Below are 136,270 nucleotides of genomic sequence, written 5' to 3' on the forward strand. Positions count from 1 at the left end.
GGAACTTGGCGACTTCCAGGAACAGCAAGAAGGCCTCTGTGGCCAAAGCACGGTGAGCATGTGTTGATAAGGTCCCGCTTTTATTCTAAGTGCAATTGGTATCCATTGGAAGTTTTTTTAAATCGAAGATGGGAAGTAAGGGATGTAATACAATAGACATTTTAAGATACAATATTGCATTTCGATTTTACTCTTGGAAACATAGTTTCTAATTCCCGTGCCGGTCAAACAATATCCCTCCCGGCCCTCTCTGTTTGCCTAGGCTGTTTGCGCTCGCTGAGGCTGCTGTTGACAGCCTGGGAGGGACAGTGTGACAGTTGGCAGGCGCAGTGAGGCGCAGCCGGAGCCAAGTCGCTGCAGAGGCCCGGGCTGCGGGAGGGGAGAGGGGGAGGAGGAGGCGGTGGCGGCGCGCGGGAAGGGCGGCGGCCTTCGCCTCTAGGGTGGCAGCGATGTGCACACCGAGAAAGGGATGAGGAAGCGGGCCCCGACGAGCCTCCTTGGGGCTCACGGGGCCCCTGGCGGTTCGGGCCCGAAGGCTAGACCGGACTGCCCCGATTTGGCGTTGGAAACAAAGGTGGCTCCGGGCTGGAGGCAATGGCGCGAGTGCTGGGGGGCAGGGGCGACTGAGGGAGTTTCTGCTTCTGCGGCCTAGCGCCGCGGGGCCTGGCTGCGGGCCCCGGAGGCGGCACCCCCAGGAACCGCAGGTGTTGATTTAAGGCTCGCATCAGGCGGGCCTCCTGCCCACATCCTGCGGCTCCCGCGGCCCGGGCCTGGCGATCCGGAGCCGGGTTTTGTCATCCGCCCGCACGTAGAGGCGGCGCACCGAGCCTCCAGCCCCGGGACGGCGCTCCGGGCGCGCTCAGCCCTGCGGGCGTCTCTGCCCTCCCTTCAGGCTGCTCGCCACCGACCTCGTGGGACACTCCGGCGCGGGCGGGCAGCCCAGCTGAAAACACCCACAGCGCCTGCTCCCTCGGCCTCGGAGAAGTGAGCTCCCGGGAGGCAGTCTCCCCGGGAAACCGACGCTTCGCGCTCCGGACAGCGACCTCCGCCCGCAGGTTCCTGCCCTGCCTTCAGATCTCGGCTTCAGTCGCACCTCCTAAGCGAGGCTTCTCGTCACCACGCCATCCGAATTAGCTACCCACTCACTCCATCCCATCACCCTGATTTAACGCGCGGCGGGCATTGATTTCACTCTCATGTGTCTTCCGTGTTTATTGTCTGCCTCTGGAATGCCCACTCCATGGAGCAGGGACCGTGTGTTTCCGGCGCAGTGCAGGCGTCCGGGCGTCCAGGGCCGGGCGGACACAGTAGGCCCCCACGTCTGCTGAATGACTGAACTTGACCCCCGGCCCCAGGGAACGCCGCAGTCGTCCGGCCGCTCCGGCAGGGGCGGGGCTCGCGCAGGCCCCGCCCGGGCCCCGCCCCCAGCCGAGCGCACTCCTCCCCGGCCTCTCCCCGGAGTCCGGCGGGGGCTGGTCTGTGTTTTTCCCCTTAGCCTCCTCGCTCTTTCTGCAGCCGCCGCGAAAACCCGGCACGGCGGAGCCACAGAGCGGCGGAGCGGCGCGCCCCTTGCGCCACCTCCCCGACAGCCCTCGGAGGCCGCGCTGGGCATGCTCAGTCGGAAGGGCCGCTTCAGCTCGCAGAGTAGGAAGCTTGGGCGCTCCGGCTGCGAGGAGCCGCGGCGGGGGGAAAATGGAGCCCTTCACCAATGGTGAGTGGCGGCCCGAGGCGCCCGGACCTGGGCTCCCTGGGGCCCAGAGGGTCGTGGGCAGTCGTGACACGCGGGGTCGGGCTGCAGTCGCCCCCACCGTGGGCTTCCCACCAGGGCTGGGGGGCGGAGGGAGGGGGTCGGGGGAGGCGGCTGCAGGCTCTGGGGGCAGCGGCCCGTGCGCTGCCAGGGCTGGCGTGAAGGTGGGCGCGGGGGGCGCGGCCGGGTGGGCGAACCGCAAAGTTTGGGCTGCTGTGCGCAGAGGAGTGGGCAGCGGGAAAGTTGGCAGCCCGGGTTTGCCCTCGGAGAAGGCGGTGTTGGCCCCACTCCGGCAGGGAGGGTTAAGCCGCGGCCGCTGCCAAACCCAACTTCTGTGGGGCGCTGGGAGCTGTCCCCCTGCCCTTCACCGAGTTGCTGGCGTGACTTTTCCTAACGGGGCGGGGTAGGGATGGGAGGCTTGGCAGGTTAATGTAGTGGAAGGAAGGGAAACTTGCGGAGAGGCTTGCTCACCCTGCTCGGTGCCGCGGAGCTGCCTGCCCGCATTGCCACCCTCCTGTCCGTCGCCGAGGCGCTCTGCAGGGCGGTCAGGCTTCCTTTCCCTGGCTCCCGATAATTCCAGTTTTTCAGTCGGAGACTCATGAAATATCAAGGGTCAGTCACGGTGATATCACAATGTGTCATGAGGTGACAGTCAAAGCAAGAACCTGCACCCTGCGAACAGCCACAGCCCTTTACTGAATGGAGAGAGTAAATTCCATCCTAGTTAAAACGATGGCTTTTGTTTGGACCAGAAGTGCCGGAGTCACCATGTAGGGGTGAGATGTCTTACCATTTGGCGGCGTTGAGTGTATGGATTCCCTTTTAGGATAGAAAGTAGGAAAACTGCCAATAATGGAGACGACACTCTACAATTAGGGGACTCACTCTTTAGTTGACATGTGTTTTCCTGCGGGTGGTAGGTTACTGCAGGTAGTTAGGATATCGCTATAATAGTAGCCGAAGTCTATCCCTGCTTGGGCGGGTTAGTTGCCATCCAAGAGAGAAAGACATTGCCCACTACATCCCAAACCCCAGCCAGACTTTGTTGTATGCTGTGCTTCACTCATGGGGCTGCGAACAACTCATTATATTCTCCCTGCTCCTAATTCAGAAAGCTTTATTCTACTGCCATCTTTCTGTCTATACTGTTTAATTATTTAGGCTTGATGATGATAACTTTAATTCTGAATTTTCTTTCTCATTCAGGTTCTATTTGTAATTACCAAGGCTCTAAGAATCGTCTGGTAGCTACTCAGAAAATTAAGGAAGATTTGAGCTGAAAGGAACTATAGAGATCGTCTAGTACTTTAGTGTAAAATATGTTTAATACAGGTCGTTAAATCCTGGCAAGTGAATATTCCAAGACTTATTCTTTGTCTTGGAATAGGTAGGTAGAATGCTTTGTTCTAGGTAGAATGGAGCTTCTATGTTAGTGGGATTTAAAATGTGTAATTTCACCTAAATTAAGAAAAAGTCCCCACGACAAGGCTGAGTCACTCATTTGGTCAATATGAGTGCTAGCTGATTTGCTGAACATATACCTACAGAATTAAAATATGTTCTCAAGTCTTAAAATTGGGGTCTTTTCTCCCCTCATAGCATATGCTCCTTTAGGTGCGAATATTTGCAAATTGTCACATTTGGGAGGACAATGGAAAAATCCTAGAGAAGAAAAGAAAAAAAGAAGCAATGCTTCAACCCTCATGTAGGAAATTGGATTTCTGATCCTTTCCTATCTATTTTCCAGATTTCAGAGTCAATGCTGAAGACAGTTTAGCAATGTATCATTTTAGTTAATGTATTTATCACTCCTGAGAGCCTTATCTAACATCCTTTAACTAAGGCAAATAGAAACTCAACATTTAAAGTCAACAAGAAATTAGATGCTAGTAATTTGAGGTGCTTTTTAGGTTTAAGGTAGACTGGGTATTTATTTTAAAACTTTTGAAGGATTGTTATGCAATTTCCTGATGTCTTCAAACATGACACGGTATAGTAGAAAGTATGTTTATCTTTTACAAAGAATATACACATATAATTCTTCCATAGGTCTGGGTGTTCTGCTGCAGAGTATTTAATTATCCATAGAGTTTATGATTGCAGGGTGTATCAAGCTTGGTATTGGATTTTTTTACACATTCGTCCTCTTTTAATAAAATCTTTCCCACTTATACTTTTTCATGTATCTCTGTATATGGAGACAGGTGTGTGAGCTTAACAAAAAGTTTTAATAATTTAAGACCACATATTTTCAGTTAAAATCATGTCAGTAGTTTCACCCTCTAACCTATACATTTGTGAAGGAAGTGAAATTAGTTTCTGTCTTATCATTCCAGCCTTTAATACTCATCTGTTCTAGTAGGGTTTTCTGTAGTTTCTCTGTTTTCTGTCAAAAATTGCTACTGGTATGATCCATTTTTCTTTGGTCCTACTCTCTGCCTGTTGATGATGGGTTCATTTGATGAATATGGTATGTTAACCTGTTCAGGTAGCATAACTGCTGCAACCCATTTAAAATACCTACAGAAAGAGCTTATAAGGCTGGACCTTAGTGCTATGAGTTCTGATTTAGCTAGGACATATTTTTGTCCTTGCCCTTGGGAGGGACTGCTGACTGTTATGTTGAATACTGGACATCCGGTCTGTCTTTGGATCTTTGGTGGCTTTATTACGGTGAGAGAGAGATATGCTGGGATTGGTTTGGCAATAACTATTGTGTCCTGTTAGACAGGTAGAGGTGAAAACTATTAGGAATCGAACTAATAGGAATTGATGACGATTATCTAGGTTTTTTGATAGAGGTTCTAGATCAAGGCAAGTAATTATTTAATGTTTGTCTAGCTTTGTCTTCATTTGCATGAAGGATTGGGATATTTCAGAATAATTTAAATTTGTGTTAAGAAATGCAAATGCCAGGGGCTCAGCCTCAGAATCTGATTGAAAAAGTCTGAGGTTAGACCTAGGAATCTTTTTTTTTCTTTTTTTTATACCAGAGATCTATTATGTAGTGATGGTCCTAGAAATCTGTGACTTCATTTTGAGGATACTAGAAGTGTTCACTAGAAGGGAGCTATTGGGAAGTTTATTAGGTAAGCAAATTCAGGATTTGGAAACATATTGATAGAGAATATCAATATCTTTTCCTGGTATTTTATATGTATGTGTGTGTGTGTGTGTATATGTATGGACACAGAGAGAGAGAGTCTACTTTGTGGTATAGTCTCTAGAGATTGGAAAAGCATTGGTATTTTGAAGTCCCAGAACTGGAAACATAATCTAAATAGTTTTTCATTTTTTTCGTATGAACATAGCTTCAATGAATCTCTTTATTACCACAGCCTGGTGCATAATCAAACAAGGGGGACTTTCCTGCCTCACAAAATTATTTTTGTTTTTGTTTCAGATTGCTATCCAGTTGAAAGTACTTTTCAACTTCCAAAATGGGAAGTCTGGGCAACAAATTAGGTATTTGTGGGTTGTAAGGCAGTATAAAATTGTGATTTCATCTTTTTATCCTACAAATAATTGTTCTGTAGGTATGCATATCTTTCTAAAAAAAATTTGGCATCATTTTTAAAAAATGTAAGCTTTTCACAGTTTGTATTTTTTTTTCTTTCATTCTATGCTAAATTACCACATTGAGAGAAAACCCTTAAGAAATGGAAGATTATAGTTTCTCTGTGTGGTGGAATATAAGTTAAATTCTATTTTTATCCTTCTGTCTTAAGTTTTTTATTTTAGTTGAGGGAAATAAAACTATATAGGAATCGAGTTTAGCATCAACCTACAGTCTAAGGTTGAGAATGCAGCTAGAAACCAAAGCAATTTTTAACTGGAACCTAGTGGTAGAAAAGTTCTTTGCTAGTATCAATTTCCAGAGAAGAGTGTCTTGATACAAGATAAAAAAACAGACGGCATATTTTAGAAACTATTATAACCAGTGATTATCATTTATCCATAGGTGATTCTTGAGAACCCAGCCTGAAAGATATATAGCCAGAAAGATTGGTTGTAAGGAAATTATGTAGAAGACAAGCGAGGGGTAATTTCCTGCTCAGTAATTCGGTCATATACCATCTTCTGAGTGACCACTTACATGTAAACTTTCTGCTAGGCCCAGATGCCGAAAAGCCACAAAAACTCACAAACCTGTCATCAGATAATGCTTACCTGAAAAGAGAAGTAAATTAAAGAGCCTGGTTTTGTTTTCATGCTAATATAAAAATATAGAAATACAGAAGAAATTTTAAAAAAGCAATAAAGCTTTGTCTAAGACAATATTCCAATTAGGAAAGAAATATACAGAATTGTCTTTATAACCTCTTTGTAACTGTATGATATCTGTCACCACTAAGCTCACATTTCCCTTGATTTAGTGTAATATTCCTATTAGGAAACAGCAGCATTGGCCATCTTTGTGAAAACACTGGAAATTGAGAGGTGGAAGAATTTTATCAAGATTACGCCAGAAATTGAGGTTGAGCTAGATTAGGCCTGTGGTTCTTGGCGGCTGAGGTGAGGAGGACGGTGGTGCAGCCACATTGTCAGTGAGTTACCTCACGTCTTAAAAACTGTAAAAGGCTGGAGTTGAGTTAGTACTACTAGGGCTTTCCATAGTGTCATTGGAGCAACCAGAGAGACTGTTTTTTTTTTTTTTTTTTAACTTGAATCCCTACATATGCTCCTTTTCTGAATGTTCACAAGAAATCAGGATTGGGAATGGAGGGAAGTTTCAGATAGAGCCCTGTGGTTCATCTCCTGTTGTATCTATATGTATATCTGGCTTTTGTAGAGAAGGCTGCTCATTGCCCTGGTATTTCTGGGCAGTAAATGAAACATTAAGAGTTCCTGTGTCCATGGAAGGGTGTCCTCCAGGATTCCCTTATAACCTCATCTAGCCTTGTAAATTCGTTTGTGATTGTCCAAGAAGTGCATGTAGGAGTTTGAATCCTACAAAGATCTTTAGGGAAAATTTGGACTTAAAAGGAGAATCAGTCATGAAGATGAAAGAAATGTAGAGATTTGGGGGTAAAGGAAGAAGCTGATAGGCAGAGATTTTCAAAATAGTCATTCTTTGAACCTTGCAAGTCTTTGGCTCAGAAACAAGCCTAGGTTGGAGAGAAGGGCACTGTATGAAGTTTGAAGATAGAATCAGGGTTGGAAGAGGGGAGGTATGTGGGTCTGGTTGGACTAAAGGAATAGAGGGATGAGGAGATGAATGAGTTAAGACTAGCATTTGGAGGCCCTGGCAGGAGATAGAAAACATTTGCCAGGAATGTAATCATACCATCTTTTCTCTTTCATAGTCAGAAAACTCAGTCACTTGTTAGTTAGTACTGTTCACTTTCCTGAGTGTTTTTACATTTCAAGAAACAAAATACAAAGAGGGCTATAGATCCATCTTTTGGCTTGGTAGCAGTCACTTACAGTTCTTTATTGCCTTGTTTTGCCTCACTTTTCTACTGTTGCTGATGGTTGAACAATGAACCGATTAATTTTTTTTTAATTCCATCCTTAGCATCTTAAAGGAGGAGGAAACCAGGTCATTTGCCAAATAAAGAAAATTCAGGCTTCTAAGGGAATTTCAGAAAACAATGGAGAATCAAGTTTAATTGTAGGAGACCCTTTGAAGTTCTTTTCCTTCTGGTGTGTATTGCTTAATGAGTGTCCTCCTGGGCATTCTACATACTTCAAGAATGTAGTCATTGAAACAAAACTGGAGTCAACTGTCTGGACATCTCTAGATGGGGGGGGGGGAGTCCAAAGTCATCTTGAGCCTCCAGTACTATTGGGGGAGGCTATACCAATGATCTGGGATGAAGGGAGTTATAAAAGGCTTCTAGATGTTTCTGCATGGGAATGCTTCTCCAGCTGAGGGAGCAAGAGAGTGGGGAGTGCAGTGAAAGAAGGGTACTTCAGTCAGTTGGGTGTGTGCTTTCCTCTTGCAGTGCGGTAGCATTTCCCAGGCGACTGCCTCAGGTGTCATTCAGTGTCACAGAGGAAATTTCTTGTGGGGAAGGAGGCTTGGGCCCTGGTATTTTTCACAGCTGAGACTGTTATTTTGTAAGATTCAAAACAGAATATTCATCACCAAAACAGCATTGCATCATTCCAAGGTTCTCTTTGGAGGAAAAAATACATAGATATTAGTGGGAGTGATTGGGAGAGCTAAATGTTTTAAAGATCTTTCTTTAAGTTGGTGTTGGTAGTATGATTTGAAGACAGAATCAGTGTAATAGTTGTCTAGTTTCTTCTTGTTGCATAATTATGAGAAGATTCTCAATGGTTAAGTAAGGGAGGCTGCTGGAACCCTTGAGTCTTGGCGGAACTAGTGTGCCCAGATTCATCAAGATCACATGCAGGAGTCTGGGCTGGCATACCCTTATACTTATTAGCAGTAGTTTCTCTGCTCTTTAAACTGGGTGCTAAGTGCCTCAGCCCTTGGGGCCACTGACATTGCCTTTACAGAATCTAAACTGGGTGGCTACATTAAGAAGACAACTCAGGCTAAGCATAGAGTATTGGGTGTTAGTCAGTGGGAATAAGAAATGGATTGTTCTTTAAAGGAGCAGCCTCACTTCCATCTGCATCAATACAGGCTACTGAGAGGCTTGGTAATTTTCCAGCTGAAGGAAGCACACAGAAAAATAACTGAATGTAGAAAGGAGGGTCTATTCTGACTTTGGCATTAAATGATATAACGTGTTGAGTTAGATAGATAGAAATAAGCACATGTTCACTAAAGTGTGCCTAGTTTTGTTGAAGTCTGGGTGTTCGTTGCGGTGGGGTACATAGTTCTGTTTTAATTAATTGCCAATTTTGGAAATACTATTGAGATAAAGACTTGAAGAATTCATGCATAGAAGCTTTTCTTGGCATGTAATTGAATGACAATGACTATTAGTAGAAAATATGTAGTTACAATCCCTGCTTTTTGAGTAATCATCACTAATGTTTTAAATGGGTTAACAATAAGCAAACTGTTCTTCAGTCAGTTGTAAACTGATGGCAGAGTTATGCTGTAGAGATTTAAGACTGTCATACACCTTGTGTTTTATCAATCTGATAAGTAAGATAGAAAAGTATTTCAGAGAATTATCAGCAAAATAATCCTTTGTTTAAAGCCCTCTGAAATCAGGGCTGGCAAATTTATTTACTTTTATAACACACAAGATTTCTGTATACACTGAAGAGTTCTTATAAATTTCCTTTTCACATCTTATTCTGTTAAATAACTTACAGATATTCATTATGACTAGTGCTATTTTTCATTTTAAATAAGGAATTATGATAAGTTAAGATATTCTTTTAAAACTATCGTATATCCAGTGTATGGAATTAAAAATAAATTTTTTACCTTTAGATCTTATGGTATTTGCAGCTATACAGATTTGCCTGAGAGATTAATGAGCATAAATATTTAGGCATCATTGACAATTTCTTTTTACAGCTAAATTTTTCTGAGAGGGTCCCTGAGGGTTGCTAAGGACTAGGGAACCTATATTATGAGAAAGATTTAAAAAATACTTACAAGATAAAGATTGTTAATTTGATTGGGGGACAATTTTGATATAAATGCAAACAGGGTAAATAATTTAGCCTAGGAAAAGAAAATTGAAAATTGGGGCTAAAATAATTTGATTTTTCCCTTAACAAGGTTATTGGCTATCTTTTGAAGTGAATAAAAGGGCATATCTTTATGTGAATTTTCATCATTGTCATACGATAAATATAAGGATAAAGCAGCCAAATGCTATCAGTATTCACTCTTGTTTGTGTTTTTTACTTCATGAGATACCATGTTGTATGTTGACTTGATGCTTTTTCAATGTCCTCTGGCCAGAATTTTTAACTATGGTACTTCTTTTGTGGTATCAACAATATTTTTGTCCCTCTGTGGCATTGACAAGTGCTTTGAATACCTAGTTGTTCAGTAGAACTCGATGGTTATTATTAGAATTTTGTACATTATTGTAAATTTTTAATTTTCTCTTGATTCTGTGTTAATTCCATTGTGGATAGCAACCAGAGAAAATACAGAGAGAATATATTGTACCAAAAAAGTTTTAGAAGATGAATACTTTGGGCTTAATTCTATTTTATTGAAACCAGAGAATGCTGGGATTCAAATCTATTTAATTTTTCTTTTTAAAAAGTTTTTCCGTTTTTTTTCTTTTTGAATTTCTTCCTTTTTACATCGTGTTAATAACTCGTTCTTCCTCTCTTATTTTTATCACCTAGACTAAAAATTTAACAAACCAAAATTACTTCTCCAGGTCTCCATGCTCTGTTCTTCTTTTTTGTGGGGCTGGGGGCAGGTGTTGGGAGTGGAGATCAGAGAAGAAGCATAGAGTAAAAAGTTTAATAGAGTCTTCCTGTATACTGTTTTAAACTGCTTCAATTAACAGATATTTTAAATTTGTTTTGTTTTTGACTTGTGCCCATTTGTCTTTTTTAAAAGAGAATAGCTTTTAAAAAGATGCCCTCCCAAATAAATACATTAAATACATTAAAATATACCTTTACTGTATGCTAACTTGTTCCAAGCTTTGTTCTTAAATGTAGACTTACAAATCTGAATGCAGTGTGGTTCTTGCCCTTGAGGTACTTACATTCTGGTGGAAATTAATTTTTTAAAAATTATTGATATGAAAATATAAATTAGTACACTCCTCGAACGTGAAATTACAGGTTCCATCCCTCACCTTTTCCTTCAGATACATTTGGTTTTATATTCTTTTTTTTTTTTTCCACTTTGTAGGTGTATCTATCCATGGGTCTAAGTTATTTTGTTAAGACTACTTACTGTATAGTGTAGCATAATATGAAGAGCAGTTCAGATTATTGCATTCAGATCCTCGCTCTTTACTCACTAGCTCTGTGATTTTTACTTAGGGATAGTATCTGGATGTTTTAATATATTTAGTTAAAAAACTAAAATGTGCACTCAAAACTTTTTTGATACTAGCAGTGGTCTAAGATACATGGTGGTTTGGGCATATTCCAGCCATAGTGAAAATTATGAAGAATTGGAAACAAATGGTATTTCTTGTATCTTCATTTTTTACTAAAGGCTTGAGGCCAGTATAGGAGGACTCCTTCCATTTCATATTTATTGACAATTATGAATTTGCAACACATTCAGGAAAGTGTTGCTTAAGAGTGGAGGAGCTCTTCCTGCCTACGTCCAGTTTAATTCTGGCTTAGGTATGCTTTCATGGTTCCTTCAAGCAAATGCTATATGCAACACCTCATTATTCATACAAGCAGAACTTGTTTCAGTCTTCACCAAGTATTAAATATAGTTTGTCTGTTAAGTAGAGTTGAAATAGTTAGGAGTTTAAGACCAAAAGGGGCAGTGTTAACATAAAGATACAGAATAAGGGTATTTCATTAACTTGTAACAAGGCCTGCATTTCTTAAGCATCAGGAATGCAAACAAACATGTCCATAATATTATGTGTTTAAGTTCATACCTATTTTGTTATGCTTCCTCACAGGAAGCTTAATAAGAAGCTAGTTTTACTAATGAATTTGTGTTTCTGCTAGTGACTGTTTCCCTTATTTTATTATTATTTATGCTGAATGAATATAACTTGGCATCAGCTTTTGGCTCTGAGAATCTACTATAAATTATTAGCAGTTTACCTCCCTACTTCTACCCTGCCATGAGTCTCGGGATCTATTTTTGTTTTTTTCTCACAAAGATTATATTTTGAACTTCTGAAACACATAAGCTAGTGATTTCGACCAAACAGCAAGGTGAAGTATATAAGAAACAATCCTTTAAGTGTTTGGTGGCTATATGGGTAGATTGCATGGGAAGAGAGTAGAGGCATTTCCCCACCGTGGACCACAGTTGTTCCTGCGAAACCTCGGGGTAGAGAGATTACATTTTCCCACAGGGATAAGTTATTGAAGTCTACATTTCTGCCCAAGGATGCTCAAATAAGCATAAGTGGTTTATTATAAAAGCAGAAATATCACTTGTTTAGGACTCCATTTTCTAAATGGTTAAAACTACATTTTGTGTTCTATATAAAGAATGTACATGCTTGTTCAACTAGGAACCATTAATTACATATAGCAGATAAAAACACAGTTCTTATGTATTTGCTACTATGGTTGGCATCTAACATACTGCTCCACATGTATTAGATGCTCAGTAAATGTTATCTGAGACAAATACTTCTTCAGACAACACCAAAACAAATAAATAACAATTTTGTTTTGTTTGTGCTCTTAAAGGTCTTCCTTTCTTTTTCTTCCTTTCCTTCCTTCTCCCTCCTCCCTCCTCCCTCCCTCCCTTTCTCTCTGCCTTCCTTCCCAGAAAGTTCAGCACTCTTTTTCTTTTTCTTTTTCTATAAACGTTTCCACAGCAAACAGAGTAATTCCCATTTTGGGGGAACATTCTAATCAGTGTTCATTCAGCTTCCCTTTCTGCTGAAATGCATTTATTGTGCATTTGCTGTATTTCAGACCCTATGCTTTATACTGAAAAGACAGTGCTAAAACACCATCTCGGTGTTTCAGGGGAAGGAAGATAATGTGGAGGTAGAGGAGTCTCTTACTCTGAAGCATTTGCAAAATCAAAATTAAAGATGGACCCGACATTTCCCTCCTTTCTTTCATCTTCTGTGATAGCTGCTGTGCATTTATGACCTAAGTAGTACAGTTAAATCAATTTCTCTTCCTGTAGTGCTTCAGGGCCTTTGGCTGACCTGTATTGGGGCACTTTACCCTTCATTAGAGAGCCACAAAAACAATTCCCAAGTCAATTAGATTCAACTTGTAAAAAGATATTTCCTCATATCCCATAGAGATGCTAAGAAGGCATGAATTTGGTCACATATGACCTTTCATGTGGTCTAATGGGAAGAGTAAAAAAGGTAAAGTGATGTCACAGCTGTTAATGAGGAAAAGCCACTGAAAGGCAGGATTCCATTAGTTGACATAACTGAATAAGTAGTGTTATGAGTTAGTCGCAGTATGAGTTGAGGTATGAAAGCATGAATTTTAGACCTTCTGTTAACCAGGGGGAAAAATGTGGAGGTTTCTGTCCTGGTGTTCATCAAAGGATGAAAGTCAAATGACGTTTTGAGAAGAACAAAACCTAAACAACTCCTTAATGGCCACATAACATAAATTACGATGTGTGGTATTGTGAAGACACTGATTCACTACTCCCTTCCCCCTTAAGAAAGTTTCCATTCCTGCCCCCTCCCCCTACTCAGTATGTTTATGGAGTGATCATGTGGGAACAGACTATAGGCAGTGCATTAGTCTGCTTTGGCTGCTGGGATGAAATAATACAGACTAGGTGGCTCAAACAGCTGAAATGAATTTTCTCACAGTTTTGGAGGCCAGTGTAGTACAAGATCAAGGTGTCTGCACAGTTAGTTTCTCTGGTGAGGGCACTCTTCCTCACTTGCAAATAGCTGCCTTCTTAGTGTGTCCTCATATGACTTTTGCTCTGTGCAGGTGTAAAGGAGAGAGCTTTGGTGTTCATCTTTTTCTAAGGACACCAATGCTATTGGATTAAGCCCCACTGTTATGGATGGCCTCGTTTAACCTTAATTACCTCCTTAAAGGCTCTATCTCCAAATATAGTCACATTGGGGGTTAGGGCTTTTTATATGAATTTGATTTTGTAGGGAGCACAATTCTGTGTAGAACAGGAGCCTTCACTTTGAACGGTTTGTTTCTGGAAACCTCAGGGTAAAGAAGATTCTGTTTTTCCACAGGCATAAGTTATTGGTGTTTACATTCCTGCCTGAGGATGCTCAAAGAAGCATATATGGTTAAGTTCAGTTGTTTTCTGGATGCAGGAATCCAGAATGATGCAAAACATCTTGTCCCATTCCTGTCCTGTGATGGAGTGATCCAGACCTTTTGTGTTTATTTACTTTGTGTATATACTTTATGTGCTTTTTCAAACAGTATACTGAAACTTGCATGTTTGAATCAAGATATCTGGAGACTTTGGTAGTTTCTTCTTTCTCTCTGAAGGCAGAATTAATGTTTCTCAAACTTTTTGGTCTCAGGACCTCTTTTATACTCTTAAAATTATTGTGAACCCCTAAGAGCTTTTTAATAAAAAAAGAACTATTTTCCAAAACAAAAAGATTAGTGAGAGGCATTATTTTACAACTAGATTATCAGATTTGCTGCTGCATTCAGTCTGTTGTAATAGCACATGTCACGTAGCCTATGGAAAACTCTACACTCATGAGAGAATGGGAGTGAAAACGCAAATAATATCTTATTATGAAAATAGTTTTGTCTTTGAAGACCTCCAGAGAGGGTATCAGGGATTTCCAGGTGTGCCTGTACCATATCTCGAAAACTGTTACTCTAAACGTTAATCTTGCCTTTTTCAGGAACTGGAGAGGGATGCTCTAGGAGCCCACAGTGGGTAGGAAGTGGAGCTGTTGGAATTGGGCAGCAAGTTTCTTTAGATAGATCTAGGTCACAGGAAGGGGAAATGCTCTGGCCAGGCATATCTGACAAGCCACATTACCAGATGCCTTGGTTATTTGAAGATTCTACCGTCATTTATTTCAGCCCTGAATAGTTCTAACGTAGGGAGGACACAGATTTTTAAAACTAATTACCTTAAAAAATAATTGATTTTTATCCATTTTCTATTTATATCGTTACTGAAGGGTTTTTAACAAACTGCTCCATCCCCAACACCCCCAGCTCCTCAACACATACGTAATAAAGATTCGTCATTTAACTTCTCAGCCCTCTAGTGATTTCTTAGACTTACCTTAATTTTAGTGAATTAAAATCCTATTTGGCTAAGTTGAATTATTTTTTTTCTACTTGTATGATCTGTGGACCCAGGAGTCCAAGATAATGTAAAACTCTTTGTTTCATATCTGCCACAGAAGGATCTAGACTTTTAAGAGGACTAAAATCCATTTCGGGCCATAAATGACTGGGATTGATCTGCTTTCCCAAGCTCTGCCCGTGGGCCTAACCAGGTCAACTGGGACACGCCTGTGGGGTTTGACTACACCTGGAACAGATAGTTAATTTGTAATTAGCTTGCTGTAAAATTTCCATGTGGCAGGCAGTGGGGAAAGGAGGGTATTTCGGTGAGCTGTACACTGATTTTCATCTAGGTGTTCTCCACACATAAGAAACCAGGTTGTATGAAAGAGAGCTTGACCCTCACGTTCCTGATTGGCATTTTGTGTTAGTTTAAAATGCTAGAAAGGTATAAACACAGGCAGGTCTGATCACAAAATGGTTGGAGATCTTTTGTCCTTTTCTTAGAGCAAATTTAGTAGAGGAGTTTGATTAGCACCTAAGACTTGCTTAAACATGAACCACTAATTTTTTTCTTTCCACTGACAACTGCCACCTCCACCCTTCCTTCCTCTCTCCACATGCCCCTCTGTCACACACATGGACATATGAGGTCATTTAAGGTATAGTTTATCCCATAGAATAAAATGAAATGGAAAAGGACGTTTAGTCCCTGCATCTTGGTTTCCCTTACATGAAACCTAATATGTGGCCAAATAATACGTTGCCTTATATAGAAATGTGTGGTTCTCTCATTTCTGGGATTTTCATGTGTTTCTCTTTGTTGGTCTGAAAGTTTTCTCTTGCCCATTTGTATTTTGATATTTTCTTTTTTCAGCGAAACTGTTAATTTCTAGGAAGCAAACCAGATCTATGTCTTAGTTTGTATAAACTATTTTATGTTTTTATTTTTTTACTCCAAGATGTGTTGACAGAGGTTAATATAAAAAATGCTTGTGTGGCATAATTCAAAAGTTATCTGATTCTGAACCTGTAGCAGTTTATAACCAGTGTTTGTCAATTTATGTTCGCTTTTGTCCTCGAGGTTAGGGAATGCTTACCAGATCATTAAAAGTATCTGTCAAGCCTTTGACTACTAGGTACATTGCAGAATAAATAAAACTGTTGCTGGTGCATATTTTGTATTAACCTGTCCACAGCAAGGTTGTCAGTGATCTTAAGGCTCTCTGTAGATGTTACTATTGTGTTATGGCATGATAAAATAGAGATAATTAAAACCATGAAGTTCAAACTTTAAGTTATCAATAACAACTCTAAAGCAGTCTTCCTTTCCTCTCCTCCCAAAATACGACATGCGATAAACTGTGATTAAATGTAAACATGTGCATTCTGGAGTGTACATGTAAGTTCAGCTGACTGAACTAGAGTTCTATAAAATTACATGATACACTACCCATCCTAACCCGTTTGTTCAAAATACCTTGAAATACTTATTAACATTATAGAGAATTAGTCCTTCACCCTGCTGGTGTTTATAGTAAGTGTCATAAATACTTCCACAGAGAAGACCTTGTGTCGTTTCTTTACTTGAGTGGTCTGAAAGTTTTGTGGAACAAAGACCTGGATGGAATCTGGAATGTGAATGTGCAATAATTGTTCAAATGAATAAGTCTCTAAACTTAGCCTTTGTGTAATTAAAATCGGGGTACTGAAGTATTACATATTCCTGATTCTTCGTATTATATTTTTTAAACTTAAAGTCAAAACAAAACAAAGAAACACACCTTTCAATCCACCCCTCTCTTTATACCCACTTCTTGGCAACCACTGATATGCTTTCTGTCATTATAGATATTTCTAGAATTTTATATAAATGGAATTTATATAGATTAGATTGTATAGATTTTATATAAATCTCATATAAATGACATTATACAGTGCTCCTTTTTGGCCTGTCTTCTTTGACTCAGCATAATAGTTTCTTTTTAAACAATGGCTGAATAGCATTCCATTGTATAGGTATACCATAATTTATCTATTTACTGCTAGATGGATATTTTTTCCAGTTTTGGGCTGTTATGATTAAAGCTGCTGTGAACACTCTAGTACAAGTCTTTGTGTGGACATTGGTTTTGGTTTTTCTTGGGTAAATACGTAGGAGTCTATTGGTTGGATCATCTGGTAGCTGTATGTTTTAACTTTTTTGTTTCTTTTTTAAAAAAATAGTTTTTAAAAAATTTCAGTAGGTTTAAGGGATACAAGTGTTTTTTTGTCTTTTTTTTTTTTTTTTTGAGATGGAGTCTTACTTTGTCACCTGGGCTAGAGTGCCCTGGCATCAGCTTAGCTCAGAGCAACCTCAAACTCCTGGGCTCAAGCGATTCTCCTGCCACAGCTTCTCGAGTAACTGGGACTACAGGCACACGCCACCACATCTGGCTAATTTTTCTATTTTTAGTAGAGACGGGGTCTCACTCTTGCTCAGGCTGGTGTGGAACTCCTGACCTCAAGTGATTGTCTCACCTTGGCCTCCCAGAGTGCTAGGGTTACAGGCATGAGCCACCAAGCCCGGCCACAAGTGTTTTCTTTGTTACATAGATGAATTGTATAGTGAAGTCAGGGCTTTTAGTGTAGTCACCCCCATAATGTACATTATACCTGATAGGTAATTTTTGATCCCTCGACCCCCTCCCAACCTCCTTTCTAAGTCTCCAAAGTCCATTATAACAGTCCACGTGGCCACGTGGCCTATCATTTGGCTCCCACTAGTGAGTGAGTTCATGGGGGTATTTGTTTTTCTGTTCCTGAGATGCTTCACTTAGGATAATGGCTCCAGTTCCATCCAAGTTGCTACAAAAGACATTATTTCATTTTTTTATGGCTGAGTAGTACTGCATGTTATATATATATGTGTGTGTATACACACACACACACACACACGCACACCACATTGTCTTTATCCACTTAGTTGATAGGCACTTACGTTAATTCCATATCTTTGCAATTGTGAATTGTGCTGCGCTAAACATACATATGTCTTTTTGATATAATGACTTCTTTTCTTTTGGGAAGATACTGAGTAGTGGGATTGCTAAGATACAAACCATCTTCCAAACTGGTTGTTAATCATTTCACATATTCATCAGCAGTAAATGAGAGTGCTGATTAATTTGGTATGGTTGATCTCTTTAATTTAGCCAAACCAATGGGTGTGTAGTCATATCTCAATGTGGTTTTAATTTGCACATCCCCGATGACTACTGATGTTGCACATCTTTTCGCGTGCGTGCACACTCGCATGTGTGTGTGTGTGTGGCCATCAGTTCAGCTTCTTTTATGAAACGGCTATTCAAATCTTTTGCCCATTCCTTTATATTGTATTATTTGTCATCTGACTGAGTGGTAAGAATATTTCATATATTCTGGATACATGTTTACAGAAAGATATATATACATACACATATAGAACGCAAATATATATAATAGTTTTCTCTCTATAAAAACACTAAAGATGTTGCTCCATCATTTTTGAGCCTCCATAGTTTTCTATTAAGAAATCCACAATAATTTGAATTATTATTATCCTCTATATAATATGTTGGGTTTTTTTCTAGTTGGTTTTGAGTTTTTCTTTACTTTTAGTTTGCAGCAGTTTGGTTATATGTGTCTCGGTTTGGTTTTCTTTGGGCTTATCCTTTTTTAGGTTCATCAAGCTTCCTGAATCTATAAGTTTGTGAAGTTTTGAGTATTGTTTCTTCAGATAATTTTTCTATTCAAATACTTTTCTCCTGTTAATCTGGAACTCCAACTACATATGTTTTAGTCCTTTTGATATTGTCCTACAGGTTCCTGAGGCACTGTTCATTTTTTCCTCAATATTTCTTTTCTCTGTGTTCTTCAAATTGAATATTTCTGTTTATCTTTTAAGTTCATTGATTTTTCTTTCTTTGTGATCATGATTCTGCTCTTGAGGCCATTTAGTTAATTTTTTATTTCAGAATTTTTTTTGTTTAAAACTTTAATTTTGGTTCTTTTTATATGTAAGTTTCTATTTCTCTGCTGAGAATTTTTACTTTCTCATTTATTTCAATATGTTCATCTTTGCCTCACAGAGCATAATTATAATTACAGCTTTAAAATATTTGATAATTCCATCATCTGTTGATTACCTTTTCCATTGAGGATTGTTTGCATTTTCTTGGTCCTTTTTATGTCAAGTAGTTTTGGTTTGTATCCTGGACGTTGTGAAGGTTGTATCGTGGAGACTCTTTTATCCTCTGAAGTATATTGATATTTTTGTTTTAGCAGACAGTCACTCTGCTCAGGTTCAGACTTGGAGTTGTGTTTCACTGTCTGTGGATATCAATATCAATTCAGTTCTCCTAGGCTTTGTATAGTGGGCAGAATAATGGTCTCCAAAGATGTCCATGTCCTAATCCCTGGAGTCTGGGAATATTTTAGGTAACATGACAATGAGGAGTTAAGGTTGCAGTTAGAGTTAAGGTTGCTAATCAGCTGACCTTAAAGAGATTATCTAGGTGGGCCAATGCAGTCATAAGAGTCCTTAAAAGTGGAGGAGGGAGGCAGAAGAGCCGATATCAGAGTGTTAAAGTATGAGAAAGACTCAACTAGCCATTGCTGTCTTTGAAGATGAAAGGGGGACCCAAGCTAAGGAGTGCAAGCAGATTTCTAGAAGCTGGAAAACACAGGAGCACAGCACTCTTGATATTTTGATGTTGGCCCAGTGAGACCCATTTTGGATTTCTGACCTTCAGAGCTGTAATGTAATAAATTTGTATTGTGTTAACCCACCAAGTTTGTGGTAATTTGTTACAGCTGCAATAGAAACTAATATACTTTGCTGTATTGATTCTGGTCAGTTCTGCACATACATAGCTTAGAGGTGGTTCTGTAACTTTTGCAGGTTCATATACAGATTTAGGGGATCCTCCTCTCTGATTCTCTCCCCTCTGGTATTTTGCCCACACTGTGTAGTCTACTGGTTTCTCTGGCTAGAAATATGGAACTCATTGGAGTTTTACCTATTGGCATTGCCACACTACTCAGTGACTAAAGCCTGCCCTCAGGGCAGAGTGGAGAAAGTAAACGAAACTAAAACAGAAAACTCACCCACGTGTGGATTGCTTCAGCAAGTTTGGACTCCATAATCCACCATAAAGTGAAGTGAAAATGTTTAAGACACCTGTGAAGTTATCTGAGTGCAAAATTTGTCTAGACTTTCACAGTTATTTTCCTACTCTTTTACAGTTGTCTCATACCTAATTCAACAACAGTGTTAATGGCTTGCCTTTATCGAGTTTTTCGAAAAATTTCAGCTGATTTTCTCAGAATTGCCTTCTTCATCTGCTTTGTAAGTTAATTGAATTACCAAATAGCTTTACCAATAATAACTGGAAATGCCACAGCTGATTTTGGGCAAGCTCCTAACTCCACTGGAGTATGTAGGAGGGGAGCCGACCCGCCATGAATGTTAGGCATGCTGTGGGTACCAGTCGTATTTGTTTTTTAATACCACCATAACAAATTATCACAGGTTTGAGCAATACAACACAAATTTATTACCGATCAGTTCTCCAGGTCATAAGCCTGACATGGGTCTCACTGGGCTATAATCAAAAGGGGTTGGCAGGGCTGTGTGTTCTTTTCTGTAGGCTTTGAGTAGGACCCATTTCCTTCACTTTTTCAGCTTCTAGAGGTCACCCACATTCCGTGGCTTCCAGCCCCTTTCTTTCATCATCAAAGCTACCAAAGGCAAGTGAAGTCCTCTTCATTACTTCACTCTGATCTTTTCTTCTGCCTTTTATAGACCCCTGTGATTATACTGGGCCCTCCCGGATAATCTCTCTCTCTCAGGATCTTTAACCATGTCCCTAGGGATTAGGACATGGACATCTTGTGGTGGGGGGTATTATTCTGTCTACCATACCAATCTTATTTACTGTCAATCTTATTTACAGAGGATATGGAGAGTACTGGTTAATATGGTGAGCTGGTGAAGTAGACATTGGCTACTATTTGTAGAAGTAATGTTTGAACAAAGGATATATTCCAAGATAGTTTCTACAAGATTGATTTTATTTTTCAGAAATTATAATTAAGTTGCAGTTAATATAACTACCTCTGTATTTACAAGTTGTGGTGTTCTGTGGGTAGAATTGAAGAAGGTATGGGAGTAGGATATTGTGGCATAGCTCATAATATACCAAAATTTGATCCTTGGTCAGTTCAACCAAATATCTATGTAAACACATTTATCTAATTTAATAATTTACTGACATTTTCTTTATTTTAACTTTTGATAAAGTTTATAGCCATTTATTTTAGACAGGGTGATTTTTGAAGATTTCTGTGACATTTTAATAGATATGATTGTTTTAAGACAGTTTTAGTTTTAGATTTTAAAAATCTGGCTTAGCTAAAGCTCTAACTCGGCAGCTAATTCTCCATATTTGACCAAATTGAGTATTGGGGGATTTTCTGACCCTGGGAAGATCTAAAATTTTTGGTTATGAGAATTTCTTATATATTTCGAATTTCAAGCCTTATGCATGGCTCTAATATCAAGAATAGTAATAAATAATAATATGTATATTTCAACACATTTTTAATCCATCTTTCTGCTTTTAAAATTTATTTCCATCCACAGATTTCTGAATTGAATTTATCAAATAAATATTTTTAACTAGAAGAAATGTTTACTGATGGATATGTGAATCAAAATCAGATTGACCTTTAGTTGAGGTCACAAGTCTCCTGAAAAATAGCTGGAGTAAATAGCTGCAATAAAACTTGGTTCAGTGCTGCGGTCCCCAACTCCCTGGCGTTGGACTGGCAGCGGGGGGCAGCATAGCAGGAGGTGAGCAGCGGGGGCGAGTGGAGTGAAGCCCCACCTGCACCCACAGCCTTCCCCATCGCTGGCATCACTGACCGAGCCCTGCCCTCACCCCCGCCCCCTGTCAGATCAGGGGCAGTGGAGGCATCAAGACCCTCGTAGGAGCTCCAACCCCACTTTAAACTGCACATGCAAGGCATCCAGGTTGCAGGCTCCCTGTGAGAATCCAACCGTCTGATGATTCTGAGGTGGAGCCGAGTCTGGATGCATCCCCCCCACCCATGGAAAAACTGTCTTCCATGAAACCAGTCCCTGGTGTCAAAAAGGTTGGGGACCGCTGGTTCAATGAATACATCTAAACTAAAACTTTAAAAATACCCAAAACCATGCCATATGATTTCCTATAAACCTATGGTTAATAAAATGCATTTTGGCCAAATTCTGGACTATAGGTCGGGGGTTATCCATTTCCTAAATAAGTACCTTATCAGCCAGGCCACTGAGTTCTGTGTTACAATAATGATAGTTCAACCATTGATTTTTCCTTTTGTGATGATCATATGTTCAGACCAGTGTTTTTAAGAAGACAGGAAAATAGTAAAATGTGTTAGAAATATTTTCATCAAAAAACAAATTACAAAATTAGTAAGTGAAATTTCATTGCTTAGGTAGAAAACATTTATATTAGAAATTATACAGAGTCTCTCATCCCAAATACTACATTTTACTGTTCCAGGAATCATCTGGTACTACAGGAGAAAAAAGAGACAGCAGATAAATTTTTCTCAAAAAATCAACTATAGTACATGAGAAATTTCTCTAAAAATATAATTTTTTCCACAATCACATCCGGTTTCTGTTTTGTCTGAGATCAAGGTGAAATTGTGTTGCTCAGTCCTGAACTGTCAGTTTGTCTGTGTCTGCAATGATTTTTATTCTTCTGTTTTGGTCTTAAAGTCTTCAGAATTTATATTATAATAAGATGTAAAAACTCATTTAAAAATTGAATTTTTTGTTCTTTTTAAAGGAAAAAGAATATCTGAAATAGAATAATAACCTGTAGCATCTTGTAGACATGCTTCAGTTAATGAATGCTTGGACAATTTTAGGACTTTGAGGACAATTTTAGTCCTATTATTTGAAAAGGACTCACTTTAAAAAAAAAAAAATTTGTCTACCATGCAAGAACATATGAGGTCTTTGAGGTTGCTTAACCATTTCCTGTAAGTCTGGGAAAGTGGTTGTTTTCAAAATCACCAAGCTGAATTTGGGTAGAACTAAACTTAGCTGAGCAGTTCTGTGGGTTAAATTCACTTATTGCTTCACTTCCATCTTCCTGTAGAAAAGTTAAAATTTAAAAATTAAAAAGAGAAGTCTCCTGGGTTCCTATCATTTTTACTAACTGGCTGAATATTTTTGGGTAAAGTCAGTTGTTTTATCTATAAATATAATAGGATTAGAGATTCTCTAAAAGAGGTTCTAGTTTTCTAAAACAACAATAGCTGCTTTCTTAAGAGTTTCTACTTTTTAAAATAGCAAAACAGTGTTTCAGTAGAATGAGCACTGTGTTGTACATTTGTCCCCCTCAAGATCCTCAGGGAATGGATTCTGGGACCCCTCCCCCATACCACAATTTGTGAGTCCCTGATACAAAATGGCATGTTATTTGCATATAACTTACGTACATACTCCTGTATACTTTATTTTTTTAAGTTTTGTGTTACTTTTTTTTAAAATTTCAAAATATTAAGGGGGCACAAAAGTTTTTGTTACATGGATACGCTCTATAATGCTGAAGTCAGGGTTTTCAGCGTGTCCCTTACCAGGACAGTGTTCATTGTCCCCAATAGGTACATTTTTATCTCTCACCCCTCTCCCACCCTCTCTCTTTCTTAGTTTCCAATGTCCTTTTCATCTTTTTTTGCCCATGTGCATCCATTATTTAGCTCCCACTTATTAGTGAGTACATGCGGTGTTTGTTTTTCCATTTCTGAGGTACTTCACTGAGGAAAATGGTCTTCAGTTCCATCCAAGTTGCTGTGAATGACATTATTTCACTCCTTTTATGGCTGAGTAGTACTCCATGGTATATATATACACCATATTTTCTTTATCCGCTCATGTATTGCTGGGCACTTGAGTTGATTCCACATCTTTGCAATTGTGAATTGTGCTGCAGTAAACATTTGAGCGCAGGTGTCTTGTTGTTAAAATGACTTCTTTTCCTTTGGGTAGATACCAGTAGTGGGATTGCTGGATCAAATGGTAGGTCTACTTTTAGCTCTTTGAGGAATCTTCCTACTGGTTTTCATAGAGATTGTACTAATTTGCAGTCCCACCAACAGTGTATAAGCGTACCTTTTTCTCTACATCCACACAGGTATCTCTTGGTTTTTGACTTTTTAATAATGGCCATTCTGACACTTCCTGCATACTTTAAATCATCTCTAGGTTACTTAAATACAACGTAAATGCTATGTGAATAGTTGTTATTACTGTATTTTTAATTTGTATTTTTATTATATCATTTTACATTTTTTCCCTATGTTTTTGATCCACGGTTGAATCTGCAGATGTGGAATCTATGGATATGGAGGACTGACTATGTTTGAGTAATTTCATAATCTTAAAGGGGGGGGAAGTCCAACTTATTGCCCATGATGGAGTATTAATACAGTGAATTTAGCTGGACAACATCTGCCAACATTTTTTGAATACCTACTAAGTGCCTGACTGAGAAAGTTGTAGAAACCACAGTGTCAGACACTGTGGTTTAGGTACTGCATTCAAAAAACTGTGGGGTTGGAACTTGGCTGTGTCACTTCCTAGCAAGTTCTTTAACCTCTCTAACACTTCTTCATCAGTAAAATGTTGTGAGGATTAAATGAGATGACATATGTAAAATGCTGATTGATAATACAGAGAACTTATAATTATTGAGCATGTACTATGTGATCTAAATGCTTTTACACATATCATTTAATTCTCGTAACTCAGTGAGATAGGCACCATTATTATCTCCATTTACAAATAAGCAAACTGAGCTTGGAAAAATGAAATAACTTGCTGAAAGTTACACAGGAAGTAGCAGAGCAGTCTGGTTCCAGAGATGTTCTTAACGATTCTGCTGTGCTGTCTCTCTTTGTCACTCAGCCCAGTGTTAGCATATCGTAAAGCCCTCAGTGAAAATTGGTTTTTATTATCATCATTATTGGTGGTGGTGGTGGTGGTGATAAGCTTGGTTTTACTTTTTTCAGTGTCCAGCCTTGTCCTGTGCTAGGCTACCAGGCAGAGTTTCCTCACTTGTACTGATAAGGAAGTGAGAAACTATGAAATCATGTACATCAGGGCCCTTGGGCTTAGGAGAAAAAGCCCACAGCTGCACACAGGAGTTTTTGTATAAAGTATACAAAACGTTCTAAATACCAACTGTTCCATTCTCTTCTTATGTTTCTGAGTTGAAGTTTGAAGTAACCATGAGACGCTGTATATGTTCTCATATCAAAGATACCACAGAATCATAGTACTAATATGAACGGAATAATTTCAGTTTTGTCTAGGGAATAAATTAGTCTATAAAAATGGTATGCCAAAGTATTCGTAGTGATACTATGTGTGTGATGAATAAATTGATCATCTGTTGCTGCATAACACATCACAAAACTTAATGGCTTAAAACAACCATTTTATTTGCTCCTGTTTCTGTTGGTCAACAATTTGGACTGGGCACAGCTAGGTGTCTCTTCTGCTAATCTTGCCTGAGCTCACTCTTGTAGCAGCTTGGCTTGGAGGTCTATGATGTAAGAGAATTTCACTCATATATCTGGCAGTTGGTGCTGGCAGTTGGTTGGGCTTGTCTTTCCATGTGGTTTCTTATCCATAAGGAGGCCAGCTTAGATTTCTTCTCATGAGTCTCTCAGGGCAGTAAAAGAGAAATCGTGAAAGCTAAATGGCCTCTTAAAGCCTAGGACAGGAGATTCTGTTGTGTCATTTCTGCTGCATTTCATTCATTAAGTTACAAGGCCAGATTCATGGAGTGGAGATAGAGATTCCACCTCTTAATAGGAGGTCCCATGGGAGATTAATAGCAAATTTTTTAAAAAAAATTTATCGATTTTTTAAATTGACTCATTGTAATTGTACGTATTTATGAGGCACAATTCCATCTTTTGATATGTATCTGTGTTGTATAATGATCTAATCAGGGTAGTTAATGTACCTATCACCTCATGCATTTATCATTTCTTTGTAGTAAGAACATTAAAAAGCCTCTCTTTAGCTATTTTGTAATATGCAATACTTTGACTGTTAATCAGTCACCCTACTGTGTAATTGAACACCAGAATTTATTTCTCAGATTTAACTGTAACTTTTTTCCCATTGACCAACTAACCATTCCCCTATCCTCCCCTCCCATCTCCCCTGCCCAGTCTCTGGTAACTACTGTTCTGCTCTGTGCTTCTATGATATCAACTTTTTTTTTATTCTATAATTGAATGAGAGCATGCAGTATTTGTCTTTCTGTGTCTGGCTTTTAACAGCAAATTCTGTCCTGGTATCCATCCCAGTTTCCTGATTTTACTGTTGAGGTCCATTTCTAAAATATCCTTACAGTGTTGATAGGTTTTCATTAATTTATTAACTTTAGATCTTGGCAAATTAAAACATCTGTACATGTTTCAGAGGTTTATTCCTATTTTTTATGTATAAGGAGAAAAAATATAGATAATAAAAATAACCAACACACTCATAACTCCACCTATCGGAAATAACTCCTGTTACATTAACATTTTTATTTTCAGTATCCAATTGGATGAATATTTATTTATTTAAAATTCTATAACCTGCCTTTCTCTCATTATACTGTATTTTGAATGCCTTTCTATGTTTAAAATAAATGTAAATAATTTTTATGTCTGAATAATATTTTATTGGGTCTGAATAAACCTATCTCCTGTTGTTAAACATTTAGGTTGTTTGCCTTTTTTACTATGTAAACAATAGTGCAATAAATGTTTTTATACATATATATCTGTGCAGGTACTCTTAGGTTAAATTCCTCTTGTGGAGTTACTTGGTCAAAGAACACATTTTAGACTTTTGATATATATGGATGAGGCATGATTTTAAGAATTTTCTGGCTTAAACTTTTCAGTGAGTGTATCTATGCAGAGCTGGGTTCATTATGTTTGAGATCATGTTAAAGGGAAATTTCTAAAAGCTAGTTGAAAATAGAAACCATAAACAAAAATTTATTTAGGATTTTGTTTATAAATCAAAACGTATACACTTAATTGCTAATACTGTCTTTTTCTGGTGTTGCATTTGTTTCTTTTTTAAAATTGGTACGTAATAATTTTACATATTGAGGGGTACATACGATATTTTGATACATGCACACAATGTGTAATGATCAAATCAAGGTAATTGGGATATCCATCACCTCAAACATTTATCTTTTCTTTATGTTAGGATTATTAATAGTTTATTATTATATAACCACAATTATAATTTTAGCTAGCGTAAACTGGTTTGAAAACAAGCAAGTAATTCTTGGTAAGAATATGGTGCCTTTGGTGGGGGCATAAGTGCTTGGACTTCTAGAGGGTGGCCCATGGGTTGTAGGCATTCTGTGAGCACTTAGCATCACAAAATATCTTATAGAGGAAATTGAGAACAATGGTTAATTTGGAGGTATGTTAAATGAACACAGGTTAAAAGAACTTCTACCTTGTTTGTTGAAATTGGGATTTTCCTTCCTTTACTGAAGGCAATGACTTCTCCCTCATTTTTTTATTCTTGTTCTACAATTAAGGTTTTATTACACCACAGTTAGTTATTCATTCCTTTCCTTGATTATTTAAATTCTGTATCTTTGAAGCATTTTACAGAGAGATTCTTTATGTGCTATGGTTCTTGTTTCTGTTTGATATTCTCTTTGGTCATTGGCATTCTCTACTAGAATTTCTCCTTTTCATCTTTCATGTCCTCTGTGATAGATATTTACAATGTGCTTCATAGCACAAATTAAACCAAAATGTAGTTCATCTTTTTTGCTTCTCTCTAGCACTGGAATGTTGATTTTTGCTTGTAGGACTATAGAACTGCACAGAAAATAGCAGCTGTGATTAGACTTAGTAAATATAATGCAGTGAATTTTTAGTCAGAAAATTCACCAAATGAAGTGTTTTAGTTAGATAAAATATAATTGATTTCTATGTAATGGTGTCCTTTAGATTATTTCAACCAGAAAAATTGAGCATTATATACATTTAAATTGCGTTCTTACAAATTGTAGCTGTCATAGGATATCTGAGTTCTATTGTGTGAATGCAATGTAGCAAATGAGCATGATCTTTAGATATACTTAATCTTTGGAATGTTTTGGGAGCTTTCGTGACATTTTTATATTAAGGCAGCCATTTGACAAATGTCTTGGAAGTCAGATGACTTAAAGTGTAAAACCTGTGTATCAGAATCTCTGTAAAACAAGTGATATCTAAAGTTCCTTAATGCCTGACGTTCTACATGAACATTGATGTAGCTGATCCTAAAAGATATCAAAAGATCAGAATTACTGTTTGTCTTCATCATTTGGTATTTATGGAGCCAAAAACAAAATGAGATTTCTGGACTCTTTATGTTTTATGAATTTATCTACTGATATGTGCTGCAAACGACATTAAAACATCACTTTTTTTATAGTAAAAAATTCGAGGGGGAAATTACATTAATGGATCTTGAAGAGAAACACTAGTGTGGGTGGCTAAAAAGTAAAAGATGTGTTTATTGTGCTTATGATTTTGAAGCTCCTACCCTAATTATTTAATATAATGGCAACAAACTCTTATTAATATAGCACTTCATAGTTTGCAAAGTGCTGAGACTCATTTACCTTATTTGACCATTATGATAATCAAAGTCTATAAGGCAGTTATTACTTCCATTTTACCACTGAGAAAAACTGAGCTTCTGACATACACTGAGGGGTGGAGCCAGGACTAGAATCCCCAGTTTTTCTTCACTATATTTTATACCTTTTAAACCAAAATTGATTTAATTATATGCCAACTTTGAGGAAGAGGAAATGTAGTGAGTGGTCTCAAGGATCAGTGTCCAGTAGAAATGAAATTCAGTGACTCAGAGCCCATAATCACTGCAGTACTCCTAAGCCCTGCTGATTTAAGACTCAGCCCCACCGCAGATGTTAGAAGGATCTTGTTAACCTTACAGCTAGCAAGTAAATTCTGTCTCCTTCCAAGCCTTCAGTAAATCTGGATTCAGCATTAAAGCATTTGCGCATGGACATGGAGGTAATTTTCATTAATGAATACTTTATTTAATGTGTTGGATTAGTGCTACTTTCATTTCAACATTTATTGCAGGTCTCTTCCCTGCTAGGCACCAAGAATGCCAAGATGAATGAGATAAGAACCCCTGCCTGGGTGAATTATCCATGTGTGAAGCAAAATTTATAATAATTGCAGTTTACTTATGCAGAAATTCTCTTCTCTACAGGGTGAACCAGGCCTTGAGATTTTTCTAAACTTTCCTTCCTTCAACCTATAGTTCTTTAATAAGCAAAAAGTTACTAGGATTAAAATGTACCCATTATTCTAGAAAAGTAAATGTGGAGCAGGTTTTGGAACTAAGTATTTCATCCAAAATGTGAAAAGGTGTATAGGCAAATAGTGTGCAGAGTTTTCATTTTCCAAGTTTGAGAGTCTGCCAGTGGTATGTAGTGTGGAGAGAGTGAGGTGATTCATAATTCTGGAATGACTGTTTTGATCTCTCCCGGTAGCCTCTGTAGAACATTGGCAGGGCAAGCAGCATAATTAACACTGCACAGTCTAATTATAAACAAAACTCTATGTACATTGGCTACCAAGAAGCAAGCCTGTACTGGATAATCCTCCAAGTTGGCAGAATTACTTTACACTGATGACTAGATAATGTCAAGTTTACTATAAATCAAGTTGCTTTTCCTTGATTATCCAAAGAGTTACCATGGGGGAAAAAGTGAACGTCATAATATCTGTGGAAGTTTTACTGGATTTGTTTTTTTCAGGGTGCATTTAAGCTTTTCTTTATTGTAGTTCTTATAACCTTTTTATCCTAAGAGAACTATTGTGCACCTTAATATTTGTGGTGTACTCTTTTAGGGAGGGGAGGGGAATTGGTAAGACATTTGTTCAGATAATAATTGGATTGATCTTTAAAAGGTGAAAGAAACTAGGAATTTGAAAAGATTATATTGGACTGATATTCATATAATAAAGAGGGAGAAAAGAGGGCGGAGAGGGTGGGATAAAGGCACAAAAGTGAAGTGACTATAGCAGCCATGCGTGCTTGAGAGAAATCAAGATGTTTGTAACAGGTGTGTGGTCTCTCATACTGGTCACAGGCAGAGCAGGCACAGGGCATGGCTGCGTGTGCTCTACCGATTTGTGAAAGCATGGCTGAGAGCCGAGGACCGATTTAGCTACTTTATATATAGGTTTGGCCACTGGGTCTCTGAGATTCGGAACAAAGGTGCTGGCTGTGGAGATTTGTTTTCCATAGCTGTAACCTGAACTACTGCAGGATGGTTGTAGTTCTGCAAAATGAGCCTTAGAGTTGTGATTACCTTAAAGAAAGTAAGAATTTTAAATCAGAAGTCTTTTTTTTTCCTATTCAGAAATACTCAGTTAAATTTTTAAATGGACACTTAAAATTAATCAGGGTTTCCCTTTTTAGGAAAAAATTACAAAAATCCAAATACAGAAATGTATGTTAAGTATTATAATTTTTTGTTTAAGAATGCTTTTATATTTTTGATGTGACCCTGTGAGCTTTCTTTTAAATAGTAGTTCTTTAATTCATTTTAAGTACTTGGATTTACAAAGAAAATTTCCCTAGCTTTTTACTTGAGAGGAGGAGCAGAACATATGTATTTTCTAAATTTGGGCCTATATCCAGCATTATCACTGGCTAAATGATTTTGTTTGCTGAATATTCTTGAAAGAGAAGTAGATGTAAGACAGTTGGGCTTGTTAAAGAGGATCTCTGTCTCTAGCCCATGACCTAGTTCTGATTTGTCCTTTTAATTAACCTAACTAGACTTTGAAGAGAAGTGAAAAATTGGTCTTGGAGATCCAGCTGGACTTGATGTATGTGGATATTCAGGCCAGTTTCTTGGAGAATATGAGTTAGAGCCAAGAACAGTGCTTTCCTGCCCTCCAGCAGCATTTTTTGCTTTAATTTTCTGTTGTTTATCTGTCTTTTATTGATTTCTGCTCTGTTCTTTATTATTTCTTCTACTTATTTAGGTTTAATTTGCTATTCTTTTCTAGCTTCTTAGGGTGGAAACTTATTGATTTTAAACCTTTTTATAATGGAGACATTTAAAGCAATACATTTCTCTCAAATTTTGATATGTTTTATTCATTTCAAATCTTTTGTAAATTCCTTGTGGTTTCTTCTTTGCTCTATGGATTATTTAGAAGTCTGTTTTTTATCTTCCAAATATCTAGAGATTGTCTACCTAATTTACTAATTGATTTTTTTAATAGTTTCCATTATGGTTAGAGAAAAAAGTCTCTAAAAAGACTATTTCGGCCTTTTGAAGTTTATTGTGATTTATTTTACTTTATTCCATCTTGGTAAATATTTCATACGTATTCTGCAGTTATTTGGTTTAATGTTGTATAACTGTCAATTAGGTCAAATTGTTATTGTCCAGATCTTCTGTGCCCTTATTTGTTTGTTGTCTACTTATTCTATCAATTATAAAGAAAAAGGTGATAAAATCTCCATCTTTGGTTGCGGATGTTTCTATTTCTCTATTGAGTTTTGTCATTTTCTGCTTTATGAATTTTGAGAGTCTGTTATTAGATATGTACATATTGAAGATTGGTATCTTATCCTGTTGAATTTCTCCTTTTATCATTAAAAAATTTCCTTCTACTTTGTTAACCTATTTGTGTCTTTAAATTTAAAATATATCTCTTATAGACAGTGTATACTTGGTTCTTGCTTTTTCCCCCCCATATGACAATCTTTGTTATTTAGTTGAAATGTTTAATCCATTTATAATTAATATGTGGTTGGGTTTACGTCTACTATTTTGTCACTATTTTCATTTGCCTCTTTTGTTTTTACTTCTCTGTTTCACCTTGACTCCCTTCTTTTGGATTAACTGAATTTTTTTTTTGTTTTTGAAACAGAGTCTCACTCTGTTGCCCGGCCTGAGTGCCGTGGGGTTAGCTTAGCTCACAGCAACCTCAAACTCCTCGGCTCAAGCAATCCTTCTGCCTCAGCCTCCTGAGTAGCTGGGACTACAGGCATGAGCCACCATGCCCGGCTAATTTTTTCTACATATTTTTAATTGCCCAGCTAATTTCTTTCTATTTTTTTTAGTAGAGATGGGATCTCGCTCTTGCTCAGGCTGGTCTTGAACTCCTGAGCTCAGACAATCTGCCTGCCTCGGCCTCCCAGAGTGCTAGGTTAACTGGATATTTTTTAGCATTTTATTTCATTTTTCCTATTGGATTTTTAACTCTGCATCTTTTTTAAAATTACTTTTTCTGTGTCTAGGGCTAATGATATGCTCTTTAACTTATTGAAGTCTGTGTGTAGTCAGTATTATACCACTTCACATTTTATGCTTGACCCTTCTTACTTTCTACCTCTTATTTCTCACTTGACACATCCCATTTCCCCTTCTCAATTCGTAAATGTAATTTAATATAATTTCTCTTACTCAACTTCTGTATTCTTTGTGTTTTTGTTGTCATATCTTTTATTTCTGTATATGTTAGGAATAGGTAGACAATCTCTACGTATTTGGAAAATAAAAAACAGACTTCTAAACAGGCTCACAATGTTATTTTGGGCTTTAAGTATATAGTTTTTAAAGATAGTCTTTTAAGGAAATTATAAGAAGAATAAACATAACATTTTTATTTTTTAACACTTATGCATTATTTCCAGTATTCTTTTCTTCCTGAAGATCTGAGTTTCCATCTGGTATCATATCCCTTTATCCTGAAGAACCTCCTTTATAATTTCTTATAGTATACATCTTCTTGAGATGAATTCTGTCAGCTTTTATTTATCTGAAAATGTCTTTATTTTACCCTTGTTTTTGAAGGATATTTTCACTGGATATGGAATAATGACTTGACAATTTTTTTCTTCCAGCCCCTTAAAAATGTTCTATCATCTTCTGGTCCCCACATTGTTGTGATGAGAAGTTAGTGCTCTTTATATTATTTTTTGTATGTAACATGTTGTTTTCAGGCTCTTTTAAAGATTTTCTCTTTATCTTTGATTTTAAGCAGTTTGACCATAATGTGCCTAGATTTGATTTTTTTTTTTTTTTTTGTATTTATCCTCTTTGGAGTTTGCTGAACATTTTGGATCTGATAAATGGTGTTTTTCATCAAACTTAATAACATTTTAATCATTTCTACAAATATTTTTTCTGCCTCATTCTCACACTCTTCTGTGGATCCTATTACATATATGTTAGACTGTCTAATATCGTCTCACAAATCCGTGATGCTGTGTTCATTTTTCTTCAGTCCTTTGTTCCTCAAATTGAGAATTTCTAATGATCTGTCAAGTCTATGAACTGTTTCTTCTGCTGTCTCCCATCTGCTTTTAAGTCCGTTTAATGACTTTTTAATTTGTTGTTGAACCTTTCAGTACTAGAATTTCTGTTTGTTTCCTTCTATTTGGTTCGTTTATATGGTCTAAATTTCTCTGCTGAGATAACCATCTGTTCACATATTCTGCCTTTTTCCTTTTAAACCACATTTTCCTTTGGTATTCTTTTCTTTTTATTTATAATAACTACTCTAAAGGTTTGCAAAATGTAATATCTAGGCCACCTTGAAGTCAGTTTCTAATGATTTATTTTTTCTTCATAGGTCACATTTTCTTGTTTCATTAAATGTCTAGTAATTTTTTTTTACATATTGGACAGCATTGATGCCACATTGTAAAGAGGATGAATTCTTTAAATTTCCCTGTAAAATGTTTATTTGTTTATTTTCAAGTAGGCAGCTTAGTTACTGGCTGGTCACCTTGTGTAGGCTTGGCTTTAAAGTTTGCTAGGGCAGATACGTGGAAAGCCCAAGGTGTTACTTAGCCTCTTCTAACTTAGCAAGACTCGTCCTCAAATTTTTTTTCCCCTGTGTTTTTTATTAGGGCTTGGTTTTAGGCTTTGTTAGTATGGTTCTAAAGTGTGACTTTTACTCCTAAACTGAGGCCTTTCTAGTGTTTCAAGCTGATGTCCAAGGTATTAATGAATTCTCTTGGCTCTTGCTGGGTTGGACTGCCAGTGTTACCCTACACTGCTTGACCTCTAGTATTTCTGTTCTGTGTTAACCTTTTGCAGTCACTTCTTTGTACACTTCATTTTGTACGTCCTGAGTTGGCTAAGAACTCTCAGGAAACCCTTGCCCAAATCTCTGTGATCCCTTTCTGCATAGCTTCCCTCAACTCTGCCCCAGCACCCTGATCTTGGCCTGCCAGCCCTGCTCTACTTGGACTCCAGCTGTACTACAATTGGGAAATTGTCCCCAGGAAAAGAACCAGAGCTATTGTGGGCTCACCTTTCTTTTTCTCAGAAGTCACATTCTTGCTCTGTTATCCAGTGTGTGAAAACAGTTGCATCATTTTGTCCAGTGTAATAGTTGTTTATGAGAGGAGTCATCTGATAACAATTTCTCTGTCATGTCGAAAGTGGAAGTCTCTTGTAATATTTTTGTACTAAATATGTGTTGAAGTGAACTTTAGGGGTAGCTTGAAAGAGAAAAGTAAATCGTAATCTCTCTATATAGAGTGAAATGAGCTTATGATGCTCATAGACTGAATCAGTTCTCTCTGAGCTTCCTGCCTCCTACCCCTACTCATCCATTTACTTCTCTCTTCACAAGGGAGACAAGATGGGGGCAGGTGGAAGAGAGAAAGACCTTACTGGTCTTGCATCCTGGGTCATGCCTTGGCCTCTCAACTGGAAAATTAAAGGTGGTTTGTGAAAAGGCACAATGTACTAGGGGAAAGGTATTAATAGTAACGCATGCAAGACTTTCTCTGTGTGTATTTTATGACCCTGCTTATACATTGAGGTATAAGCAAACAGGGTGTCAAAGAAGGACTGCTTAGATACATCTTCAAAACTTGTTCATTCTTCATGACTGTCCTCCAGATTCTGGTGAGATAATAGTATATCTAAACTTATAATTTAATATGAGCACTGTGATGAAGAGGAAGAGATTTTCTCTGAGCATGAGTTAGGGAGGTTGGGTAATGTTTTGTCCATCTAGACCTAAATAGGAAAAAAAAAAAAAAATCATTCCTTTTTGTTCTAAATTATAGTCTTTTCCTTGTCTTTTTATGTCTAAACTTTACAATAAAATCTTTTTTGGTGGAAGAGGATTCTCATTAGGGAAATAATCACTTTATCTGATAATTAGCCATCACTTTGGAAATTTAATGAAGTTTCCATTTGGAAATGATCTAGAAGATATAGATGCTGTCTCACACTTGATGTGTCATGGGGCCTCAGAAAAAGAACATATATAGCCTCTTTTTTCTTGTTATTATTTCCTAAACAATGCAGTATAACATTGATTTATATAGTACTTACATTGCATTAGGTATTATAAATAATCTAGAGATGATTTAAAGCATCTGGGAGGATACACAAGGTTATATGCAAATAGTATTCCATTCTATACAAGGGACGTGAGCATTTGTGGATTTTGGTATCCACTTGGTAGGGAGGGGATTCCTTGAACCAATCCCCCACCAGTAGAGAGGGATGACTGTGTATTCCATTTCATTTCATTTTCTGAGAAAATATGATGACAGTTTAAAGGGATCAAAGTCTGTGGGAAGTCTGCTCCTTTTAATTCAAGCTATTCTCCAGGTGGTTTGTCATGGCTTTACTTTTTGTCTTGTCTTCTACATTGTACGCCTCAGCTAATCATTTGCTCTCTTGCCAGGACCCTTTATGCACTATGCCCTTGGCTTCTCACCACATCCTCCCTATGTGTTTAGCCCATGTCAATCTGCTTTCTTTACTTTTAAAAAAACTTTTCACTTATTTTTTATTGTGGTATTAATAAAATATACATAACTTACTTTCTCTTCTTTCAGACCTGAGCTGGTAAGCACTGCAAGGATGTTTACAGAGATTTGTGGTATGGAAAAGTCCCCTGGGCTTTCTGAGCTTCTCAGCCACACTTTGTCTGTGGACTACTCCCAGGTCCTCTCTCGTGGCATCTGTCCTTTATTGTTCTCAAGCCCCTATGCCTTCCCCACAGTTGCCTTTAGCTCTGGGCAGATGGCCTTACTTCCACTGTCATGGAGAACATGAAGGCTCTCTGCTGTTTCATACTCATAGGCATGATGCTTGTGTCTTTACCTCCTGTCCTGCAGGTTTGCAGGCAGAACACGCCTAGCTTCCATCAAGGCTAATCTCTCCATTGGGGTTTTTGTGATCTCTCCCTATCCCTCTGAGGCAGCATTTTCCCTCTTCTACTCCTCCACCTCCATATTTTGTCTATCTTTACTTTTCCTTCCCCAGAGAAATACACAAATTGTTCCCATCTTAAACACAGACAAATGAAAAACAAAAGATTTAACTCTCCTCTACACCACTTTTTTTTTTTTTCCCCTATGTTTTTTCCTTGATAAACAAGTATGTACTTTGAAGGAATAATCTGTAGACATTGCTTTCTCTTGTTAACTTTCCATTCCGTCTCTGGGCCACTGGAGTCAGGCTTCTACTCCCACCACTCTACCGAAAGCACTTCATAAAAGTCGCTGGTTCTGTGGTTGCCAAATGTGAGGGACTCTCTCTAGGCCTCATTTTACTTGACCTTTCTACGATGTTTAATGGTGACTTCTTCCTTCTTCATGAAACCTTCCCTTGGTTTCTGGGATGCTGCTTTCCTGATTTTCCTACCAGTCTAGTCCATCCCTCATTCTCCTTAGCTGCCCCCTTCCTCTGCCCACTCACCTCTTCAGTGCTGATGATCCCTGACTCTGACCTTGCTTTCAGCACTCTCCCCTATCGGTGTGGTGTGGTTTTAATTATCATGCATACCCAGGTTATTCAGAAATCCAAATCTTCCAAATACTTCTTTTGAGCTCTAGGCCCACATAACATAATTCTTATAACAATCTTACCAAATAATACTGTTTTCCACATTTATAGGTGAGGAAATTGAGGCTGACAGAACCTGTTTGAGATCAAGCAGTCAGTGGAAGAGCCAGGATTTTAACCTCCATCTAAAATCAGGTCTTTAACTCTATTAATCAAACATCTCCACCTGGTTATCTGACAGGTGAATCACATATCTCATATCCCATACTGAATGCCATCTCATAATCCTGTTCTTTCCTCACCTCCAAAAAAAAGGAAAAAGAGAATATGAAAACCTATATTCTCTATCTCTGAATGATATTCCTTCTTGCAGTTATCCAAGCCAGAACGTATGAGGAACTGACATAGACTTTTCTCTGTCTCCCTATCCTACCAGCCCTTCCAGCCCAAGGGAGCATCAGTTCCTGTACATTCTCCCTCTTTAACCTGACTTGCAATCTTTCCCTCCTTTTCATTTCCACTGCTGCTGTCACAGCTAAGAACTTTGTCTCAACCAGGATTGCCATTACAGTGACAGTTTAACCCATTGCTTCTCAAATTAGCTGAAGAACCAGGGTTTCTTGTTTTTGTTTTTTAATTTTTAATCTGTTGCAGAAATTTTGTAGCATACAAAAAATCATTAGAAAATTGAAATGAAAAAAGACATACAAAATATAAGCTCTGTTTTAAACATTAAATTCAACAGACATAAAATTACTCTATCAAATTGTTACAGAAGTTTTCGGACACTAATTCTCCATGTATATCCTGTCACAGATGGGTAACAAACAGCTTGCAGACTGGCACTGGTCCACAAACGACATGGAGAAGCACCAGTTCACAGCGAGCGATGAAAAGAAATGTCTTCGGTTTTCTTAGATAACCACATGTGCCTATGTTATTTAAAACTGAAATATTTCAACTAGCAAGTTTTTGCTTTTGGCTTATAGTTAGCTTGTATATGTGGATTTAAGAGGTTTTAGGAAATTCCCCGTTTCTTTAGGATCCCTTCTTTCAGTAGGAGTAAATCCCATTAGAGCAAGAGATAGTCATGTGTTCCATTACAGTTTAATGCTGAAATTAAAGTGCACTGACTTAAGAATCAAACTAAAATTTTCTTAAATAGGGTTGAAGTATAGTGTTTTTGGGCTGCTCTAATAAAAGTGATTTCCCCTGATTTGATACATTGAACTTGATATGATTGCACACACAAAAGTGTGCTTCTCATGTGCAGTAAAATACAGTAGATGGTTGATGTGTTCCATTTTTGAAAATTTAATATTTTATATAGACATTCTTCTGACTGGTCATTAATAATAAAAGTAAGTTATCTGCATTTTGGCAGGCATGTGACTAAGCCCTTGTCAGAAGATTTGAAATTAATGAAGTACAGACAGGACATGCTAAGTGGTCAAACTGTAGAATATCCCCAGCCTGTTTAGGGCATGGCTGAAGAATCAAAAAAACAACAGAAAAGTTCTAAGGGGACAGAATTCAGGGGTGGGAATGCTCTTAATAGTAAGCTGAGATTCTACCCAGAATTAGTTTAGGAATTTATTAAAACCATACTGTCCAGAACCCTTTGCTGTCTGCATTTGGGTCTGACATAGAACAAATCACATAGAACAAATCATGGGCAAATGCCTGAGAAAGCATAGTCTTCCCATATGCAGTAAGGAAAAGAAAAAGCCCTTTTAGATATTTTCAAATGAAAAAAGTTAAGCAACTAATCTACAGCACTGTGCCAGGGACTAAAAAACTGCAGAAAATTTCTAACCATTAAAAGCTTAAAAGTAATTTAAACAAAAATTCAAATACAGCAGTCTTTGTTAATGAAGTACATGACCCCAAAACAATTAACTATCAAAAAACAAAACAAACTTGTCACAAGAAGTTGGAGCACTAACAGAAGTTTAGGAGATTAAATTCCCCAAATCAGGATGTTATAGCCCTTCCTCCATTCCAGACCTCTCACAGGGGTGGATAGATGGCTGCTTGCTAAACCCACACCTAGAAAATGATTAAAAGTTTTATTCAAAGAAAACTTTCATAAGTAGCATAACTTGTACAAAGTTCAGGATAGAGAGGAGGCAGGAAGAGACAACCTTATAGTGATTTGTCTGATCTCCAAGCAGAAATGGATGAGTGACATGAAATTATTTTTAAAAGGTAATAAAGAAAAATGAAAAACAAACAAAATAAGATAACCTTTCTTAAATCATACTGTAACAGGTTAAGCTGAGTTGTGGAATAGCAGGTGTTCACCAGGTGGACAGGGATGGGAAGGAGAAATAGTGACATTCTGGGGAGAGGGAACAGAGCGGGGGAAAAGGCATGTGGAGAACAGCATGAAATAGCAGCTTGGCTTGTTCTGAGAATGGTAAGCAGCTCGGGATGGCCAGAGCACACCCAGGAATGGCACCATTAGTGCCCGCGGGGGTCTGACCACGGAGGGTGCTTAGACCAGTGCTTCTCAAACTTCAGTGCACATTAATCGTCTGAGGATTTGTTAAAATTCATATTTAGGGAGGACACATGGGAGTCTGCTTTTCCTACAAGCTACAATGTGATGCAAATGCTGCTGGGCCCCAGGCCACACGCCACATTTTGAGTAGCAAAACTGTAAATTTTATCCTGATTTTATGAATATTTTGTTGTTTGGATCATGAGCTGCCACTGCTTAGTTTGTTGAATAGTGCAAATACATGGCATTTCTGTTAAGCTCGATACTAAGTAGTCTTACGTAAGCTTTGCTGATGGCGAAACAATACTCTTAGCAACTTCATTGCCAGGTACAAAATAAATAATGTAGGTACAAGTTCTCATCCTTTATTGAATTAGTTTGAGTAGGGAGATGCATTATAATAATGAAAAGAGCCTGAATTTTGGAATCAGATTTTTAGACCTGGGCTCCAATATCAGTTTTATGACTAAATAGTTGTATGACTTTATGAAGATAATTAACCCATTTTAATTCTTCTGTTTTCTCATGTCTGAAATAGAACACTTACCACTTTATAGACTTGTTGTGATGGTTAGAAACGATATAAAGTACCTTGAAAGGAAAGGTTAATGGTTTCAATTTGGTAACTTGAGATTTCTTAAAAACTAAAATTCTATGAATTTTAAATAAAGACCATTGAATGGTCTAATCCTAGGAACTATTGATATATGTGGAATTTTTTACCCTTCCACTTTTTGAATCTTTTTTTTTTTTTTGAGACAGCGTCCTCTCTCTGTTACCCGGGCTAGAGTGCCGTGGCGTCAGCCTAGCTCACAGCAACCTCAAACTCCTCGGCTCAAGCCATCCTTCTGCCTCAGCCTCCTGAGTAGCTGGGACTACAGGCATGTGCCACCATGCCCGGCTAATTTTTTCTATATGTATATTTTAGCTGTCCAGCTAATTTCTTTCTATTTTTTTTAGGAGAGATGGGGTCTCGCTGTTGCTCAGGCTGGTCTCGAACTCCTGAGCTCAAACAATCCGCCCACCTCGGCCTCCCAGAGTGCTAGGATTACAGGCGTGAGCCACCGTGCCCAGCCTGAATCTTTTTATTCTCAGTGATTCTTGGCAAATTGGAAGGTGTGGTTCTCTGTAGTTTATAAAAGCTCCCGCGACTACCTCACCCCAAGAACCACTAACACTCATGGTGTATAGCGTAATTTTTACAGGTGGGACTATGTTGTACTTCTGAATGCTATGGAAGGGTGAAAAACAGGTTGAATTATAGGTTTATCTAATTTTTATGTTCTTTTGGTCTTATTAATTTTTGTTATTTCTTGCTTATGAAAATTTCTTGCATGATTTGCTACTTCCAGTTTGCTGTGGAAAAGAAACGTCCCTCTCCCAGAGGAAACAATAACCTATCCTGTTGCTTAGCTAACACTCAAGCCTAGAAATGGGCATACCAGTTTGTAGTACCAGCTAGGGAAAGTGGGACTCAGGGAAGAGACCCACAAACGCCCTTGACACAGGTTTGCGGCCTTTCGGGGAGGAATTCTGGGATTCCAGTGCCCAAAGCCCAGAGGGGACAAGGACTGTAGGTGGGCACATCCCTTTGGTGCTACTGACTCCTCACCCCATGGGGACAGACACAGCCAGAGGCTGGCCACAGCAGGGCCCTCTAAAGCCCTGGGCAGGGTCCCAGGTTGTTGGGCAAGAGTGTGTAAGGAAATTAGTACATAATCTCAGCTGTCTTTGTTTGATACTAGACTGTTTATTTAGCTTTCTTGTTTCATGACTGGTATACTTTTATTTATGTTTGAGTTTTTAATGGATGACTCAAGCATATCATAAGCATCTTACTTAATTCAGTTGCTCTGAGATGGAAATAAGTCTTAGCGGTTTAAAGAAAGTTCTTAGATTATATGTGGTCTTGCTAGAAGACATGTTATTAGGAGCTTTGTTTCTAACTCTGTTCCTTGTCCTTATGTTTTGGTTTTTTAGATCGGCTTCAGCTTCCCAGGAATATGATTGAAAACAGCATGTTTGAGGAAGAACCAGATGTAGTGGATTTAGCCAAAGAGCCTTGTTTACACCCTCTAGAGCCTGATGAGGTGGAATACGAGCCCCGGGGTTCCCGACTGCTGGTGCGGGGTCTTGGTGAACATGAGATGGACGAAGATGAAGAGGATTACGAGTCATCTGCAAAGCTGCTGGGCATGTCCTTCATGAATAGAAGCTCAGGCCTTCGGAACAGTGCCACTGGCTACAGGCAGAGCCCAGATGGGGCATGTTCAGTACCGTCTGCAAGGACCTTGGTGGTCTGTGCTTTCGTCGTTGTGGTTGCTGTTTCTGTAATCATGGTGATTTACTTACTGCCCAGATGTACCTTTACCAAAGAAGGCTGCCATAAAAAAAACCAGTCAATGAAATTAATTCAGCCATTTGCAACAAATGGGAAGTTGTTTCCATGGGCACAAATCAGGCTTCCCACTGCCATTATGCCACTACGCTATGAACTTAACCTACACCCGAACCTAACCTCGATGACATTCAAGGGTTCTGTGACAATTGCAGTTCAGGCTCTTCAGGCCACGTGGAATATCATTCTTCATAGCACAGGTCATAATATTTCAAGAGTGACCTTTATGTCAGCATTTTCAAGCCAAGAAAAACAAGTAGAGATCCTGGAATATCCATTTCATGAACAAATTGCTATTGTTGCCCCTGAAGCCCTTCTAATGGGGCACAATTATACTTTGAAGATAGAGTATTCTGCAAATATATCTAGTTCTTACTATGGGTTTTATGGCACCTCCTACACGGATGAAAATAATGAGAAAAAGTATGTAGCTCTCTTAAATAATTCTGGTTCTGTGCTCTATGATGACTTCTGCAATATGGATCCCTGTGCCCACACAAAAGACACTAACTGTAATTTTTTTTTAATTTAGAAAGTCATGTACAAAATAGTAGGATGTTGGTTTGGAGGGATATACTATTTCTCTTAGTCAAAGCCTTGAGTGTACATCATGGTGGGATGGGGGTTGGGTGTGCTAGTGGAAGGAGGTAAAGATTATACAAAAAAAAACTTAAGTTATCTTGAGCTTTTCATATTTTACAAGATGAATCCAGTTTTCTGTCACCTCATACAGTTTCTATGGGAAGCAGAGTACAGGGGAGTATGGGTTGGTTATAATTTAAGACCTATTTTCTTAATGTGAAGAACTTTTAGGTGGTGCTTAGTAAGATGGAGAAAGAGGGCATGAAGAAGTTGAAGAAGTGTATGCTTATACATATCATTTTTAGTGTATTAACCTTTATTGGTTTATTTTTTTTAAAAAATTCTAGTGTGACTATTTTAGGTTGCTGATGGAAATTTTTAAAAAAAGGCTAGTAGAGACTTAATTTGGTTCAAAAAAAGAAAGGTGAGACAAAACATAAAATTATTCAGCTCCCTACTTGGACCATATATTTTGTACTTTAATCTTCGTATTCATAGCATATAGTTTGAATTTCTGGGGAGATGTAGTACACACTGTGTACAGGTTTTTCTTAAGTAGAAATAATGTCAATTCTCTTATGTGCACAAGGTCCTCATTATATCTGCTTTATGCAGTTGGAGCATTGTCTCATGTTACCCTGTAAACCAGTATTTGAATTACTGATACTGGCTATTTGGCTAATATGTGTTGATGTATTAAGAGAAACAGTTAGAAATGAATATTTTAAATCTATCTTAAGGGAACTTTTTGATCCTTCTTAAATGGGAAGCAAAGCAAGATCTGTAGTTTTTTTTTCAGATAAATGATTTTTATTTTTTCCTCTATGTAATACTTTTAAAATAAATGGCATGCTGGATCATCATTTCAATTCTCAAATGAAATCTGGCATTGAGCACAAATTTATAATCACAATGGCCACTTGGGGGTTCTTCACTTTAGTCGTCCTCCTCCAATCTCCATCATCCCTAGGACATACAGGATATATGTAAAAACAGTGTTCTTAGTATGCAAACAGACCTTTAAGACAAGTCCCCTAGCCATCTCTTCAACTAGATTATTGCCCCGGGAATCCTTGGAACTATTACTGTATAATGGGAGGCATAAGTGTTGTGTAGCAGTGTAGTTGATTTTTGGTATGGCCACTTGTTGACTCTTGCCACAGGCTGGATTGAGTTGTGGAAAAATGCCAGAAAAATGGAATATGTTTCCTTAAAACCAAGAAATAGAGTATTAAAAAAACAATATTTTAAAATCTGTTGAAATAAGTTAGTCTGTGAAACTCTGCTATCATAAACAAAATATAAGTTCATTAACCTACCTGTTTCAGTAAAATGAATGCCGCACATAATTGTATATGTTGGTGCAAGGTAAAAGTTTATAAGATTATTTATACCTTTCAGGATGTCTGAAAACTGTAATTCAAAGCAATTTTTTTGTCTTTCACTTTTAATTTTGCTTGGTTATATTAGGGAAGTTTTTATACTTTTTTCCCCCTCTGAGATATAATTAAAATAAATATTTAAAATGATAGATGAAGTAATTAAGGGATATAGTCCTTGTTGCTGGAAGATCAGAGTATATGTAAATGTCAGACATCTTGCATTGACACTGCTTGGGGTAAGGGAGCTTTACCTGTGTGATGTAAGGTGGAGACAGTAACCTTGGAGTTAATTCTAGAAGTTGTTGATAACAAACTGATACTAAAAGAACTAGTAAACAAATTTAGGATGGCCACTGTGTTTCAGCTGTTCCTCATTTCTAACAGACCTTTCATGATCTGACCATTGTTTTTTCTCCCAGCCCTCACCTGCCATATTAAACTTTGTATGCATGTTCCTAAAATCAGATGATAATAATAGACAATATTTACTGGGAACTGAAGTGCTAAAAACTGTTCCAAATATATCCTGTCAGCCCCACTAAGGTAGATATTAATATTAATTCATTTTACAGCTAAGGAAGCAGAAGCATGTAAATAAACTCATCTAGCATCTCGTGGCTAGCAGATAGCAGAGGAGAACTCAAATCCAAGGTTGTTTTAACTACAGAGGCCACGTTTTAACACCATGGTGTCCTGCCTCCCCGGTGCACACCTCTTTCCCTTTGCACATTGTTATCCCCAGTGCTCAGAATTCTCTTTCCTGACCCCCTAACTAATTTGTAATTGTCTTGAGCACTACTTGAGGAAGTGCCAGTACTCACCCATGAAAGAATAAGCTTCAAGTTATTCAGCATAGATAAGACAGATTATAAGAATCATCAAGCAGCAGCCTTCTCAAGGGACTTTTATGTGAGATAGCTATTATTGGCTCTCTTTAACAGTAGGGTTTTATTTGTCTTGGAATGTTTTTGATCTAATTTTTATCCAAAAGTGATGGTCTAAGTAGGCTCTCTTTTATGTATAGTGGGGATATCATCAAACTTTATCCCCTGAGTCCATGGTGCCTTCTTAAAAAATTTTCTGTTACTTGGGTAAGAATGTTGGGGGTAGGGTGAAGACATGGAATGTTAGAAACATAATATTTTTCAGTTGTTTCATGTATGCTGATTGCTACCTTTCTTGCAGTTTACCCAATAGAAATGTTATTTGGGCACATCCTTCTCAAAAAAAAAAGTACAATAATTTTAAGTGTGAAGGAAGAGTTATAGCTATCTCACATTTGCAATAAACATCCATAAAGGGCTTTGTGGTATACAAGTAGTTTTTATTATGAATAATCTTGTTTGATTCTAACAAAAACCCTTGGTGTTTATCAGGGGATCCTATCTCAATCCTAATTTAACAAATAAGGAAATCAAAATATAGGTCACTGATTTGCCGAAAATCATATGGCTGGTAAATTGTAGAGTTTGGGTCTTCTTACTCTAAATCTATTACTCTTTCTTTTCTGTTTATCTTCTAACAGTGGAAACTAAGCCCTAAGCAAGAGAAGCTACCATGTCAAAAGTGGTAGTTATTTATATGCCATATTGACGAGCACCTGAAGTATACATACCAGGGCCATGCTTGCCCTCGTTACTCTATGGCCATGTTTGGGTGTTCTCCCAAATGCAGATATGCTTTATTTCTCTACTTAATTGAAAATCTGCATTTTCTCCATTTCTTTTTTTGCTTTCTCCCTCCACCTGTGATTGAGGACTTTTCTATGTGTTTCTCAACTGTTTCTGCTGTGCTTTAGGAGGGGGAGGAAAATTTTTGATCTATCTCTTAAAAGAGTAAAGGAAACGAGAACACTACAGGACACCTAGTTTTTCAGTCTTCATGAAAGCACAAGTTGTGAATTTGAGGCATGTTTTGAAGCCAGAGTCTGTACAGATGACTAATGGTGACTGATGACCACCCTTTTTACTGATCTTCCATCAGAAACCTTTTGAAGACTTCAGTGGCCAGCTGCAGGCTACCTTCTGGGTTCATCTCAACCACCTCCAGTCCCTGGACATACACTGCTCTCTTTCCCTGTGCTACCTACTCTTTCCAGAGTATACTCTCTTCCCTTCTCTACTTTATCAAATACTTATCTTTTAAGACCCTTTTCAGATTTTGTACCAGTTTCCTTACAGTGTCTTCACTCTCTAGTCAGAATTTGTTTCCCTTTGTTCCCACTGTGTTGTTTTCATTGTTAGGACATGAGTTGCAGCCTGGCATAAGTTTCAGTCCATTGTGTAAATCTCTGCCTTTCCCAGTTGATTGCAGATCCTTTAATGGCCGGGATTGTATCATATTTATCTTAGTATCCCTAGAACTTTGCAGGGTGCCCTGTATAGTAGGTGCTCAATAACTTTTGGATTGAATTTGCATTTGTTTTAGGTACTTCGCAGCAACTCAGTTTGAACCTCTGGCAGCAAGATCTGCTTTTCCTTGTTTTGATGAACCAGCATTTAAAGCCACATTTATCATCAGAATCGTAAGGGATGAGCAATATACTGCTTTATCAAATATGCCTAAGGTACTGTTCTGTTCCTTGAATGTAAAATCTTTGAGTGAGTCTCTTTAAGAACACTTGATTTCCTCTTTGCCAAGCTACTGTTGGAAATGATTAAAATCATATATATTAATATTTTTCTTAAAATACTTAAATAAAAATTAAAATATGTGCTGGAAGCAATTGAGAAGTCACCTGAGAAGCACAGGAGGAGAAAGAAAGACCTGTTGGACTTGGATTGTGTGAGTAGGAAATGTGAACCATGTGCTGTGTACTAAAGTTGTGCAAATATTAATACTGTGAACTAGTCCAAGATTAGAGTAATACTTTCTGAGCAAGGGTAAATTTGCTATTTTAAACAGTGTTATTTGATAGTGTTGACTCATGATTGTTCTTGGTGTTTTGTTGTAAATGAACAATCAATATTGTTGCAAGTAATGTAGAGACTGACAACTAGAACAGGAGCCTCTTTCCTGGGTGTTAGCTCTGCGTGGGAGGCAGTGAAGGTGAAAACAATCAGAATCGTTTTTTATGCTAAACAGAACCTAGGGGGCCCTTCTTTTGTCTCAGACGTCTGAGTGGCTGTATGCAGCTGGATGAGAGCCTCCTGAAGTCCATGTGGCTCGGGGAGAGGAGCAGCCGTACCCAGCAGGCTGTGGAGCCCACCCCTGTAGGCAGCAGAGAACATGATCTGTTCTTAAACATTCCAAAGCTTCACTCCCAACCATACTCTTCACCTTTACCTTTCTCTAAGAGAGGTGGATGCCTGTTTATCTAGTATCCCAAAACGTGTCTTAGCTCATGGTTGGAAAATCCTGCAGGGTTGCCGCATTCCCTCATCTTGTGTTTGCTGCAGACTTCTCTGGTGACTTACCACCTTTGATCCCACTAAGCCACCTTTGGGTCCTCAGCATGGCAGTCTGTGAAGCCATTTCAGATCACTTTGGAGGGATATCCCAGCTGTAGCTCCTCCTTTTGTGGATGTCTTTGTAGCAAGAGTGGAACACTCCAGGTCATAAGGAAGGATTTTGGTTTTAGCTGTGTTTTAAAGGGGAGAGACAGAACCACTGTTACCATATCTAACTTACATTTATTTAAAGTCATCTTTCAGACTAAAAACTCGTTAAGGATTTTCAGCATACTCAGTGTGTCCTCATGATGAAGGATGGTAGAACAGGCTGAGACTGAGGGCCATGTTGTCCCCAGAAACTCATGCTAAGAGATTAAAATATACTAGTACCTTCACTACTTATTTCTTATTTTAATTTTCAGTCTATTTGTCATTGTCATGGATTCCTATAGTTACAGAACTGTCATCTTTTGCCCTTTGCTTGTAGAAGTCATCAGTCCTTATGGAAGATGGACTCATTCAGGATGAGTTTTCTGAGAGTGTGAAGATGAGCACTTACCTAGTTGCTTTCATTGTGGGGGAGATGAAGAACCTGAGTCAGGACGTAAATGGAACTCTGGTATGTTGATGTGGTAATGGCCTAAAAGCTTGTTTCGCAAGCCGTTAAGAGGAACTCTCACTGTAACGATTCCTGGTAGTTGCTGAATGAAGAAAACAAGCTGTTAGATCACACTCTGACATTTTATACCAGAAATGCTACTCTTTTCCTTAGCTGTTGTTTACTGTTATTAATTTAATACCCAAAAGTCAATTTTCAAGTTTCTTTTAATTGACTTTTATAAGAGAATTCTAGTAAGACAATGTATGTATACTAAAGCTTTTACAACTGTGCTATACAATATGGTGGCCACTAGCCTTATGTGACTATTTCGATTTAAATTAAAATTAAAGGTAATGTAAAATTCACTTCCTCAGTCTCAAGTTTCAACTGTTCGGTAATGTTCATGTGGCTAGTGTCCGCCATGTTGGATAGCTCTAGGTTGTAAAAATTAGATGAATCCTTCTTTTAAAAAAAAAAAAATCAAGTGCTGATTAAGTTTCTTTATTTTAGAGTAATAGTAAGATTATTTAACTTAAGGGTTGGGTTTATGTTTTGCCAAAATTGATCATGTGTTCTAATTAGGCTGTTCTGTTTTTCTGTGACATTAGTACCTGTCTGTAAATGATTATTTGATTGGATTTTATACTTTAATTTCATAGTAGAGACCTAATAAAGCTAACATTTTCATGTACTGACAATATAGGAGAAAAGACTCTTTTTAAGCTAAAAGTGATTATTTTTCACAATAGTGATATGATCGATTTCATTAATTTTGTTTCTATATTTTTGATCTCCACTAGAGAAAATTACCTTTTGAACGCATCCTGCTACTTTTGGGATGCGTTCCTTTCTAGACTAAAGAGCTTTATTGTAATCGCAATATACTTGAACCTCATCATTTTTCTACTTCAGAACAGTATATTTCTTTCATTAGAAAAGATGATCATGGGGCTGGGCGCGGTGCCTCACGCCTATAATCCTAGCACTCTGGGAGGCTGAGGTGGAAGGATTGCTCGAGGTCAGGAGTTCAAGACCAGCCTGAGCAAGCGTGAGACCCTGTCTCTACTAAAAATAGAAAGAAATTATCTGGACAACTAAAAATATATAGAAAAACATGGTAGTGCATGCCTGTAGTCCCAGCTGCTCGGGAGGCTGAGGCAGGAGGATTGCTTGAGCCCCGGAGTTTGAGGTTGCTGTGAGCTAGGCTGACGCCACAGCACTCTAGCCTGAGCAACAGAGCAAGACTCTGTCTCAAAAAAAAAAAGAAAAAAGAAAAGATGATCATGTCTACTCCCCATACCTCTCAGAAGCAGGGGCAGAGATTAGGGTTCTCTGGCTGATTATCAGCAGTAACACTCTATGGCTTTGTGCTCTACACTAACGGATGGCACACTGCTGAAGAAGCACACTAAGTGTTTACTGTAAGTGTAGACTATGACATTTAGTAAGGCTAAATATGGTTCACTCACCTTTGGACTGAAAGACTTTATGTCAAATCTAAACCAAAAATTTTTTAGAATCCTTTCAAAAGGTTATGAATTCTGGCTTAAATCTGAAATAATTCAATTAATTCCACTTCAGTTGTTGCACCACAGTTTTAGCCCTTGATTTAGAGTTTGCAGCCTTGATAAAGCCGAAAAAGCCCAATCTAGAAGAGTCAGGTTTGCTTCTTATTCAAAACTCAGCTGAATACCACCCTCTCAATGAAGCTTCCCACCCCCCCCACCCCCCCCACCCCCGCTCAGCTAGAATTAATCATTCCCTCTCTGATCTTTCATAGGACTTTAGTTACATCTTTGTTGTGGTTCTTATCACAGTCATTGGTATAAAACCCCCAGCACTTTTTATCGTATCCCAAAATGTATGCAGGCTTGCCTTTTTCTTTTTTTCCTTTCCTTCCTCCCTTCTTCTTCACTGTTTCTCTCTTCCTCCCTCTCTCCATCCTCTTCTCTTTGTTTCTTTCTTCTGCTGTGTTGGCTTCTATGTACCTCTAGGATTACATGCAAACTCATCATTCTCATACTCAAGACTTTCCTTATAAATTCAGCTATATTTCTGATGGGTTCAGTGTGAATTCTTTCATCTAGCCAAGTTGAAAGTTGAATTTTCATCTAGCCAAGTTCATTGCTCACATATATATTTCATTCTCACATATGCATGTGTGTGTGTGCATGCCTGTATGTGTGTAGAAAGATCGAGAGAAGAGAGTTTCAGGTGAATATTTTTTTTTTTTTGCTTTTTATTTATTTGTATTAGGAAACAACACGGTTAAACATGTATTCTAGAATCTACCTATGTTGAAATTCCTCCTACACAGTTTCCTAGCTCTGGTAGACTACTCTCTAATCTTCTCTAAATCTCACCTTCCACAGCTCCTATACTATATTGCCTACATTAGCTCTATTAAGGATTAAATTTTATAAATTCTTATAAAATATTTAGTACCTGGCATGTATGTGTGTCTGTGCATATATACACATGCATATATGCACATACATATGTAGAGAGTGCACACTCCCTTTTTTCCATATTTCCATATGAAAAATACCTTGTGAAATCCCTTGCATATCAGTAAATATAAATATTTATTATTTTTAATGTTACCCAGTAGTAAATGTTTTAAAAAAATTAATACTATACAAACGAATAGTTTTATTAATTTCCTCCCTTTTTCTTAGGAAATGGAGAAGGCTGTAACATGCATGGAGTTATATGCCATGCTGGCAGTGGTCCAAGGCACTCATTTATAACCATTTTTTCATTTTATAAACCAAATGAGAAGGAGGCATTAGCCCCATGTTACTTATTAGGAAACAGTGTCTTGGGTTAAGTAATTTACCTAAGATTATATAACCAGTAGGTGATAGTCAGAATTGTTCTGTCCACAACTATATATTGCCTCATAAACCAGGTAACATAAATAATTTCTGGAGGCATGGTGACCAGAAATTCAAAACTTGGAGTCTAACAAAGGATTTTTGTTATGTCGAAGTGTTGTAACCTCTAGGATGGCTTCTGTTTTGTACTATTTGACCATAGGTTGATTTAACAAGTTCAGAAATAAGGCAATAGGGCCTTACTTACTAAAATCAATCTTACCAAGCAACTAAAAATGTCAAAGCTGAGTGTAGATTCTTATATGTATCCTGTTCAGTAATAAAGACTACTTTGTTGTCAAATATCTAACAAAAAAAAAAAAAAAAGGAATATTTATTTCATCATTTCTGTTCATTCTTCATTCTTTAAACCTCTCCTTGCCTTCAGGAATGCCAGAATTACCTAGAAAATTCTAGGCCAGTTGTGAAATACACTGCTTTATCTGTTTGTCTTGAGATTTTATTTTGTTTTGTTTTTTGCCACTGCTGCCTTTGTGTTTACTATAGTCAAGTCTAATTTGTAGAATTAGGATCTAATCCTGGCTAGTCAGATGTGGACCACACACATCTGACATTTAGTGTTCAAACAGAACCTTCAACAGTATTATCTGTGTGAAGTTACAATTTTATTTTCCTCAAAAACATGACTTTGTTTCAAATTTCCACTAAAAATATTTCTACCTCAAGTATCTTTCTACCAGCCTGGGACATTGTACACAATTTATATCATTCTCCTAAAGTCTCATGTGATCAGTTATTCTGGAAAGAAACAGTATCAAAATACTGTGGGTTTTTTTGTTTGTTTTTTGTTTTTTATGTTTATTGTTTTTTTTTTGTTTTGTTTTGTTTTTTTTTGTTTTTTTTTTACCTTTTTGTGTGTGTCTTGTTATCTGTTTAGGAAGGCTGGTGTTTTTCAGGAAATTTAGTATTGAGGCTTCCAATATTTTCTGCTTTTATAAATCTTGCAGACCATATTATTGTGCTTTTTAGGGGGTTGAGGTTTGGTTCTGCTTTTTTTTTGCTTTTGTTAACTAGTTTTTGTTTTTTATTAAATTTAAAGAAGAGATAAGTTAAACCTAACAAATCTGTTATTCCTCAGTTTTAAGAACTCTTTTTCCCAAGAATTGACCAGGGGTCTTTATAGTTGTGATTTTAGAAATCTTCTATAAGGTCTTTGCAAGAGATGTGGCAAGAAAAATTTCAGTTTGTAAATCTTAAGCCCTGAGTGCCCATTGACTTTTATTTAACAATGTGTAGAGTACTCTTACCAAGCCCAGAATGCTGTTCAAGACTTTCTTTGCTGAGCTACATTGCTCTGTTTATTTCTTACTGCTTCTGTTTGCTCTTAGAACAAGCTTGATGATAATTAGAATGACCAGATGATTTGTTGCTAGTAAAAATCATAACACATGTTTTTTTTTAAGGAAAAGAAAAAGAAGTAGAAAGGAAGAGAAAATACTAAACTACCTTTTTCCCTAATCTTTGTATTCTAGAGATGGGAATAAGGGGATGCTTTGGTCAGATTTCATTTTCATGTGAACTACTTTTTTCTCCCCTGACTTGTTCTCTAAGGAAAGGTGCTGCTGGCACATACAGTGATGGGAGTGGCCAGATGGTATGTGTGGCAGAATGTTTGAGGAGGAATCTGGGGTATAGGTGGTGTTTCTGTTGGGATAGCATCTTCTGGATGATTGAGTTGACTATACCATAAAATATATGTGTCTGGAAAGAATAGGCAGAGATGATAAAGACTTGCCTTAAATTCCAGGTGATCTTGGTACATTTATAATGATAGGGATTTTAAAAAGACTGTCAGGCTTTTTTATTTAAGGCTAAAACTGACTTTGGTAGAAGGGGGAAAGATGCAGGAAATGCACACATCAGGATCAGTTGTAGTTCCCTTGGCAGATGGTGACTGAATTCAATAAGCTGTGGTCACAGCCCTGTACCAAGGGCTGCAGATGGTAGAGGACTGGCCTGGTGAAGTACCCTTGACCACTTGATATGGGAGAATAACTTTCTGCCATAGTTACTTTATTTTTTTCCCATAGTTATTTTAGAGAGCAACTAAAGTAACTTAATTGGTTAACTCCAATTCTAGATACTTAATTCTTACAGTAACTGTTGCCACAAACGTTTTGGTCACACATATTTTGCCCCAGCTCTGATGAGAGTCTATTTGTAATAACGATAATAACTAGCATTTATTGAACACTTACATTATGTCATGCAATAATACATGTATTAGCTCATTTAATCCTCACAGCAACCCTGTGAGTGTAGGAGCTACTTTTATCACCATTTTCCAGATAAGGAAACTGAGGTTAACTAACCTCCTCAAGGTCATACAAATAGCAGAGATTTGAACTACAGCACTATAACTATAGAGTCTATAAATTTAATTTTTTGTTCATTTACTTAAAAATTTTTTCTTTACATTTAAATTTTATGCCATGTTACCTCCATTTTTCTTTAATTAATGTATACGTTCTATAGGTTGAAGCCTCACATAAAGGCAATTATGATTGAAATCTATTTGACTTCTTAGAAATTGTTGACAATTTTTTAATCTTTTAATGAGAAATTAAAATTAATTTGGAGTTAAAGTTTGCCAGTGTGTTTTTTCCAAATGATGAATTGCTCAACAAGTTTCCATTTCTTACCTGCTGAGATCTTCATTTTGAGGTTTTTATTTTCTGCCATATCCTGTTCACATCCGACTTTCTCAGGTTAGTAGAGAGGGCTTTTTTCAATCAATTGGAAAACAATAAATATTGCTTTTTAAAACCCATTGCTTTGAACACAGTTGTTTAAATTTTGCCTTTTGGTACTTACTGAATGAGATGTTTATTGTTAGTCACATCATATGTGTTTAACTTATGCATTTAGCAAAAAAAAAAAAAAAGAGAGAGAGAGTGAATAGCAGTTTAAGTAATGGGAGTGGTTTCATTTCCTTTTCCTCTTACTATGTGCCCTTGAGTGAATGGGCAATGGAAGACATGAATCTCTTTTTTTGTTAGTTGATTTTAGTTACTGTGTGCTGCTCATAGTGTGAGTGTTTCACTGTATAATTTTTTTACACCACATGATCCATAAAACAAGCTAACAACTGAAAAAAAAAGTAAGCTGTCCCAAGCACTGAAAGAAAACTGGCTGTGTTGTACTTGCTGAAAGAGAATAGTTGATCTCCAGTAGGTTTTTCCAGGGTAATTTCAACAAATGTGTAATTTCTGCCTTATGTGCCAACTTTAAACTCCATGCTAATATGTGACTCCTCTGTATTGAGTGCCTGCTAGATGCCAGGCACTGTGATAGGTGCTAAGGAGATGAAATTTAATTTTGTCCTTCAAATAACTCTCAGTATTCATAGCTCATTAGTAAAGAAGGGCAACAGCAGGTAATGGGAGAGAAAGAGAATAGTATCCTAAAATTAAATGGGCAAATGCTTATGAATTGCTGTAAGATGACCCAAAATATCAAGTTTATTTTGGGTGTGGTTAGCTCAAGAAAAATAAAAGGAATAAGTTTCTTGAGCATGTTTTTATGCATAGAAGGGACTTAATAAATGCTTTGGGAGCTAAAAGAACTATAAGCAAGAGTTTATCCTGAAAGATCTCGTACAACTATGTGTAATTATCAGATATGCTAGTCTTGACAGTGCTCACCTGAATATCACGGCATTTTAATTGTTCCTGTCCTTACCTCATGCATAATGTTTCCCTTCAGGTTTCTATATATGCTGTACCAGAAAAGATTAGTCAAGTTCATCATGCTTTAGAAACAACTGTGAAGCTTCTTGAGTTTTATCAAAACTACTTTGAAATTCAATATCCACTTAAGAAATTGGGTAAGAATCAAACAGTCTCTCTGATTTTTTGTTATGCTTATAACTTAGATTTATTTCGTTAATGTTTTTTTAGAAAGAGATTTTGCTCAAGTTATTTTAAAAGAAAACCAAGAAACATTATTAATGCTTTAAAAATTGTTTGCAATTGTTTTAGGTTGCAATGGTTTGTTTTAGGTTATATCATGAAATCTAAACTATATCTGAACTTGGAGCTTAAGAGTTTATGGGGCTATTACAAAGGTGCTATATAAGTGGGAATTTGCTTAGGGCTTAATCTGGAGTTTGACTAATTCTAACTTACAAGAAATTCCTGATTCAAGTAAGCAAAACTGAGTAGTGGAAGCTCAGGAAAGCAGGAGGATTTCAGTACTGTTCAACATGGAGCTATTCCTAGATAGAAGAGTACTGACCATGTACTCTGTCCTCCTTGCTCTAGGAAGTTGATTCATTGTGAAGCAATTAGATATCTCTTTCTTCACTAAGGGACAGTGCAACAGTGACTCTAGAGGTTTGATCAGGGTTTCCTCAACTGTCAGACAGATGAGGAGCACGCAGAAATAGAGTAAGGAAGATTCCATTTGTTAGCGGTATAAAAAGAACTCACTACCTTCACAGTGATAAAGCACTGGGTAAAATATTTTGATTTAACACTAGGGTGCCTTCGGTGAGGGAAAGTTGATCATTTCTTTCTTGTTATGTCCAGATTTGGTGGCTATTCCTGACTTTGAAGCAGGAGCAATGGAAAATTGGGGTTTGCTCACCTTCCGAGAAGAGACACTTCTGTATGACAATAATACTTCTTCAGTGGCAGATAGAAAACTGGTTACTAAAATCATCGCTCATGAGCTGGCCCATCAGGTATTAGCAACCAAGGCTCTTATGTCTGATACATGAAGTGGTAGAGTTCTAGAATATATTTAGATGCTAATAATTATTCAGCTTTTTTTTTTTTTTTAGTATTCTTTCATAATAAAACAATATTTTTTAACACAAATTTGATTTTCAGATGAAAATACTTTCAAATTGTTTATATAGGACTTTACAGTTTAAGGTATTTTCACATTGTTATCTCACTTCACAAGTGCTCCAAGATGGCTGATAATCCCATTTTATAGATGTGGAAACAGACTCAGCTTAAATGACTTGTCCAGAGTCACACAGCTAATAAGTGGTAGCACTGGCCTTTGAAGAGCCACTATCTCTTCTAGATCTCCTTTTTCCCCTCAGTAATACACAGCTGCTTCACCTCTGACAGATGCCAGCTGCTCAGGATAACTTTGTGGTGAAGGATCCTCTCCCCTAAGTTGCACTCTTTGCTGACAACTCTTGAACTGTAGTTGTCAGCACTAGATTTATTTTTTCATCTCCTGTAGGACCTGGGTGCTGTATTAATTTGAGAGAGGGGTTTCCTGAAAAAAAAGGGCAAGAGTACTCTATATGACATGGAGAAAAAGAAAGAAAATCTTAGCCAGGTGTGATGGTGTGCACCTGTAGTCTTAGCTACTCAGGAAGCTAAGGCAGGAGGATTGCTTGGGCCCTGGAGTTTGAGGTTGTAATGATGATGCCACTGCACTTTAGCTTGGGTGACAGAGTGAGATCCTGCCTCAAAAAAGAAAAAAAAAAAGAAAGAAAGAAAATCATATGGGCTCATAACACCCCCCTTCTTCCCAACACCTTATCTCTTTTGTACCCTGGATAGGTGCTTATCAGTGTTGAGTATGGTTTGGGTGATTTCATGACAGTGGCAGGGTATAAAGAAGAATAGGACATACTCTGGTCAGTTTACTCTCTACCTCGAACACAATTTGTAAATGACTATAGCCCTTGTGAAGACTTTGACAAGTTGTCATATGACACACATATTTATTTACTTTTATGAATGGGTCATATAGATAAGTTATCTTTTGGGGACTTTCCTCTAGGTCTGTTACTTCTGGGGCCACCCATCACCACTTGGGGAATATTTCTATTATTGCTTTAGGACTTAAAAATCGCCTTCCTCTGAAACAGGTTTTAAGACAATATTTTAGAAAAATATGCTATTATAATTCTCAAAAGCATTTTGTTTTAGTATCTAGTAACCTCATCCTTTTGATGCTGATTTGAGATAAGCCTTAGGCTGCACCGACTAAATTGCATCCCCTATGACAATTTTTTATTTCAAGGATTTTTGAGATGCATTTTTTTAGGAGAGCCTCCGATTATTTTTTTCTTCTATTTACTACCTCATAGAAGAAAACATTTAAAGATCTTTCTGATTTCATCTGTTTATATGTTAACATATGCCACCTTTTTAAAAGAATGTTATTTGAATTCTAGTTTGAATCATGCAAATACTGTCTTCATCTCGGGCAACTGATGAGAATCATGAAATACAGCCTCTCTGATTATAGGAAAATCTCTCACATAGAAACTTATTTTTTAGTTGTCATGGACGGTTGTAGATACAATGGAAAATAATCTTACTAACTTAATATTAGGAGGTAGAAGAATTTCATTATCTAGGAAATCTCACTTTTATGCAGTGGCTAAAAAATGTTTTTATTTCCCTATATAGCATGCTATATAGCATGTTTATTAAATTGATAAATATGCTAATAAATAAATATGTTAATCATCATTCTTGCTTGTTTTCCCATTCGATTAAGGTAAAATGTTAAATTTTCAATTTTACTTTTAAAGTAAATTTATACAAATTTTATTAAGTTTTAAATTAATTTGAACATAGTTTGTTATAACTATAAGAACAGTGTATTTTTAAGATCCTAACTAGTTATGTACTCTAGATATGGGCAATTAAGCTGACAATTTAGCTAATTATTAGAAAATTCCTGAGGATGTAAATATCATGTTGGTTAATAGTTTATTTTTTCCCCACAGTGGTTTGGTAATCTGGTAACAATGCAGTGGTGGGATGACCTATGGCTAAATGAAGGCTTTGCTACCTTCATGGAGTACTTCTCTTTAGAAAAAATATTCAAAGAGCTCTCCAGTGTAAGTATAGTGTTTCTTTGGCCTACTGTGAATGCTAGGAGGAAAAATAGTCAAATTGTATTTGTCATGTATTTTCTTTGCATTTAAGTAATGCGAATGTTTCTAGAAAGGTATAATAAAATTGACCTTTGTTGCTGACATCTCTTTTGAGATTAGACAATGAAAATTATACTTTTATTTATTAATATATTTCATTGAAAGATGAAATTATGTAAGATTATCTTACATTTTTGTCATTCGGGTAAACATTTTAAATTACTTTGCTATATTTTATTTTTAACAGATGTGGCCCTTCTGCTTGAAGAAATTTAGATAAAGTTGAAAAGACAAAACATTTTTATCCTATGTATAAAGAGAAAAAAAATTAAGATATTTGGTAGCAATGGTGTCTCTTTAGGTACAAACCATATTTTGTGCCCCCTTCCAAAGACTTGGAATACTATTTCATTATAGAGAGGCATAATAGTGTTGTCACTATGTTATTAGACTCTCTGGAGATATTTCCTATGCTTAAGGATATTTGGACACATTAGGCCATGATATGACAAATATTGACAAAATAATTCAAGCAATAGGTGAGAAACTATAAAGATCCCTTTCAACCCTAAAATTCTATGACTTTCTATTAAACTTCCTGGTGATCTGATCCAAGACTGCTTCAAAACAGAAATACTCTTAGAACTTTCCGTTTGAAATTTTTGTGTAGGGCTTGTTCAGAAATTTCAAGAAGTAGGAGGAATTAATTTTTAGCTAGAATACTAAGCAAGGTATTCTAAATCTGTGTATGCTGCTTAATTAAACAATGAGATATACAGTTTCACCACTTGGTGGTGCCCAGAATGTTTAAAAACTTACAATATATATATTCTAGGGGAGCTTATCTGCTGAGCTCTCAAAGAAGCTCAAAGAAATATAACTCTGTTGAAGAGTTATAGTTTATTTAAAATGGACCTCAATTGAGGAAAATGTATGTTATTTTATTAGAAACACTGGACTATCTATGAGAAATCAGCTTACGGATGAGTTTTTGTTTTTTAATTTCAGGTTTTATTTTAAAAATACTAATCTTTTTAGAATATTCATCTTGGATATCCAGAGTTGGCATTTGTTTACTTTAGTAAGAGATTCTTTTTTTTTATTTATTTTTATTTTTTTAATTTTTTTTCTTTTTTTTTGTGTGTGTGGATCAATAGTAAGAGATTCTTAATTCATCCTTGTGTTATTGTTTAGGCAATGCTGATTTTTATGTGGCCAGCCTATAATTGTATTTTTAAATTCAAGGAATATATCTGAAAGTCACAGTATTCCTACATTTCAAAAGCTTATATTCTGAAGTTTAGTGAAGCTGGTTATTTTTTTAATTATGACCTGAAATAGTAATTAGTCTTATCCATGTAAATAATTACTACATTTACCTTTGCCTTTGATGCTGTTCATAATATTCTAATCTGTTTCATTCTGTGCTAGTATGAAGATTTCTTAGATGCTCGATTTAAAACCATGAAGAAAGATTCCTTGAATTCATCTCATCCAATATCATCATCTGTTCAGTCTTCAGAACAAATTGAAGAAATGTTTGATTCTCTTTCCTATTTTAAGGTATTACTATACACAAAAAAGTAGCTGGAGTAGATTTCAAGTTAATTTCCTCTGTGTGAGTGAGCTGTGTGATTTAGATTATTGTAAAGATTAAACTTTAAAAAAATTTTCCTACTCAAATCTTGGGCTTAGCTTTTGTGATGAGTTTTTTTTTTCTTTCTTTCTGTATCTCTCTTTTGAGTTTTATGACTAGTATTCCAGGCAGTTAACCTGATCTTATAGCAATACATCTTTTAAAGTTGGTTTACTGTTCAGATCTACAGGTAGAATATGTGCAGGGAAGGTCCTAAGCAAGCCTTGGCCGTGTAACTCAGAATGGAGGTATGTTCTAAAGTTAGTATTGCCAAAACAAGTAAGCAGAAAGAGATTTTAAGAATTGAAGATTAAATTGCAAGATCAGAAACACAGACTCTGGGTTTGAGGGTGAAGAATAAGCAGAAAATTAGAAACCCCACTGGGATCACCATAGGTCAGAGAAAAGAGAAATATCTATGTTGTTCACATTTGTGTTGTGGGGAGGGATGAATATTATGGCTCACTTTCCTCCTTATTCTGGCTATCAGATTTATTGGTTAATAAATTGGATTCCTGTGCTAAAGAGAGGAAAGTATATAAAATGTGTGAGATACAATCTGTGTCATCGGGAAGCTGATGGGTACTTATGAAGCAGTAAGGGAGGTAGCATGTGCTAAATGAGTGGTACAGAGAACTTTTGCCTGGGGTGATGAAGGGAAATGTTTTGGAGGAAAAAGGGAATTAAAATGAGTTACATAACAAAAATATAGGTGAAGAGGAATGGGAAGAGGAGGGTAGGGCAGGAATGGAAGGAACAAAGACGTCTGCAAAGAAAAAGTCAGGAATACTAAGGGGCAAGGATTGTTTGTTTAGAGAGTACATGTAGTGGCAGCCACATGTGGAGCAGGGGACAGATGAGAGAGGTAGGGTGGGGCCCTGCTGTAGAAGGTTCTGAACACCATAAGGAGTCCGTTTTTTTCTGTAAGAAAATGGGAAGCTTTAGAAGACTTTTGAACAGAGGAATGACTTGATTAAGGTTACTACTTAGGAAAATAAAATTGGTTTCAGTTTATAAAGTGGATTTAAGTGGAGAGAGACCTAAAGTTGGAAAATCTGCTGAAGCCCATGCGTGAAATGGCAAAAGTTTGAAATGAGGAGTAGTGATAAGATTGGAAAGAAAACAATGGATATAAAAAGCACTGGGTGGGGGGAGTACTTAAAGGATTTACTGACAGAGTCAGGCAGGTAAAGAAGGAGGTGGAAATGTTTTCCAGGTTCAAGCCTGACTGTCAGGGAGAATTATAGTGCAAATACTGTTAACAAACAAGGAAATCAGGAGCTCAGTTAGCTGTATTAAATATTATTCCGATCCAGGCGCAGTGGTGTGTTCCTATAGTCTGAGCTACTTGGGGGAGGGAGGCTGAGGCAGAAGGATCCCTTGAGCCCAGGCTGCTGTGAGCTATGGTCGTACTTGTGAATAGCCACTGCACTTCAGCCTGGGTAACATAGCGAGACCTCATCTCTAAAAATGTATATGTATTTTCCAATTAGAGCTACTGCTGTGATTTTTAAAGCCCATATTGCACCTGTCAGTAAATAAAAGTTTTAAACTTGTGGTTCTGTTGTTATACAGAATTTAAACAGAGCAGTTATTTCAGGATTTGTTGTGACAGAGCTCTGTCTGCCTCCAACTCTCACCCTCTAAACCCAGAATTCAGTGTCTTCTGATCACGTGAGTTCCACAGCATACTTAACACCTGTCAGTATGGTAACTACTTATTTCAGAATTGGGAATCTGGCAAATATTTCATATATTTAAGAAAAATAGGACACTGGATAATTTATCAATATTGTGTGCTAGTGGAAGTAGGTGCCAGTAGGGAAATGTATTCGACAGACATAACCTGTTTGGTCTTCATAATCATCAAGCCTAATTCTGATGCAGATTGTCTTGTAAGATATGAATCCATTCATTTAGCAAATCTTGAAAGTACCAACCGTATGTCAGCTATTGTTCTAAGTGCTGGGGATACATTGGGGAACAAGGTGGACTGTGTCTCTTCTGTGAAGCTTCGGCACTATACAAATGAATGAATCAATAGGTATTGTGTTAGGTGGTGAGTGCCAATATGAAAATAATGCATGTAAGGGAAATGAGAGTGACAAAAGAAATGCTGTTTTATATAACATGGTCAGGGAAGACTACTTGTAAGGTGACATTTGAACACCATCTGAAGAATCAGGCTTGTGGTTTTCTGGGAGAATAATGTTCCAGGCAGAAGAAATATAGAGAGAGCTTGTGTGCAGAAAAGAGTTCATGTGGCAGACCTGAGATGGCTATCCTTTGAAAGGCCTGCTTGCAAGGTTGGCCTTTGGCTGGCATCTAGGAACTTGGATTTGGAGAGAGTTTCCACCATTCCATGAAAAGAGTGGCTCACCGTGCCTAAATTATACAGTTTAGTTTATGCTGAACATCTGCTTTCCTTCTGGGAGTCTGGAATTTTGGTATGTGCTAGGCAGAGGGGCCCTCCATGACTTACCACCAGTAAAAACCCTGAGACTCCTAAAAGCTCGTGCCTGGTTTCCTCTGGACTTTGCCCTGTGAGCCTTTTTTCTTAGCTGATTTTACTTGTATCTTTTCATCTTAATAAATCATAGCAGTGAGTCTGACCATATGCTGAGTCTTGTGAGTCCTCCTAGTGCATCATCAAACCTGGGATGGTCTCAGGGACCCTAGCACAGCTTGAGATATGAGATTGCTTCGCATGTTCAAGCACCAGCAAGGAGCCAATGCATCTGTAGTAAACTACAGAGAGGGTCAAGTAGTAGTTGAAGTCAGAGAGATTCTAAGGGGCCAGATCATTGTAGGGTTTATTATGCCATTGTAAGGACCTTGATTTTATTCTAAGTGAAATGAGAAGCTATTTGATCAGTACCATGGTATGATATTTTGGCTTATTTTGTAAAAGATCACTCTGATCTTCAACAGCACATAGAGTTTGGATGACTAATTAGGAAGTTGTAATAAATGGGTGGTGAGGTAATGCTGTCCTGGATTAGGGTGGTAGTAGTGAAGGTGATGAGATATGGAAAATATTGTAAAGGTAGATCCAGTAGAATTTGCTGATGGATTGGATGTGGAATATAAGAAAGGTATCAAGGGTAACTTCAAGATTTTTGTCTAAACAACTTGGAAAATGGAGTTAGCATTTGCTGAAATCAAGAAGCTGCTGGAAGAATAGATTTGGGACAAGAAGAAAAGTTCAGTTTCTGAGTGAATATGAGATGTGCATTAGACATCCAAGTGGCTGTATTAAGCAGGCAGTTAGATTTGAGTCTGGAATTCAGAGGGGAAGTCTGGTTAGATATATAAATTAGGGAGTCATTTAAAACCCCTGAAGTTGAGGAGATCAACTAGAAAGTAAGTTTAGATAGAGAACAAAAGAGGTCCAAAGGTCAAATGCTAGGGCACACTTCCCTCATTGGGAGATGAGGAGGATCCAGCAAAAAGAGAATGAGAGGGCTGGCCAGTGAGTAGGGGGAGAATCAGGAGTGGTGTCCCGAGGTCCAGGGCGTAAAGACTTGAGAGGAGGAGAGGATGACCAGTCATATCTGTCATGCTACCAGTAATGATAAGATAGGTGAGCCTGCGAAGTCACACTGGTTTGGCACCAGGAAGTTCACCAGGGACCTTTATAAGAATACTTCCAGGGGAGTAATGATTAGAAGATGGTATAAAAGAAAATGGAAAGAGAGCAAATGGAGATGGCCAATGCAGACAACTCTTTTGAGGAGTCTTACTACAAAGGGGAAGCAAAAAATAGCATGATAACTGGACGTGCAGAGTGAAGGAAAGGTAGGGATTCTTTTATTTCTTTAAAATTAGGAATGTTACATAGTTTTTGTTTTGTTAATGAGAATGTTACAGTACGGAGGGAAAGCTGGTGATGCAGGAGAGGAGGGGGACTGTTGGGAACAAGAATAAGGACATAAATTTATAGAGCAAGTAATAGCTGTGTGTGTGATATAAAAATGGAGGAGTAAAAGATAACTAATATGTACTGATAATCTTGATAACTTAACGTTGTTGCATTTTTTTAGAAGTGAAACTCATTAAAAAACTACTCAAGTGCCTACTGTATAGTAGGCATTAGAGTTGGGCTTTTCATTTTTTCTCTCAACTAGCAGAGAAGAGGAAATAAACATATAATAGATACAGGATACAATATAAATTGCTATAGAAGATGGAGAAATATGATTTGATTTTTGAGTCAGGAAAGGCTTCACTGGGGAGATGGTGGTTGTTTCGAGACTGGGAATAATGACACGTGCTTGAGTAAATATAGTGTGGCCTTAGTGGTGGTGTGGCAGATTGTGAGTTGTTAGTGTATGTTTGCTACCATATACGTTTGTTAATTACATACATTTTGCAGTGACTTTGCAGGAAGAAGAGAGATCTTGATTATGTCACAATGTGCTATACTAAAATTAGAAATTAATGTACTACCTAGCAAAAGACTTTTGAGAGCTCTGCCAATTTCTTTTGTCTCCAGCAGTGTGTGTCCACGAATTTACCTGGTATTTTAAGCACTGGGGATGGGGGTGGGGATGCCACAAAATATTTGGCATGTTTTTCTATTAAAAATATATTTATAAACACTTAGCTTTTCAGCACTAACACTGAGACATTGAGTACAGTGATGGACCACACAAAATGGCTTATGGTAGGCTTAGGGCATATGGGAATCTACTCCATTCATTCTTTTTCAAATCCATTAAAATAATTTTAGGACAATTTGAACATAGTCCACATCTAGTTATTTGAGACTAAATAAAAGTGTATTATAACTAAGTTGTATATATGAAAATATATGTTTAGAATGATATTTTGAATTTTAGATTCTCAATTCTATAACCTACAGCAATATTCTGTTGTTTTCTTCCTTTTTTTTATCTTTTCTTTTCTTTTTTTTTTTTTGAATAGGGAGCTTCTCTCTTGTTGATGCTGAAAACTTACCTTAGTGAAGATGTATTTCAACATGCTATTGTTCTTTACCTGCATAATCACAGCTATGCATCTATTCAAAGTGATGATCTGTGGGATAGTTTCAATGAGGTAAGCAATCTGTATAATTTATTGAGCCCTTACAGAAAGAAGACAGGAGTTCTTCTGTTTATATTTTTAGCATGTATGTAAATAAGTTTATGACAACAGTTATTTAAGAGGGGGATGGAACTTAGTATATAAATATTTATGAATAGAGCACTGAATTTAATGTCAAGAAATGGGAGTACTATTCTTATTTGTTGAAAAATATGTGTGTGGCCTCGGGTAGCCATTTTTATTTTGTACCTTAATTTCTATTCCTATTTTGTAGGAAAGCTGTCTTCTCTGTGTTGATGGATATTACTGTATTTTCATTATTTGATTTTTTTTTCAAAAATCTCTTTTCCTATTCTTATCCTTGTCTGGTTTTCTACCTCCCATTCATGATTCTGTACTCTGCTCTATGAATCTCTGGTCTTTTGTGGCCATGTTCATCCAGAGTAAATGATATATCACAAGCTGACTTCCATGAGCTGCATAGTGTCCTTAGACCACTTTGCTGTTAGGCTTTTGTCATGCTTGCAAATATTCTAACAAGCACTGTAATTAGGTAGAAGTCATGGTTCAAAGCAATGCATAAAGCCAGCCTGCCTCATGCATGTATGCTGACTGCTCAACCCTTATGAGCATTTGAGTTTGTTACCCTGATCCAGATTGATGGTTCTTTAATGCTTTGGAAAATCACAGACATATTTGAAAATTTGATGAAAAGTTCTGGCCATGTTCCCCAGAAAAACCATGTATGTGCAAAACATCACGCACAGTTTCAAAGTTTTACAGATGCTGGGTTAAGAACCCCTGCTCTAGACCTTTTTCGTATACTCTTTCTGCTTCCTTGCCTTATCTGAATCCTGGTATTTTCTAGCTGTTAACCCTTTGAACAGAAGATATACCTTCCCTACTCTCTTAGTTATCTTTGAGAAGAGGGGTCAGTCCTTGTTATCTAACAGTTGCTTCTAGATCATTGTTTTTTTCAATTAAAAGCTATGTTATTTACTTTATACTAATTGCTTTATCTCTTGGCATTTAGAACATATTTCTGCATTCCTCACTTACTACAACTTTTGCATCATGGTGTTTTCCTGTTCCAACCTAGTCCCCAACATTGACCTTGAGTTTTTCAACATCCACATTAAATTGTGCACTTGCTCATTTGAGTTCTGCTTCAGACACCCAAAAGCGCCCTGCTTTGGGACAAGCCTATTTTCTTTCCAGCCTCTGGTCCAGAAATAAATATGTCAGAGCCATGAGATATATAAAATTAATGTTACAATGAATTTGGGAAGATTTGCTCCATTGTTTGCTTTAAATAAATAGACATATGGTGATTGAGGTAAGGCCTGCTGTAGTGGAGTGATATTACCAATTTAGGTACATGATGACTTAGTTGCTTGCAATTCCAATCCCTATGTAATCTAGAAAAATAATTTGAATCACAAGTTTAACCTACATGCTTTAAAGAAACAGTTGTTCAAAAATTGCTTCTTAATAATTGATACCAGATGCCTTAGAGGCTGTGGGCTTTAGAGGATCTGTGAACCTCTGACACCAGATTCTAAATTTTGTAGTTCATGTATTTTCTGAGAAAAGAAGGTGTGACCACAAAGTTTACCACTGTTTTCTAGAAAGCCTTAAGGTCAAGGTAACTGATCTGTTTGTATTTCACTCTCCGCTAGGCTGCTGCTGCCTGGTTTTCCCACAGTATTAGGTCTTAAAAGACTAACATTTATGAAGATAAAGGATAGGAGAATAAAGAGAAACCTGGACATAGGTGATTGACAGGTTTGAGTAGCAATGCTTCTGATTCTAGACAATATATCATTATTTGTATCTTCTAAATGGTAGTATTGTGACTTGAAAGAATGTTCATACTTTCTTAGGGATTTTAATCTTAATGAATTTTAGGATTTTAATCTTAGTGAACTCTCAGTTTGTTAATATATGTGCTACTTTTCAACATAGTGCCTCCTTTCTCACTCCCTTAGTTATCACTTAGGTCTGTTCCAAGTTACTTTCCTTTCAGTAGTTGCTCATTTACCTAGATTAGAAATGTAAACTCGACATTCATGCTTTCATGCTGCTGCCTTTTTTTTTTTTTTTTTTTTTTTTTGAGACAGGGTCTCGCTCTGTTGCCCAGGCCAGAGTGCAGTGGCGTGGTCATAGCTCACTGCAACCTCAAACTCCTGGGCTCAAGTGATCCTCTTGCCTCAGCCTCCCAAAGTGCTAGGATTGCAGATGTGAGCCACCATGCCCATATGCTTCTTTTTCATATTAACATTAAACACAGTCTTCATAGAATGTGGCAGGGAAAGAGAGAGGGGTACAGACAAATTAAACTGTGAAATTTTTTTAACTGGTTTTTATCTTTAAGCAAAAATAATTTATTCTTTTTTTGTAGGTCACAAACAAAACACTAGATGTAAAGAAAATGATGAAAACCTGGACCCTGCAAAAGGGATTTCCTTTAGTGACTGTTCAAAGAAAAGGAAAGGAACTTTCTATACAGCAAGAGAGATTCTTTTTAAATATGAAGCCCGAAATTCAGCCTTCAGATGCAAGGTACGTGCCCTCTTTCTTTCCATACTTTCTCTTTTATGTACTCGGGTTGAAGTATTTTTAAATGTTTTTTAATTATAAGTTCTTATGAAACCTAGCAAGATTATTCCTTTCTGAGAATAGCTTGAAAAATTCCACCTTCTTGCCCACGTGGCCCCCCAAAAAGACCCAACAAATCTTGTGTAACTAACTGGAATATTGAAAAGAGTCGTAATTTTTTAAATATTTTCTTTTCACAGCTATCTGTGGCATATTCCACTATCCTATGTCACTGAGGGAAGAAATTCTTCAAAATATCAGTCGGTATCATTACTGGACAAGAAATCAGGTTTGACTATATGATTAACACCTTTCTGACAAGAAATTGGAAGTGGCAAAATATTAAAAATATGACCACAGAGCAGAGAGGAGATTATGCTTTTCAGTGTGCACACTCAGTGAGCTGGTTTTATGAATCACATATATAGATGTGGCTAAAATGAGACTGATTCTATGTGTCATGTGCAAAATGGGCCCTTAGTCGTGTGAAATAAGGTACAAAAATTTGCGGGAAATGTGCTGACAGTAGAAAATAACAAATATCTGTGTTTTTATGTCCTAGATAAGTATTTTATGTAACAAAGTAAGAAGTAATAGAGAAGAGCAGTTTCAAAGTGTCCTCTGCTGTCTATCTTCCAGGGTTGGGCTGGGGCAACTGCATGTTAACAAGCACCTTTGATGATTCTTATGCATAATAAAGGTTGATTCATGACCTAGATTTCAAGTAAATAGTTATTATAATATGTCCTTCAGACATAGTATATGTTTTTTGGTAATGAGAAAATAGACCAAAAAATACGACAGCAAGGCGGAGGGCAATAATAAAATGTAAAGGTGGTGTATGCTGACCCAAAAGATGTCTGTGAAAAGCAATTAAAATGTAGTTTCTGACCATCTGTTAAGTACCACTGTGAATGCCACACCACATATCCTTTAAATATGTTAATACATCCTAAAGGAGCAAAAGGGTCTTGGGTTCTGTAGGAACCATTAGTGATGCTTTAGATTGATGACAAAGGGAAAATTTCGGTCTGAATCTCTGGATCTGGTATTTAAGCCTATATTTTTGAGAGGTGAGTGTATCCTAGAGCTAAGGGAATGGATTTTGGAGCCAGATTGCCTGGTTCCATTCTTAGCTCTTCCATTGATGATTTTAGGCAAATATGTGACCTCTCCCAGACTCATTCCCTCAGCTACAGAAAGAAGATAAGTGATTTTACTTACTTTAAAGGGTTTTGGTGAGGATTAAATGAGTTCATATGAGAACAATGCTTGGCATGTGTTATGTACTATATAAATGTTAGCTATCATTATTAATGTTATTGAAAAAAATAAGTCTTTAAATATAACCATATTATATAAAATCTGATAAATGGAGAATAAATTTTTATTACCCTGAGTATTTGTTTCTAGTCATTTTTTTATAAATATTTTTCACTTAGTTGAAATTGTATACATATAATTTCTGTATCTTGCCTTTCTTTTTGAAATTTATTTATTTATTTATTTATTTTAGAGATAGGGTCTTGCTACCCAGGCTGGCCTTAAACTCCTGAGTAGCTGGGATTACAGGCACGTACCACTGTTCCTGGCTCTTGCCATTTTTTTTTTTTTTAACTTAACATGTACGATAATTGTTTTAACCTTCCCTTACTGTTAGACACTTGCTTCACCATTTGTCTTTATAAGAAAAAAAAATGCCTCAGTAAAAATTTGGGGTCTTAAATGTTTTAACACTGTATGAACTTTTTCTTAGGAATGCTTCTCAAAAATGAAAACTGTATTTTGTGATTTAATCCACAGAAATAAATTGCCCTCCTAGTGTGTGGTAACAGTTGATAATGCTGCCTGGAATATATGAATGTGCCAGTTTCATTGTAGTTTTACCACAGTGGAGTGTTACAGAAACAGCAGCAATCTCATTATTTAAATCCTAGGAACAGGTGGTAATGTCATCATATGTTTGATAGCATAGCTAGAGGTGCAAGGAATCGCTGTTTTCTTGGTGAAACAAAACTTTAAACCTTAAGTGAGCCCTGGAAGGATAGTATCTGATGCAAAAGAGAACAAATAACTCCAGCTCCCTATATCCTGCAGCACAGGCAAAGCATGGCTGAAACATTTAGAAGGAACCAGTAAGGAAATTTTGCAAACCTCCTGATGGTATACTAATTTTTGATGATATTAGAAATAATTGGACAATAATAAATCTGCTTTTATTATCTCTTTTTAGGTCAGTTTACATGTGAGCTTATTAAACTCTTTTTGAGAGTTTAACCCCATAGACTAACTCATATTTTCCTACTTCAGCCTTCTTAGCCCTTACTTGGCATTCTGTGTGTTCACTGCGCAAAAATTCTTTCAGCAGCTCAAACATGCCACACTGTTTCTTGTCTCTGGGCCTTTGCATTCATTGTTTCTTCTTGGAGAACACCCTTGCCTCCCCACTTCCTTGATCTACTCCTATTCATTCTTTAGAACTTAGCTCAGCCATTGCTTTTTCCAAGAAGCCTTCCCTGTCCCCAAGACAGGATAGATGGCCTACTTATGATTTTTAATAACATTCTCTACTTCTCCACTTGTAATATAAGTACTGTTGCACTTATATCTGTCCCCGAATTAGATATATCTCCCATTGAGGGTAGTGATAATGGCTATATGAATCACTTTTGTAAACTTAGCACTCAGTAGGGACACAAAAATTTATTGAATGAATAAATTTTAGCCTATAATAAAGTGACTCAATTTCATATATCACTACAAAAAACTCTAGGAAAAGAACATGCAAAGGCTGATGAAATGATATCTTCTGTTTCCCTTCATTAGAATAGATTCTTAGTAAAGGGTAATATGCAAAATGTACTGTAATATAATTGGTTTAATCTAGAGCTGGAACTGGGCCAATATATGATGAAAGCATGTCTGTTACTTCCTCTTCTCAACTGTGTTATTTCCCTTGCTGCCGCCGCCGCCGCCGCTGCTGCTGTTGTTGCTGTTTTAATTCCTGCCAGTTCAGGTTTTGAGAGTCCACATTGAAAATGTTCTGTCCTTACAAAAAATGTTTGGCCCTGAAGACACTTGAGTCTTCTTGGTTCCTAATGCTCCAGTGAGAATTACCATTATTTTAATTACATTTTCAATTTTTCTGTTCTCAAAAGAAATATAGCAGAGAGAGTGACTTTAGGCTTATTTTATGACATTTGACTTTAGTGTAGTGTATTATCTTGATGCTTGATGGTTTGTTTATAGTATATTTTCATGTGTTCTAATTCCAGGATTGCTGAGTTAGTCCATTAGTTCAATCATATATAGGAGTTATATTTAGTCAATATCTTTGTCAGTTTTCCTCACATACATGTATTTTTTTTTTTACATACATTAATTTTGAACAATTAATATTTGTTGTGCATAAGAAGAGCTGGAAGGGGCCATTTTTCTGGGCTACATATTGAGAGAATTATACTTTAAAAAGTTTCCCTCTTCCCTTTCTTCCTCCGCCCCTCTCTTTTATTCACATCTTACTTAGACCCGAGATATTTAACTATAGGAGATTTTCATATTAAATCTAACTTAAAACATTCATGTTTCTGAATGGATATTACTGTACCAGAAATACTGCTGTGAAACTAAAAGATCATTGGAGAGAAAGGCAATTGGAAAGAAAGAAGGAGGCAGGGCATGCAGTAATTAAAATATTTATCATGTGCCATTCTCAGCTCTTGCCTTTTCCCCCCCTGATAAAATAAAGGAGGAAGAAAGGGGTATTGGAGAAGGGAATGCTTTGAACAAAGAGGGATGCAGTTCAACTGCATGTATCATTCTAATCCTCTGGAGCAAACTGGACAAGAAGTTTTGTAACTTGTAGTAAAAACATGTTTTTTTGTTCGAGTACTTTAAAGTTTCTTTGTAAAACAGTAGTTGATTTTCATAGCTCATTGACAAACGTTTTTTTTTAAAATCCCTATTAGATTACTTCATCTGGGCATTTGCCATTTTAGATTGGAGTTGCTCACTCTTTTTTAGTATTCAATGGACTGTGAAAATTGAACCGTTAATCTGTTAATGATTATAATAAATTAAAAACATACGAGGCTAGCCTCATCCACGTTTGGACCGCAGGATGCAGTTAACCTCCCTTGTGTGTAAAGCTGTTATTTTTTGAAACCTGTGGTTTTCAGGTCCTCCATCTGATCATTCAGAAGACCCAAAAGAGGCTAAAGGGTTGAATTTTTAAATGATAAGTCTCTTTCTTTGTGCTGTTGACTGCACTGCTTTATGTCCTGTCGTCTCGATGACAGTAGTAATTTCATGTACACTCGCAGCTGCATCCCTCCTCTCTACCATCTGGACTTGGCTGGGTTAACAAGATGGCAAGTTGCTTATCAGCCAAGATACGCTGTATTTCAGTATTTTCCTGCACCCATCCCATGGAACAGTTGCCATAGTTAGCATTCCTTGTCTCCTTTTTTAGGCCAGGGAGACTTGGTGCTCTGTAGCCCTTCTTCACGAGGTCTTTTCTTGATAAAAGCTCTGTAGGAGATTGTGTTTGGTGATCTGGAGAGTGTTGATGTTTTTGAATTAGCTAATGATAAAGTTAATTTCATTAGTCAGAGGCTGTTAAAAATGGCTCCAACTTGGAGCAGCTACTGTTGCTGTCACATATGTTCCTTAAAGCTGTATTCTGCCCTGGAAAAAAGAATCAGCCCTATATAATTGATCTTTCCCATCTGTTTGCTATATCAACTATATAACAGAACTTAGCATGTAATTTTTTAATGAGAAAGAATTATTAGCTTGGCCAAGCATGGTGGTTCAATCCTGTAATCCTAGCACTCTGGGAGGCCGAGGCGGGAAGATCACCTGAGCTCTAGAGTTTGAGATCTGCTTGAGCAAGAGCAAGACCCTGTCTCTACTAAAAATAGAAGAAATTAGCCATGCGTGGTGGTGCATGCCTGTAGTTCCAGCTACTTGGGAGGCTAAGGCAGGAGGATCACTTGAGCCCAGGAGTTTGAGGTTGCTGTGAGCTAGGATGATGCCACTGTACTCGAACCAGGCGACAGAGTAAGACTCCTCTATCTCCCCCCACCAAAAAGAAAAAAAACAATTATTAGCTCATTAGCTTATATGTCCTATTTAGAAATGAGCAGAAAGTCTTTTCATTTTAAACATCTTTTGCAATATCAATAAAATTGGAATAACAAAGATATTAAGAGAATCTGACATATTTGAATAATTCACGCTTTTGAGATTGACAAACTCTAAGGCTTAAGGTACTAATATATAACCTTTGGCCTTAAAACATGTTTTTAAAACATTTTATGTACAAAAAACTTCAGTACATAATTATTATGATACTGAACATTTTAAGATAGCCTAAATGTTTCAAAATAAGAGATTGGTTAAACTGTGGTAGGTCTTGAAATGGAATATTATGAAGATATTTAAACACTGTATATAAGACAATGAAAAATTGGTGGGGGGAACTGATAGGGAATAAAAGATAAAAATAAATACATATAGATCTGCTATATGAAACATTAAATCTATTAAAACCTGTATAAGAAAAATCTTGGCAGGAAATACACTGCAAAATGCTAGCATCATCCAAGTTTAGATTATTTACTCTTCTTTCTCTTATAATTTTAAAAATTTAAAAAGTATTCATTGCTTTAAAATGGAGGGAGAAACATAAATATCTACAAACTTTATTTGGATTTGATTTTAAACCATCTTCCATGACGTAGTCTTTTATGTGTTCGCTCATTCACTAATTCAACAAATATTTTTTAAGCACCTGCTAGGTACATTGTTCTAGGGGCTGAGGCTTTAGCAGTAAGCAAAATAGTAAGCTCATGGAGCTTATATTCTAATAAATAATAAACCTCAAGATGCTTAGAAGCATACCCCTATTGTATTAAATCCACATTCTTGTCGCCAACTTTAAAGGACATTTCTTGATTAGCAATTTTGAGAATTTCTAAAATTCATATATACATTTTGTAGTCAGATAGTTCTTCATTATTTATACATTAATTGAAATAATTCCATAGACGTTTCTAACAATTCTCTCAGTCAGCATTTATATATGTAATGGTAGGGACCTGAAAAGTACATATCACTTTTCTATTAATTTAACTCAGTTATTTCTTATTTGTTCCTAATGAAATCATAAGCCTTCCCTAATGCTTATTTTGCTAGGTCTGAATTATGTGACTTTTCCAAATGGCTTTGTTTGTTCTTCCTTTGCTAACATAATGAATGACAAAGACTGAGATGGAACACATTGTATATAATTCTCTCCCTGTTTTTCCCTGCTGCCCTACCCTATACGCACTTTCCCTTTCTCCAGCCTTCTCTTCTCCAGCCATAATGAACTTGGGAGTATCCAGTTCAGTGCACGGGTACTATGTACACTTTCTCTCTGGGCCTTGAGCACTTCAGGTCTCTACTATACCTTCCTCACATAGCTCACACGTAAATGTGCTGAGGTCTCTTAGAATAATGACAACTTAGTAGTAGTTTCAGCTACTCAGGAGGCTGAGGCAGGAGGATGACTTGAGCCCAAGAGTTAGAGTCCAGCCTGGGCACCATAGCAAGGCCCCCAACTCTTAAAAATACAAGAATAAAAAAAAAAAATGACAACTTGGATGTCATTTCTTTCAAGAAGACTCTCCTGACCTTCGTTGAGAAATAAAGCATTTCTTCCATGTACTTCCATTGAATGCTGTATTTTCTTTTTCTATCGACAGCACTTAATGATATTATACTTGCCTGGTTGCTTTAGACTATAAGATCCATAAAAGCAGAGACATGTCTACTTTGTTCACCGTTTGATTTCCAGCGCCTAGCCTAACGCCAATAATGCACAGTAAATAAATAATTGTTAAGTGAATGTGGTAACTTTTACTAACATGAAAACAACTTCACTGAGAGGCAGGCATTTAGTTTCTTACTAGAATGATCAAATATAAAAATAAACCGTATTAACTTTGGATCTAACAAAGCGTTCATTTAATGTTTTTTCTTACTCTGTTGTCTTCTCTCTCAATCTCTCATTTTTTGGTCTCTATTAGGTGTCATCAATCTTACAGAAGAAGTGCAGTGGGTCAAAGTCAACATAAACATGGACGGCTATTATATTGTACATTATGCAGATGATGACTGGGAAGCACTAATCAAACAGCTGAAAATAAATCCTTATGTTCTGAGTGACAAGGACCGAGCCAACCTTATCAACAACATCTTTGAACTTGCAGGGTAGAGTATACTTGGCTTGGGTTTGTTTTGTTTTGTTTTGTTTTAAACATGTCTATTGAGGTAAAGAACATTTATGAAAAACAGTTTGAAAAAACTATCATGTGTTGGTACAATTCATTTTGGAGGACTGGGAAAATAAAAGACATGTTCTTTGCCTCCAGGGACTTTATAATCTATTTAGAAACATCAGCTACAAACATATTGAGCAGTTAAATAACATAAAATAAGACATTTAATAATAATTCTAGACTCGATACCAAAAAACAGGACACATATTTTGCTGAATAAATTGATACAGGAGTTCAGGCATTATTTTATTTCATAAGAAAATTCGTTTCAAGCAGCAGCCGGTGTAAGCATGAAGTTTCATGCTTACCTGTTGGTTTTGAGGTCACATCTCTGATAGCCGGAGCCTCCTTATCTGTGTACTACTTGCCTCCCCAACCAGATCACGACTTGCAGAATCCCAGAGTCGAGAACGGCAGTGACCTCGGGTAAAGACATACTCTGAATAGAGTATTACCACTAATAGGCTTAGAAACACAAGGAATACTCAAGCGTATTCCTTCTGATCACTCTTGACCTTCCCATTTTGGTTCATTTTTTATGAAGTGACCTTCTTATATCATCTCAGCCATCACTGCTATTATTTCTTTAAATGGTTAGTTTAAACATACACAGTACCAATTCACAATAGACTTTCCCTTAACAAATTTGACAAACAAATTCCGATACAGCCCACAATTTGTTTTTCTGATTCAGATACTCTCTATGCTACACCCTCTCCCCTCGTAAATATAAGTAATTAGTAAATAAAATAGGTACTTTCATCTTTTCTCACCCAAGAGATTGTAATAACTTTTGCTGAGCCAGTAGCAATTTACAGATGACTTAAGGAATAAAAAACACGCTATTGTTGAGGTTTATCTTTCTCTTGAAATGCATCTTTTACCTTGGGTCACATGAATGTAATCAAATATAATATTTAGTCCAACTTTACGGAATGCTATGCTAAGTTTAAATTTTTGGTCTCCAAGACTTGCCATCTAGCCATAAAGTTTCACTCTCAGCAGGCATAGAGTTCTGTGTGTCTCTGCATATTTACTTTTCCTGTTCTTTTATCCTTTAGCCTAGGCAAGGTGTATCTCCAGAGGGCCTTTGATTTGATTGATTATCTTGGAAATGAAAACCATACTGCACCCATCACTGAAGCCCTGTTCCAAACAGGCCTCATCTATAACCTCCTTGAAAAACTGGGATACATGGATCTAGCCTCAAGACTGGTGGTAAGTCTGCCTTTTTGCCAGCCTCTCCTGTTGCTTGCCTTTGATACCATCATCCGTGGTTCCATTCAGCCAGTAATGAGCTAAAAAACAACTCAGTTAAATTTCTATTTTCTTTACTTTCCTGGTTGTGAAATTTTTGAATCAAAATGTCACTACCTACCATGAAGAGTTGATAAAGTCTTAGTATGATATGATCTTGTTTGAATATCAAAATATAGACTTTGGACACTGCTGTCAAAATGGGGTCACATGAAAACAATGTTTCTGTATTCAATTTCTGTTTTATTTTCATATAATGAATACTTGAAATAGGACCTTTTTGCAAAGTAGATCTCCCCATTAATTTTCTAGTGGTCATTATAAAATATAAGTTAGTTTGTATTGAGAATATTCTGTTCAGGAGCTTTTGCTGATAATCGTCTAATGGATAATGATGCTGGTGGATTTAAGTTTCTTCGAAAAGCATTAAAGGAGTCTTAGTATTGGAGACTGTTTGACCTGTCTTAAAACCAATTACCTGATCTGAATAGTATCTTGTTATTTTAGATACTTTCAGAATTAAACGATTGACTGAGTCTTTAAAAACTTGGGAGAGAGTGAAAAGTTCTTCATTTTTATCTAATTCTCTGAACCAGCACATTCTGACAAAAGAGTTTGCCTTATAAACTCGTGTCAGGTTTTTCAGGGACCCAGGCAAAAGGCAACTTTCAGAAAAAGGAAGAAAGTATTGGACTAGGAATTAGAGTAAGTTTTTTGGGGTTTTGGTATCCTCACTAGTAAAAGGGAGGGGTTGGATTAAGTCTTTTTTTTAAAAAATAACCTCCTTTCTGCCTCTATTATTGTCCTACGGTGCATCTCTTGTGCTGAGGTCTCTCATCACATACATGATCGTAGTGGAGGGAGGGATGCAGAACAGATGGGCCATATGGAGCTTGAAGAGCTCCCCTCCCCCACCAGTTTCTGATCTGACCCAAAGGAGGTGCCCATCTCTACCCATGAGTGAGATGCTTAAGTTGGATGATTTCTGAGCTCTCTTCTAATGGTTAAGATTTTTATTATTTTCTATTTCGTAAGGCTTTCAACCAGCAGGCTTGATAAAAACCAGTGCCTGAAACATAACTGGCCCGTAGTGATACTCAGTAAATGTTGAATGAATAAATGAGTGAACCACATCAGAAACAAGTGCATTTGAGTGTTTATTATATCCTACACATCGTGCTTAGTGCTTAATGTTGATTACCTCATTTAATCTTCACACAATGCCAGGATAGATATTTCCACCTCCATTAGATAAATGAGGAGACTGAATAACTTTTCCAGTGTCACTTACTTGGTAAATTATAAAGCTGACAATCAAAGCCAGATTAGTTTTACTCAAAAGCCTACTTTTTGTCTTATGTTGCCATATTAGTGTTCTAGCAATGTCATCTTTCCACTGTACTCTGTGTTGGAAAAATTAAAGCTTGCTTTCTTGATATCGTTTTTTTTCTTTTTAGTACTGAGACTTTTACATTAAAACAGTTTGAAAAGCTTGTAGACCATGCAGTTAAGGCTTAAAATAATAGACCCACATCTAGTTGTTCTCTTGAAAATGAAGTTGTCAACTTATGAGATTTTTTTAATATCTGAAATATTAATAACTGTGTATCTTTACAGGATTTTGGGGCATTAGCCAGTTCAGGTACTGTTGATGGACATCTGGGTGTTCATAGTTTGGAGCTATCATGAATATCACAGCTATGAATATTCTTATACATGTCTTTGGTATGCATTTCTATGGGGCATATGTCTGGAAATGGAATTATTGAGTCATAACATTTGCATAGTTAATACTGTACTATCAAAGTTTTTCAAAGTTGTACCAATTTACACTCCCATATGAGAATTATAGTTGCTCTATATCCTTGCTCTTAACTTAATTATTCATAGTAAATCTTTTTTCTTTTAGCCACTCAGATGGGTGTATGGTAGTATTGCAATTTTGGCTTTAATTTGCATTTTCCTACTGACTAGTGAAGATGAATTTCTTTTTGATATGTTTATTGACCATTGGATATTCTTTTGTGAAATGCCCGTCTTTTGCTTATTTTTCTATTTAATTGTCTGCCTTTTTCTTATTGATCTGTAAGAAATCAAATCAAATTTGCATATTCTAGATATGAATCCTTTGTTATATTTACAAATATCTTTTCCCATTCTGTGTTGCTTTTTACTCTCTTAATGAGGTTTTTGGTTAATGTAAATTCTTTTTTTTTTTTTTTTTTTTTTTTTTGAGACAGAGTCTCACTCTGTTGCCCGGGCTAGAGTGAGTGCTGTGGCGTCAGTCTAGCTCACAGCAACCTCAAACTCCTGGGCTTAAGCGATCCTACTGCCTCAGCCTCCCGAGTAGCTGGGACTACAGGCATGCGCCACCATGTCCGGCTAATTTTTTTTGTATATATATATTTTAGTTGTCCATATAATTTCTTTCTATTTTTAGTAGAGACGGGGTCTCGCTCTTGCTCAGGCTGGTCTCGAACTCCTGACCTTGAGCGATCCACCCGCCTCGGCCTCCCAGAGTGCTAGGATTACAGGCGTGAGCCACCGCGCCCGGCCAGGTCAATGTAAATTCTTAATGTATATAAAATATTTGCGTACCCCAAGAGATTCTGTGTTCTCTTCTAAAAACTTTATTATTTTACCTTTTACATTTAGATCTATGATCCATCTGGAATTGATTTTTGTGTATGATGTGAAGTGGACACCAAGATTCTTTTTTTACAATATGGTATCCAGTTATCTCAGTAATAGTTTATTTTACCATATATATATATTTTTAATTCTAGATGTATTTTGGAGGTAATTAGTGTCATATCAAATCAATACTATGTGAGGTAGTATATTAATTTCCTAGTTCTGCCATTATAAATTCTCAAACTTGATGCCTTAAAATAAGAGAAATTTATTCTCTCGTAGTTCTGGAGGCTAGAAGGCCAAAATCACGGTGTTGGCAGGGTAGGGTTGTTCCTTCTGAGGAAGAATGTGTTCCGTGTCTCTCTCCTAGCGCAGGTGGTTGCCAGCAGTCCTTGTTTCCTGGGCTTGTAGATGCATCATTCCAGTCTCTGCTTCTGTCAACGTGATGTTTTTGTGTTTCTGGGTCCAAGTTTCCCTGCTTTTATGAGGACACCAATCATTGGATTAGGGCCTGAGTAATTCAGTATGACCTCATCTTAACGTGATGGCATCTGCAAAGACCCTGTTCCCAAATAAGGTCATAATCACAGGTTCCAGGCAGACGTGAAATTTGGGGCAGGGCGGGGAGACATTATTCAACCCAGTACAGGTAGCAATAAGATTAGTGCATCTCACTCACTTTTTTTCACTATTAAAGGACAGTGTTGGTTCTGAATATACCTAAGAGGAAGCAGAATATCTGCCTACACTGAAGCTGCCCAGCTAGGTCAATTTCATAATGACAGAAGCCATTCTTCCCCCGACTCGCTCCGTTAACTCTGTTTAGGGCTTAGTTCTCAGGAAGCACTTGATACTTACCTCAAGCTGTCCCTATGCTGAGAATACAGATGCTAAACTCAATTCAAGGAGTTGCACCTTTGGAGCATTTTCCTACTGATACCCAAGTAACTGTTCTTCCCATTCCATCTTCATCCTGGATGATTTCCAGTTTTTTGGGCAGGTATGTGTTTGTTAAGAACATATGTCAGGGTAGATGTAGGGGACTGATGGATGAAAGACAAGAGCAGGAGGCTTAGTATGTGTTTCTAAGATCAGGGGCCCTTTTAGTGCTGTAGATCTTCATATTGTTAGCTAAAAGCCAGGTTAGCTTTACTTCATCAAGAGGGAGAACCTATCTCTTAAAAATTCTTATTCTAATATTAGGGCATTCTGGTAGCATCAACACTCTCAAACTATGAAATCTGGCACTCTGTATTAGGAATTGGAATAGCAGACATTTCTGAGTCCTTGGATATAATGCTCAGATATATTAGTATTTAAGACTGGTGTCTGATTAATTTTTATGTCATTGTAACTAGAGCATTATGTACATTTATTGGTCATTTTGTTATGTAGGCTGCATTTGATGCATGCCACATTTTTTGATGTATGCTGTGGTGTTGTGATGGGCAGGGTCTGGAGACACATTTGAATTGTGTTAAATTGTTCACATCTGATGTTAACATCTGATCCTAGCCATATTCCTGTTTTATCACTTACAAATCTGTCATTCTTTTACATATGAGGCATTGGTGGGGTAAACCTTTTGCAATAAAAACTGACGTTTAACTTTTAAGAAACTCAGTTGACCCAGGAAAGAACTCCCTGGGCATATCAGTGTAAAATTAAAGCAGTAAATCAAAATGTAATATATAACATAAGTGCCAGCATCTTTCCCTGTCTGTTTTGTTTTTAAAATCATTTTGTGGTGGTGGTGTTGCATTTTATTGCATATCCAATATTTGTAGTTTGTATAACCCATTAATTTATTTCCTCTCTCCACTTGCCATTTTACTTTATGAAATCATAGGGTTGGATTCTATTGTTTAATGAGCTTAAATTTCAAGAAATTAATTTGGGACCATAGAAAAACAGTTTCATTTTATTACTAAAAGGGAAAGATAATTTGAAGCACATGCTACATTTCATTAGTATTAATTAATATTAAAAATATAAGCTGAATTACTTATAAAAATGATTATATTTTGTAATGGCAGGATTTTTCTAAAAATAGAATTCTTTTTTAAAATAAAAATTTTTACTCTTATGTCATAATTTGAAATGTATTTAAAATCAACTATTTTTAGTATCCTCTTAATAATTTGGTACTGAGACTAACTAGCAAAATTGTACCCTATGATTCCAGTGGTGTAACTGCTCAGGAATTAGCCTTAGCATCTTCAAGTGTCAGGTTTGCTTTGCTTCTATACTTTAAAGTGCCAATTTTTCCACTAACTTCTTTATGTTTTAGTAAACTCTGAATGAGCATTGCCATTTTCCTTTACTGAATTTTTTAAAATAAAATTGTAGGCTTATAACTTTTTTTCTCACGTTCTTCCTTTATTTCTATTTGACAGTTAAGAGTAGCTTTTAAATTTCTTTTATTCTTCAGTCTTTTGGGATGGTTTGTGATCGTGACACTATTGACAAGGTAAGGCTGGCGGAAGACAGCATGTACCAGTGCAGTCAGGTGTATCCAGTGGGATCTCCTGCATTACTTTAATGTTCCTCGCGTTACTAGTCAGCATAGCAAGTCTTTTCCACTTCATGTCCTCCCAGCGACTCTCAAGCTTTACACTCACACATTGCACAAGGTGTCTGTTCTTTATGTCTTTGCTTTTGACAAAAGTGAATTGACATATCATCACAAACTTTGAGTCCTTCTCCTTGCACACTCTTTTTTCCATTTTATATTCACCTCCACAAGAGACTTGTCTCTGCTGAGAAAATGGCCTCAACAGTTTAAAAATCTGCAAATAGGATTCATGTTAAGTATTGACAGTGGTACTTGGGAAGAAAGTAATGCTGTATGAAGAACTTGAACTGAATTTCTGGGATTAAGAGTTTTTGTATGTGGTCATCTGTGGTAGTGGATTACTTGAGATGAGATGTGATAATGGTAGTGGTGGTGAAGAAGAACCAGGGGGAAGAAATCCTCCTGTGCTGACATCCCTGGGGAGGGGGGCACCTGTAAATTTTTTTTTCACTTTTATCATCCTTATATATGGCTGTGAACGTTTTCTAAAAAATGCCTAAAAGCATCTTTTATATTAGAATTTTTGTTCTTTCCAGTGGCATTTATAAATGCATTTTTCTTATCATGCTTTTTAAAATTCTGTGTGTCCTCACCCCTCCACATGTATAACAACTTGTAATATAGAAATACTTCCACATGCTATGTACAGTTTTTATGCTTTTGTTGTGGAGAAAGATGAAAAAGTTGTTGGTTCCTTAATACCTCAAGTATACATTCAACAATGACATCCATTCAGAAGAAACTATAAAAATGGACTAGATAGTAGGTGATATTAATGAATAACTTAATTTTCTTAAGTGTAACAAGGTATTATGGTTCTGTAGAAGAATGTCCCCATTTCTGTGAGTTGCATGCTAAAATATTTGTAAATGAAATATGATATCTGTAACTATCATACGGTTCAGCTAAAACCAGAAAAAAAAACAAGTTGTGTGTGTATGTGCATTATACATATGCAGAAACAAAGCAAATGTAAGAGTGTTAAAAACTATTGACTCTAGATGAACAGTATCTGGGTATTCATTGCATTATCTTTTTTGTAGGTCTGAAAATTTTTTAAAAGCTTGGGAGAAGAAATAAACTGTAAACAACCATTCTTCCCTGCAGGCTTCATTTTCTTGCTAATTTGATTAGTTTAATTTGTTGTAGCACCGGACTAGTTGATATGTTAAATATACTGTTGACAGTGGATTCAGAAACATTTAAGCATTAACCATCAATAAAGAAGCATGTTTTTCTCCCATTGCTTTATGGTTTTATAGATTCTGAAGTCACAAGGTCAGGAAGTTCCAACTTCCTTTCAGCAGTGGTTATAAGTGATACTTTTTGGCAGAAAAATAACTTCTAGCTGAGTACACACAGCATAAATGTTCCCTACTGCACAGAAGTCATTAATTCTTTCTGAGTTATGTCATTAAAAGTTCCCCTTGGCTATAGCAGCCTTATGTATGGCCTTTGTTATTGAATGGTTTCATCCCAGCCATATGTGGGCTTCATATGGTCAGTTGATACATAATGAGTAATATCTATGCCCCCCCTTTTTTTCTCATTGAATAAATGTTGGGGAAAAGAGATCTTATCCTAATTTTTTTGATTGCCCTAATTATTACTAATCTGTTATAATCTATTTTGTTTCTCTAGACTAGGGTGTTTAAATTGCTTCAAAACCAAATCCAACAGCAAACATGGACTGATGAGGGCACCCCATCTATGCGAGAGCTTCGGTCAGTCTTGCTAGAATTTGCTTGCACCCACAGCCTGGGGGACTGCCGCACTGCTGCCATGAAGCTGTTTGACGACTGGGTAGCATCCAATGGAACGCAAAGGTGAGGTAAACTTCTACTCAAGTGAATCGCTTTCCTCCTCTTTACCTCACATCCTATACTGAAACCAGGACCTTCTCATCCTGGGTCTTCAGTGTTATAAAACTGAGTGTTAATATGGGTGAACTTTGTGCATCTGTGCTCTCAAACAAGACTTTTGTGGTAAAATACACATAACATAAAATTTAACATCTTAAACATTTTTTAGTGTACAGTTCAGTAGTGTTAAGTATATTCACATTGCTGGGCACCAATCTCCAGAACTATTTCATCTTGCAAAACTGAAACTCTGTACCCATTAAACAACTTCCCCCCTCCTCCTCCCCACAACTCCTGGCAGCCACCATTCTATTTTCTGTTTCTGTGGGTTTAACTACACTAGACACCTCATATAAGTGAAGCCATATAATATTTGTCTTTTTTGTGATTGGCTTATTTCACTTAGCAGGAGGTCTTCAAGGTTCATCCAGATTGTAGCATGTATCAGAATTTCCTTCTCTTTTAAGGCTGAATAATATTCCATTGTTTGTATATACCACATTTTATTTATCCATTCATTCATGGCTCGACCTTTGAGTTGCTTCCACCTTTTTGCTATTGTGAATAATGCTGCCATGAACATGGGTGTACAAATATCTCTTAGAGACCCTGCTTTCATTTCTTTTGGATATATGCCTAGGAGTGGTATTGCTAGATTGTATGGAAATTTTATTTTTAATTTTTTGAGGAACTGCCATACTATTTTCCATAGCAGCTGTACCATTTAAATTCCCGCCAGCAGTGCACAAGCATTCCAGCTTCTCCACATCCTTGTCAACACTTGTTATTTTCTGCATTTTTGATAGCAGCCATCCTAATGGGTGTAAGGTGACAAACAAGTTTCTTTTAATTTAGGACTAAAACATAGCAGGTAGAGTTAGCAGTTAGCAGTGATGCTTTGGGTGATGATTGGTTCTCCCCCGGTTCCTCGCTGGGCATTATGGACAGAAGATTCAAGCATCGGAGGGAGAGTTGGGGTGGGGAATTCGGATAACCTTTTGAGCCTTTTCCAGCTCTGAGATCTTAATTAATAAAGGCAGTGGACTGTTTCTTCCCCTCTTCTCACACCGCCCCCCATATACACTGATGTATTTTTACCACAGAATTTACCACACTGTATTGTAGTGCGTGTATGTGTTGCTCTAAACTTTGTGATAGCCTGTGAGTTCCCAGAAGGCAGAGACTATCTCATTCCTCTTCCCCTCGCCAGCATCCAGCCAGTTGCCTACCGGGTTTTTTATGAGTGCCTCATGAATAATTATTGTATTAAATTGAACGAATGTTCTTAATAATTGTACTTCTAGGATAGTAGCAGTCACTAAATTAACCTTTTTCTTGACTCTGAGTTGTATAGTTAAGACTTTTGCAATTATTTCCTACCCGACCCCAGAAACACTCCCACTAGTCAACTCCTTACCTTTGTATTCAGAATTTTTTCTTCTTCTCATATCTGACCACCTGTCTTACAGCTTACCTACTGACGTCATGACTACTGTGTTCAAAGTGGGAGCAAAAACTGAGAAAGGCTGGTCATTCCTCTTAAGCAAGTACACGTCTGCAGGCTCTGAAGCAGAGAAGAACAAAATACTTGAAGCACTTGCCAGCTCAGAGGATGTACGGAAACTTTACTGGTATGAAACCACCCAAGGAATGTGATAGATAGAAACCAAAGGCATAAAATCATTGTGCTCCTATTACAGGAACGCTTTTTTTTTTTTTGTTTGTTTGAGATCTCCCTTTTCTACCCTTCTGTCATTGGCCAGGCCTGACTTGTGCAGTGTGGTGAGGAGCCCACGTGTGCTGGGCTTCACCTCAGAGATTGAACTCTTACAGATAGGCAGAATACGCTTTGCCCAAAGAGATTGGGAGATGTCAGGAATCACAACCTGCTTCTACTCCCTGCTCAAAAATCTTCCTCTCTTAGTATGTTGTCTTACACAACACAGTACTGCATTCTTTTGTGCCAAGGTGTTGCTCTGGTCAAGCTGTGATTTTGAAAATGTAGGCACTTCAGATAATATGTAATAAGCTGATAGGTTCTACCTTCACGTGAATTTATTTGTCAGCCTTTTTCTTTTTTATATGTAGCTGATGAAGGCCCAGAAATGTGAGTTTCATAGGGTGAAAGAAAGGCCGTAAATAGGGCCTCCTGACAGGAAGAACAGGCAATGGCGGGGTAGAGGAGCTCTAGGCAGCCAACAGGAATGTGAAACATCTGACACAGACGTTGAAAGTCACATCAAGAAGGACAGAGGAGGGTACCTGGGTCTCATTGTTTCTCTCGTGTAATTTTGCTCAGGTAGATCTTAATAGTGTCCCAGAAATGTCTTTAGCACCTGCCCAGATCCACTTTCTAAGCTATAAATAGGCGTTTTCTTTAAAATGTTAGCCAGCCTCTGACCTAAAGAAACAGAGAAAAATTTTTATTTTTAAATTACATGTAGTAATACACTAATAATTTCCTATTGTAAAATATTCAAACAATATCTAAGAAAATGAAGTAAAATGTAAAAGTATCTCTCATGATCCTTCTCTTCCATTTTTATTTTCTCTTCTCTGTTAATAAGGGTCATTTCTGCTCTGTATATTTATCTATGGGGATAGATGTATGTACATATGTATATATGTATTTAACCACATTTTTTACATATAGGTTTATACCACACTCAAGTAAAGTTTTGTGATATCCTTTTTCGTGAATGATTAGTCTTTGAGATTTGCTATGTCACTTCATAAAACCTGTTTCATTTGTTTCTATGGCTTCATAGTATTCCACAGTATGATTCTATCATAATTTATTTAGCCCGTCACATTTCATCAGATGCTTGGATTTCCCCCCCTAAAAATACTGCTGCATTCTTTTTGGGGTGTGTGTTTTCTCACTATAAGCAGATTGTATAGCATAGTAGATGAGAACTGCTTATATTCAAATACTAGGCTTTGGTATTTATTAGCTGTGTACCTGTGGAGCAGTTATCTGACTTCAGCTAGACAGGTAATAAATCCTGTCCCCATAGCATGTTATGTCAAGAATTTAGAACATTATCTAGTACATAGTATCAATAAATGTTCACTATTATTAATAATAACAAGAGTATATTCTGAAGTGTATCTTCATTTTCAAATCATTCAAATGGCCCAGTTCTTTAAGAGTTGTAATATAATATACCTGCCTACTAAAATAAGGTTTTTACTAGAAAGAAATGCCAGTCTCCAGAATTCTAATAAATTCTACCAGAATTTATTTTCTGAATGTCCTTCCTATATCAAAAATTATTTATTATTGTAGGTAAATGCCTATCTTGTTGGTTAAGTTCTTCCTTCATTTAAAAAAAATGACGTTTTCACTCTGTGGATCAGTCTTAGACTAACCTGACACTTACTTTCCTTGAATTGCTACAGAGCTTTAATTAAGAAATTAATACTGATTTAAGTTCAGTCATCACTTCTTTGTGAATAATTATTTTGAAGGCTGAATCTGCTCTGCTCTTTAGGTTAATGAAAAGTAGCCTCGATGGAGATATCATCCGAACACAAAAGCTGTCTTTTATCATTAGAACAGTGGGCCGATGTTTTCCTGGACACTTACTGGCATGGGATTTTGTCAAAGAGAACTGGAATAAGCTTGTACAGAAGTAAGTTTCTCAGACAACTGCTAACTTTGAGTATTCTCGGGCTCTGCATTTGAAAAAGTCTCCCAGTGTTGTATTTGTTCACAGGAGTTAAAATTTGCTGTGAGAGGAAAGATACTTCTGTGACAGTTTCACTGAAACATTCAGAAATTTTTACATTTGTAAACATAATTCCATAGCATGAGTCATTTAACAGTGTGTCCCATTCATGTACTAACCCAGCTCTGCCTTGCTTGGCACCAGGTCACTTAGCTCAGCATGGACCCACAGACTGTGTCATAATAACTGTTTAGCTATGTGTGTTGAAAAGTATCTCTTCATCGCCAAGGCATCAGTTAAGAGCGTGCACCCAGATAGATAGCACATGTCGGTTTTTCCCTTCTTTCTCTCTTTTAAAGCAAGAATAACATTTCTATGTGTATGATCTGATCTTTGAGAAGATTAAATGGATTAATAATTTATCTGGATATTCCCAACTCCTCCCTATTTCTCCCACCTTTTCTTCCCACTGGCAGTAAGTGTGTGTAGGCCTAACCCTGCTTTAGTGGGCTACATTTCCCGGGAGGAGGGCTCCACTCTGCCCTTGGTGTTAAAGCATTTCCTTTGCACTCAGGAACGATGCTTTGCTCACCAGCACCTGCCTCATTTTTTTGCTCTTATTTTTGTGTTTTTTCAGATTCCATCTGGGGTCCTATACTATACAAAGTATTGTTGCTGGATCGACTCACCTGTTTTCAACAAAGCCCCATTTATCTGAGGTTGGTTATATAAAATGCTAGTAGGGAGATTAGGTAACTCTTTTCCCCTCAGGCTGCTCAGTGTAAGTGATATGGTGGCTTTTCATGCTAATCCCTGTCCCTTCTCTGTCTTCCGTCATCAGTACTAATGATTCTGCACTGTGATCACTTTTAGAGGGTGGGATATATAGTAAGTAATAAGGAAACATTTTTGTTTCTATCTGGACAGTATTCCCTTGTCTTCCTGATAAAAATAATAAAATATATAAAAATAAAACAATAAAATGAAAATGATTATGAAATTGTTTTTAAGAATCCTATTCAAAGGGCAAATTTATGGCACCAAGATAAACTTGAGACTCAACCTCACTTATTGTACTTGGACATCTTTTTTCTATTGTAAGTTAGGAAAATGTATTCTTATGGGAGTAAAGAGAATTCATTTTAAAAATTACTTCAGATATCACCATACTTGATCGGGAACTCTGTGTAGACACCCTTAATATTAAAGTTATTTCTTCTCTCTACTGCTTTCAAGATAGCAGTACAGCCATCATTAAGTTACAGCTTATTTGAAATGGATAGCCGGAGTTACCTGAGGTTTATTGTCCTTTTCTTCTTTTGAAATATTTCTATGTGGAACTTACAGGTTCAGGCATTCTTTGAAAATCAGTCAGAGGCAACCTTTCGGCTCCGCTGTGTCCAGGAGGCTTTGGAAGTCATTCAGTTGAATATCCAGTGGATGGAGAAGAACCTGAAAACCCTGACGAGGTGGCTGTAGCATGCACAACCGCACCTCATTTTGTCGCCCATTCAGAAAACTTATAAACTTGGTCTCTGCTGCTTTTGCAAAAGCCAAGGTAAAGCCAGGATTGCTGCCGAGTTGTTTGCACTCTTAGGAGTTCTAGTTAGCTCAGGGCCCAATTGTATTTTTCATCTGTCTTTTCTGAAATGTCTTTGGGCAGTATGTAGTTATTTATTACAAAATTGTATTCACTTATATGCCAACCATCTACAGAAACAATGAATAATTTTTCTACTTTGAAGATACACAAATGGGGGAAACATCTGTTCTGGAATTCAGTTCTATTTCTCAGTATCCAGAAAGTTACTGAACACAGTGGAACGAGGAATGGTCTACCATAAGAGCCACCATCTTTGCAGGCTGCTGCTTTGTCAGCCATTTGTTGCTTCTTGTTGATAGATGTCATTGGAATGTGGTACAAAGTTAGTATGATACCAAGAGTATGGTAACAAAGACAATAAAGCATGCACTGTAGAGAACTGATCTCAGGTGTGCAGATCTACTTTGATTTGGGGTTTTGATTAATCCTTTATTTTCTGAAAAAAGTCTAATAACTATAACTATTGTATTTTTTTCTGCAGAATAGCCAGGTGCTACAGATTTTTGAAATTTTTTTGTTGTATTGAAAAACTAAATAACAATGCCAAAAGGTTAAATTTTCCAAATATTTAACACTTTCTTTTTCATCTTTTATAGCATTACCATAGGAAACTGTTCCAAACAAAGTTAGCTTTAATTATAATTACGTTATTCATGAATGCTGATATTCCCTAAATCTGTACACCTTTATCACTCCCTGCGTAGATATACCTTATGTTATTGAGAAGTATTTCTATGTTTGTGGCAAGCATTTTGCTAACACTGGTGTTTTTCATCATGACTTTTATCACTATTACCAAGCATACAATTTAAGTTACCTTTTGGCATCATAGATCATAGACACTTTCTCTCTGAATCATAGCCATGTGTGGATTTTCATTTTATATGATAGAGTAGCATATTAGAAGCATATTTTAAAATAGGGCCTTTGAGAAATTGAAAATTTTTATTTGAAGTTCACCATAGTACCTTAAAGGAACAAAGAGAAGGTGGACTAGGAGGAACTTGAAATCAGATATGGTGGGCTTTGAATTTTTTCCATATCAAAAATAGCACTTCTCTTTAGTTGAAAAATCATAGTTTTTCTTTTATTGTGGTCAAACTAACATTAAAAGGAGTGGTCAAAGAAAGAAAGAAGAAAAATGAGGGCGGATATCCAAAACTGTATGGCATTTTTACTCCTTCTGAAGGGGAAATACTGTACTTGAATTTTTTGAGCTATGCAGACTTATACCTAGATTGTTTTGTTTCTTTGATTCTTAGGAGAAAAGCTTTCTTCCTAATAATTGTTGAGAATTTTATATTTTGTTTTAAAACAGCTTCTATGTACATAAAAAGGGTAATTACCCATTTGCAAGCACTTAAAACACTCCACGGAGTCAGACAATGGGAAAGGTCACCTTTTTTTATTCAGCAGGTGTGAAGTTAGAATATGTGAGATTGTTTATAAAATTAAATTTTATTTTGTGAAAATATTTTTATATAACAAAATTTAAAAGGCTGGCAAGCTAAAAAAAATAGCCTTCTTTAATCCTAGTGTGTTTTCCCCCAATTTAGTCTTTTCTAAACATTTATCTCTCACTTTAGAGTAAAAAATATTATATCCTGAGAATCACAGAATCATCTAAATATGTCTTATTGAAATTGGGGTGACTGTAGGTCTTTATTCCTCTTGTGCTTTGGTAAATGATAATTTAGTTGATATTGAAAGTTAGGATGTTTTTGTATTTTTAGAGTGAGGGAAAAATACTAAACTTTTGAGGGTTTTTTTTGCTTATTATTGCTGATTTTTTTTACCATGTTGTGTTACTGAATTCCACTTTGATACAGAATTTAAATTTTGTTACTCCTCAAAATTGGTTAAGATTCTTCAGTTCTGCCTGCCCATCTTGACATTGCTCTTGGAATGTGTGTTAATTCTGCATATGGCAAATCTTGTCTTGAATTATATCATTTTTTTTCTATGAGTGTGTCTGCATGTGGTGTGGGGTGGGGGGGGGTATTGTTACAAGTAAAACTTTATGAAAACATGGGCTAAAAAGAGCTATCTCCACAAGCAAAGGCCGTTCATTCCCATGACACCAGATCCGTAATTGTAGTTTCATTTGTAGCCCTCACCTCAATTATATGTAGTTACTAAAACTTCACCTCAGTTTTTCCCCACAGAATTCCATGATTTCCCCACAGATTCCATGGAATTAAAGTCACCCCATCTATATGGGACTTCTAAAAACTAGCTCTTAGGAATATAAGGTTAAATAAGAGGTAAAACTTGTAGTATAATAAGTATAATGGTAGCTTTCAAAGTTTTTCTCCCCCAAAACTATATCTTAGCCACTGTATTTCTGAGAACCCAGATTGAAGCACAGAAGTCACAGTATGCTTTTTTATATAAGCACACAGATTCATGACACAATGAGGTACTTGTTGAATAGGTATTCTCTTCATTCAGAGAGAGGGTCTACTTGAATATAAAAGGGACATCTTACAAGATTATTAGGAAAGATAGAATTGAAAATCTGGAGTTGTGGAAGAAAAATTTATGCTTTGGAGATGTGAAAGGTTACAAAAGTAGGAATCGGAGTCCAGTTTGTTCTTTTAATATGATGTGATTAGTGTATTAAACTGCAAGTAGTATCAGCTGCCACCATAAGCTTGTGCCTTCTTCCATCTTATCTAAGTCTCTTTAAATGAAATTTTGTTGCTTGTCACTGTTTCATTGTTCGTGAACTTCCTTCCTATCACAGGTTCTACTTAACTCTAATTTTCTTTGCCATATGTGTTTTCATTTTATGGGGCCACTGTGGGAACAAAATTGCTGCCAGAAGAGTCCTGGGTATAGAGAGCGAATCCAGCTGCATTGGTATTACTGGGTACCAAACAGAAAGAAGCCTTTCTTACGATTGGGAAGTAAGAAATTAAAGTTAAGTGCTGACTTTGTTGGATTATTGATAGACTGTTATCAAGTTAGATTTTCAGAAGATTCTACTTAAACTAAAGCACCTGGAACCAGTTGCTGAACACTCACACAATCCCCCTGTTTCCTGGGGCTGTCAGGAAGGTGTACTCAGGCCCAAGGACAGCAGTTCCTAGGCTGAGTTGCAAAACTAGACCTGGATTTAGTTACACAGGCCCATCTAAGAACTAAGGTCATAGGTTTGATGTAGGTCTTCTCACCTTGACTTTATAATTTTTGCTTTTATTGGAATTAACTCTCTTTTTAAAGAGCTTCCCTCCCCCTCCCTACTCCTGTTTGTATTTTTAAAACCTAAGGTATATATTTTTGCTGGTTTTCACATTCTTTTATATTGTGCTTTCATTCTTTGCATTGCCAAGTATGTACCAAATGAAAAGTGGAGGTCCAAAAGTATGATAAATCTCCTCTTCTCCCTTTCCTTTATTGCCTACATGGGCAATAGCTAACAGAATAGTTGATTGATTTCTTTGAGTGGTTTGGGGTTGGGGATATATACTTTTAAAATGCACATATATGTGTGTTTTTGATAGGTTTTTATATTCTTTAATTTTGTACATTTTTGTCCTGATGAAACGTGATATATCGTCCTATGACATCTCATCTCCCCTTCCCGTATTGCCTGTAACAACAGCTGCAGAGTAGTTATTTGGTTCCCTGTTTTGGAAGGAGGTGGTAATGTTGAGAGGAGAGCAGGGTATGTTCTTGTAAAAGTGTGTACAAATGTTTTTGCTGCTATTTGTGAATGTCATTTCATTTTCTATTTCATTCATCCTTCTTGTGGACATGTAGATAAAATGTGGAGGTCCAGAAGTGTGACAGATGTCCCCTTTGCCTTTCTCCTTATTGCTTTTGTGGACAATAACAGAGTAGTTGTATTAATAGTTGCTGCTGCTTTGATCTAGTCTTGGGGGCTAGAGTTGTATATCATCCTTTCAAGTATATATAAATGTTATGCTACTTTTTCATATTTTATTTCATACCTGTTTCTTTGCATGGATGCATATATACTTAATGAATATTGATGTGCAGAGTATTACAAATCTCTTCTTTTCCTTTTTCCTTATTGCCTCTTTAGGCAATACCTAGTAGAGTAGTTTGATTTGGGGCCTTGGGAGAAAATGGGCTATGTACTTAATGTGTATAAATATACTTGCTACTACATTGTATTACTAATTCATTTCATACCATGTCCTTCTCATGGACATGAAAGTACTTAATGAGATGTGGAGGTACCGATGTGTGACAATCTCCTCTTCTTCCCGTCCCTTACTGCCCATTGGGCAATCGCTAATAAAGTAGTTATCAGGGTGGGGCATGGGGGGAGCGGGGCAGGGGGGTCAGGGAAATGTACTTAATGTATATACATGTTTTTACTGTTATACTGTATTAATTCATCGGGTGCCCAGACTGAGAGGCACCTAATGAACCATGGAGTTCTGGATGTATAACAATCTCCTCTTCTCCCTTTCCCTCATTGCCTGTGTGGGCAATACTTTTAGAGTAGTTTGGGGTTTTTGAAGTTTTTTTTGCTAGGGGAGAGAAAGTGATTTCAGGGTAAGGTTGTATACTTTTAAAATGTATACATTTTTTTCTACTTTTTTGTTAGTTTGTTTCTTTCCTTGTCTTTAAATGGATATATGAAGAAAATTAAGGTTCCATCTATGACAGGTCTCTCCTTCTCCCCTTCCCTTATATTGCCTGTGTGGACAGTCTCTAGGAGAGTAGTTAATTAGTTTCAGGGGTTCTTTTATGGGTATTGGGGTATATACTTTTATAAATATATGTACATGTTTTTGCTTTATTATAATATTTCACTGGGGACCCAGAGCTTCACTTGGATGTGTAGGTTCCTAATGAACCATGGAGTTCTGGATGTATAACATGTAACACTTTCTTTCCCTTTCCCTTTTTATCTACATGGGGAAAATTTTTTAAGTAGTTTAGATTTCTTGAAGTTTTGGGGGGTGGAAGGGGACTAAGGGCAGGATATATACTTCTAAAAAATGTATGTACAGTTTTTTTACTATATTGTGTTATTTCATTTTGTACCCAGTGCTTTGCTTGGACATACAGGTACCTAATGAAATGTGGAGGTCCGGATGTATGAAAATCTCCTCTTTTCCCCTTTCCTTATTGCCTCTGTGGGCAATAGTTGTAGAGTAATATGTATTTTTTTTTCACTCAACCCCTCTCCCAGGAGGGTGGGGGTAATGTACTTTTAGAAATGTATATAAATGTTTTTGCTTCTTTTTTCTGTTACTTCATTTTGTACCTAGATCTTTCCATGGATACTTAGGTACGTAATGAAAATCGAGGTTCATTCTATGAAAAAATCTCCCTTCTCCCCTTCCCTTATTGCCTGTCTGGGCAATGGCTAATAGAGTAGTTGTTTAGGGCTTTTTGGCAGAAGGGTGGGGGATTTGGGGGTTTGTATTTTTTTAAATGTATATAAAAGTTTTGCTGGGATTTTTTGTTCTTTCACTCCAACTCAGTTTTTTGTTTGGAATTGTAGGAATCCAGTGTAATAAGAGACCCAGACCCAGAGGTGTGACGCATCTTCTTTCCCTTCCTCTATAGCCTGTGTACACAGGCTATAGTACATGAGTACTGTAGGGCTTGGTTTTGTTTTTTTGTTTTCGAGATTTTTAATGGGGAATGGGCTTATTAGAGAAAAAGACAAGATATATAATTTTTCTACTGTATATAAATGTTTTTACCCCTTTTTGGTGTTAAATTCATTTTGAATCCAGTCCTTTGCATGACTATTTAGGTACTTAATAGTAATAAAGTTGAGATTGACTCTATGAAAAATCTCCCATACTCCCCATCCCTCATTGCCTGATGGGCAATGGTAGAATAGATGTTTGGTTTCTTTGGGAGGAGGCTGAGTGTACATATATACATACATATTTTTAATGTATATAAATGCTTGCTACATTCTGTGTGTTATTTCATGTAGTACCCAGTCCTTTGCTGGGACATGTTAGGTACATAACGAAACATGGAGGTCCAGATGTATGATAACTCTCCTCTGCTTCCCTTCCCTCATTGCCTGTGGGGGCAATAGTTTTATAACTCGGGTTTGTTTTTGTGTGGGGAGGGGTTATATGGGTGGGAAAGGGTTAGGAGGAAAAGGACAGGGTATATCCTTTTTAAAGATGTATATAGATGCTTTCATGATATTGACTTTTGTACCTAGTCCTTTGCATAGATATATAGGTACCTAATGAAAATCGAGGATCAGTGTATGACAAATCTCCCTTTCTCCCCTTCCCTTATTGCCTGTGTAGGCAATAGTGAGTAGAGTAGTTGTGTGTTATTTACTTCCTTGTTTGTTTTGGAGGGATTTATATTTTTGGTAGGGGGATATTCTTACTAAGTATAAATATGTTTTCATATCTTTGTTATTTCATTTTGTATTTAGTCTTTTGCATGGCTGTGTAGGGACCTAATGAAAGTTGAGTTTCATGATATGACAGGTCACTTTTTTTCCTACATATTTTCTCATTTATCAGTAGGTAGCATAGTTGTTTTGTGGTTATTTTGTTTTATTCTCCATGATATATGCTTTTAAGGATTTAGGTATGTACACACATATGTAATTTGCTTTCACTCTCCTCCCATTATTTTCCTTTAATGCTTAGTCCTTTGCAGGTACCTAACAAAAATAAAGGCCTACTAAATTCATACCATCTGGCTTGAAGGTATAGCAGTGTGGGAGTATAGCTAATGGCACCAGGTGTGCAACAGATAAGATGGGAGAAGACGCTTGGGTATGGTTGAGTGGTGAAAGCTAATCAGATCCAGCATTTCTTATGTTGATTCAAACTGAATGAGACGGTGAAAAGAGACCAGTGCTTTTGTAAATTCTAGAAAGACAGGGGCCAGTACTGAATAAAAGTGTGTTTACACTTCATTGCTGATTAATCTTATAGTAACTGGTAAGTGAGTGAAGCTGGTAAGCCAATAAGAGTGCTGCCTAGAAGTCATTTGAAGACCCTTCAGAGTAGCTTCTTCCTGAGGCCTGGAATTCTGATTCATCTAGAGAAATGTGTTGCAGTTAACATATTTTTGTGTACCCAGTAGAAATTATTTTGATTCTTGGAATGTACCTTTTGAGTTATAGCCATGGCTCCAGTGAATGACAACGTGGACCCAAAAACTAATCCAAAAAGAATTTTAGGGGCAAGCCCTTTCTTTCTTTCAGCCTGCACATGTGGCGGGCCAAGTTGATCCTTTCCTACCCAGAATTCTTCTGTGTGGCTACATCTCTCTCCTCAGTTTTCCAGTAGTTGGACCATTCCTGTTCTTTTTTCTGTTTTGTCTTCAGTCCTATGCTGTTACATGTTATCTTCAACGGCACTCAAAAATTTAAGCCAGTGCTATCTCGTTAGCCTTGTGTTTTTGTGTGCATTTCATGCATCCAGACCTACACGTTCACTTTTGGTATTCTTATATTTCACATTGTCTCTTGATCCACCACGTGATAGATGCTATGACTGCATTTGTTTGCATCAAAGCATAAGCATGTGCAAATATCTGTCCCTTGTTGTCTTCCTACTGCAACATCTTAGCATTATTTATTTGTTTTCGCATTTATCATGATGCTACTCCATGCTAAAGATTTGCCATATTATAATTTTAGAGACATTGATAGGACTCCTAGAAAATTTGCAAAGAAATGTTATTTACCACATCAAACTCTCAGGTTTAGTATTGAAAAATTAGCATATACTTTGCTATTACTTATACCTGCTGCTATGGAAAAAATAAAAGTTTATTCATGACACATTTAACTTTGATCATAAATAAAAAAGAAAGGGGCACCTTTTTGGAGTTAGTCATGGTAGTCATTAGTGATATTTCTGAACAGTTCTTAATTTGAAATACTTCTAAGGAAGTAAAGGTCATGGCTTAGCTGAATGAAATGCTCCAGAAGTTGGACTGTATAAACCATCAGTACAAAATACACTGTGCGTGTATGTGTATATAAAATGAGAATTACAGCATAATTGGAGCATTTGCATTAATCAACAAACTCACATTGAGACAAACAGTCTTACAGCTGTCTTGATTAAAGCCAAGTGTTCCATGTTGCTGTGAAGAATAGTCTCTTTCAAGTACTTTGGAAAGTAATTACTTAGAAACTTGTAAAGCTATTACATTTTGTATTTAAACACCTATAGAGTTCTTCAGTTCCTTAAGTCTGAGCTTGTTGGTGGAATTCTAAATTTGTATCATAATCTGTCTTTTGTGGAAGATTTTGAAAATATTATGTACATATAATATTGTATATGCAAATTGTGTTGTTTCACTTGTAAAGGGAAAAGGCTTATTTTTCTTTATATTTCTGATAACTTGTTTTGCATATGACCAGCACTGACTGAAAGGCATGTTTAACTGCAAACACTGTTGCTTTTTTTGTGACATGAAAATAAAAGTATTTAAATACAGATAATTGTGTGCACTCTTTGGATTAAAAAAAAATACATATATAAAGTGTTATTTTTCTCAGATTATGAGCTCTACCAGGGCAGCTCCCATATTCATTGTCTTCTGTTGTGTTTCCTACCTCACCAGTACCCCAGTATCCTTAGTGCATATAACTCAAGGGTTCTCAAATTCACACTACTGATATTTTGGGGTGGATAATTCTTTGTTGTGAGGAGCTGTCCTGTGTATCATAGGATATTTAGCAGCCAATTGCAACTAGATGCCAATAGCACCTCCTACCCCTAGTTGTGACAACCAAAATTGTCTCCTCCAGACATTGGCAAATGTCCCTAGGGCCTGGAGTGGGAGCTCAGACTTTCAATGCATGCATACGGCAGGGGACTGAGTAACAGTTATAGGAGCTCCATCCACACAATTATTTGCTTTTTGGATTAAAGCAATTCTTGTAAACATTCAGGTCACCTAAGTAGCCCAGTGACACAGTCATAATACAGTAACTAAATCAGTATGAGACATGTAATTTCTTATGCAAGCAAAACCAAGGAACACTTACTCTTTTAATTAAGGTGAGACATTGGATGTTATCAGGAAATAGCCCTTGCTTTGATTCACATGTAGTTGGAGTGGGCACTGCTATAGTTACATTCTTGGTTACATTCTACAAAAGGAGTTCCTTTGTTCTATGCCCTTAGATAGTCATGAGGAAGAATTGAGAATTTCTTAGGCTTCTCGATACGGGCACTAGAAGCAGTATTCTTTTCAGTAACTGCTAGTGCTTCAGGATGGGCATTTGAGGACAAATTTAGTAAGTCTCTTAATTCCCATCCCCCAAATCCTGTTTCTGGGAACACAAAACCTTGATGCCATGCCTTTTTAAAATCTCTTATCAATGATCATTGCTAATATATAGGGGAAATGCTCTGAGAAATTGTGGGATTTTTGATCCAAGGCTTCTAGTTAACTTTTTTTTTTTTTTTTTTTTTGAGACAGAGTCTCACTCTGTTGCCCTGGGTAGAGTTCAGTGACGTCATCATAACTCAGTAACTGCAACCTCAACCTCCTGGGCTCAAGCAATTCTCTTGCCTCAACCTCCTGAGTAGCTGGGACTACAGGTGCGAGCCACCACACCTGGCTCATTTTTCTATTTTTAGTAGAGACGGGGTCTCGCTGTTGCTCAGGCTGATCTTGGACTCCTGAGCTCAGGCGATCCTCCCACCTGGGCCTTCCAGAGTGCTAGGATTACAGGCATGAGCCACCGTGCCTGGCCTGGTTAAATTTTTTATGCTTTTATATTCACGGATATGGGCAGTAAACAATTGAACTAAAACTCATTATAAATGTAAGGAACACTTTGGTTCCAATAGACCTTTTGGATGGATAGTATAATAATAACTTTTCTCGATTTTTCTATAGTCATTTTTAGAACTCATGGTACAGAGTACTGATTTGTTTATATCTTGTTTTTGCTTTACTTCAGTTTTTACCATAAATCCCTCCCCCTCAACACACGCATGCTCACACACACACTCAAAGCCTCTGGTGTTTACTAAAACTTGTGTGCAAGTTGAACAGTTAACTTACATGCTGTGAAGAGATGTTTTATTACCAGAAAGCAAAAACATACTTTTAAGTCATTCATTACAGCCCACCCTCTAGAGCCCATAATTGGTGATCTGTTTCCAATGCTTTGTGCTTGTTTACTTTTATTATTTTCATCATGGATGACATCCAGTCAACTGGTCAAAGTCCAATTGAAGCTAAATGCACTTTTGGGACCCCTGTGATTTCTGTTGTTGGCTGAGTTGAATTATATCCAGGACTGTGGCTTACACATACAGTAAGTTTCATTCTTGCTTTCCCACTCGTTTTTATAAAAGGAGAGAGTGTAACGTGATAACCTAATAAAATAGCGTCATCACAGTTGGACTGTTGATGAGCAGGCGGCAGCATCAGGAGGCTTAGTTTGAGAGGAAGTCGGGACATACAAGAGGCCACATCAGCATAGGGAAGACTAGTTGGGGGGGGTCAGTGTGTTCCTTATTAAAGTAACCATTTGTGTACAAACCAAGTATGGGAAATTGAAAGCCCTTTTGTTCAATGTTTTCTGATGCTGTTGGCCTTCTCCGATGTGAGTGTAGCTGAAATGATCCCTGGGTCCTACTTGCAGAATTGCTCATTGGCTGCTCAGTGGGTTTAGTGGCTGTTCATATCTTCATTTTATCTCCAAGGCCTCTGTACTTTTAATTTGAGCAAAATTATTGGAATGTTATGATTATCACATAACAAAAGGTAATTTCAAGAAATTAAAATACTTGAGAGGCTATGGAGAATAGACTGACATCAGTTCAGACTGGAATTGATTCTGGTTCAATCATTTTCCATTTAAAGACAAAGTTGGTACTAATCCCTATTAGTCTCAGTTTCCTCTATTTATAAAATTGGGATCCTACATACCTACCTTGCAAAGTTATTCACATTAAATAAAATACTTCTAAATTGCCTAGGACAGTGCCTGGCTCAGGAATACTAAATATCAACTGTTATTGTTAAAACTGTCAATGGGCTGGGCACAGTAGCTCACACCTGTAAACCCAGCACTTTGGGAGGCCAAAGCAGGAGGATCTCTTGAGGCCAGAGGTTCAAAGGCCAGCCTGGGCAACATATCAAAACCCCATCTCTACAAAAAAATTTTTTAAATTAGCCACGCAAGATGGTTTGCACCTGTAGTCCCAGCTATGGTGGAGGCTGAGCCAGGAGGATTCCTTGAACCTGGGAGTTGGAGGTTGCAGTGTGCTGTGACTGTGCCATTGTTTTCTAGTCTGGGTGATAGAGTGAGACCCTGCCTCAACTAATAAGAAAAAGAAAAGAAAACCTGTCAGCTGTTTTCTGAAGTGTATGGATGTTAATGTTTTCATGTTCAGTTACAGATTGAAATGAGTTTTTTTTTTTTAATTGAATAAGGTTGTATAGCTTCCCAGTTAGGAAATTATAGAAATAATTGTAATCTAATATTTTTATAAATTTAAACTTTAAGTTTGCAAGGATTTCATTTGTTTGAGAGGCATTGTAGTATACTAGAAAAATCATGCAGTTATATAGTTTTTATCACTGAAATTAAATCCTGACGGTTGCTGAATTTGGTTAGTTAAAACTAGGTAAAATATGAAATCCTGACTGTTGACTAATCTGCAATGGGGGTAATAACAGCCACTTTTCATTAATAACACGAGGCCCAGGTATATGGGAAAATAGACCTGGTGCTTCACAGGTGCTCAACAAATATTGCTTTCCTTATCTCAATTTATTTGCCATAAATATGCAGAAGAATCAATCATGCCCAAGTCTCAAATCTGGCTAGAAAACATTGTATACAACCTACACATTAGATGGTATGATGCAGAGAAGTTGGCCGAATGTTTTAGGATCTCTGATTGATAGTGCTAGGAGGAACCTTCCATGTGACCTCGTCTAACTCTCTCATTTTACAGATTAAGGGCACCAGAGGTTATGCTTGAGCTAAAAATCCTACATAATATTATATGTTAAATTTGTATATGTGTTTACTTTAGAAACAGTTGTGTGTATCGCTTTTGAGACAAATGACGTGCAGGTGCCTGCAGAACCCTGTTTCCCTGGAGAAGAGAACCTTAGAATTTGCTATTGAAAGGTGTTTCGTTAATGTTGAGTGCAGAGCTAAATTAAGCTATCCTAATGTTTTCACTTTTAAATTTGATGATGGTGTGAATGATCCAAACAGAGTGGCCTCAAAACAGTAGCCCTTTTGTGTGTGTGTTAAAGGAAGAGGGTTGTGTTAAAGTGATCTCGTCTCAGGTGGAAGGCACTAATGTCAGGAGGTTCAGATAGACTCTTTCCCCACCAAGAGGATATCAGGGTGGGGCGGGGTGGTTAGCATGGACATGACAAGTGCAGTGTTGATGAGCTGGATGCAAGGACCATAAACATTAGCTTCACTGACTACAAGTAAAAGATGAAAATGAACCATTTTCCCCAAGTACAATCACATGCCGCATAACAATGTTTCAGTCAATGACAGACTACAGCTGGTGGTCCCGTAAGATTATAATGAGCTGAAAAATTCCTATTGCCTAGTGTCGTCTTGATGATCCTGACCCTTTATAGCCCTAGGCTAATGTGAGCGTGTCTTAGTTTTTAACAAAAGTTTAAAAAGTAAAAAAAAAAAAATTTAAATTTAAAAATAGAAAAAAGCTTATAAGGACATAAAGAAAGAAGTTATTTTTGTACAGCTCTACCATGTGTTTGTGTTCTGAGCTAAGTGTTATTACAAAAGAATTAAAACGGTGAAATTAAAAAGTTTATAAAGTAAAAATGTTACAGTAAACTGAGTTTAATGTATTGAAGAAAGACTTTTATGTAAATTTAGTGTAGCCTAAGTGTACAGTGTTTATAAAGTCTACAGTAGTGTACAGTAACGTCCTAGCCTTCACATGCACTCACCACTCACTCCCTGACTCACCCAGAGCAACTTCCAGTCCTGCAAGCTCCATTCATGCTGAGTACTCTATACAGGTGTATCATTTTTTATCTTTTATACCACATATTTACTGAACCTTTTCTATGTATAGATATACAGTTCCCTACAGTAACATGCTCTACAGATTTGTAGCCTAAGAGCAACAGGCTACTACGCCGTCTAGCCTAGGTGTGTAGCAGGCTATACCATCCGGGTTTGTGTAAGAACACTCCATGATGTTCTCACAACAAAATCACCTAGCATTGCATTTCTCAGAGCGTGTCGCCATCGGTAAGTGACGCATGACTGCAGTTTGCAATCAGCCTGCGACAGGCCTTCGGTCCTCAGCCACAGACTCCCAGACTGTGGTTCAGGCTGCTGGCCTTTCCTGGTTTTCAACAGATGCCCTTTTGTTGCCAGAACGACAGGAACTGCAAGAAGTTCATGGTCATGAGAAAAGAGATAATGTTAAAACAAAGAATTTACAAATCATCGATTTCACTTACTTGATTTTTTTTGAGGAGGCAAAACCCAGGTGTCCACTGCTGCTCCTCGGCCCTGCATACAGGTCTATGATCTTTCCTCCGCCTGGAGCAGACCTAGACTCAGAACTTAGCATCTCTTCAAGATTCCTTCCCGCAAAATGCACTAACGCTAAGGCATTACTGAGCGATGCTGGTTTTCCCCAAGCTGTTACTGAGAGGGAAGTTACTCTGACATGCCATGACAAACAGCTTCATCCTCTCTTGATGTTTCTGTTCTCCAGAGCCTCTCCTTTACCTTCCCATTTCTGGGGGATCTTTTGACCTACCCTCCTCACCCAAAGCACACGTGCACGCACACACCCAGGCTTTGCTGACTCCTCACTCCTGTTTCTAGACATCCCCATGAACTTGAAATGTTTTCCCTCCCTTATGGCATTGTGTCTCAGCATCTACATTCACATGTACACGGCCCAGTGCAGTAGGAGCTCCGCAAAGCTAAGGGTCTGGAGTTAGCAACTGGCCCCAAGATTTATAGGACCCATTTGTGGCCTTTTGCTATTTGGACATACTCCTTGGAATCTCACCCATTACTGTAAGTAGCTTATCAACAAATATTTATTTCAAATAAATACATTTTTCTTATAAAAGGAATCTTTACCTCTGTAGACTGGCAACAGATTTTTTTCTTCCTATGTTTTTCCAAGCTAATATGAAAATTGGCTTATAATATCTGAGCCCATCCTAACTTTGGGTGAGGGAAAGCAGCTGAACCAGTAGAAGAAGAAAGTCAGGACACACTTTTAAAATGCTTTTCGTGGATCCTTCATTCAGTAAATATTGTGATCCATCTACTATGCCCCAGGCCCTGAGCTACGTGGGTACGTGAGGTTTGACTCTGTAATGTGAGCAGCTGGCTGTGGCCGGGAGAATGCCACCTGGGTTTTATAAACACTGCCTGCGTGGTGGGTGGTAGATAGTCGGGGGCGCTTGGGTTCATGTGGAACAGGAGCAGAGGGTGTCGCAGTGGGAGAGTTTCAGCTATGAGGCTGGTAGCAGTGCAGCCTCCTTCAGTAACAGCACAACCGCCTGGAGGGGGAGTGTCGGGGGGACACTCGTCCCAGCCGGAATTCTCCCGCCGCTCATTCGGGTGTGCGGTGGAATGTGAGAAGTGAAGGCCTCTCACCAGATGGGCTTAAGTGCCACATTTAGTGCCCCGTGTCACTGATTGGGAACCAGAGGCACTTTTGATCCATGCTGAATAACCACACAGACGTTCGTTCCTAAGGGGGTTCCAAGTGAATGACAGGAGGTGAGAAGTTAATTGCCTGTTTCCCCTAAATTCTAATTAGCAATAAATGAGCTTGGCTCACCTCAACCTGAGTTGTAAGAGTGAGGGCTTTCTTGTCTGAGCTCCTCTGTGTGGCTAAGCAAGAATAAGGAGAGTGTTTCAAGATAGACTTGTAACTCAGGAAGTCTTGACTTACACCTAAGTTCAATAAAAGAGAGGGTCTGTGGCCTCCTGCGGTGGAAAGCCCATAGATGAAGTCCCAGAGCATAATCAATTAAATGTGTCACACGGGAAATGCACTGTTTGTCTGCTTGGCTTGTAGATGACAGGCACTGGCCACAGTTATTTCAATTGCTGCCCTCTGGCCTCACAATCAGGATTCTGTTCTGTGACGTCTCCAAGGTCCTTGCTTTAGATTAAGTGCAGTCTGCTCCAGTCTTCTAGAATGTGCTTGGGATGCACTTTCAGCAGGATTGGGGTGGGGTGGGGTAGGGGGAGTCTGGTCTGGACTCTGGCATCTGTCCTTGCCCAGTGCTCACCAGGAGTGAATGGGAACAGCCAGAGAGACCTGTCTGTCCTGAGATGTTTTAGAGTCCACTCTGCCCTCATGGAAGCTCCCAGACTCACACAGAGACGGGGGAAATTCTAATGAAATTGAAGGAATCCTGGGAAGTGTGCCCCTTGGGAAAGGACACTAAAGAAAAGTATATTTTCAGGTGAAGGGGCCTAAATGGGAGTTATTCTTTTTGTATTTGGAAAGAGATGGTTGGCTCTAAGGGACATCCTACACCTTCCTGTAAAGAGGCTGGGCTCATCTGTGGTCTGATTCAGGGAGCCTAGAAATTTCCACTGGCCAGAAGATGACCAGAAAGGGAGTTGTGCCGTCTTGAGTAAGAGTCGCTGCAGCAGGGGCTGTGGGAGGCGCTGCTTTCCCAGGGCAGCCAGAATGCCCTCCAGGAGGAGGCAGGGTGGGCTTCACCCTCATCCCAGGGCTGCAAATGCTAAGTGAGGCCCCTGCAGGCAAGGATCTTCCTAGGACCTGTGTGACAAGGGACCTAGTGGGCAGGCAAGGACAGTGCTGATCTTCAAAGGTGTTCCTTGTTTGCCCCGAGTTAGCCCGTGAGCCTGTTCAACCCGTAGCAAGGCTGGCACACACGTGCTGTTAGTTTACCATGAGAAGTAGTTCCAAGTAGCGTTACCCCAAATATGCAGACTCAAACTGCAGCTCAGCCTCCTCAGCCTACAGCTGGTTCCAGGAACATTTCCTCTTTCACCTGTTACCAGACCGGTTCTCCAAGTAATTGGCAGAAAAACAGCATGTGCAATTCAGACCAGATGAACCTAGTAAGAAGGATGGGTGGTTGAGAGTATTACTGGACTTTGTGGGAGACAGCACTTTGGCAAACATTACCCGTGTGATTTTTGCAGCTCCTGTCTCCACGAGCGTTTGTTCAAGGTGATGACATTTGAGACAGGAGCTTCATAACTTAGCAGGCCGAGCTTGGTGATGCTCCGTGCATACTAATGGTCCACTTGTGCAGACCCTTCTGGGAGAGAAGCAGCATCCCCAGGGCAAGTGGGGCCCCTCCCTTGCTTTCTGCAGGCCAGCCAGGGGCTGGGGATGGGGTGGAAGAAAGCAGGTGGATTAAGGGAATGGATAGACAGGTATTTTTTGTGAAGGTCTGGGTAGCCCTGGGAAGAGGCGGGGAAGGAATAGGGACAGATATTTAAGCAGCTAGTGGATGAAGTGAGGAGGAAAAGAATATTTAAAAGAGATGTTTAAGAAGTTTAGTCAGGTAGTACATGTGGTGTAGCCCCTTCCTCAATCAGTACAGGCCATAAGTAAAGATCTACTTTGCTCTTTAATGATCAGGACTGCTCAGACCGTCAGGGCATGTTCTGAATGCAACACAAAATGCATATAAGGATAGCAAAGTCATCCCTGCTTCTGGAATCGCTACCCTGCTTTTGTCACTGCACTTAGTGGTAAATCTCACTTCTCACTTAGAAGAAACTCCTGTTTGGTGGTATTTGCTTTGCTCACCAGGCCTTGAATTTGAACATCTTCTGTGGCCATGGGGTGTTACAGAACTCCTTCCATAACTGCAGAAGCTGTAGTCTGGTTTCCTCAGCTGCAGGGGGAGCGTTCTCAGGTAGGCAAACACTAGAACTCAATTAACATAAACAAGGTACCAAATCAATGACTTGCCCACCTTGAACTACATATAGTAGGTGCTCAATAATCTCCTAGAAGTAGCAGGATGAAGGAATCACTGAGGTAGAGGGTAAAGGAGACACACAAAACAAGGGACTTAGGTTTTAGATATTTTGTATTATTTGAACATTTTATAGCTAGTATGTGCTGCTTTCGTAATTTAAGAAAAAGGAAAGCCCGTGATGAATAAAAAAAATTTATCATCTTCCAAGTTTTACTATAGGAAATATTCAAAATGTAATTGCAGAGTGATGTCAGTGAAAAGGGCACAGTAAGAACCTCTGAAAGTTCATTCCTTCATAAAAAAGCAAGAAAAAAACTTGCAAAAATTATGAGAACCATTTTTTTTCAAAAATCTGGAAATTAACCAAAGTCTTACAGAACCCCAGGGAGTGTTTTGTTAAGAAAAACAGGGGAATCTCAGTAAGAACAATGAGCTTTGTAGCATTTGAACTTACCCCAGACCCACTTCCTGCTAAGCACCAGCCTGGGGAAAATAACAGCCTGCCTTCCGGGTACTGGAGGGAACAGAATGAACCTCATTTCCAAAGAATTGTCGTCATTTAACCTGTTTGGTCAAGTGAGTGACCTCACTTGAACTCGCTCAGTGCTGAAAGCCTCTGGAGGAGAAGAAATGGTGTTTGTCAAATGTTTCAATATCATGGCTGCTTAAGACAATGGGGCAAATAGTAGACTAGCCACAAAGCTTAAAAGGAAAAGCTGAGAAATGAAATGTCCGCAATGGCTTTATATAAAAATTCCAACATATTCTTGGGAATCTAGAAGACCAAGTGCATGCCCGGGGGCTGTGCACATGCTCAGGAAAGACCTGAGAAAGTTCAAAACTCGCACCCACGACGGACTCTGAGACTCTGAAACAGGACGTGAAGGCGTAGGCAGGGTTGTCAGCTGCCTAACTGAACGTTGAAGGCATTGCCAACATGCACACAGAGCCCCGTGGCAAGACGAGGAGACCTATTGGATGCAGGTATTTAAGGAAACCTCTGTCCAGTCATTAGATCACCACTGAGCTAACCGAGTAGAAACTTCAGTGACCACACACAACAAAGATACAGACTTTAGAGAGTTAATTCATAAAAGTTACTAAACAAAGTACTACAACAAGCAGTAGCAGCAACAGCAACAAAACCTGAAAGGGGAGAAAATCTGATTTCCATAGCTTCACATTATATTATTTGAAATGTACAATTTTCAACGACAAAAATTAGACATTCAAATAAGTAGGAAGATACAAGCTATATATAGGAAAAAACCCAATTTATAGAAACTGTTCCTGAAGAAACCCACATGTTGGATTCCCTACGCAAAGCCTGAATCAACTATTTTTAAAGTTGTCAAAGAACTAAGGTAAACCATGTCTAAAGAACTAAAGGAAACTATGAAAATGATGTCTAACCTAATAGGGTATATCAGTAAAGAAATCATAAAAAGGAACCAAATAGAAACTCTGCAGTTGAAAAGTACAATAACTGAAATTAAAATTTCACTAGAGGGGGCTCAATAGCAGATCTGGACAGGCAGAAGAAAGAATTCATGAATTCAAAAATAGGTCACTGATATTATCTGATCTGAAGAAAAGAAAGAAAAAAGAATGAAGAAAAAAATCAGAGCCTCTCAGAGACCTGTAGGACATTATTAAACATACCAACATATACATAATGGGAGTCCCAAAATGAGAGGGGAAAAGAGGCTAGAAATAATTTTTAAAGAAATAATGGCTAAAAACTTCCAAATTTGATGAAACACATTAATCTACCCATCCAAGAAGCTTCATGAATTTCAAATAAAATAAATTCAAAGAGATTCACAGCTAGACACAGTAAACTGTCAAAATCACAGGAATCTTGAAAGCCACAAGGGAGAAGCAACTCATCACATACAATGTGGAAAAAAGTGTCACAGTTCCTGGACAGTGCAACATAGAGTTACCATAGGACCCAGAAATTCCGTTTGTGAGTATATGCCCAAGAATTCATAACATTTGGTGATATAAAAACATGTACATGAATGCATGAATGCTCATAGTAGGATTATTTATAATAGTCAAAAAGTAGGCCGGGCGCGGTGGCTCACGCCTGTAATCCTAGCACTCTGGGAGGCCGAGGTGGGTGGATCGTTTGAGCTCAGGAGTTCGAGACCAGCCTGAGCAAGAGCGAGACCCCACCTCTACTAAAAATAGAAAGAAATTATATGGACAGCTAAAAATATATATAGAAAAAATTAGCCGGGCATGGTGGCACATGCCTGTAGTCCCAGCCACTCGGGAGGCTGAGGCAGTAGGATCGCTTAAGCCCAGGAGTTTGAGGTTGCTGTGAGCTAGGCTGACGCCACGGCACTCACTCTAGCCTGGGCAACAGAGTGAGACTCTGTCTCAAAAAAAAAAAAAAAAAAATAGTCAAAAAGTAGAAACTACCCAAGTGTCCATCAACTACATGCATTAAAAAATGTGGTACATCCATACAATAGCATATAATTCAGCCATAAAAAGGAATAAAGTACTGATACATACTATAACATAGATGAATATTGAAAACATTATGCTAAGTGAAAGAAGATAGACACAAAAAGCCACATATTGTATGATTCAATTTATGTGAAATGTTCAAAACATGCAAATCCATAGAAACAAAGCATAGATTTGCAGTTACCAGAGGGTGGGAGGAGGAGTATATAGAGTGACTTCTAATGGGTATGGGGTTTCTTTATGGGGTAATGGAATTGGATACAGGTGATGATTGTACAACCTTATGAATAAACTAAAAGCCATTGAATTATACAATTTCAAGTGATGAATTGTATGGCATTTGAATTATATCTGAATAAGAATTAAGTTAAACAAAATGTAACTACATTAGAATAAAGTTCTCAAACTTTTTGTTCTTAGGACCCCATTATAATAGCTCTTGAAATTATTGATGGCCCCAATAAGATTTTATTTATGTAGGGTAGAGCTACCAATATTAACTCTATTTGCAATTAAAACTGAGAACTTAAAAATATTAAATTATTAATTTAATTTATAACAAAATGAAACCATTAAATATTAACATAAATTATATTTTCCAAAACAAAAAAATTTAGGAAGAAAAAAACCATTGTTTTACATTTTTGCAAATCTCTTTTAGTGTCTGACCTAATAGAAGGCAGCTGGATTCTCAGATTCAATCTGTTGTAATATGGTTTTTTGATTGAAGTATATGAAAAACATCCAGCCTTACACAAATATGGAGTTGGATAAGGGAGGAACATTTTAATAGCCTTTTCAGATAATTGCAGCTATTCCTTTTGGATCACCAAAACTCATTAGGTGGTAATTTCTGAAAGGCTAGTTGTAATGTGGAACCTTAAACTATATCAATGGACTTTTTATACTCTGTTAGTTTAAAAATATTGGTCTATCTTGTACTTTGAATGAATCCGTTACCCATGGATGATTTTGAGACATCGTGAAGTGGTCATTTGTAAAACTTTAGTTCAGAGTGAAGCAGATCCTCCAAATGGTGATATATGTCATTATACACTATCAAAATCTATTTGCTAGTATCACCACCCATCTCATAAAAAAAAAAAAATTCTATAGGTATTGGGAAGTTGTCACACTTACAGTGGTTGACAAAAGGTTTCCAAAATACTAATTTTCTTTTGAACATTCAAATTTTATCATTGGCAACAAATACTGTCCTTAGTGAGGTTTCTGTTTTCAAAGTAATAGGCTCACTTCATTAATATTTTAACCTCTTACAATTTATTTAACTTTTTATTCTGATATCATTATAGTTTTATAGCAAGTTGCAAAGACAGTACAGAGAGATCCTGTGTACCCTTCACCCAGTTTTCCCCAATGGCTACATTATACATAATTATAGTACAATATCAAAACCAGGAAACTGACAATGGTACAAGGTGTGGATATAATTCTGTGTCTTTTTATTACATGTGTAGATTTATGTAACCATAGCCACAACCAAGATACAGAACTTTTCCATCACTACAAAAAATCTCTCTTGTGCTATCCCTCTCGTCTCACCATCCTAACCCCTGGCAAACACTGATCTGTTTTTCCATCTATATAATTTTTTTTTATTTCTAGGATGTTATGTAAATGAAATCAGGAAGTATGCAACATTTTGAGTTTGGCTTTTTTACTCAGTATAATGCCTTTGAGATCCATTCAAATCGTTGCATGTTTCAATAGTTTGTTCCTTTTTATTGCTGGAGAGTACTTCATGGTATGGATATTCCACAGTTTGTTTAGCCATGTACCTAAGACATTTTATTTATTTACAGGTTTTGGCTATTACATTTCGGTATCTTAATTTGCATTTCCCTAAAAGATGTTTTCTATGTGTTAAGTATTTCATTCATTTTTGAGAAAATATCTACCAAATACTGACATCTGACCAAGAAACCATAGTTTGTCAGTGTTCTTTCAAGTAGAACTGGTGTTCCATAAAAACGTGGTTAGTTCAGTTCACATCGTAATTGCACAAGTACTTTGCCTTGAGATAACTATCTACTTCAGGAAGGAACATAACTGATTTATGAGTACTTTTCATTTCATCATGTAGAATATTAACACGGTATGTACTCAAGGGTGGAGATTTGATAAGATTGATCATGTTTACTGTGCCCTCGAAGACATTCTTCAGTGAAACTGATATTTTGCTTGTTTTGAATAAACTTTATTTTTAAAAAGGGTTTTAGATTTACAGAAAAATTATAAAGATAATACAGAGGATTACCATATATCCACACCCATTTGTTGGTTTTTCACTGCTACCACATATTGATGAAGAATAAAATGACTACTAGTATAGTTTGTGGCCACTGTCATAATTCATGCTATAGCACTAGCAGTTTTACACACCATTGCTTTTACACTATCAGTGCAAATGTCAACCCAGTGACATTCTCAGAAGGCAAATAGTATCTTAACATTGCTAGGAAAATAGTGTCAAGCCCAGAGTCCCCCAAAAGAGTCTTGGATACCTGCAGGGATATGGGAACTACTGCTGCATTAGAAGAATATAGATACTTCTTATATGTTGTCATCAAATATAATAGAAGGGTGGATCAGTCATGGAGAGAGACAAAAGAAGGAGGGAAGGGAAGGAAGGAGAAAGATCTTATCTAGAAAACCTAATGATCCCATTATTCTCCTCATCTCTTTGCCCTCCTGATCCTGGACACAACACTTTTGCTGGAAACCTCTGAATGATGTACTAGGTAATTTCTGTGAGCTACAAGTGCCAAACATTGCCTCAACACCCGCTTGGTACATAGAAAACTTGGTACATAGCATTGTGGATGGAGTAGATGCCTGCTTGTCCCCTTCGCTGTATCTCAGTCAAGGTTGACTGAACCAGGCATGAAAACCTGGTTAGCAGAGGCAAATCACAGTTTGGGCTATGCCAATCAAGTTCTCCAAACTTCATGACACTTGGTCATGGAGGGACTCAATGCATTAATTGAAAGGGGTTATAGAGGTTGGATTTATGAAGCTGATTTGTAAGGTGTGCCTGAGGCAATGCTGGTTTGCCTGAGACTTTCCTGGTTTTAGCACTGAAAGTCCTGTATCCTGGGAATGCCCTCAGATCCAGGCAAACTGCATGGTCAGTCATCCTACGAGGGTGCCATGGTGGAGCAGCTACATTCATCCACGCAGAAACAGACAAGGGAAGCAGACACATATAAGCAGAGATGTGAGATTATGGGGCCAAACCTGGAGTCAGTGAGAGCATCCACCTTGATTCCTGATGATTTTCTGTTCCTTCATCTACCCACCTATTCATCCGTCTGTTGGACCAAAGCTTATTGAGCATTCACCTTGTGCCAGGAAATTTGGTAGGGACAGGGATAGCGTTGAGGCCTAGGTATACTTCCCATTCTTAGATTTTCTAAGATACCTGAAGCTCTTCCAACAGATTCCATTTTTTATTCAATGGAACCGAACCATCCCTAAAATACTTGCCTGTTAAAATGATGGAAGGGATGGGAAAGAAGGCAGAAGGAGGGTGTTTCAGCTTAAAAATTCTACAACGCTTTAATAAGTGCATAAAAGACTCCCTTGTTTACGGCATATGTCAACTTGTATCCCCCTGTGGGGTCTAGTTTGGGAAGAGTGACACCCATGGATATTAATGGCTGGGAACAGGAGGATTAAGCAGCCACTTTTAGACCTATGATGTGCATTAAGAAAGTTCCAATGCTGTTCTAAGAGTTCTCCAAGGAATTCTGGACATGCCCAGTAGACCAATGGCTTGTAAACATTTTTTACCTAGACCCAGAGAAAGGCATACAGCAAATGTAGTAGATACCACCTCAGATTACTCTGCAGCAATTAAAAGGAATGGTCCAGATATATAGATAGTGTCCTTTAAATTTGTGTCATTTTATGTAAATTATTTAAAAATGCCCCAAAGTAAAATACATTTTGCAAGAACACACATGTTAAAAAAAAGACAACACATTAAACATATTATAATGATTGCCTCTGGTGTACAAGGAGGTGAATGGAAGTGGAAGAAGTAAAATAAGGGAAGGAACTCATGCTGACCAGCGTGAAGACAGGTAATGAACGAATTAGTGTAATTCAGATTTTTTAAAGTGTGTTTTACCTAATAATCCAGTACACACATAAATATGTTTAGCTGTAACAAATGTGTCACAAATTATTATTTACCTTCATTATGTTCAATATTCTCTAGTTTTGTCCTATTTGAATTTTTAAAAAAATGTTGGTTACAACCCACTAAGTTGATTTCACATCTTCCTAATATGCTCAGGACTCGTAATTGGAAAACTCCACACCACACCTCAGTGCAAAGAGCCATGTCTTCAGTAACAGATCATCCAGTGGCTCTAAATTTGTTTGGCAAAGACTCCAACACCAATTAAGTACCGAAGTGTTTGCAGGGAGTAAAAACAGTTTGCCCTTTTTCCATTTTACATAGACATATTTTGGATTCATTTCTATTCCTGATTGAAGTTGAGAGCTACAGTGTGGTAGGCAAAATAATGATCCCCCAGAGATGTCCACATTCTAATCCCTGGAACTTGTGCATTTGTTACCTATGTCAGGTAAACATTAAGTTTGCAGGTGAAATTAAGATTGTTAATCAGCTGACCTTAAAAATAGGGAGATTGTCCTGGATTTTCTAGTTGGGCCCACTCGGAAAAGGAAGATGGAAGTAAAGGAGATCAGAGTGATGCAGTGTGAGCAGGACTCCTTTTGCCTTTGCCAGCTTGGAGGATGCAGGGAGAGGGTCACCAGCCAAGGAATGCTGCAGCCTCTAAAAGCTTTTGGATAAAGCAAGGAAGTGGACCCTACCCAGTGCCTGCAGAAAGGAAAGCAGCACAATGCCTTAATTCTGCTCTGGAGAGATTCATGTCAGACTTTGACCTATAGAAATATAAGATAATAATTTTGTGTGTTTAAGCCACTAAAATTTTGTACTAACTTGTTACAGCAGCAAATGCAAAATTAATGCATACAGTTTATTTGTTAGTTCAGTTTAAGAAATTGGATCTTGCTACAAAACTGGTAACTACAAATCCCATAATTCTTAACCCTGAGGAAGGAGCTCTAAGCTTCAGACAAGTTATTACAAAGGCAAGTAGAGTTGCTTGGCAACAAAAAAATAAACAGTTTTGGAAGCAGTCAGCCAGAGATTGGAATCACCAACGTCCTCTTCTTGTTCAGTCTCTTGGTACAAATTTCTTTTTCTTTCTTTTTAAAAAAATTCAGAGAGTGGTTCAAAAGATAGAAATCATCGCTTGTGATAATTTTCCCAAATATGGGAATTCACTGCACGGTAAAAATAGGAGAAACAATGGCTCACAGAGAGTCCCCTGAATAGAGGTAATATCTAAATCAGCAATTTTTATTAGTAACATCTCGAGTCATAGATCCATTTGAAACTATTCTTAGAAAAAATATGCGTACGTACTTACACAATTTTGCATTTGTTTTTCTAACCTTGTTAATGTTTATCAGACCCGAGTTACAAGCACTGGATCTAAGTGGATGTTTTCATGATGCTGTATTTGATTTTAGTGAGGGATAAGTTTCTTAGAAAACACTCGTGGTGGAGCACAATTAGCACGCTGGAAACAATACTTTTATTTTGGTTCACTGTGAGAAACTAGATTTTCTTCGAAGGGCTGGTGCTTTTTGTTTTTGTCATCAATAGGATCTAACTCCACTACTCCACTGGGCAAGAATGTGGGCTCTTAAATTCTACAACTGTGAGCACTGTGGGAGTGATTTTGTCAGCCACACGGCTCTGAAGTATCACTTTCGACTAAAGCATCTTGGAAAAGTTCACTGTGAAAAATGCGGCCAAAAAGTCCTGAAGGAGAAGCTCCAAGATCACAGTAAGGTACAAGTGGGTGAAAGTGGGTGAAACCTTTGACTCATCTCCACTTTTTCTAAAACATCCATGCCTTTTGTTTGCTGGTTTTGGTTTTTCGTTCATTTCATGCAGCTCTCTTAACAGAAAACTAAAAATTAAAACAAACCCCATGGCCGTAGGAGAGGTGGTAGGGAGCAGTGGTTAATGCTGGTGTCTCAGTCTCCTCGGCTGCACGGTGCCCATCTCGTGGGCTACAGTGAAGGACACTTAGCTTAATGCCCTGGGCCCGAGTGTTACATCTAGGGCAGCTGCTGATATTGTCATTGTGATTCCAAAGTGCTTTGAATAGTGATAGGATTCTCATAATCCTAGCATTTATTGTGTTCAACGTGACCTTAGAGGTAGATTAATGTACTGCCCTCCTTCTTGCTTGCTATTTTACAAGAGGGAACAAAAATTCAGGTTAAATGATTTGCCCAAGATCATGCAAAAAGCAAGCATCAGAGAAAGAACTAGGACCTCATTCTTCTGATTTTTTTAAACAAAATCTAGTGCTTTTAAAAATTATATCTTTTTTTCCGCACTGACTGTGGTTCTTATGGTTTATTGTTTTGTTAATTTACAGTGGTTTTTCATCTATAACAGAAGAACTAATGACTTTGCTATGTTTGAGAACTTCAGAGGATGGATTGAACATTTACTGTGTCCATGAATGGGAGTGTTTAGTGAGAAGCCAAATGAAGACCAGCCGATCTTTCAAATAGTGCTTATAAGTCCCTGTTAAGTATCTACTTTTTCTCAGTCTGTGCACGACAGGTCAACCATGGAGACACACAACCTAAACTGGGAAAATCTAGAGGACAGGAGTATAAAGCACACAGCTACAAAAATATCGCAAACTCACAGGATGTGTTCTAGGTACGTTGGAACAGTCCTTAGTTGGGAGATCCACGAAATACAAGAGCATCACTTCACAGCCAATAAAAGAGGTAAAACAGATGCCTGGAGCTTTCATTTTGTGGATGTTCTTACAACGTAGAAACTGTATTTTGGTTTTCCTTTAGTGCAAGATATTATGGGTTGTTTCCAGAAACAGGAAATAGAGAAGGAAAACGATGGTACCAGGATGTGGCTCGAGACTTGGGATGGAAGGAGTGGAGGATAATCCTGCACAGCCACATTTAAGGAGGAAGTTGGGAAACTGAGGCATTGTTCAAAGAGACAACCCCATCAGAAGCACAATTCTAGGGACTTCCAGTTGGAAGTGAGAGTGTCAGGAATGCAGGTGGGAGTCAAGTGGGTGGGCCACTCATATTCAGGAGACCCAGTTATTCATATCCTAACCTGAGGTCCTGGAGGAGGTAGCAGGCAGAACTTCAGTCCCAAAGAAAAGGAAGGAGCAAGACAGAATAGCAGGTAGGCTTGGTCATGGGGGAAACTGGGTGAAACTTAGGGGCAGATCCCATGGCAGAAGCCAACTTGGTATGGCAGAAACTGAAGGCAGAAAACAAGTTGGTATGGCAGATACCAAACCATGACCTGGCCAAGTTGGGAAGTATAAGGTAGGGAGAGCGTCTATTCCAAGGTGGGCCCAGGGGACTCCAGGCCTTAATGTGCTGGGCAAAGAAGGAGACTCTAGGTTTGGATTTTCATAAATCCCTCAAATCATGCAAGGATCACTTGAATTTGGAAGAGAATTCTAACCATCACCAGATGTTTGAGGCTGATTGCCTCAGGACTTAGAGTGGGCTGGGAAGCCAACAGGGCTGGTAGGAGGAACAGGAGTATGGGCACCCACATTTGAGAATTTGGGAGAAGGCAGACATAGAGGGGAAAAGTAGGTAAGATTGAAATTGACCCTGGGCTTTGGGACAGAAATCTGAAAAAAGGATTGTGAAGTAGAGGATGGCTTAAGTAAGTAGTTGTTATTATTTATTAGGCTGCTTGAGGATTTTGCAGATAATTTATGCATATATATTTTAAGACATTCTTCAAAATGTTGACATAAATGACTTCAGTTGGGAGTCAGCTGGGCAGGCCAAGGAGGGGACACACCAGCCTTTCTGAGGGGAACTCCATAGGAAACCTTTGGTTCATAACTGTCCCCAAATGTTTTACCAAGTCCTGAGGTTCCTGCCCTTACAGACACTCCTTTAGATGGAGGCATTGACCCCTTAGGGTAATATTTACAAACACATATAAATATATTTAACCAGGAAGAATACTTTTGTGAATTACTACAAATTACCTAATCATATTAGTTCACCATTATTTTAAAAGCAGATCTCTGAGGAAAAACTTTTTTTTTTTTTTTTTAAATTAGGAGCCTGAAAGAAGAGTCTAGAATAGTAGCTTCCAGATTTCCCTGCCAAGGATCCTTTAATTGTATCATACATTCCATCCCTTGCAACTTCTACTTTAAAAGATTTAGTTATGAAATGTTTGGAGTATAATTTATTCATTAGTAAGAATTCTATTCTTTAATCTCATCCTCCCATCCCCAATTTCTGTGTGCCAAACTTCTTTGCCCCGGCTTGTTTATATTAATTTGCTCTGGGGGGAAATAGGTCATCCTGGGTCAGGAGCAATAAATTTACAGTACAATAGAATATAGTACCACAGAAGACAGAGAAGTAAGCTATATTTTTAAGGCCTGCCCATGTCAAAAATAACCGGAAGACTAAGATATTAATATTATACCTTTTGCTTACATATTGATTATCTGTCCTTTGCTCTCAAGTTTATGATCTCCTCTCTAAACTAATTGGTGGTTGCTCTTTTAGGAAAGTCTATTGCTAAAATTGTTTTTAGGGATATGTAATTGATTCTAAATAAAAATGAAGTCACTAACATGGGATTAATTACACTTCAGTTAAATTGTCCCTAAAAAGAGTAGTATATCAATTAGCTATTATGTCTCAAGCAGAAGAATCAAAAAGGATGAAAAAAAAAAACCACCTCAAATCTGTTAATTTGGCATGATTGATGAAATTAAACAAGAGGCCGTGCACATCCTGAGTTTTGATATAAAGTTTCGTGCTACTGTTCAGTCTAAGTATGTTGATTTCCATTATCATTTCTTCTTTAACCCAAGAGTTATCTGAAAGTATGTGTTTTCTTTAACATTTCTAAAATATGGGATATTTTTAGTTATTTTGTTACTGATTTCTCATTTAATTACATGGTAGTCAGAGAATTTAATCTGCGTGATACTCCTTCTCTGACACTTGTTGAGCTTTATCTACAGCTGAGTATATATTCAATTTTTGTGAATGTTCCATGGGTGAGATCCAGATAAAAGCTCATTCCCAGAGAGGATCAGGATTTTATTCTGCAAGGCACTTGGCCCTTTATTAGCCTGGGGCTACTCTAAAATGAATTCTCAATGATAATATGAATTTGTTCTGTAAACCCAAATGAGGGCCACTTTGTCATTTCAGATTATCAGGGGTTTTTCTTTTTTCAATCTACCCAGTGTGACGGTTATGGAGTTGCTTTGCTGTCATCCCTCTACGGCCTCCTTCATTCTCCTTTCACTGAGCGTTTAGCCTTTGGGCATCTCCCTCCAGCCCCTGGGTGCGGGTGGCCTGAGGCCTGAGTGGCTGACGGAGGGGTTAGGAGACCTGGGGTTGCAGACACAGGGGCAGCCGGTGTCCTCACTGTCCCTTCATGTCTCTAGATTCCTGCTTTCACCTGGTGCTCAGCTTCTGGGATATCCTTTACTTTCTTGTAGCTCAAATGAATTTAAAAGATTTTTCAAAAGTATTCATCTAGTTTTGTTATTTTCCTGGGGGTATTTTGTAGAGCGTGTCTCATCCATAAAACTCTTATAAGGCATTTAGAAAGGCTGACAGGTTCTCAGATTCACGACCTTCCCAGAAACCAAGGTGTCATGGGCTCCCAGGATCTGGGACCACTGGTCTCGAGCAGGGTTATTGACTTTTTGTCCATGACCCACAGGAGGCATTCTTTAATACAGCCTTCTGTATGTAAAACAACAAATTCACAGTCCTCAATACTGTTAACAAACACCTCTGATATCCTCAATTTAAAATATATACTATCTCCGGATTTCTAAATGTTGGCTCAGTTTTTTTCTTTTTGAAAGCACTGTGCAGGCCAAACCTAACTTTCTGATAGAATATGGCCTCTGGCTGACAGTTTGAGACTCCGAGACTAGATGGCTTACTTTGGAATGCTTTGTTATCATTTTATTGAAACTTGTTAACTTACATGTTTTTCATATAGAAACTCAAAACAATTTAGTAAATTGGGGCAAAGACTTTTTGTGTGTGGCATCAAAATATCTGAATAGCTCGGTTTTCTGAGCAATTTAGCCATTTCTCTAGAGAGATCTAGGGTTAAAATGTCAGCTAAGTGTGGAGCTAAGTATGGTTCAACTGATGCTCCACCAGCAGGCAGCGACGAAGGCAATTCCAGTGGCAAACGAGACATAGTTTGCACACAGGATTAGATTCTTGCCTTCCCTCCACCCCCCACCCCACTCCACACACACATCTATTTCTGTGCAGTGAATACCAAATACTGATCATTTCTCTGTGTAGCCCAAACGTCCACAGGATTTTCACCTCATAAGATGTTGGAGTGTAAAAGTCCCCAAGAGCTACAGAGATTTGCAGACGAAAATATCCGCCCTGCCTCGGGTCCTCTGAGTGCTGCTTGTGTTGCCGAAATTGGCGCCTTCACCGAGCTGATCCAGGGCTGCTTTCCGGCGCCGGCCTCCCGAGTGATCCAGGTAATCCGAGCTCCTGAGCGCCCCGGCCCCGGCCACGCAGCCGGAAGGAAGCGATTTCCTTTCCCTTGGAGGTGATGCACATCAACAGGGCAGGACCACATGTTCCAACCCAGCGTCACCTTCTGCATGGGGGCGACACAGGCCTGGTAGGAGCCCTTTGAAATGCCAGGCCAGGCTGCAGTCGGGCTGAGCAGGCACTCAAGCGTGCAACAGCTGGAACCCATTACGGTTGGCAGTTTTTGCCCAAAGGACGAAAGCGCCTTTGCAGTGGCAGGGCCAAGGACTTGGCTCACACTTGACCGATATTTGTAAAGGGATGCTTAGGGGGGTTTGAGGCACAGGAGGTGAGCCTTTCCCCCGGGGCCCCATTTCATGCTGGAGGACAGGCCTGTGGAAGTAATTAGGTGCCACGCTGACGGGCTCCCTGTCAACTGGACGACACTTCGCTGTGTCCGGGAATGGCCGTCCACAGAGTGCGGAGAGTGCTGCGAAAACCTCCTGGAGGGAAGAAAATGGCCTACACACGGGGAAGGGATTCCAACGAGAATGACGGTGCGGCTTCCCTCTTGTTATTTTTATTTTTCATGTTAATACCATCGGTACATAGTATCTAGTATGTGTTTAGAAAAAAAAATGCAGGACATATTTCTTTTTTTTTTTTTTTGTTGAGACAGAGTCTCACTTTGTTGCCCAGGCTAGAGTGAGTGCCGTGGCGTCAGCTTAGCTCACAGCAACCTCAAACTCCTGGGCTTAAGCGATCCTACTGCCTCAGCCTCCCGAGTAGCTGGGACTACAGGCATGCGCCACCATGCCCGGCTAATTTTTTCTATATAGATTTTTAGGTGTCCATATAATGTCTTTCTATTTTTAGTAGAGACGGGGTCTCGCTCAGGCTGGTCTCGAACTCCTGACCTTGAGCAATCCACCCGCCTCGGCCTCCCAGAGTGCTAGGATTACAGGCGTGAGCCACCGCGCCCGGCCATGGACATATTTCTGAAGGCATTTTATTCTGATATTTTTTCCATTTGTTCATTTAAAAATGCACGCATAGCTGGGCGTGGTGGCTCCCACCTGTAATCCCAGCACTTTGGGAGGCGGAGGCGGGACGATTGTTTGGCCCAGGAGTTTGAGGTTGCAGTGAGCGATGATCATGCCATGACACTCCAGCCTGGGCGACAGAACAAGACCCTGTGTCAACAAAACAAAACAAAACAAAATCATAATTGTTATAAAGACATATTTAAACCTTGATTTAAAAGTAAAAATTATCTTTTAATGTAATAACTCAGTATCAAATATTATGTATAAGTATGATTGAATTCTAGCAAGATAGCTAGGGCAAAAGCCTGAATATGAAGCTACATATTTTATGCTACAGAGGTAAGGTATTTAGGGTGCACAGTTGGGAATGTGGAGCTAGAGCTCCAGTTCCAGTCCTGCAAGATGGTCACTGAAAACAGGGGCTGATGATCAATTAAGTTCAGGGATTGCTGTACCCTTTATTCCATTCCTGGAGATTGATAGCACACATTAGCATATTAAGAGCTCTCAGGTTAAGGAAACTAAAAACTCCTACATTTCCCATATTCCTGTGCGGCTATGATTTCTAATGGGATTTCGGTTTCATCGATTAGTTGCGCTAGTGCAAGATTTGAGTCCAGAACTTCGAGGTGGTGGAGCCTAAGGCACGATTTTAGCTAGTGCAGATGTAACAGATACAGAATGACTTTGGAGCCAAGAGTTGTGGCCATAACTTCTACTCCCTGGATGGATGTTTCTAGGACCCGCAGGGCAGCTTTTTTTTTTTTTTTTTTTTCCAGACAGAGTCTTGCTCTGTCACCCAGGCTAGAGTACATTGACATCATCATAGCCCACTGCAACCTCAAACTCCTGGGCTCAAGCAATCCTCTTGCCTCAGCCTCCCAAGTAGCTGGGAATATAGACTCTTGCCACCATACCCAGCTAATTTTTTCTATTTTTAGTAGAGACAGGGTCTTCCTGTTGCTCAGGACAGTCTCTAACTCCTGACCTCAAGCGATCCTCCTGCCTTGGCCTCCCAGAGTGCTAGGATTACCGGCATGAACCACCGCATCCGGCCCAGAGGCAGCTTCTTGAATCCTAGATCTCAACAAGGGCAGTTCAATCCTGGAACCAGCAGTTGCCATGGCAGCTTTCAGATTCCCAGCTCTCTGACTGTAACTGGGGCAACAGTTCCCTTAGCAGGCCAGTTCTGCAGTGTTATTCTGAAAGTCAGTCCTCAAAGCCCAGCCTGGAGCCTATTCTTCTAGCCATTCCAGTGATTCCCTGAATTACATCCTTTTCCGCTTAAAGTAACTAGAATGATGTCTCTACCTTCTATTGACCCCTTACTGGTACTTTGTGGTTCTCACTCTTGGAAATGCTGTTCTAAAGTGTCTTTCATGGTCGTACGAGTTGGGAGATATACACACACCCTTTGCCCTTGACCAACAACAGCTTTTGTTAGTAGGTGGTATTTGTTCCCCTATTTTCTCTAGTGGTGTACCCTCCTCATGACCCATGAACTCTCCCCTCTACCTGTCCGTACTCTGTGCATGCTGTCATGCCTATGTGAAGAGCTCAGTGTCCTCCTGGGGCAGGCCAGGGAGATGCCAAGATTTCAAAATGGTGCCTTCTTGTTTACTTCAGCACTCAACACAGTACCTGACGGAAGGGGCTGTTGGAAATCCTTAAGAGATTAATTTACAGTAAATGACAGTGAGTTCAGAGCTTCAGAACGTTTCCTAACTTCATATGAAATTGCATTGTCATTTTACGGGTCACATTCTACCTTTGCCAGATTGGTTTTGCCTTTTCCTTATGGGGAATGATGGTTCTCAAATCATAGCGAACAGTTCCTTGTACTGCTAAGGAAGCTCCTTTGGGAACTTGCCATGTAGAGTTTTCCTTAAGTGCTCAAGAAGGCAAATATGTACTGTTAATTACTTAAAGTTTTAACTTTTATAAAATTACATTTGGCAAGAGCTTTGATGTCAATTCTCATTAATGATAATTACATAATACTGTATTAAAATCATTCGTGATAGATTTAGAAACATAACAAACTAACATCTACCAGAAACATCAAATAGTCACTATAGTTCTGACTTCTGTAGGTACAATTTGTGTTGCAGCACCTACGTCTGGGGTTGCCCTCTCAGGTGTTTGCTGAGGGCTGCGATGTGTGAGAATTGGGCTGGGTTCTGGTGTACAGTGGTGAAGTTCATTCCTGTCCCTCTGGGTTCCTCACAACCTTTCAAGCAGGAAGAGTCTGAGAACTTCAAGCTGTGACTCTCCATAAAGATTTTCAGGCATTTTTCAAAAATACTTTTCTCTTTTCCACAGAACCTAAATTCTCAGTAGGCCATTATTGATTACTTTCTCCTTCTCCTGTGTTTTTTTGGGGGGGGGGGGTGGAGGATGGAGGAAGACTACTTGAAATCCGCACTTCCCTTAGGGTTCGGTTAGGTTTTCCCCACGTGGTATCTTTTGTCTTCACAGGGTGGTTCTTACACAAAGGGGACGGACACCCTGGAATGCTCTGAGATTGACATAGTGTTGTTCAGTGATGTGTTTGCCAATGTGAACGATTGCAAGAAACAATTGAGAGAAGGGTTGGATGTCCTGAGAAAAAACTTGAAGCAAACTTCACATGGGAACAGGTCTGGGTGAATGTGTTTCTGTGAATTATTTTATTCCACAGGTGGAAAAGACTGTTAAAGAAAATACTTAGGTCGGCACAAAAGAGCATTATCAAATAATAATTACTTGTGTATGCTTAACATTAAAGTCTTGGGAGAAAACTTGGAGAGATTGCCCTAGGGGCATTTTTTTAAGACTCCTACTAAACTTTTGATGAAATTTCACGAATTTGAGATCCTATGATTTAAGGACTAATTATGTGTTCCCCAGTGCACCTTTATTTAATTTCCATTCCCTTAGCTGAAATCTGACTCTGAGGAATGCAAACAGGAAGGGGTGGGAAAGGTACCTCCAAGCACTGAAGAGTCCTTGAGACACATTTGTCTGACAAACGTTCCCTTCAGCGATGTCCTCGGGTCTCTTGCTGATGGGACTTTCCTGACATTACACACAATGTCTCTTTGCCTCAAATATTGAACTAATCAGGCCCATTTTTTTTTTTTTTTTTGGTGAGTTCCAAAAACAAAAAAAGAAAGAAAAAGAAAAGGCCCTCATAAGTTATTATTTATTTTTCTGTTTCACTTTTACATCTTTTGCTTTTTTTTTTTTTCCAGTTTAGTGAATCGAGGATGCAGACACATGCAAATAACTATGTTGTCAAGTGAACAACACATTTTTCTTGAGAAAAACAAGCCAGGCCGTGTGTCACTTGAATTCCAAAATAAGATTAATGGTTTAAAAACAATGTCCCAGAACTGTTTATTAATTTATATAATAGATTCATTACCAAGCCCTGGCTTCAACTAAGTGTAGAGGACTAGTGTGAATGTGTCTTTTAATGAGAAACACTACCTTCAGGGATACCAAACACCTACTAAATTGCGGTAGTTAGCAAAAGATGACAGATGAACGGCATGCCGGTGACCGTAATGAAGTATGTTGGCGTGGCTGAGGCAGAAGGGGAAATGAGGGCGTTTCACGTACGGTCACACTTTGGACAGGGAAAGACCACCTTTAAGAAACAAGAAAAAAAAAAGGAAGAAATGGGAGAATGTGTTTTTCATTTTTACCCATTGCTTCTTCCAAGTTTTCCCCCATTAAATTTGTAAACTATAGGGTATATTATAGCATCGTTATTATTATTTATCAAAACAGGACAGTTAATGTACTCTAAAGGGACATTAAAAATAAGACTAGAGTATACTCTTTCCACGGTCATGTTATTTGGACTCGAAATCTTTGTTCTTCATTGTTTTGTCCTTTTCCTATATTCCCAGCCTGTGAAACTTCAGAGAATCTTACAGATGCAGCATCCAAACTCTTTTTCCCCTCATATCTCAGGCACTCGTCTGCTGGACAAAATAGTACTTGAAATTTTTATTTTATTAGATTTTCAGAGTGAGTTTAAAGTAAAACCCATGAAAAATAACAGCCTTGAAAAACTTCGTTCGTTGGCTCTAATTATTCTTGACTGAAAACAAGCAAATTAATTTTCTAACCTATGTTCCTTCTATACTTTCAACTCATTAAATAATCTAATTTGAAAAACATTTAAAGTTGAACACGATTCCCAGGTCACCCCTGTCCTTCCCTCTGTGCCTGTTAAATGCCTGTTTGTTTCCCTTCCTTGGCATGATTTTTTCAAGGGGCTAATGGTTTTAATTCAGCCTAGAATATATTTTATCCCTTATTTTATTTTGTGGAATAATTCCTATGGCCAAAAAGGGAACATAATTAGGGAGGAATGGGACCTCAAGACATACTGAAGGGAAAGGACTGTTCGGGGCCTTCCTTGTGCTGCTATCTGTGTGCAGCGGTCGCTTTTTCTGGCTCTCTGCTACTCAGAGCTGCCCAGACCATACCAAGATTCATTTGAAGGAAAAACTGAGTTAAAAATGGAAAAGAAGCAGATATGTGAGTCTGACAGTTGGTTTTGACTCCCACCCACTGAGAGAGTAAAGAAGTTTATTGTTTCAGTTGATACCTGGTTTTTGGTGATATATTGTTTGTTGCTGTTATTTTTAAAGCTATTCAGTTACTTTATTTTGAAAGATGGATGTGAGAAAAGCCTTTCTTTTCCCTTGGAACTAGTCCACGGCTTAGCCCACAAGGAACAGCAACTGTTCTGTGTCAGTCATTTTCTGGGCCGTGTTTGTGAATGAAGTCTCAGGGGACTTGCTCAGTAACCCCGAGGTACTGGAAATCGCTGGCGCGCCAAGGGTACTGCGCCCCTCTCTTTACCTACCAGGATGTTTATTATTGAAAACCACAGTGGGGCGACATCGTCTGAGCTGCTACGGAGACAGTGCTGTAAAATATGTCGTGCCTACCACACTCACGGTTATAACTGGGACGTCCGTCCATTATCTCTTCTTTCTTACCGCTTTGATTCACAGTTATTGAAAACAAGGATATTTCTGTTTCTTTATATTCTCAGTTCAGGAAAACTTGAGGCTCTTCTCCCACAAATAGTCCTTTTAAAGCCACATTGTAGGATATGGAGTTATTTTTAACTGGGTTGACAAAAAATAAGAGACGGCAGATGTTATTACCTGAGGACTCATGACCAAACGCTACTAGGACCCATGTTCTATTTCCATGTATAATTATAGCAAAAATCTCTTGTGGTGCTCACTGGACAGTGAGTCTCATGCCAGTTAGCCTACGATAGCACTGACTTTCTCAAAACCTACCTGAATTCCCCCGACAGATTCCATACCTGATTCAGACCCGCTGATTATTCCCAGGACTAAACTTCACCCACCTAGAACCGTATCTCCCAAACATACAATTATCACGTTGGGCATGACGAGATTTGCCTTTAATTTGTGACAGAAATGGTGGGTTGCTAATTTATACTAACTGCTTTTCACTCTTCCTAACTCCCCCATCCCCAACTGAGAGAGAAAGATATACTAATGAGAAAAGTGAAGTGAGAAAAGATAATGATTTTAGGTAATCTTTTTATGGTACCTACATGGAGCCAATTAGTGCTTCATAGTCTTGACACTTAAACAAATATATTCTGGAATATGAATTTTCAGAAATCTCTGTTCAATTTAAATGAAAGATTAGACATAACATATTTTATTTCATTTTGGCTAGTGACCTGTCTTACAGTTCACTAATTGTCTCTTCTGCTATAGCTAATCTTTTGTTAAATTTATCTATAAGGTTCTTAGTTCAATTATTATCTTCTTCAGTTCTAGAATTTTCATTCAAATCTTTATATATATAGAAAATCTAACTGTGGTTTAATTTTTCATCTGTCTTCTTTTTAGCGTTTTTTTCTCTATTTTATTGAACATAGTAATTAGCTAAAATCCTTACTTGCTTATACCAATATTTGGGTTGCCAATGGGATCTGTTTCTATAGTTTGTTTTTTCTCTTAGTTTTATATCTTATAACCACTTTGTCTCTTGGAATTCTTAATGATTTTTAAAAATTAAAACCAGGACACTGTGTATAAAAAAAAACACACAGTGATTCAGCCATTTTTTTCCCACCCAGGGTGGATAGAGTGAGAGCTAATCACACAGGTCATAACCCATATCAATTAAATTAAAAAACATCTGGGAGTGGGAGCTAGGTAGCAAAACTTTTAAGGGATTCCCAGGTGATACCACTATGTGGCAAAGTTTAGGAACCACTGTTATAGGCTTGTGTGTTGACCAAGTACTCTCCCCAATCCTTACCTCCTGAGCACCTGAGACTGAACATTAATGTTGCCTCAGCGAGGCATGACTAACAAAAATTCCACTCACCTCTGCAAGACATTCTGCTTCATTTCTTAACCATACCTACCTTAAGCGTCTTCAGAATTTAGCAAACGTTTTGAGTGAAAAGCAAATCATATTTCAGGTTCAGTTCTCCACCTTTCCTTTTTTACCAGGATCATAGCCTCTGAGTCTCTACCGTTGCCTCTGCAGCCCCATGAGCTTGACAAAGCCCTTATGGTTTCTTTAGCCCTGGAAGCATCCCTCTGCCCATGGAAAAATCTGTATTTTTAGTCTCTTGTCTATTCTCCAAATCAGCATATATGCCTAGGGATAGAGCCATGGGATATAAGTTCACCTCTCCATGATCTACTATCTTCCACCACCACCCCCCAAATCTTGGCCCCTCCAGCTTCAGCAGGTCTCCAATGTCTGTAAAACACATGTACACATGATTTCTTAAATTCAGTCGTCTAGTTGTTCTTAGAGAGTACAGATCTGCTATAAATAACTCTGTTATATCCAGAAGTGGAAGTCTGACAATAGCTTTTAAAATATTTTACTTAATCATATTCATGATTGAAAATATCTTGCAGCCCAATTCATATTTAGATGATCATTCATTTTAAAATTATTTATTGAGCAGGCAATGAATATGTGTCAGGCATTAGGTACAGAGCGGTGAACAAAACAAACACAGTTCCTGCCCTTGCGGACCTGATACTTGGTGTGAGAGGGAATAAGCAAATAATATAATGCCAATTGGTAATTAAATGCTATGAAGAAACATAAAATTGGGCACGGGACTAGAGAGATCAGGAAAGCCCACGTTGTATAGCAGAGGCTGCATGAAGCCAGAGATCAAGCCATGTCAATTACCTGAGATAGGTGTATTCCAGGTACAGGGAACAGCAACTGAAGAGGTCGAAAGAAGGAAACATTCCTGGAATGCTCAAGAAATAGCCAAGAGATAAGCAAGACGACGTAAGGGGAAGGGTCGTAGAAAATCACCTAGTGTTTTCTTTTCTCTCTTCATATTATCTCTCATGCCATGTCATGTTACTTTTTTAAGGATCATAATGAAGAAGAGAACATCACTGTCTTTAAGATTCAATTTTCTGTGTATTGAAAGTCTTCACAGTCATTCTTTTGAGATCGTGGCCTATTATGATGTCCTGGGCCCTGCACCCTCCAAAGGTAAGATTTCTTTGTTTTCTTTCAAAGAAAGCCTTTAAATGGCTGCTCATTCATTATGCATTTATAGAGGACTGACCACATCCAGGCACGATATGCTGAGCTGGGCTTACACAACCAGGCTGCTTGCAGTAGAACTGAAATGCTTAGTACTTTTAGGGGTTGCTTTTTTTTCCCTGTAGTGCATAAACATTATATATCTTTACGCCACAAGTTTTCAGTTTAAAAAGTATTAAGTATTAACCATTTGTCCAGTATAATGGGGCAGAGAAAAGGTGCAAAAGAAGTATAGACATTGCCTTTGGGAGCTTCATCTTACAGCAGGAATCCCACCTTGAGCCTAAGACAAGTTTGCACCAAGGTTCAGTCATCATCTGGGGGATTCAGGAGGGTAAATGAGTCTTCTTTAGTGGAAAAGGCAGGTTAGGTATAGAGCTTTGGTCCAAAGTCAACAGATCATTGTTGAAGAGAGAGATGTTTATTACTCAGCCCTTGTGGACTCATGACTTTAGGAGAAAGACTTCAAAAAAAATTGAGTAAAAACCAGAGAAGCTGTTCCCCAGATATCTGCTAAGGCAGCCAGAGCTCAGGTCAGCACAGCTCTGCAGCTTGAGAACAGCTCTGGAGATACTGCCTGAGCAGGGAAGGTACCCAGAGGCTGAGTAGCAAGCGACCAACCCTCACTCTGAATTAAGAATGTGCCAGAGCATGCCTCTTTCTTCGGTGGCCTTAGTTCCCTGGCACTGGCAGGAGCAGTCGTGGCTTTGGCAGCTGTGACACTGGTGGCATTACCATCTTTGGGGGAGACCATAGATGCTTTTGGCATCAGCAGCCACAGAAGTCATCAGACACAGCACAAAAGAACAGGAGAAGAATAATGGCAGAGGCCACACAGTACAGAAAGAATTAGCCTGAATGCATGTGTGATACTCCCTGGGGGTATCTTAAGTAGGGGCCCGGAGGGAATTAGAACTCCTAGAAGTGGGAAGTGATAAGTACAGAGCCAGACCATGACTTTGTTATGGTCACTGTGATGCTATTTTTATCCCTAAAATGTTGTGAAACATTTCAGAACTTTGTATCTGAAATAAGATACAAAGTATAAAATCTAATCACATTCATAAAAAAGAGGAGATAAAGTATCTTCATTTTAGACCAGGAGATTAAGTTTCTGTTATGGACAGAATGTTTGTATCCTCTCAAAGTTCATACATTGAAGCCCTAACCCCCAGTGTGATGGTGTAAGGAGCGAGGGCCTTTGGGAGATAATTAGGTTGATATGAGGTCATGAGGGTAGAACCCCCATGATGGGATTAATGTCCTTATAAGAAAAGGAAGAGAAAGGGAGCTTCTTCTGTTCACCATGCGATGATACAACTAAAAGACGACACTTGCAAGCGCAGAAGAGAGCTCTCCCCCAAAACCAGATCTGCCAGCACCTTCTTATAAGACGCCCTCACCTCCAAAACTTTGAGAAAATAAATTTCTGTAGTTTAAACCACCCAGTCTATGATATTTTGTTATAGCAGCCAGAGTGGAGGCCCAAATGACTGAGTGATTTATGTAGATGTAAATGTATTCTCCAGAGAGCTTGGGGATTGAGTCTGGGTTCTGCCTGCGTTAATACAATTATATTTTCTCTATGTGGCAAAAATGGCAGACCTGAAAATGTCTGGCAACTTGTGAACCAATACATGACCAGTAATCTTCCTATAGCTTAGCAGTAGGTATTACATATTTTTGTCCATTTCATTTAACCATTATTTCCAAAACACCTACCATGTGCCATTAAGTACTTACAATGGATCAGGTACTGAGCTAGGAGATCAAGATTTTTTGCTTTTGTGGGGCTCACATTTGGTAGAAGAGAGATTCATGAGCCAGAAACCCTGAAATATTGATTTCCTAAAGCTCTGTGCTCTCTCCTAACTCCATGTCTTTGCATAGATGTCCCCATTGAGGTACTTTTCTTAACCTGCCCCACCCACTGTCTGCCTTGGAAGTTCCTGTTCACCTTTCAAGACTCCGCTCAAATATGACTCTCTTCCCTAATTTTCCTAGACATGCCTCTTCTGCTTTAGATGTTGAAAAACTGAGTGAGCCTTAGAGAATTTAAACAACTTCCCTAAGGTTACATAGCTACTAAATCGCTGGGGGTGCAAACCCAGGTAAGTCTGGCTTTATCTTGCCTCCTGCATAGACTGAGAGAACATCAGAGTTACACAGTGGAGAGGACACACTGGGCCTGGAGCCAAACTGCAGATCTATTTCATGTTATATATATGCGACCCGGGGGAAGCCATGTAAAACTCTCAACTCTCAGGTTTTCCGTCTATAAAACAGGGATGAGAAAGTTACTTCACAGGGTAGTTGTGAGAATTAAAATATGGGATCTAACTAGAAATTATGTAGCAAAGTGCTTAGTTCAATGAATATTTACCAAGGAAAGATATTTTAGGTTTTATCATAGGCCCATGAAGATCTTGAGTTTGTGTAGAATGCTTTCTTTCTCTTCTGTGCCCAGTTGTTAGCCAACAGCAGCTCCTGGGTAATTGTCTTGAGGATCTGAAGTTGTCTCAGTAGCTTCCGAGCTAAAAACATATCCCAGAGGAATAGAAGCATATTTTACACCGACTGCTAAGTCCCCTAAGTTCTTGAGCACAGCTGTGTGAGATGAATTGAAAAAGACTGAAGTGATTAAGTAACTCTGCGTCCCTCCATTGATGATGGGGAATGGATTTGACAGGAGACAGCAACTCAGACAACTCCTGACGTTCCAAGAAATTTCAATGGGCAACGAAATGTTAATAATAATTGTCAGACTACGACTCAGATGATCACATCAGACCCCCACAGGCATCTTAATGTTACTCCCTCCACATCTTACACATGTGCTAGACAATGAGTAGCATGGCCTGTGTGCCGTGATGCAGCCCAGAGCCATGAGATTTGACAAGGACATGGTTGACAATATTCCTCTTCTAGATAGGATCATCCGCCCACCAGGATCAGTGTCACTTGGGAACTCGTTGGAAATACTTTTCTTTGGGCCCCATCCCAGATCTACTGAATCAGAGACTGCATTTCACAGGATTCCCAGGTGATTCGTATGTTCATTAAAGTCTAAAGGTACTGAATTAACCACCGAAGAAGCACTTGTGCTCAGATCTATATGGTGGGTTTTAACCCAGTAGAGGGTTTTAACTTCCAAGCCATGTGCCTTTGAGCAAGCTACTTAATCTCTCCAACTCTATTTCCTCACTTATAAACTGGAGATAATAATAGTTCCTATAGCTCAGGGTTGTTGAAGAGTAAACGTGCTAATAAATATAAAGCACAGGATAGTACGTGTTGCATAGTAAGGAAGCTAAGTGCAATATTCTTGTTTTGCAAATGATAATAACAAGACTAACAGAGTCTAATAGACAATGCAAGTCATGCAAAGTAGAAACAGAAAATCATAAGCCTCAAAAATAATTGAAGTCAGAAGCCACCAACTTTAGTTCCTGATAGTGAAGAACCTTGAAAGAGGGGAAATGGTACAGTGGCTTTGAGTAGATCATCTCTGAGTCAACTATGACATCTTATCAGATGGATCAGAAAAGTCACCAAATATCTGACTTATTTATTGTATACCAAAATTTAGGTTAAATTATTATTTCTTCAATCTTTTATCATCACAAACCTGAGTTTCTGTCCAAATCTGTTTGCTAAGAAAGGCAGACAGCCTCCCAGTAAAACTGAAAGATCTGTTTTAATAGTTGTAATGACTGTTGCCTTGTAACTTTGGGATTGGAATGTTTGTTATAATAATATTTACAAGAATCTTTGCCATAGACAGCTCTATTTGTTCATTTATGTTTATCATAGGAATTTGATTTTATTTTTTAACCTGTTGATAATAATCTGCTATTACATCTCTGATCTGGCCCTAAACAACTGGACTATATAAAAGGACTATGTAGATACCCTTAAAATTAGGGATCAAGAGAAAGGCATATATGCATTTTTTTTGTAAAATATATTTACAAGTAAAATACAGTAACTAGACAATTCATTGTGTGTGTGTGTGCGCGCGCGTGTGTGTATGTGTGTCTTGAGAGGTTTTGGTTTTTTCCCAATGCGTTTAGAGGGCACAGTGTTTTTGTTACATGGATGAATTGTTCAATGCTAAAGTCCTGGCTTTTAGTGTACGCATCACCAGAATAGTGTACAATGTACCCAACAGGTAGATTTTTACACCTCACCCCTTGCCACCCTCCTCCCTTCTTAGTTTTCAGTCAGTTACACCACTTTATGACCATATATACCCATCATTTAGCTCCCACTTACAAGTGAGAAAATGTGGTATTTGTTTTTCCATTCCTGAGATACTTCACTTAGGATAATGTTCTCCAGTTCCATCAAAGTTGCTGCAAAAAAACATTATTTCATTCCTTTTTATGGCTGAGTAGTACTTTATGGTGTATATATACCACATTTTTCTTTATCCACTCATCAGTTGATGAGCACTTAGGTTGATCCCATACCCTTGCAATTGTGATTGTGCAGCGATAAACATTTGGGTGCAGGTTAGACAATTAACTTTAAAATGTATATTGTAGAATATAAATTTGCCACAATGAACAAATGGTAAAGTCCTTGTGTCTCAACTTAGTTGGGCAGAAGGACAGGTACATAAAAAGGGTATGCAAAATAGAGTTACATTAAGCCTCTAATTGTGTAGAATTGAGAAAACTTAAGTAGACTATGATAAAAGTTACCAAGCATTTATAGTTAATAATGTTTTATGAGATTGCAGTTTTAAGCTGTAGATGATTCGATCATATTTGCTGTTTAATCTAGCTCTCCTATCTCATTAATCTGTGGTTAATTGAAGTAGATTGTTTTCAATTTGTCTAAATAGCTAAATGTCATTTAAAATCATCTTCATCTTCATAAACATAATTAATTCAAGTGTTCAGGTGGTAGATTCTCTCCTACACACACACATACACACAGAGTTATGTATTGCTTAACAAAGGGGATATGTTCTGAGATTGCATTGTTGTGTGAACATCACAGAGTGTACTTACATAAACCTAGAGAGTATAGCCTGCTCCTGCGGTCCCTAACCCCCAGGCCATGGACCAGTACTGGCCAGTCCGTGGCCTGTTAGGAACTGAGCCACACAGCAGGGGATGAGTGGCAGGTGAGCCAGCAAAGCTTTATCTATATATTTTCAGCCGCTCCCCATTGCTCACATCACCTCATAAGCTCCGCCTCCTGTCAGATCTGCAGTGGCATTGGATTCTCATAGGAGTGCAAAACCTACTGTAAACTGCACATGCCAGGGATCTAGGTTGCATGCTCCTTATGAGAATCTAATACCTGATGATCTAAGGTGGAGCTGAGGTGGTGATGCTAGCACTGGGGAGCAGCTGCAAATACAGGTTATCATTAGCAGAGAGGTTTGACTGCACAATAAATGCATTGTGCTTGACTCATCCCCCAACCCCCCCCCCCCCACACACACACAGTCCGTGGAAAAATTGTCTTCCATGAAACTGGTCCCTGGCACCCAAAAGGTTGGGGACCACTGACTTCCTACACACCTAGGCTATATGGTGTAGCCTCTTGTTTCTAGGTGACACACCTGTACAGAATGTTACCGTATCAAATACTACAGGCAGTTGTAACACAATGGTCAGTATTTGTGTATCTAAACACATTTATACATAGAAAAGGTACAGTAAATCTATAGTATAAAAGATAAAAAATGGTACGCCTGTATAGGGCACTTACCATGAATGGAGCTCGCTGGACTGGAAGTTGCTCTGCGTGAGTCAGTGAGTGAATGGTGAGTGCATGTGAAGGCTAGGACGTTACTGTGTGCTACTGTAGACTTTATAAACACTGTACACTTAGGCTACACTAAATTGATTTTAAAATATTTTTCTTTCTTCAATAATAAATTAACCTTAGCTTACTGTAACTTTTTTACTTTATAAAGTTTATAAAGTAGGTTTGTTTACAACAGCATCACCAAAATCATGTGAATAATGCATTGTACTATGATGTTACAATGGCTAAGACTTCACTAGGTGATAGGAATTATTCAGCTCCATTACAATCTTATGGGACCACTGTTATATATGCAGTCTGTCGTTGACTGAAAGGTGGATATGCAGCACATGACTGTGTGTGTGTGTGTGTGCACATGTGTATATTTGCATGTATACACACACACATAACACTTTGTACATTAAATAGGGAGGATTATATAGATTATTGGTCAGTGATCACAGTAACATTTAGCTTCCGTGCTAGATAATATTTGCATAAAGTAATTAAATCTGCTTCTGAGAAATAAACTTCCTCTGCTGATAGGAAGAAAATCTTTCTCATCACACAGATTTTCTTGTGCCAGAATTTGCTCAATTTGCGCTGATAGGAAGAAAATCTTTCTCATCACACAGATTTTCTTGTGCCAGAATTTGCTCAATTTGCACTGCTCAGGCATTGTAATGCTGAAGCTTTCTCTTTAATTACTTAGGCAAACTAGAATAACTCTCTTGCATACAGAAAACTGTTTTAAGTGCTCAAAGTTTAATTAATCAGAATGCCAGAGCTCATTTGTGCCAGGGGAAACCAGGAGAGGAGAGGGGGAAGGAAATTCTCACAGTCGTCTTTGTTCCTTGGTGTTAACAGATTTAAAACTTCACCTTTACCGCAAACTATACCTCTGTAATGACATTGAGGAGGCACAGCTGTGTGCCTTGGCCCTCTTGCCGTACCAAGTGGATTTTGTGAAGGCATCTATTGTGGGGGTGAAGGAGCTCATTCGTTTAATGACACATTGGTTCAAGACATCATTTGCCAACCCTACTGAGAAAAATAAGTATGTAACCAGCACATGGGCACCATGTGAGCCTTTCTCTTTTCATGTCCCTTTCTTTATTCTTTCAGGCCCTACCCCTGTAGGTGGAGAGGATAGAGAGAGAGAAAGAGGGAGAGAGAGAGCAAGCACAGGGCTGTTAGAGAATATGGAACATCTGTATTGTATTATTTCAAAGCACAGCATAATGGTTTGGTAGAAACCAAAGAACAGAAACGAAACTGTTCGGTGGCATAACCAAACCAAATAGATCGGTGCAAGGAAAGAAGGTATAGAAAACAAAGAGAGAAACTCCTAGTGCTATTCGAATGGGATGTTTGATGTTTGTGCTTCAAGTTTTCCTTCTATCGTAGCCTGTTGCACCAGAAGCAGAGTTGTCTTTCAGAGGAGGAGCATCTGCAAAAGTTGTGCATATTTTAGTATCTTTCCTTTCCTTCGGCTGCAACAAAATCTAGTGTATGGCGAAGGGATACGAAGGAGACATAGTGACGGCTTTGAGTATTTTAAGATAAACTTTTGATAAACAGAGAACTCAAATATATTTGTACAAATTCTCCATTTGCCAGAAATAGCCGAGATGGGGGGGTTCATTTTAAATTTATATGGAGCCACTCTCTAAAGGAATATGTCATCTTTGTCTTTGTATAAAGTTGCTAATATTCTGTATTTGTTAATCAGAATGACATACTCTCTGTTTATTCCTTGTATATTTTTGTGCCTAACATAGACGTTAGTTAACGTTAGTCACTTTGTAAAAACATACATTACTTCTACCCATATGCCTGCTATCTGTAAGCATCTCTAAATATCCTATTTTTTCTCATTTGGTTGAGTACAAATTTACTAGTGAAAATACAAAAACAGAAGAACAAAGAAAAAGTTTCTTGCCCGAGTAGGTCCTTGGTCGGATGACAGGCCTGGTTTTGAAATCTAACACTTTTAAAAAATTTTTTGTAGTGGAGAGCATTTATAGGTCTTTGAGAAGAAACTTTCCTATTAGAGTAGCAATAACAATAATTCTAAGACTTTAAAAAGGTGGCATTGTGAGGAAATTGGACCACATATGTTACAGCACTCTAATTGGTTTTCTATTTTGGGAGAATAATCTGGTAATATATACTAAGTATTTATTATGTGTTAAGGATTTTAAAATATTCAAACCATTTGTCAAGTTAATTTCACTCTAGAAAATGTTTACTTATTTAGTTTCAAAAAAAGAATTCGGGCCATCATATTAAAAATATGTCAGAGAGCCGGGTGCAGTGGCATGTGCCTGTAGTCCTAGCTACTTGGGAGGCTGAGGTGGGAGGCTTGCTTGAGGCCAGGCATTGGAGGCTGCAGTAAGCTATGATCCTGCCCATGAACAGCCATTGCACTCCAGCCTGGGCAACATAATAAGACTCTGCCTCTAAACAGATAAATAAAATAAAAATATGTCATAAAAAGAGTACTTAAAATTAACATTTAAAAAGAGAGTTTGGAAATACCTAGAGGAATCGCCCTTGGAGAAAATAAATCAGATTTTTAAAAAGTAATTTTTTTTAAAGTATGTTCAGAATAGTGCTATTAAAGATAATGAAAACTGGGAACAACAAACATTTCCCTGAAGAGCAAATGAACTCACTTTTGAACTACTATTCAAGACAAGTTTTGGAAGCAGAGTAATATGTAGAAAGATGGACATGAAATAATGTTAAATGATTAACATAGAACACAAAGTAATAGGGACACAAGTCAGAGCTATGTAAATATGTATGTAACCACACTATTAAGTGTGAGGTGAAATAGTTTAATGTTTACTAAGCCTTTTTCCCCCCTCTAAATTTACCTTCACAAAACATGAAGAGAATCTCCAGCCTGAACAATTTTCAACCATGGCTTAGTGGAACTGGATTTCAAGACTTGTTTATTGTTATCAATCCCTGAGGTAAAAGCGTACGACTGAGTTACTGACCAACTGAAATCTGGTTTGCTGTCTATCACCAGAACAAGAAATATTGTCTACCTTTAGTTGTTTCTGCTTCCTTTGCTGAGGTAAAAACAAATGACTTATAATAATAGTAAGAAAATTTTGCCATTCTATCAGGGAAAATTGCATGATTTTTTCAACCTATTGGTGGAGCTCAGAACACACTACCCCAAAATACTGTATCCTAAATATTTTAAGCTGAAAGAATTTGAGAAAATGACAGAAACAAGAAGGTCACGCTGATCTTCTCCCACCCTTCTCCCCCAAAGCAGGTCATAAGCATCTCATGTGAGAGTTGCCCCTCTATTCCTAGGGGAAAGGGGCATGCTTATCTCTGAAGACACAGAGATGCCGAGAAGAATCTGAACAAACAGGCCTTGATAAGTTTCCCCCAGTTTATTACCATTAGGTCAAACCTTTTGTCCTTCTTTCATGTTTCTCCACAGCTGTCCACTCTGCATCAAACCTAAGCATAAAAATACACGTTAGCTCATTTCTTTGGGTCTTCATTTCCTTATGAAGGCATTTGTGTTATATAAAATTTATATTGAATACTTTTGTATGCTTTCTTCCTTTTAATCAGTCTTTGTCGGTTTGATTTTCAGACCCAGCCAGGGACCCTAGGAGGGCCCAGGAAAACCTTTTCCTCCCCTACAATGTCATCAAGAGTGATTTCTATGGCTAATGAATGCCAAATTGGTTAAACACGTATTTGGATATCAACCAATATGAAATTCTGAAACTGTCATATTGTTTTTTTTTCCCTCCCTTGAGTTTGTTTTTAATCTTCACTTTAATTTAATTTTTTTTACTGGTGTACATAAAATGCAATTTACATTCAGTGTCATTTCAATTTTTATGTGAAAAGTGCAGAACCAATTCATTGTACCCTCACCTCAAAAGAAAAGCACGAGACTACCCTCGACTGTTTCTACCTTTCACTGGGTGCACCGGTGGGAAACCTGTATCTTTTTCACACTTTCCTATTGTCAGTCACTTTCTCCAAACTCTAGGTGTCTCCTTCCACCGACTTACACACAAACATTCCTGTTCTAGAGATTCTAGCTCATGCATTATCCAGTTAGTTACTACCTCTCCCATTCACCTGGTTATACCTGATTACTGTTGACCGGTTGGAGAGGGAGAGTCACTAACTCTGTCCCCTTATCCTGGCAGAATGATTCTGTCACTTCTACGAGTCATTAGGGCTCCTTATCTGGAAAATAAAGCCCCCAAGTAAAAGCACAGCCCTGAAAGATTATGAACTATATTTTTTTTTGTTGTTTTGTTTTGAGACAGAGTCTCACTCTACTGCCTGGGCTAGAGTACGGTGGCGTCAGCCTAGCTCACAGCAACCTCAAACTCCTGGGCTTAGGCAATCCTTCTGCCTCAGCCTCCCGAGTAGCTGGGACTACAGGCATGTGCCACCATGCCCAGCTAATTTTTTTCTATATATATTTTTAGCTGTCCAGATCATTTCTTTCTACTTTTAGTAGAGATGGGGTCTCGCTTTTGCTCAG

At 38.0% G+C, this 136,270-nt stretch overlaps 1 protein-coding gene across 1 annotated transcript; it reads left to right on the forward strand.

Moving 5' to 3' along the window:
* The first annotated feature begins 1,650 nt into the window (after positions 1-1,650).
* LNPEP (leucyl and cystinyl aminopeptidase) lies at positions 1,651-87,170 on the forward strand. The gene is made up of 18 exons (XM_069492308.1): positions 1,651-1,711; positions 40,958-41,798; positions 45,767-45,905; positions 47,219-47,350; positions 53,935-54,055; positions 54,759-54,913; positions 56,936-57,049; positions 58,517-58,648; positions 63,648-63,779; positions 66,169-66,329; positions 66,566-66,654; positions 73,439-73,622; positions 74,752-74,908; positions 81,798-81,982; positions 83,488-83,649; positions 85,513-85,653; positions 86,327-86,408; positions 87,037-87,170. The coding sequence occupies exons 1-18, from the start codon at positions 1,693-1,695 to the stop codon at positions 87,166-87,168; spliced, it is 3,078 nt and encodes a 1,025-aa protein (XP_069348409.1). The 5' UTR covers positions 1,651-1,692; the 3' UTR covers positions 87,169-87,170.
* Positions 87,171-136,270: the final 49,100 nt, after the last annotated feature.

Source organism: Eulemur rufifrons, chromosome 17 (assembly GCF_041146395.1).
Source record: "Eulemur rufifrons isolate Redbay chromosome 17, OSU_ERuf_1, whole genome shotgun sequence".
In the NCBI taxonomy this organism is placed as follows: Eukaryota; Metazoa; Chordata; class Mammalia; order Primates; family Lemuridae; genus Eulemur; species Eulemur rufifrons.

Bases quoted from the DNA above. Each gene is read 5' to 3' on its own strand.
- LNPEP (XM_069492308.1), top strand. The intron at 45,906-47,218 runs GTACTGTTCTGT...CTTTGCTTGTAG, and splicing joins CTTTATCAAATATGCCTAAG to AAGTCATCAGTCCTTATGGA. The intron at 83,650-85,512 runs GTATGAAACCAC...TCTGCTCTTTAG, and splicing joins GATGTACGGAAACTTTACTG to GTTAATGAAAAGTAGCCTCG.